The sequence below is a fragment of the Oryzias latipes genome, chromosome 14 (genome assembly GCF_002234675.1).
Source record: "Oryzias latipes chromosome 14, ASM223467v1".
Taxonomy (NCBI): domain Eukaryota; kingdom Metazoa; phylum Chordata; class Actinopteri; order Beloniformes; family Adrianichthyidae; genus Oryzias; species Oryzias latipes.
Genome location: NC_019872.2, coordinates 7,000,879 through 7,145,057, shown reverse-complemented (window position 1 = coordinate 7,145,057; position 144,179 = coordinate 7,000,879). Strand labels below are relative to the sequence as shown.

Below are 144,179 nucleotides of genomic sequence, written 5' to 3'. Positions count from 1 at the left end.
CTTCACCCTGACATGCTGCTGCCTCATCATCACACTTTATTGTTCCCGGAAAGAATTTGTTTTTTGTCCTATTTTTTTTTTTAAGCACCGTTTAGCCTCCGGAACCATTTAAAAGTACTGGAGGAGCTACATTAAGCAATATTTAAAATAAACAGCACTTTATTTCCTAGGTTATACTTTTAGAACCTTATTGGTTAAGGTTGTGGAAATCAGACAATGTCTAGTGTTCCCTTTATATATTTTAAGGTACCAAAAGCACTATGAATTTTCTTGGGTAAAAGCAACTTATATATGAGATACAGTTGCAGTGCTAAATATTATGATTATTAAATAAACTGAATTTTACAATCTTATTACAATGAAAGTTGTATTGAAATTCAGGTAGACCTTTTTTCTAAGTTATACTTAAAAAAAAGAAAAGAAAATGTGTTCCAGTACAACCTAGTTCTGAGTCCTAAATAACACCCTGAATGATTTGCCAGTCCATTGTTGGATGCCTCACAGAGACATGCAACCACACACGCATAATCACTCACAAGGACATTTTAGAGTCACTGATTGATCTAAACTGCATCTCTTCGAACCGTGGGGGGAAGTTGAAATATCTGAAGAAAACCCACACTTGCACAGGAAAACATGCATACTCCACACAGAAAGAACCCAACTGAAATTTGAACCAGGGCATTGTCAATGTGAGGCGAGAGTGCTAATCACTACATGACTGTGCAGCCCTGCAATCAAATCTGTTATATAATAATATCCCAATGACTTTAAGTCTATCAAAGGTCTTGCTTGTTCTTAGTGTTTCTGTGATATTAATCAACAACTAAACAAGTTTTTTAATATTTTTCTTTACCTAAAATGCATGTAATGCATCTACTTCAGTTTAAACTTTTTTGCAGCTAATATGTGGGAACAGGACGGATGGGATTTCCTCTGCTGGCTTCACAAACAGCTTTAACAAAGATAATACAACACCCATAATCCAGTAACTTAGATAGATCATGAGGTTCAGCCTTGTTAGCATGCTTCTTCCATCAAAATGAGGTCAATCAAATATCCTCCCATCCATTTCCATCTCTTTAGGGTGCAGATATAATTACAGAAGGCATTAAATATGATTGGCTGGATTTGGTTTGGATGCATCTAACCTGTCACTACTGACGAGACCAATTTAATTAGATGGATGAAAGTTAGAGTACCGCCAGCGTCCTAATTGTTAACACTATTATGTTGATTTGTCACCCACTGGCAGCAAAAAAGCATCACATGTTGGATGCGCCTGAGGTTGTTGTGCAACAATAATTGCCAGCGTTTCACTGAAGGCAGTGAGTGAGTAAGCCTAATTGGAGAGAGTAAGAGTTTAAGCATGTGGAACTGTGGCTGTCCATTCTTATCCGCTTCCAAACTGAAACACATTGTCCAGCCTTTAGAGGAATGAAAAGGCATTTATGTGAATGAACACAATACACAAGCATGTTTGTATGAATATTTTAATACTTTTTGTTGTTCTTTTTTTGTTCGTTTATTTACTTCCTGGTCCTGCTTTGTTTTTCAAAAATGTCTCAAGGAACTCTGCTGTAACATTGCTTTTGGACTTTCTTTATTATAAATATATTATATTTCCTTTTAGATTCACTGTTGTAGCTTAAAAAAATGTTGTTAGATATTTACAAAAAAAAACCTTGAGGGGTAAAAAAAAAAGTAAAAAAGCTTTTCATTCAATTTTTCTCCAGTCTGTAAATGCTTTAACTACTGACAGTTTATCTGGAGTTGGGTTGAAAGATTACAAGGCTCTATAAGCTTCTTTGGTTCTGCTTTGAAGAACTCACAAAAACACCCTTTCTTTTCTTGTCTACAAAGGTAAATTAAAATGATTTGTGATCAAAGACTAATGTGAAATGCTTTATGGAAATGGAAAATGCATATTTTATAAATGGACTATGTAAAAAGCCATTTAGAAAAAATACCTGAGACGTGCCACTCTTTAAGGTTTTTTTTGGCATGTAAAACATGATTTAGGAGCTTACATTTGTCTCTAAAAATTCTATATTATAATGCTTTCCAAAGAGCAAAAATCTGACCAAGAAAAAGTAATTAAGGAAGGACAAAAGGCAAAGTAATAAAGACTTATGATGCCATAAGACAAAGTTTCGACATCATCCTGCATGCCTCCTGTTGTTTGGCTTAAACACACCTGCCTTCAATGAGCATAAAAATCAGACTTCGGCTATGTCCAAAGTTGATCACTACTTACTACATAGTGCACTATATACTGTAGTACGTTCACCATTTTTTAGAGCTCTCCAAATCTATAATTCCAAAATCGAGTGCCCTAGGATTTTCCCAGAATACTGCGAAAAACCAGTTCTCCAGAGCTCAACCCCATTGAAAATCTTTGGAGGGAGTTGGACGTTTGTGCCGCCCAGCGACGCCCCCAAAACATCACTGCTCTAGAGGAGATCTGGATGGCGGAATGGACCAAAATACAGCAACAGTTTGCGCTGGTATTTTTTCGATTGCCGTCATCGCCAACAAAGGGTGTAACAAAAAATTAAGTTGAACTTTTGTCATTGACAAAATACTTATTTTCCACCATAATTTACAAAGAAATAATTTAATCATTTTCTGGTCCTTGCTCCTGAGTGCTGGGCCCCGCCAAATTTCCAACTGTGGCCGAGCCTGGTCGGGCCATATTTACAACACCCCTTGTGGGCCCTCTTTTTTTTCCCCGGGGTTCCCCCCTCCTGGGCGGGGGCGGCGGGCCCCCTGCCTCGCTCCTCCCTGGACCAACCGTGGGCCGGGCGGATGGCTGCCTGGAGTGCGGAGCGGGTCTCCCTTGGGGGGTCCTGGCTCGTACCTGGGGTTGGGGCGGGGGGATGCCCGGAACTCCTGGGTGGTGGTGGGGTGCTCGTTTGGGGCTGTGGGCGTCCTTCTCCGGTGGGGCCCTGCGTTGGGTTCTCCCGGCGCGGCGGGGGGGCTGCTCTCCTGGTTGGGCTGGGGCGGCGCTCTCTTTCCCTCCGTGCTTCCCTGGCCTCTGGCTCGGGGGGCCTTGCGGCGGCCCTGCTGGCCCTGGCCTGGGTGGCGGGCTTGGTCGCCCGGGCGGCGGTTGTTCCCTGGCGGTTCCCGTGTGGCGTTGGGGGGATTCCGGCTGCCGCTGCTGCTGCGGTGGGGGTCTTGGGGTGGGGATGGCTGGGCACTCTCCCTCCTTCTTTTCACGTTCCACCATCCATTTTAGAAGAACATAAACACTCACCTGAGCACAGGTGTTAGCTCACCTTTGCACTAACAGTTTGCATGACTGAATGACTGAAATATTTCACACTAGTTGGTTTTAAGGCATAAGTATGCGTGTGAACACTATCTGTTTTGTGTACATGTCGACAGGTGGACATTTTTGCAGCTAGCAGGTGTGTTTATAACATTTGAGTGTGTGTGTGGATAGGCTCCGCCCTTTTTGTACTGCATTTGAACCTTACCATAATGATGAACAACCAGTAAACTTGTTGCTGTATGCTGCTTCATGGTCTTATCCCCCTTCCCCTCCTATTATCACCCCCCTACCTACCCCCCTCTCTCTAGCGTCCCTCTCTCTTCTTCCCCTCTTTCCTTTTCCGTCCGGTCCAACACCAAAGATTTTCAGACATGATTGAAATTAATAAAGTTTGGCCTCAATTACAAAAGGGGTTTATTCAGACATACCTTTGGTTTGTCTGAAGATTAATAACCCCTCTTGTTAAAGCAAAATATGTCCAACACAAGAGGCCCTCAGCTCTCATCTGTCTGCCCAGCTGTTGGACAGGACAAGTTTAAAAAAAAAAAAAAAAAAAAGAAATTATTTAAAAGTCAGACAAACTGATTTTCTATATATTCTTTTCTCATTTTGTCTCTCATAGTTGAGGTATTCGTATAAAGAAAATTACATGCCCCTCTCATCTTTTTAAGTGGGAGAAATTGCATGATTGGTCACTGACTAAATACTTTTTTGCACCACTGTGGACCTCCACAGAGCTCGATGATGATCACCATCAGGTGTGTTGCCGAAGGGTGAAGCAACAGAAAAAAAAACTCAAGTTTGAGAAAAGAAGTTTAGAAACTGTTATAAAAGACTCAAATCTTCTAAATTCTTGAAATACTCCAAATCCTGTAGATGATGGCAAAGAATTGTCATTTCATAGCACAATAAAATAAAGCTGACAGTTTAAATGTCTCACTATAAAACATATGTATTAAAAATACTGCATACTACTGCTGTGAATATAATTTGTAAAGATTTAAGATGACATTTATTTTACATTTTCTATCAGTTTATTACAGTTTCAGGAACCAAGCTGACTAATGAGCTCTGTGTGTGAAACAGCTTCTCATTTGTCTCCTGGCACCTGTCGGCCCCGAACGGCTGACCCCAGTTTGATGCTTGGGGGGTTAAGTGTCTCTTAATCTCAATAGCATTCACCTTGCCAACCTAATGCAGACCGTTCTTAGTCTCCTCAGGGTGACACTCAGCCTTCAGCTGACCGAAATGCCTTATTAACAGAAACCATTGTTCTCTACCATTAAAATCACTGTTGTCCTCCTTGGCAGCAGTTATCAGGCATTCACATAAAAAACAGGCTGTTTCCATTTCTCTCTTATCAAACTCTTTCCACAGTTTTTCTGTTGCAGTCTGGCTTTCAGGCTTTACACTTTGTAATTATTGCCGAGACCTAAATATAATGGTGCTTCTGCTCTGCCAAGGAAGACAAAAAAGGGCTATTTTACAGTTAGTGACTTTTTTTTTTTGCAACTGGAGGCTGTACCGTGTAACTGAGAAAGCTCAGGTATAATCTACATATATATCTAGATATATAATAACATTTTAATGAGGGCTTAAAAAAGTCCTGAAATGTACCGTAACTCTTAGGATTGTATGCATGTAAGAAACTTGCATGCAAGAAAGAAATTGCTGTTATTGACACCAAGTGCAATCGCTGTCATCTGGGTGCTATGTTACCTTTATACCCCTTCATACTTGTATGCACCTAATAATCAGTTTTAAATTCAATTCCATTATAAAATGGAACAGAACCCAACCAGGCTGTTAGATGAAATGAAAATCTGATTCATTCAAAAACTACAAATTACAAAACAACTAGCTTAAAGCTAATCACTTTCCTTTGTGTGATATTTGTGTCCTGCTGTTTTTTTGTCAGACATTCATTCTATAGTTATTTTTTCAGTTTTTTATTTTATTTTTTTGTCATTTTCTGCTATTTTTTTAGTGGTTTGCAAGTATGTCACACATGTTGTAATTGCAAGACCAACCTTTAATGAAATATTGACAAGCAACTGACAGAGTTTCTCTCTCAGAGAGATAATACTGGAATCTAGATCAATTTTTTTAAGACTTACATGTCTTACATGGTCATTTGTCCTGAATCAAAAATGTGTTTAAAATTTTTATTAGTTATATTCTAAAAGCAAAATTACCACTGAAGTTCCTTTTGTTGGTGTTTAGTTATAAAAAAAATGACCAACAGTAATAGTTAAGAGTAAAGTATACAGTTAAAATCTATGTTTTTAACACTTTCAACACTTTTAGTTTATGGGATGTAAAATAAAGGACGACTGTCTCTAAGACTTATTTTATAATATGTGAGTAGGACGTTATGCTTACCAAAACATAAATATATATATACGTGTGTTTAGGTGTGTAAGGATTTTTTAAGAACACCGAAAATAGTGTTTTTGCCGTTTCTAACATAATTTTGTAGCATTTTGGATAGATCTGATATTGTTGCTCTTCATTTTTGTTGCACCACTTAGGTTAGACGGGACAGAGTGTCAACAAAGGGATGATGGGAAATGATTAAAATCTTACTCCCTGCCAACAGTCCTGTCAACAACTTGGAGGGGAAATTTCTGATAAACTCCTGCCCCTCTGCAGAAACTAGACCTAGAAATTTGCCTAAAAGCGACTTAATTATAATTAACTAGTGGGAATTTTTGAAAATGGATCAAATGAGGATGGGAGTGGGACTTTAACCTTTGGTAATCATCATAAAAAATGGACATTGTGTTTCAGTGTTTATTTCTCCATATTGGGTGTGGCTTCCACACGTGGCAGGCATAATGCTTTTCTTTGGCCTGTCATCATCCGTCGGCACATGAGCAGCAGCTGCACTGTGTTTGTGCCAGATTGCTCTGTGTACTCCTAGTAACAGCTTGGCAAATCTGGACCCTCTGTGTTTTGTGTGTTCCTGTGCTTGGCTCTTCTGCTCTGCTTTGTGAGAAAATGGCACTGATCTTATGCATCAAATAATGTCCTTTTTTTGTCCAAAATCCAAAACCCTTTATTAATGATCTATCTCATCAAAGATTTATTCATTTTGAAAACCACTTTGCCTATGATAAATAATTTACCAAGCAAACACATTACTTTCAAGAAGTGTGTCAAATTGCATGTTTTGGTTGACTTGACTCAAGAAAGTGGAGAGTGAGATAAGAACATAAAATTATTTGACAACAAAGTATTTGTATTAACATAAAGAACAAAAATGACTTTATTTCTCATCATCACAAACAGGTAAAGTAGTTCCCAAATCCTGTTACTTTTCATTACATGAGTACAATGAGTTTAAGAAATCAACAGAAAATTCCAAAACTTGCTTTTGCTTTCTGGTGGAGCAACAGCACTTTTCTACTTTCATAATAAAAACAATAATTGCTTTAATAATATTTTCTTAAAACTGTCATATCGAAGCAAACATGGTGGGAATTTTATGTGGTGCATTACAGTAACAATAAATCCCCAGTATAACAGGCGTACGTGTCCATATGTGTATGGACTCTGAAAATAAGTAAAAACCTTTGTGGAGTCAAAGATGGCCATTCTGTACCAAACTGGTGAAGCATGCTGGAGTTTTTTCCCCCTGCATGGCATTCTAATTTATACATTTAGTACTACAACACAGTGCAATAATTCTTTTACACACAATGCTGCCCACTTGCCCCCTTCAGGATACAAAAGAGCATTTTTTACACCTCATGTAGTGTATGTATTTTTCTGTTCAAGCATTTTTGAGGGTGTCTTTTATGGATAAAATTAATGAGATGCTCGAACTGAAGTTACGTCCTACTGCCAAAAGGGCAACAGAAATGGTGGCACCATTTTTGCTTTTTAATTCTGTTTTGGCACCTTTGGAAGTTGGCATTGTTAGAGAATGAGTATTAGGGTTCTGAAACATGATTCTGTTGAGCAACATTTGCTTCCAATATCCAAGACCTTCAAAAAGAGCTCTGATGACACATTTTCCTGAGTGAGCTGCCATGAGCTGATCGGCTTAATTGCGTTGGTATCAGCTGCAAAGATGCACAAGCTGTCGATGGCGCAGGCAGTCACATTTCATCGTCTAAAAATACCATCAAATCAACACGGGGACAAAAATATACTTGGGGGGAAAAGGAAAATTACAGAAAACTCTCAAAGTGGAACACTGTAAAACTATTTAGTTTCAGAACTGTTTCTAACTATAAATACTATTTTGTTACTCTAAATCTTTTATACATTTTAAATTGTTTGTAAGGAGTCAGTGGTTTTGTTTTGTTCTTGGTCATGTTTTTGGTTTTCTTTTTGTCAGTCACTCCAGTTTCAGGTTCATGATCCACAGCTGTCTTCAGTTCAGTTAATTACCCTCAGCCTATGTAACTATGTATCTTGGTTTCTGTACATCCTTGTCAGGTCATCTGCTCTGTTGTGTCACAGTTTTGTTTCTCCCCATAGTTTTGTCATGTTTCAGTTTGTTTAAATGTTTTATTTCCTGTCACCAATCCTGGTCTCCTGCATTTTGGATCCTCCACCACCAGTTCATGACATTGTGATGCTATCAGATATTAAACATGATTCTTGTCCAGTATATTGTGTGAACTGTCCTTTTAATATTTCATTTGTCTTTTAATATCTGAAATTAAAGCATTGCAGTGAAAGGTAATTTTAGTGAACTACCTTGAATTTGTATGGCTGCTCCTCCCCCTGCAAAAGAGTGCAGACGCTTTTTCCCCTGCTCCTGCCGCTTCCTGCTTTATTTGCTTTTTAATCATTTAATTAATCATTTTTAATTATTTTACTTCATCCACAACTCCTGGAATATCAGACTGGTCCTTTTTTGTGACTTCCACCTATACAAATCAATATTTTTACGTCTGACAAGCCAGCGACATGTCCGGAAGAGGAAGAAAAACAAACTCCCACTGTGAACGCTGTCGGATCTACCAACAAGAAATAAAAGAGCTACAAACACGGATATTTACTTTAGAAACTGAAAATGGACTTCACAAGACCCTTCCAGTAACATCGGGTGGTAAGAAGCCTGCTCTTACCACAAACGAGAAGAATAACAGTGACATAGACCTGAGTGATGTTGTGTCCTTTCCGAAACTTTGTGCGGAGGAACTCTGTGTTAAGCCAAAGCGTAAAGATGACAGAACATCCGAAATAAAGCTCACAAACAGATTTTTACCCCTAACACAATGTGATGTTAAAGAACAAAGTGAAATTGGACCACAGAATAGGAGTTATAATGTTGGAAACAAAGCACAGGCAGAAAGAAAATCTGTGCCAAACGTCAAGGTCAGAGATACGCTGCTGCTTGGAGATGGCGCTATCAGTGGAGTCAGCCACAGAAGAATGCAAACTTTATGTTGCCCAAGTTCTACTGTTCCAGTGATTACAGGACTCTTATCTAAAGTCTTGTACCAAGGAGTCAAACGAATAATCATCCATGTAGGTGCTGTCGATATCAAAAAAGAACAATCTGAACGTCTGAAAAAAGACTTTCATCAAGTTATTTGAAGAGATCGACAAAGTAGAGGTTGAAGCCTTCATCAGTGGACCTCTTCCTAACATCGATGGGGTGTCACTCAAGTTCAGCCGTCTGTTTCAGCTGAACAATTGGCTCTCCAGAGAGTGTGCTTCCAGAGGATTCTATTACATTGAGAACTTCAATACATTCTGGAAGCGAAAGGACCTTTTCATGGGAAGAGGCCCACACCTGAACAGAGGTGGAGCAAGAGAGTTAGTAAAGAACCTCCTCCACGCTCTGGGGCATAGAGGCCAAGGCCCTGAAAAGGCAGTAAGGAAGGACCGAGCCAGTGTCCCAGGAACCACAGCACAACGGCAACAACAACAACAACTACCTCCACCACCACCATCGGTCAAAGACTTGGATCCGGCAGCACCAGCACCACAACCACCTCCATCTAAGGACTCAGCTGCACCAGCATCACAACAACCACCGCCAGCTAAGGACCCAACCGCAGAACCACAACAACAACCACCAGATTTGGCCCCAGAAATACCACCGTCTGACCAGCTGTGGGCGCCCCCTGCTACATCTACTCCCAGTGAAGACTCACTTTCCTTTTCATCCCCCCCACTTTCACCCATGGCCCTACCTAGCCATTTTGATAGCCTCATTAAGTCAGGAATTAAGATGGCTCCCCTAACACCTGTGAGCCTCACACCACACAGGAGCTCTCCTACCCCTCCAGCACTCCCTCCTTATCCTTCACCCAAAGTCCCTCCAACACGTCCTTCATCCAAAGCCCCTCCAACACGCCCCCTCCATCGTTCACCCAAATCCCGTCCAGCTCCCGCTCCTCCTGGTCCAACACCCAAACTACCCTCAACTCGACCTCCCCTGCGCGCCTCTAGACGTGCTATCCCCCAGAGCTAGGATGAAACGGGCCCCCAGTGTCCTAGGAAAGGTTATATCAAACTGGGGCCCTGTGATGAACAGCTTCCTTCTGGTGCTATACCTGTAGTTGCACCACGTAGAATGCAAAAAAGGGCAGTTAGACTTTCCAATCACAGAAATCTAGTTGATATCCCTTGCAAGAAGGTTTTGACCAGTCCCAAGGAAACTAATCTCAAACTTGCTGCACTCAATGTCAGATCTTTATGCAACAAATCATTTTTAATCAATAATCTTATCTCTTCTTTTAATCTTGATTTTATGTTTTTAACTGAAACATGGCTTGACAAAAACACAGGAAACATAGTTCTAGTCGAATCAACTCCCCCCAACTACAAACATGTATCGGAAATACGAGAAAATAAAAAGGGTGGAGGCGTTTCTGCACTGTTTAGAGATAATATTGCAACCCGCAGACTATCATTTGGTGTGTTTTCATCATTTGAGTATGTGTCCTTTAAGATTGAGTTAAAACAAACTCCTCCCTTACTCTGCATAGTCATGTACAAACCTCCTCAGCACAGCCAAAGTTTCATTGATGATTTCACTGAAATGCTCTCAGTTGTGTGCACAGACTTTGATGGTCTAGTCATTACAGGTGATTTTAATGTTCATGTTGATAATGTCAATGACAGAAATGCAAAAGAGCTCAATGCTGTCCTTGAAACCTTTGATCTAATTCAGCATGTAAGTTGCCCCACCCACAGCAGAGGGCACACTCTGGACCTGCTCATCACAAAGGGGGTTAATATTTACAATGTCAGTGTGGTTGATGTCGCCCTCTCTGATCATTTCTGTGTATTCTTTGACCTGTCTGTTACTCCCAAACCACCGCCTGGCCCTGCAGTTGTCCAAAGGAGACAAATAAATGAGAGCACTAGGGCACAGTTTGTAGAAATGATAAACCCTGAAAACGCCTCTGGTGCCAATGTTGATGAAATGCTGAATTCTGTTACTTCTAGCATCTTGAATGTTCTGGATGCCATTGCCCCTATGAAGGTTAAATTGAGAAAACATAGACAGAAAGCTCCCTGGAGGAATGATGATCTAGTCAGGGCACAGAAACAACAGTGCCGCAGAGCTGAGCGAAAGTGGCGCAAGTCAAAACTCCAGGTTCATTATGAAATGTATAAGGGGGAGTTGTACGCTTACAACCAGATCTTATGCAGAACAAGGGAAAGGTACTTCTCTGAAATCATTGGAAGTTGCAGCAACAACTCTCGTGTCCTGTTCACAACAGTAAACAGATTAACTAACCCTCCAACCCAGCTACCAATAGAACTGGTTTGCACACCTAAATGTAATGAGTTTGCTGTATTTTTTAATGACAAGGTTCAGGGCATTAAAAAAGCCATCAACTCCACAACACATATAACTATCGAACGGCCACCTACTCACTCTAAGCTGACTCACTTTGTACCTGTCACTGACCAAACTGTCCAAGAGACCATCACCCGTCTGAGCTCGTCTACATGCTGCCTTGATGTGTTACCCACTAGATTTCTAAAGTCTGTCCTGAACAGTGTGTTGCCATCAATTACTCAAATAGTTAACATGTCTCTTCAATCTGGAATATTTCCAGAGGCATTAAAAACTGCAGTCATTAAACCTCTCCTGAAGAAAAACGGTCTTGATCCCACTGTACTGAATAATTACAGACCTATCTCTAATCTGCCATTTTTAGGAAAAGTCCTTGAAAAAGTTGTCTACCAACAGCTCACTGATTTTCTCTTATTAAACAATTCATTTGATGTTTTCCAGTCAGGTTTTAGACCCCATCATAGCACAGAAACTGCTCTTATCAAGGTAACCAACGACATCCGCCTGAACACTGATGATGGAAAAGTCTCTGTCTTAATCCTGCTAGACCTGAGTGCTGCCTTTGATACTGTTGATCATGGGATCCTTTTGCACAGACTCCAAGACTGGGTTGGCATCTCTGGATCTGCCCTAAGTTGGCTCAAGTCTTATCTAGAAGACAGGAAATATTTTGTTGAAATTGGGAGTTGTGTCTCAGACTACATGGCCTTGACTTGTGGTGTGCCCCAGGGATCGATCCTGGGACCCCTTCTGTTCAACCTCTACATGCTGCCACTAGGGCAGTTAATACGCAGTAATAACATATCTTATCACAACTATGCAGATGATACTCAGATCTATGTGTCACTGACAACAGGTGAATATGGGCCGGTGGATTCACTCAGCCACTGCCTCCAACAGATCAGTGCGTGGATGCAGAACAACTTTCTCCAGCTAAACTCAAACAAGACCGAAGTTATTATTTTTGGCCCACAGAAACAAAGAGAAAGTCTCAGCAGCTACCTTCATTCTCTGTCTCTTAAACCCTCAAATCAAGTCAGAAATCTAGGGGTAATCATGGACTCTGACCTGAACTTTAACAGCCATATCAAGTCAGTAACATCAGCGGCATTTTATCATCTGAAAAACATTGCCAAAATCAAAAACATAGTGTCAAAGCCAGACCTGGAGATACTTATTCATGCATTTGTCTCCAGTAGGTTAGACTACTGTAACGGCCTGCTCACCGGCCTCTCCAAACGAGCTGTAAAACAGCTTCAGTACATCCAGAATGCTGCTGCTCGAGTCCTGACCAGAACCAGATGATGATCACATTAGTCCTGTGCTCAGGTCTCTGCACTGGCTCCCTGTACCTGAAAGAATAGACTTCAAAGCAGCTCTGCTTGTGTACAAGTCTCTCCATGGCCGAGCACCAAAGTACATCTCTGACATGTTAGTGCCATATGAACCATCTCGTACTCTGAGGACCTCAGGGGCCGGCCTCTTGTTGATTCCCAGAGTCAGAACTAAACAAGGGGAATCAGCATTTCAATATTCTGCAGCTAAAATCTGGAACAGCCTCCCTGAAGTCGTAAGACAGGCCTCTTCTGTGCTCATGTTCAAATCTAGACTTAAAACATTTCTGTTTAGCCGTGTATATGACTGAAAGGTCCTATCTGCACTTTTCTTTCCTTTCCTTCCTTTATTTTTAAATCAGTTTTCAAATTTTTTTTTTTCTTTTCTTTTAAAGTAAATTTTATGTTGATTATTTCTATGATGTATTGTGATTTTAATGCATTTTTCTGTTTTGTGAAGCACCTTGAATTACTTTGTGTATGAATTGTGCTATACAAATAAACTTGCCTTGCCTTGCCTTGCCATTCTTTAACTTTACTAATTCAAATCCAATTAAAATCTTGTCATAGCTAAATGAGATTTTTATACTGTTTATATTGAATACAAAAAAAAAGGATTTTATAGAAATGTCAACAAAATGTATTGAAAAGTTCTATGTGCCCCACTCCTGACATCCTATAATTAACACGAATGGTGGTATTTTAAGCTTCTAACTAAAATAATAACTGAATACTTTTTTAAGAAGTTACATGTAAAGATGAGGGATTATGTTGTGGTTTAGGAAATAAGTATGCACTGGTTATGTATGCCATTCAATATTCTGGGGCTGTCTAAAAAAGATTTTAACAAATAATATTGCTTATAAATTTGCTGAACTTCAGAGCATCACATCAAATTGTAAATCACAAGTGTTTGCTTTAGTAAAAATGTATCCCGTCTTACTTTCAGTTGGAATGCCCATGACCTTAAAACATGCTAAGTACTGTGACATAACACACCCACATAACTGTTCAGTTTCTATCTTCATGTCCGAGCAGGGCTTCATGTGTTGACTGAGTTTCTGAAGTTGTTTTTAACGGTTCGCCTCTTAGTCTTGTGTTTTTTGGTTTTCTCATTGCAGTTTGGCTGTGGCTTCTCATGCTCATTGGTTTATCTCTGCAGGCTATCCATGACATTGTTATTGTAGGTGATTTTAGAATGTGGAAAGCTCAACAACACCAAACTTAAATACAATATTTTTCTTTTCTTTTTATGGCATTCCTGTAGCTTTTTGAGCAAAGTCATAGAAATGTCAGTAATATTTGAGGAAATGGTGCCAACTTTAAAAAAAATAAAGATGCATCTTTTTAGAAAAAGAGTCCATCATCGTGTATTTGAACAAAGCCCCAACTGTTTAAGGAAATCTCCAAACTCGAAGCAGTAGATGTCGTGTCGTCTTCCTTTGCTATTGTGAGATAAGACATTTTCTTGCAAACGGCAGTCAAATAATTAAACTTGCAGGTGACACTAAATGGTCCTTCTGGTTTTGAAAAAAAAAAAAGAAACTTTACAATATCATTCTTGACTTCAAAGGCTTCAGTTCACACACTTGTGTGTACAGACTAAAAATATCCCTCATGAAATGTTGATTAGATAACATTTTCTCTTTGTGCTCGTCTATCATGACTCTCACATTGGTAATCGTGCTCCCAATGTTTGGGTAACGCGTAGCACCAGAGAGGCATAACATGCATAATTACCCTCAATCCCACAGTAGACATAAAAGGCATCTTAATTGTTCCCTGTGGAATTTCTTGTAAACAAATGTTGTATTTTTACATTAAAGTTTGAAAACATGATTTCTAGGTAACAAGAAAGTTACCAAAAGACAAAGCTGAGTGTGTTTCCTGTTTTTGTTTTGTTTGGAAATATGGTTTATTTGTCTTTGTGAAATCTTTACAAATTTCTCACAGACGTTTTTTCTATTTATATTTGCACTAGCTTTTAGAAGGACGTCTTTGTGTTCCTTTTTAGTGTGCTGTTTATTTGTTTGAGAATCTGCTCATTTCACAGGATATTTATCCTTCCATCCCTTTGTAAGTGGCGGTCAAATATCTTCCACAATATTAACCATAACCTGGCGCTTTAAGGATGCACCCATATGGGTGGTTGACCCTAGGTAGAGGGGGAGTTCAGGTGTGTCTTGCAGTTCCATTGAGGCTCAAGGGACATCATGAAAATGGAACATAGGATTGTTGTGCGTGAGACATGTATATCAATAGGTATTTGTCAGGATAATGTCAGTTGCATGCTTCTTATTCTTTAGCAGTCCGTTGATGACGACGATGATGCGGGGAGGAGCTTGTGCCTATGGCGTATGTGGGAGGACATCCCAATTGCTGTCTTGAATGTCCTGTCGCAGGTGTCACACCTATAGGTCGCTTCAGCAGGTGGAGGTGCTGGTTCTAGTCTACGCTGCCTTCTTTTTGACGATAGCTGAACATTTCGTTTCCTGATAGCAGCAGCAGCGCCGGTCCCCACCTTCCTCCATGTCACACGGTCTTCAGCTTTTCCCTTCCAGTTGTCATATTCTCCTCTCCTAGCTTGGGCACTTATACACTGACCAAAAATATAAACGCAACACTTTTGTTATTGCTCCCATTTTTTATGGTTTGAACTCAAAGATGTGAAACATTTTCCACATACACACAATAACCAGTTCTCTGAAATATTGTTCACAAATCTGTCTAAATCTGTGATAGTGAGCACTTCTCCTTTGCCAAGACAATCCATCCAACCTCACAGGTGTGCCATATCAAGATGCTGATTAGACAGCATGATTATTGCACAGGTGTGCCTTAGACTGGCCACAAGAAAAGGCCACTCTGAAATCTTCAGTTTTGTTTAATTGAGGGGGTCAAGGGACGCACCTGTGTTCTTCGCCCATAACAAACAGTATGCCTGCCCATACCCCACCACCACAATGGGCTACTCGATCCACAACAGTGACATCAGAAAACCGCTCACCCACACGACGCCACACACGCTGTCTGCCATCTGCCCTGAACGGTGCAAACCGGGATTCATCTGTGAAGAGAACAGCTCTCCAACGTGCCAGACGCCATCGCATGTGAGCATTTGCCCACTCAAGTCGGTTACGACGACGAACTGGAGTGAGGTCGAGACCTCGATGAGGACAACGAGCATGCAGATGAGCTTCCCTGAGACGGTTTCTGACAGTTTGTGCAGAAATTCTATGGTTATGCAAACCGATTGTTTCAACAGCTGTCCTAGTGGCTGGTCTCAGACGATCCTGGAGGTGGTCATGCTGGATGTGGAGGTCTTGGGCTGGTGTGGTTACACGTGGTCTGCGGTTGTGAGGCCGGTTGGATGTGCTGCCAAATTTTGGGAAACACCTTTGGAGACGCCTTATGGTGGAGAAATGGACATTCAATTCCCTAGCAACAGCTCTGGTGGACATTCCTGCTATCAGCATGCCAATTGCACGCTCCCTCTAAACTTGCGACATCTGTGACATTACAGAGTGGCCTTTCTTGCGCCAGTCTAAGGCACACCTGTGCAATAATCATGCTGTCTAATCAGCCTCTTGATATGGCACACCTGTGAGGTTGGATGGATTGTCTTGGCAAAGGAGAAGTGCTCACTATCACAGATTTAGACAGATTTGTGAACAATATTTCAGAGAACTGGTTATTTTGTGTATGTGGAAAATGTTTCACATCTTTGAGTTCCCACCATAAAAAATGGGAGCAATAACAAAAGTGTTGCGTTTATATTTTTTGTCAGTGTAGGAACTAGCAGCTTGCCCAGTACTGCTAGTACCCTCTCTATTGGTAGTCAAAGTACAGAGGCAAGGATGAACCAAGACAGTCAGCACACATGCAGCCAACTGCATCTGATGGCTGGAGCCGACCTGGATCAGGTTCTCCAACACCCTTGATCGCCACGTCGGCAATGCGGTGCTGGCTCATCCGCTGTCTAGCCGATGGGATTCGCATCCTCTTCCGCCATTGTACACCGTTGGCCAGACTTTTGTTTCATCTGTAACCCCAGGTAGGGGAACAAGATGGTGCTATCACTTGCCCAAGGTGAACCTTCAGACTAGTGGAGGGAATGAGGTGTCTTACTTCTCCATTCTACACTGGTTCCAAGCAAGATCTAGCCACTGCCCCAAGTTGCATGCACTTATGACATAAAGGTGATGCCACATTTGCGTCAATAGTAAGATGTAAGTACAGGCCCCTTACTGACCGCACGTGAATGCCGCACGCATGGGGCCTTCATTTTCATGAATTGCAAGTTGTCTAGATTTAAACTTTAATTCCCTGTTGTTCCCCGAGAGAAGAAACTGGTCAACTACTTAATTTGAGCAAGAACATGAACAGTTGCAGGCAATTTATTAATTAGTTTGCATTCTGATGCTCACCCTATCTTACCCTTACTCAGTCTGTTCAAATCCGCTTCCTCTTACTGATGACTCACAACAGGTTGTCATTGAGAGCTCAGTTATCTGGGGGTGACAACAGACTCTCACTCTTGATATCAAAAACAGACTGCAGACTGGAGATCAGACTGGAGACTGGAGATCTGCAATTAGTGGTGTTTCAGACATGTCCCATGTCCCATGATCCCATAAAATAATTTCTCATTCCCACGCAATAATTAAGTTGTGCGAATGAAAAAATCATTCACATCATAAGTCATTCATAAACACAGATCGGAACAATATTTGGATTTACAGCTTTCACATTTCTGCCTGTGTGTGTCTCATTACATTGCATGGAAGACACGGAGGATGTTTAGAGATCAAATTTGTGTATTTTAAAAAGCACAAAAGCATCGGTAATCACGTTTCCATGTCTGGGTTCATTCACATCCCAGTGCCCACTCCATCCTGCTGCAAAAGCCGCTTTCCACCGCTACTTCCCTGTCTCTGTGACCCACCTTCGTTCAAAAGGGGAAAAATAAAAACAAGAATGATCTATTTATTATTGTCTCGATGAAAAATATCATAAGATTTAGGATGCCCAAGCTTGCTGCTTCGCCATACCAGACATAGCGCCTACGAACTCCGGCCCACTGCGGAGTTCTTTCGCTGGTCATGCCGGCATTCGGGCAGCTAGCAGCGGTATGGGATATTGTAGTTTAGGGATGAATAGGAATAATAATATTCAGGACTTGTCTTTTATTAACATACTCTTTGGCAGTCACTTTACATTCAAAGGCTAGTAGGCTGCTTCGTAGCCTATCATTTATCCTGTTGTATATGAATGCACCACATTTACAGGGATACGGTGATTGGTCGAGATGCATTGTGGGATGTCTATGATGCATGATGGGATATGTAGCATGTAGCCTACTAGCCTTCGGATGTAAAATGACTGCTAACGAGTATGATTCTTTTGTAGAGCTTTTTAAAATAAATAAATCTGATCTCTAAACATCATCCGTGTCTTCCATGCAATGTAATGAGACACACAGAAAGAAATGTGAAGGTATCTGCTGTAAATCCAAGAATTGTTAATGTTCATGAATGACTTATGATGTGAATAATTATTTCATTCGCACAAATTAAATTAATTATTGCATGGGAACGAGATATTTATTATTTTACCCTTGTCAGGCCACGGGCTCCGTACTGGTGGGATGTTGGAAAAAAACAAAATGAAAAGTTTTTAGTGATATTTTCTTGACCATTGTCCCTTATCTTCTCAGTAATAACTGTACATAAAATCATGCCATACTAGCAATTCTAACTGGTAACTGGTAAAAGTTAATGTAAATGTTGCACATGCAGTTGCAATAGGTTGGTCATGGGTCAAATGACTGGTGACCAACAGAGCCATTTACTTCATTATGCTGTAGATGAATGAGCTCATTTGTTCAGTGGTTCTTTCCATCCAGTGCAGCAGCATGCACATTTGTGTTCATCAGAAAAGGCCAGCAACACCAAGCTATTTCATGTCCTATCAAATATCTAATATCTAATAATTGGAGTTAAAGATGCATAAAATTGGTAAAACAAACTATCCAGGTAACTGCCAAAATCCCTGTCTCAAACTAATGAGAATGCTTTTATGATAAACTAGGGAACCTGTTATTTTTGCGTTGATTTCCGTACCAACCAGTGGAGAAAATATTCATAATTTAGTTTTCCCTTTTTTTTTTCTTTTTTTTTTTTCAAGCTTGTCCTGTCCAATAGCTGGGCAAACAGTTGAGAGCTGAAGGCCTCTTGTGTTGGACATATTTCCTTTTAACAACAGGGGCTATGAATCTTCTGAAAAACCAGAGGTATGTCTGAATAAACCCCTTGTAATCTGGGCCAAACTTTATTCAGTTTAATCATGTTTTGAAAATCTTTTGTGTTGGACCGGACGGAAAAGGAAAGGAGGGAGGAAGAGAGAGGGATGTTAGAGAGGGGGGGATAGGAAGGTGATTATAGAAGGGGGGGGGGGGACCATGCGCATAAAGCAACAAGTTTCTGGATGGTTAAACTCATTTCAGTGAGGTTCAGATGTAATACAAGTCTATAAGGGCGGGGCCTGTCCACACACACACCCAAATGTTAATAAACACATGTTCACATGTCAACATGTACACAAAACAGCTAACACTTGTGCTCAAGGGAGAGAGCCCAGTCATCCCCACACCAAGACCCCCCACCGCAGCAGCAGCCAGAACCCCCCACCACAGCGGATAGAGAACAACCGCCCCCCGGGTGATAATATCCGCCACCCAGGCCAGGGCCAGCAGGACCGCCACGGGGGCCCCCAAAGCCAGAGAGCAGGGAGGCATGGTGAGGACACAGAGTGCAAGCTTCAGCCCAACCAGGAGAGCAGCCCCCCCCCGCTGCACCGGGTGGGTCCAACGCGGGACCCCGCCCCAGAAGAGCGCCCACAGCCCCAGACGAGCACCTCATCACCACCCAGGAGTTCTGGGCATCCCCCCACCCCAACCCTAGGTATGAGTCAGGACCCCCAAGGGAGACCCGCCCCGCGCTCCAGGCAGCCACCCACCCAGCCTACGGTTGGTCCAGAAGAGAGCAAGGCATCCCTGCCCAGGAGGAGGTCACCCAGGGGAAGAGGCGGGTCCACAGGAAGTGTTGTAAACATGGCCCGACCAGGCTCGCCCACAGTTGGAAATTTGGTGAGGCCCAGCGCTCAGGGGCAGGGACCAGAACCCACACCACAGGGGCATGGACACCCCCAGACTCAGATGTAATGAGATCCCCAGCTCTTGCTTGCCAGACTTGCCAGAAAGCTCAGGGATCCCGCTCCCTGCATGGAGAGAGGGCTGCCGGGCCCAGGAAGCCAGCACCCAGGGAACACGGCCCCGTTGCCAAGGGCCCGGTACCCCCTACCAGGGATGGGGTAGGGGACAGATGGTCCGAGGTCCCACCTTCCTTGTGAAAGGCATGTGTGTGTGTGTTTGTGAGGGTGTGTGTGTGTGCATGTAGGTGTGTTTGTGTTTGTGTATGTGAAAATTCGGTCTTTCATAAGTGTTTCTTGCTTTCGTCATTTATCAATGTGCGCAGATGTTAATCAAGGGTTTCAGCCGACGCATCTTTACCAGAATTCGGTTTTGAGTGGTTCAAAATTTTTGGTAGGTTGAAAATTGCACAGCTTATGTGTATTTTGTGTCGTTTATATGCATTTGATACGTAAATCTTATGCAAATGTGTATGATTATTGTTAGATACATATACAAATTTGTCGCTTTCCACGACAGTTCCATGTATGTCCAATGGACTTTTCACACATCACCACCAACAGGTATATAGATTTCATGTAATAAAATTTAGGCTGAAAAATGTTTTTTTTTTTTTTAAAGCATCTCACAAATGTTTAAAAACATGGCTGCATTAATCAGTGCTTTGCTGACATTCCAACCTGCAGCAAAAAAAAAAAAAATCCTTGTTTGTGTGACTTTCACTGTTTTGAAAGTCCTCAAGTAACATTTGAACCGGTTCAGTTCATGAGGAATAGGAGATAAGGCAATAAATGTGCTTTTACTATTCTTATCAGTATGATTGTGGCTTCGGGACACTGTTAAAACTGGATCAGACATTTGTGCACAAAAGCTTGCACTATTGTTTGCTCCACAATGCCTGGCAGCGCATGCTTCATTCAGCAGCACTGCTGAGAAAATCTGCCCGACTAGTACCAATGACGGCGATACGCGCAGCTGATCTGATTGCAGTGCGAAGGCGCCAGCTTTCATCTGTAATGAGAGAAAAATAGATCATGTAGTTGGACTTCTTATCTCAGTGATGGATGCTGACAGACAGTGCAGCTTCTGTATGTTTCCTTCTGTTTTTTCTGCTGCCTCCTAATCCCTTGTTTCCTTTTATGTGATATACTTTCTTTGCTCTCTATTTTTGTCTCCTCTTCCTCCACCTGTCTCGACATCCTCTTCGTCTCAACCTCATGGCTGCAAATTCAATCCAATTCTCTCCATCTGCCCGGCCTTGTTCTCGTCTTTGCCAACGTCTAACCTACGCCTCCTGCCATCCGTTGCTTTGGCCTCATTTTCCAGTCTTTCTCAGCTTTCATCCTAATTCAATACTTTTCCCTCCTTCAGCAACCTTTATCAGCTCTCGCTACACTTTTATCCCCTCATCCACACATTTCTTATTTTGTCAGTCTCCTCACTGCACACTCCAAACAGCTCTGAGAGCCACATGCAACCCTTCATTCCCTGATCTTGAGAAGATAACTGATCCCACTGATGCTATTTTCAGCCTGTCATGCATACTCTTCCTCCTCTTCCCTTCCATGGAGAGCAGGCAGCCACAAAGTGACACATGAAAGAGGCAACCCGAATTTCTCCTCTTGACTGTGACTTTGGAATCCATATAATTAAGAGTATTGTCCAGGGAAGAATGAGTCTGGCAGCTGATTTCTCTCCATATGCTGATGCTAAATAGATTGTTTAATAGCCTTGTAGTTGCTTCTGGGAGTTCACAGAAAACAGAAGACAACCCTCTAAAAATTACTGATTTTTTTCTTCTTTGATGAAGTCCCTATCACAAGAAAGTCTGAAAAAGGCATTGTTTACGTAAGTTATCAGTCTAATGATGAAGCAGTGAAAAGTTTTGTTTATAAGGTCTACCCTAATGGTAAATCAATGGTAGGTCCATGTATTCCAGTTTAGGACATCAGCTGCTCTGTAATCCTTTTTTTTTTTTGTTTAATATTTTTCCATTGAATTTGTTCAAACTTAGGATCCCACCCATTAAATGTTGTAACATAGAAGGTCAAAGCTGTTAGCATAGCTAAATTTAGGAAGCATCACTAATGCTAAGTAGAAAGCTTTCACATAGACCAAAATTATGTCAGCCGGTTTGACATTTCAAGACATGGAAACTTCAATTATATACTCAAGGTTTTGACCTTCATCGGGGTAAAAGGACCATGAGGTATTGCTTTTAATATCACCCTGTAGGCATTGCAGATTGCAGATTTCTTGTTTTTTTTTATTTTTCCGTTTTTCCATTTTGGTGCTGTAGGCACCAAAATCAGCCGACACAATCTACATGAACCCACTTTAATTTAAACTTACTTTTTACTCAGTAAGATTTTACTTTAACTCAGTTACATTTACTTAATTAACATTTAGTAAAAGATAGCCTTGAGAGTATTTTTACTCTGAGACACAAACTTTTTATTTTTCCCTGAGTGGATTTAATATGGATTTATAAAACTTCTTATTCTGTTACAAACTCTACTGAATAGTTCTTTGTTTGCACAGCTGTCGTCATGTGTGCAAGTAAATTAACATTTATATTTTTTTTTTAACAGTAAAAGGCTCTAGTGTGAGTTCTGGCTGGATCCTTCTGTGTGAAGTTTGTATGTTGCCTTTTGCAGGCTTGGGTTTTCTCTGGTCACTCCAGCTTCCTCCAACAGTCCAAAAACCTGCTTCCTATGTTGACTGGTGACTCTAAATTTACCCCTTGGGTATCAATGTGAGTGTGTTTGATTGTTTGTCCTGTGTGGTCCTGCACTGGAAACCGGTCCAGACTGTACCCCACCTATGAAAGTATCTGGGATGGGCTCCAGCGACTCAGTGACCCTGACTAGAAGCAAGTGGGTTAAGATAATAGATGGATGAAGGTTTATTTTCTGGTATTTGCTTAAAATTAGACAGAAATTAAAAATATTACACTACAAACAAAGACATGCTGAAGCATTGAAATAACCACTTTATTTTGAGCACAAATGGGACTCATGGATAACTGTAGAGAATGTGTTGTTTATTGGTTGTATTCACACATTTTTGAAAATGATTCAATGCTTCATATCTAAAGACTCTCAGATGACTTTTGTACTGTCTCTAAAGGCAGACAGAGAAACATGACGTCACACCTAGAATACAAAGCAACTCTCACCACTGGTTTCAGGCTATTTCACATTGAACATTAAATCTCTGTTGTGTCTTCCAAAGTCCAAAGATCAGAAAAAGAAAAAAAAAGATCAACTGGTTTCGGCAAATTCTACAGTCATAAAACCAAAATTTCCACCAAGATGTTTTTAGTCTGCAAGTTTTTCGATAGCATTACCCTTCAGATAAGAGTTGCCGTGTTTTGCAAGAGATTGGTTACATCGCAGTTGACTTTTAATCTGATATTGTTACACACTTGTTGAAGAACAGCAAATATATCAACACGCTTGTGCTTATCTTTTTTTCCCCCCACTGATTTCTTTTCTTTGTCAAGTAAAAGTTCTGAAAATGATCTTTTTCACAAGAACAGACTTACTTAGATCTGTTATAGGATTTGTATACCAACATGCTCACATTATTTTTATTTTCCTTTTTGTGTGTCTTTATGTGCCACATCAACATACATTATAAAAAAGGCCCTTTGTTTCAAACAATGAGTTCCAGATCTGCCGTGATGGTGTTAGGATAATGTTTTTTTATGGACGGCAGGTTCATCTGAGGCTGGAGGTAAAGAAAAGAATAAAATGTAGGACTCCAGTTTTGTTCATTGCTACACTTGCAGGCCGTAATAGCTTGAGAGGGAAAAAATAAGCCATAAACTATAAGAGGGGGGGGGGGGCAACCTAAACAGACAAATGTCACATTATTTCACTCTATTTTGCTGTCACATAGGAAAACATCTGACTTCCAAAAATAAATAGCAGTGAAATTTACATAATATGTTTTTCATGGTTGGCCAGAATAACTAAAAACCATTCCATGTGCTTCAAAAATAAAAGAAATGTTCAGTTCATCCTATTATGCAACAAAGTCTTTTGAGTGAGACGGATAAAGCTGTGGTTGCATTGTGCACAATGACAAATTCAAATACTTCCTTGTTTGTGTTTATTTTTTATTTTTTTGTTTTGTTTTCTTAGTACTCTATATACATTGTGCAAAAAGAACTGTAGTTAATTCTAAAAAGGCCACCAGGTGTCTTGGTTTTTATTTTCTCCATCTGTTCGTTAGCATGAAAATGCTGGTCATTATAGACTTTTGTGACTGACCTTATTTTCCTCACAGAGAGAACAATATACCCAGTACAGTTCTAAATAAAAAAGGCAGGCAGAGTCAGGCAGACACGATTCATCATCTTACAACCACATTTTGGCTAGATTTCAAATCGAAAAGTACAAGACTATAAAAAAAATAATATTATACATTAAAATACCAACAGCAATGCATCAGTTTTGTCCAAACAAAAACAGATTTATATGCATTTTGTTTAAGTTATTGTATTTGGTACAGTTACAACTAAAAACACATTATTTGTTTTCACCTAATCTTACTGTCTGATTTATGGGTAAAGCAAAATATTTCAATTCCTGGATAATCCAACAAAAAAATAAAAAATGCACTGCATGCATTGCATTACATCAGTGATGCACAATTCTAAGTATAGTATGGTAAAGCTTTGTTTCTCAGGTTTAAGTTCAATTTTCAGACAAACTATGTCAAAATCCAGTTTTAAAATGTTTCACATGATTTTCCATCATCTGCAATTTTAACATATACACACCAATATTTGCTATTGACTCTATAATAATTTGTTTTGGTACCATTTATGACTGCTCACACCAATGCAGTGCTCTCCCCCGTGCAAACACTTTAATATTTCAGTCAATACACAAAGCACTTTGGTGCTTTGTCTCCATCTCCCTGTTGTAGTTCTGTTTTGTTTTCCTGCAGCCATGTGTTGGCATTGCAAAGGACAGGCATGTTAATGTCTTGAAAAATAGTTATCATGTTCATAATGAGAATGAAATTGGCGTATTTTAGACATCTTAATTTAATTACTTTCAGTGTGACCTTCCTCTGATGAAAGGACTCAGAAAGAAGCCAAATTATTGGTGTCATAATCAAGTTGGCATTGAGATATTGCATTGCATGTAAATGCAAGCAATTATTGCCATATAGCCAGGCCTCTTTGGTTGCTGTTCTGAATTATTTTTTTAGTATGGAATTGGGTCCCCCCAGAGGAGCTGGAGGAAGTGGCTGGGGTGGGGGAAGTCTGGGCATCTCTGCTCAGTCTGCTGCCCCCGCGACCCGGTCCCGGATAAGCGGAGGAAGATGGATGGATGGATGGAATTGAAAAAGACATGATAGCATTCAAGTGTCTCACTACCTTCAATTTGGTTATTTCATGTTTTAAGTGACCAGAAACTGCTTTTGCAACACTGAATCCATAACCCATTTCAAAATAGCCCATATATTATTTGTCAGAGGTGTTAAAATCCAACTTGTCACATGCATGTTTTCTTTCATGTCTCGTGGCTGGTCCAACAATAATCAGTGAAAAAAGAAAAAAAAAATTGTGGAGCCAATAGTGTTTATGGAAGACAACAACGGCCATGTTTGATAATATTTTTCAGTTTGTTAAAGTCTCACTCCGATCATCTTTTCATTTATTTCAAATGTGTTCCCAGTGGTCTTTTAATGATCACTAATGGTGGTTTATGCCAAAACCAAAAAACCTGTATTGTTTTCTAGGACATGGTTTCTGCAAAATGGCAGTAGTTCATCAGAGATATGCCTCTGAGTTATGGGCAGAACTGTTGGTGCAGAGTGAGCCCCATTTCCCTTCATCCATTTGTTTACGGTCTCTTATGTTAGCTTACAGCCCCTCACAACAACAAAATTGGTGAGCAATATCGGTGCTATCCAGCCGTAAAGTTTTAAGGCAGATGCCAGCTCAGACGAGGAAAACAAAGAGATACACGAATCTCTTTGTCTACAAGTAAACGCATTAGAATGGAGCGGGGCTGATTGTAGTTTCTACATCACACCTACAAGCTTTTTCAAATTGCATTTTTTGGGTCTGCTCCTGAGTCACAATTATTAAAAAAATGAAATACTAGACTGCAATTTTAATTCTGATTTTCTTAACATATGTCCTCCATCATCCGAAAAAATACCACAAGAACATGTTAAAAACATCCACAACAGGATTTTCATTGGAGTGGGCCATTAACAACTGTTCTGTCAAGATTACAAAATGAAATTATGGCTTATATTGAGTAATCTCGAGAAAACTGGGGGAAAAAAGGTTTTTATTGGATATCACTGAATGTTCTCAATCTTCTCAAATGACCGTTCTTAAAGCTGTTTTTGACTGACAAAGACTCTGCCTGAGTTTGATCACAGATAAGGTATAATGATAGGTTGATCAATTAATGGTGGTCCTGTGTTTTGGCTCACATCTCCAATTAAGTGTTGTTTTTTTCTTCTCTATATGTAAAGAGAAAACGTATTTTGTTCTTTAGAAAAAAAAAAACAATTTTGTTCTTTTCCAGACTTAAATACCTCTTTTCCTGAGAAAACGAGCCATCATTTTATTCGATTATCTGCAGAAAGGTTGTTATTTCATGGTCACAAGTTATTAAGACAAGCAGAAAAAAAATGCTGACGTGGCCATTCTTGTCTTCTGTAGATGTTAAAACTCCCGCATACCCAAGATCAGAGAAGCAGCAAAGGCTGGATTTGCATCTTAAAGTCACAAACTATATTACATTGGTCCGCTTGGGTATGATGTATGGTGTTTATTTACATGCTATGTTGTGTAAAAATTACATATTTCAGTTTAACGGATTTGATAAATTGCTTAAGGTGAAAATGTAATATTCCAGTTGTGTAGAAAAATAAGTCATATTCCTTTGTATTGACATGAGGAGAATGGTTGTAGCACCTACTCTGGTAATTTTACTGTAACCTAAAGTAAAATACAATATAGCAGACAGATGGGTGGCAAAGGATGTGAGTAAATGGGAGCTTCTTCTATATAGCGAATACATTTTTGGGGAAATTTAAAGGATTTTGCTTTAATATTAAAGTAAAGGGCTTTAGATAGAAAAATAACTATAACAACTAATTTATTGTCTTTTTTTACACATTTTCTTCATAAACTGATAGACTCATTAACTGATGACTCTTTATCTTGTATTTTCTCTTAGTAGAATTTGCTCTTATTTTAGTTTATAATACTACTACCTCTGCAATTTTAAAAGATTTATTGAACTAAAAGCAAACTGAAGCAGCTCATAACTGGTTATAACTCTTTATATGTACAATTTAAACTAAAGTTTGTTCTGTATAAGTATCTGATCAAAGTTGCAATTACTCTCAGCTCCACTTTACTTCTTAATGGAAGAGCTTTTACATCCTATGTCTACAGATGCTGTGTTTATTCTTAGCTGGATAGATTCTCATTATTTTCTCTGCTTTTGGATTTACCTAAAAGCCTTTTGTGAATGTTAAATAGATTTGTTTAATAGTGATCATATTGCACAATGAATTTAACCATAAAGTCTTTAGTATTTAGAGAGATGTGGTAAAAAAAAGGGTGCATTTTTGAATTTTTCTATATTTCCAAATTTTATATATACATCCTTGTATTTCTTATTTCGTTTCCTATTGTAAAATTATGGAGAAAAACGTCATGATTTCAAAATAATGGATTGTTTATGATGTTTGTTTGATTTTGCGCTGTCACATTTTGTCATGAATTTGTCAGTAATATATTTCTCAACATGTTGGTTAACAAAACAACATTCTACAAACTATACAAAATTGTGCTTGCAAGTTGCTCTTTTAAACATGCTGTTTGCCATCTTTGACTCTCACAGAACCAGAACTGTAAAAAAAAAAAAACATCAATAAAAGCTAATTTTCCCTAACACTATGGGCAGCTTGTCTTTTTCAAGCACCCAAGTGCTTCATTCTTACTTGTTAAAAGCCATACCCCAGGTCCATCAACTGAGCCATCATCAATAAATATTGACTAGCCTGTCAACAGACAATGTGCTGAGGAAAGCATTTGTGTTGACAGAGTTACCAAATGCAGGAGGACTTCCTCTTTCCCTCTATGCTGTGGTTACATGGCATTAATTGTCTGAATATTGTGTCTGTTTGTGAGAAGAATTCTTATGATCAGTTATAAGTGAATAAAGCTGTGTTCTCATGACTGACCTCTGTGCTGATCTGTTTTGACCTTTCATAGCTTATACTTTTCCCCCACTGCTGAACTATTTCTTTCATTTAAGCCTCATACTCTGGCTATTACTCAACATCCAGTCAACACAGCAAAAATCAAAGGCATTGTGCAGCAGTCTGATGCCCTCTTGGGAAACCTTGGCAAAGTAACTAATATCCGAAGAAGGGAAGTCATTAAGATGCTGATGAAATCGTTTCTCCTTCTGCCTTTGTGGTCTCCAAATGTTACCTAAAAAGTAAAGCAATCAACTGAGCTGTTTGTGCCATGGCAGCAGAAAACTCTGGAGTTATTTGTGGTGATAACTGTGTTGGATTCCCTGAAATGATAACCGGTCCAGATGTAGATTTATATGTGATTTCCAGGCCAACTGGGTGCAGAAACAGACACATTATCACACTTTCTCATACTTGGTAAGCATGTTTTTGGAAAAAAAATGTTAAATGTGTGATAATTTTGTTCTTTTTTGTGATATGGTGACATGCTACAATGTGTGCAGTCCAGTAGCCACCAGTAACACCAAATGTACCCTTTGACAGATCATCTATTGGTTAAACAATTAGCCCACTGGCATTGGTCCCATGGAATAAATGATGTCCTAATGCATTCTGTGGTTTACAGCACGCACCAACGGTATACACAAGGGCTAAACTACATACTCACACACATACTACATATTGTCAACAATCTTTTTTCTAGGGTTCTGTTTGGTTTCTGTAAAGAATTTTAGCTTCCAAGCATAGTTTGTCTTCCAGAAACTTGATTTTGTAGCAGAAGTCACGAACAAAAAACACCCAAACTGATCCTTGGCCGTGAGTTTGTTTCCTTTCTGTCTCCACTGTCCAAGCTCAGAGGCGGTACTTTCTCAGTAGATCAGCCTGCCACATGTACTTCCTTTCAGGAAATCTCTCCGGGATCTTGATCTTGCGGAAGTCTTGAATGCACTTTTCAAGCTCCTCCTCGACTGTTAGCTTCTCTTTTGCAGGCCTTTTCTTGGAGGAGCTGGTGTCACGGGAGCTGGCTGTAAGAGTGCGCAGCAAGTCACTCTTCCTTCGCTGTTCAGACTGCTGAAGCATGGTGACAGGGCCTTTTTTTGGTGGTCTATCTAGGGTCTGGACCTTGGCGTGTGGGTGTGACTGACGACTGACTGGACCACAGATGACAGTTCCCTGGGGGGAGCTAGCCTCTGACTGGCTCTCAGAGCTGGAGGTGGAAAGATCATTGCAGGAGGTGCCGCTCTCGCCTTCACCGTCACCCTTGTGGTTCTTGCAGCAGCAGTCACATGGAGGGGACGACCAACGTGATGCGCCACCTGGGGAGAGAGACAAGCAGAATGGGAACTAATTTTAGATCAAATGTAAGCTTCTTTCACCAGTCAAAGAGACGAGAACACAATGAGAACAGCAACATGAAGAGAAGCACACATTAACCAGGCAGAAGAAATAAAAGGAACGGTAGAAGGACAAAGGCGAAATAAATTTACCAGAGCCAAATAGCAATCACCAAGAACAAATGACATGACATCAGAAACATCTGGCTTGGCTCCATCATAATCGTGAGAGTGAGCTTGTGACTGCGAGACAAACCTGCATTATTCTGAAAGTACCCTCCTTCATCAATGCTGTCACATGGGACAAATGGAGGGGCTGAAACCTTTTGGAAACGGAGAATGAAAGTCCAAATCATCTTTGAGTTTATGTGTACAAATTCAAGTAAAAGGAAGTTCTAACTCATTGTAGCCCTTCAAATGTGCAATGTTTACTACATTTAAAATGGTGTTCTCTATAATTGTTGATAGGAACATTAATTAGACTCTATTTTTTATGAATCACTGCAAATTTGACTAAGTTTCGAATGGCTATAAACTCCGGTTGTCTCAAATTATTAATATCATTGGATGCTACAACAAAATTGTTCTTGAGCTTTCCTTTTTTAAAAACCTTAATGCTAAAATGTTTTATAAAAATATTTTTTGTTGTTCTCTTTACGTAGTTGTAAATGGATTTCAAGGATTCTAAAAAAAAATTCAAAAGCGGAGTCAAGCTGTACTTAGAACTTTTGAAAAGGTCTATTTTGATTTCTCCCAAAGAACAACAGAGCTCAACGACAACTATTGCATTTATGTTTAATGATAATACTCTGCAACAGACCAACAGTTGATGTAAATACGCTTTTTTCCCCGTGTAAGAGTTTTACCTGGTTAGTCACTGCAATCGTGTTTATGTTTCTTTAAGTATTTCTATAGATGCCATGAGTGAAAGTTGTTTGTTGACATCCAAGTTTACATTTTTCCAGTTAAACTGTTTTTTTTTATTCACATGGACAGTTTTCATTCTTTGCATTACCTTTAATACATTAGTAAGTAGTTTTTTTTACAGTTTTAAACATAAATAATTTTTTTTGTGAAGGTCATTTCTACTATGTTTTCTATCACTAGATCCAGCACTGGCTTTCCCACATTTTGAATCTTTTTTTTGTCCAACTAAGCAATATTTGTTTATTGATATTTTTAGGCCTCAGTTTCTTCTCATGCAAATCTTACAACCTAAGCTCAAACAGAATGAGCTTAGCACAGATATCAACCTCTAGAACTACAAAGGGGATTTTTTTTTTTTTTTTTTTTACAGGTAACTGATTCTGCATTTTGAAAATTCTGAATACGTTGACAGAATCCAAAAGATTTTCACTGCAATACTTTTAAAAATGAACAAATTAAAAGGATCTTAAAGATAGTTATTGCAATGTGTTGTAATTTCTGGTACCTGAACTGAAGATGCTTAGATCTAATTATGTCAGATCAGGTCCACTGATCTGAGGATGATGTTAACTTAGCCCCTCCCTTTATTTTTCAGCATCTGGACTCCTACACCAGGATACTGTTCATGGGCTTTAATACCTTTACTCTAGCCTTTTTCCAAGAATAGGTTTTCCAGTCCGACCCTATGTGCAAGTAGATCATTGCTTTCCTGACAGGCAGAAAGATCTCTGCAAGATTGGGTGCTCTCTCCTTTAATCTCCCTACATTATCTATAAGTCTAGTCACCAGTCTGCAGACGTTTGCAGATGACACCACTCTTATGGTACTCTTATCAGATGGGTTAGCATGGAGCCTAAACCACCTGGAACTTGACACTCTCAAGACAGTGGTGATAACAGTTAGCTTCAGGAAAGAACTATAGACATCGTGGTAAATGGTGGAAACTTGTATAGACGCTTCTTAGAAGACCCACAGTGCTGTACTGTCACAATCAGATTCACCCATGCACATGCACACATTCACACACTAATGGCTTCGCTGCCCACTGGCACCTATAACCACCAGGACCAATATGGGGTTCAGTATCTTGCTCAGGTACTCTTTGCAAGCCCGGTTCTTGCTCTGTGTGCCCATGTGTCAATCGTCTGACCAGAGGTTGACCGCTCTACTTCTGCACCATAGCCGCTCATCACCTCCCTTATTGAAAAGACTCAGCAGAGGCTGTGTTTACTGAGGCAGCAAAAGAAGAATCATTTCGCTTTGAAGATCACTTTTACACAGCCACTGCCAAATTCATGATCACGTCCTCAGTCACAGCGTGGTTTGCTGCAGCCAGGGTCAAAGTTCAAGATGCACCATATCATTTGCTCAGCTGAGAAAGTGATCCACTGCAACTTCCCATTACTACAGAAGCTGTGTGTCTGCAGGGCCCAGAGACCAGGATGACAGCCAACCCCTCCCACAATGAACATGCACTTTTTCAGGTGTCCATCGAGACCATGACCTGCTGCTTTTAGAAACTGTCCCCCTTCAGCCAACCTGCAGAACAATAGCCCAATCCCCAATAGATTTCCCCTTTTGCCAAAAACTTTTATTTCATCAATCTTGCCCGAGTGACTCCCAACAGCTACTTGTACTCTTTGTGCCTCCCCAATTTGCTGTACCTCAGACATTAACTGGTTGTGAGAACAGGACTGAGGGACTCCTCCCACTCGTGTTCCAAATAGTAAGGATCTGCTGATTCTAAGAAGCTAAAATCCCATGGATTTTTACAAAGAAATTGGCAGCTAGCCATTACATTTTTTAGAATAATTATTCTTGCTTTGCTACCTTTTTAACCACATGGTACCACATGGTACCACATGGTACCAGTCCTCTGGAGGACTTCCTGCCTGGTTCCGGTTCCAAAGGTACCTCGTCCTACGGAACCCAACCACTTCAGACCTGTCGCCTTGACTTCCCACCTGATGAAGGCTATGGAGAGGATCATCCTCAGCCATCTCCGCACTCAGGTGAGCTCAGCACTGGACCCGCTGCAGTTTGCATATCGACCAGGCATCGGGGTGGATGACGCCATCATCTACATGCAGCATCGGGCCCTGTCTCACCTGGAGGCCCCTGGGAGCACTGTGAGAGTCATGTTTTTTGATTTCTCCAGTGCTTTCAACACAATTCAGCCATCACTGCTGAGGAGGAAGCTGGAGGTTGCAGGTGTGGACCAACATCTGGTTGCTTGGACCATCAACTACCTCACAGACAGGCCACAGTTTGTGAGGCTGCGTGACTGTGTGTCTGATGTGGTGGTCTGCAGCATGGGGGCACCTCAAGGGACTGTGCTCTCCCCATTCCTGTTTACCCTGTACACATCAGACTTCACCTACAACTCCCACCACTGTCATCTGCAGAAGTTCTCAGATGACAGTGCCATTGTGGGCTGTGTATCAGGGGGGGATGAGCAGGAGTACAGGGGGGTCATCACTGACTTTGTTAGCTGGTGTGAAGTTAACCACCTGCTGCTTAACACCAGCAAGACAAAGGAGCTGATCCTGGACTTCAAGAGGTCCTCACCATCACAGTCACCGGTGAACATCCAGGGTTCAGACATTGAGGTCGTGGACACATTTAAATATCTGGGTGTTCACCTGAACAACAGACTTGACTGGTCCAACAACACGGATGCTCTGTACAGGAGGGGCCAGAGTCGCCTTCACCTGCTGAGGAGACTGAGGTCCTTTGGCGTGTGCAGACAGCTGCTGAGGACCTTTTACGACACTGTGGTGGCCTCAGTGGTCCTTTATGGAATTGTGTGCTGGGCGGGGGGCAGTGCAGGCAGAGACTTGAAGAGGCTTAACAAACTGGTTAGGAGGGCCGGCTCTGTCCTGGGCTGCACACTTGAGTCCATCGAGGAGGTGGCGGACAGGAGGATGTTAGCTAAGCTGACATCCATCATGGATAACCCCTCCCACCCCCTGCACAAAACTGTAGAGGCGCTGACCAGCTCCTTCAGCACAAGACTGTTGCACCCTCAGTGTAAGAAGGAGCGCTACCGCAGGTCATTCCTCCCCACAGCCATCAGACTGTACAACACCGTGTCAAGGTGACACTCCACGGTCCCAGGGGTGTTTTTCTGTTTAGTCATTGATTCATTTACTTTTGTTGTAGTTGTTGTTTTTCAATTTTAAATTGTTTTTTGTTCCTGAAAAGTTGTTTGTTTTTGTTCTTGGTGTGAACTTCATTAGTTATTTCTGTATTTTGAAAAAATTTGTAATGTTTTTTTACAGTTTACATGTTTTGCAGACCGCATGTTTTTTACACTTTTACAGCTGTATTTATTTAATATTTATTTCTTTATTTAATAAGAATCTCATTTTTGATAATAATTTTCGATAATAATTTTAGTAATATTTTTAATTATCTAATATAAATGTAATTTGTGATGTCCTTTATTGATGTTATATTATATAGATTATTTCTGAATGTCGTGTTGCTGCCACAGATAAATGAAATTTCCCCATTGCGGGATTAATAAAGTCATCTATCTATCTATCTAACACATTTTTGCTAATCCTAATGTTTTTTTATGACATAATTTTGTAAACTAACCAATCTGAGACCTCAAGTTTGACAGATTCTCACAAGCCTGCTTTCAAATAGCAGGGTTGTGGACTTTTAACCATAGAAACGATGACTTGGACCAATCGATGTTTACTGACATCTGGCTCCAACATGGCGGCGTCTGTATTGCAAAAAAATCAATTGACTACGTTGGAGCCGAAAGCACGCCATTTTCAATGGGTGACATCACACTCACTCAGTCCAGTTCTCATATAGTCAGTGTTTTGGACGTATGTATTTTCTCAATTTCTCTATCATTTATTTTAATATTGCCAAAAACCAAAACAAAATTCCCCAGATTGTAAACCTCTGTTTTACTGTACACAGTATTAAAAAATTTAGTGTTTTGACCTTGAAAAAGATTACAGATTTAAATCCATAAAAGCATGTTAACATTGCTTCCAAGTAAATTCCAGCAACAATAATCATTTCAACTACTTTGGAGCTCCTACTTATCAACAATGTGCTTTAATTGTGAGGTCAAATGTTTCTGCATTGATGCTGCTGTCTTCTCAGCCAATACTGAGTTAAAGACAGAGGTCCACCATTACTACTAAGAGGAAACGCTTGCCCAGCCCAGTTTCTGAGTGGGTGCTTCGTATTCCGGACGACTGATGAGCCCCAGCATCATCACACTTCTGCAGGAAGCAGGCATTTATTTTTCATGCTAACCTCCTGAATAATTGAAGGGGTATCTGTTGCCCATGGACTCCTTTCTGTTTAGTGAGAGGAGAGATCAAAACCCTTGAGGCAAATGTGCTGATGCCCCACCTAAGTCTCTGATTTTTCAGATACACCTCTTTCTATTTCCACATATTCAAGCCTGACGATTTCACCCTTTCCTGTGGTTTCTCTTTCCCAAATCGGTTGTACTGTACAATTGCTGCAACTCATCTGCTGCTGAGCATTTTTGCAGCAAAGAAGATTATAAATGATGCTTCCTAAAATAAAAGACCATCTGCCTTAGCTCCCTTTATCTTTCACCACACATTGGTTTGTTTATTGAAAGACAGAACAAAAGAGCAATATTTGTTCTTTCACAATTCTATAGACATCATAAAAGCCTCCGCACATCACAGACGTGCTTATGTGAGGATGAAAACACTGATTTTAGCCAGCCAGCTCACACATGGATATGAAGTCTTGTTTTTGTTTTTAAACATAGAATAACTTAGGATAATCATTAAGTTATAGTTGACAGTTAGAAAAATTATTAGAAATGGCCTTACATATTACTATGACTTCCTTTTTTTGTTTGTTTTATTTTATGTATCCTTGACAACAAATTAGAAAAAAGCAAACCCCACTGACATTCCCTATAATCATCATGCATCTACCATTATAACCTCAATATGTAAACTCCCACTGAAACACTAATCTTTATTTTCATGGTTTACAGTTATGTTTTTTAATAGTTAAAGGAAATGTCTACAATGCATGCTTTCCTCTTTTTTGTGTTTTTGGTGGTACATAAGTTATTATAATTATTAAAAGTAAACTGTTGATGATTCGCATAAATTGTCCTGTTAAAGCTAAAAATGGCTCTAAATGTTCAAGTCTAAAAAAAATTAATTAGGCAGCTTATACAAATGAAATATTATTATCTTGTTATGTTTTTACTTTCTCCCGATTACTAATCATCAATCTTCTGAATTCCGGCAGCACTCAGTTTATAGTAAAATTAACAACTTATCATGTCAAATGTCAGTTTCTTATTGCCCCAGATTAATCTTGATTATAAATAAGTCTTCATAATATCTTTAGAGGCTCAGAAATGTAAGAGAACGCATCCATAATCCAAAAGATATTGTAATAATCTACCTAGTCCTATGCATGATTTAAAAAGTTGTGTTGTTTTTCACACCCAACATGATTGACATTTAAGGTCAACACACATTTGTCTCAGACTTGATAATTCAGACAGCTCCTGTCCAGCTTAGCTAACTATAGATAAATAATACATTTTGGCAGTGTACTTTGGAGTTTCAAACTTTACATTAATGGATATGTCATTATTAAAGGTCAATGTTTTAAAAATGTTAAAGCTACATAAACTATCAGACTTACAATCTATCGAGGGAATGAATATACATAGTTAAACCTAACACTCCCTTGGGCAACTACATTTGATATTATATAATTTACATTATAATTTTACGAGGATAACTTTCAGAATAACTGGGATAACGGATGTTTTATTTCACCAAGAGAGAAAAGCCACAGATGTACTTTTCAGCTGTTGTAGTAAAAACAAAACAAAAAAAACAGTGTTTTAGTCATGTATTCTCAGTCCAAAGCTTAATTTAACATCTCACTTGTTGCTGATTTTGCCAATACAAAGAGATTAATGGCTATCCCAAAACATAGCACCCAATGAAAACATTCATAAATCACTAAACATACAGCAGTTTAAAATATGTTGAAAGAATCAAAGCCTTTTTTTTAAGTGGGGATGAAAAAACAAATTTGAAGATGTTTCAATTGTTTGGGGTGAAAATAAAAAGGACAAAACTTTTAATTGTAGTGCGTTCATTGTTTCATTTTATTATGTTCTGCCTTAAATACATTATCAATTTATTGAGTTTAATGAATCACAACCCCCAATTTCTAGACCTTTTTAAATATCTTTGTACATTTTCAATTAAAATACAACTTACAACAAATAAGAAAGATAAACTCTTCTTACTTACAGGTTGTGGCTTATAAAACACATCTGATGTTCCTTCATTTGAACCGTTTTTAGTATCACACATTTTTAACCGACTAACATCTGTGTCAGTTGACCATCATGGCCATAAAACCAGACTTTAAACACTGTACATAATTATGAAATGCTTTTTTTGTTTGGGGAATTTTTTCTTTTTGTGTCTTTGTCCTATATTGGAGAAAAGCAAGCACTGCAAGTCTTATAAGTTCTCCCCACTGCACTTTAGTAAGACTCTTGATCCCCAAATATGCACCAAGAAATCTTTGAACTTCCAGCCCCTGTATTCACATAAGATTTTTTTTTTCTGTTTCCGACTGATGATAGATTGAATAATCCAATTTCTGTGTATTTTGTTCTCAGCTGCACAATGTCATACAACTGGGAGTTGTGAACATTTACAGCATCTACATACATGGACAGCCTGCTCTGCTGTAATGTCAATGTAGGGTCATGCATTCCTTCAGGGCTGAGTGGATGCTTTGCGTAGGTGTCAACAAAAACACACATGGGACGACATCTATGTTCATGCAGCATTTGAGAACATTCTCATGTGGGCCGGTTCACGCTTTAGTGAAAGCCCCTGTATTCTGTATGCTGTGGATGTGTGTTCCTGAAAGAAAGTCTGATTGTGCTGTTCTAGCTTTGTCTGATTGTGTTGGGTAAAAGTGACAAGCACAGTTATCAGGTGTGTCTCCTGTTCAGGTCAGACTGTATGCCTCTGGTAGCCATCATCCAGACACTCTCTCTGTGTGTTTGTGGAGCGTGCAGCACTTGATTCCCCTGATCCTGCTGTGTTATGTCTTTTTTAGGCAGATGTGCAGGAGGCCTGACTGAGGTCTAATGAGTGTCACATGCTATTACACACTGACTTACAAACACACAACAGCATCTGACAGCTGCTCTGGGCGTTAATGCATGGATCTCAGCGGGAGCCTTCGGAACCTGTCTCACCTCTGGTCAGTTATGCAGAAGAGGTAGAAAAATATGCTCACGGGTAAATATGCCTAATTATTTATAAACATAAATATTAAAAGAGATCCTTTTGAAATGAAAACAACTTTTTTACGTGTTGGGTCAACAATTGTAAGAACAATTGATCTTTTCATGAATTTAAAATGTTATTTTGCGTCATACACAAATAGCTAAGTCATATAAAGTGCAAACATTTGTGATTTCTTTTTTATTGTGATTTTTAAAATTATTCAGCTATTTCATTGGATCAATGGAGCTTTAGTGAAATTTAATCATCCGCCTTAATGCTTACTCGCTACATAACGCACCAAAAAAAGTTTTTTCAGCACCTTTTCTTATTGGTATTATTTAAAACAAGCCTTTAAAATGAGTGCAAATTCAAGATCATTTTTTTTTAAACTAAAAAAATGATCAAACAGAACAAACTACTGTACTTCCAAGTACTTCCAACAGCACGACTGAAAAGAAGTGGAAGGTTGTTTCCTTTCTGTATTACTTGGAATACAGAACACAATTTGAATGCAGAAGAAACATCTTTTTCCAAGTGCCTTCTGGCAAATTAGGAAGGTTTATAAATGACAAGACATAACTAATTTTAACATTGGAAAAGTGCAAACGTAGATAATAAAGTTGATGCTGTCAGAGCAATGTAATGTGTATTTCAGGATCTTACTTTCTGACATTCTTTAAAATAAAAGTCCATTTTCTCTTTGAAAAACAAGAGTGAGCCATCAAACATTCAAAGTCATCCAGTTTTGACAAATATGGCCGAATAAGAACTAATAGCTATATTTTAGCAAAGATATGAACACAAACAAGGCACAAATCATTGTTGACAGTGTTAGTCTCAGCAATGTGTGTCCTAGCAATCTTCTTCCTGCGCCGCAGAATCGCAAAACTGCGATTTAATCACACAAGTCAAACTTAAGATTTGTGGACAAACTGTGAAAATATTTCAGCAAAAGGTTTACTTGAACAAATTGTCACGATAAATAGAATATTTTATATTACTTAATTTGTCAAATTCTCCAGAGTATGATGTCACTAAAGCTGCAGTCCCCAATAATAATGTGAATATAAACACTGGATTTAAAATGCAAACATTTGCATCCGTTTTATCTAAATTTAATGGAAATGGATTTCAGTAATAGTATGAATTTATTCACGTTTGGTGGATAGGGGTGTTGAAATTTTATAATAGCAAATATGCAGTTTATTCATATGGATCTATGGTTTATTTCATATGGTGCAGAATAAAAAGCTCAGCGTCTAGAACCTCCTTTTTGCAGTCCTGATAAAATATAAGGTGTATTTTTTTCCCGAGCGCGGTTCAGCTGCAGCTCACCGCTCCCCCAGGGGATGGGTCAAATGCGGAGAAGAATTTCCCCATTGAGGGATGAATACAGTATAAATTTATTTTTTTTATTTTATTTTATTTTTTTTAATAGCAAACTAGTAGAATCCAGTATCGTTTTTCCTAAAATCTTTTTCTTTGATTGTCTAAGACCATGGTTTGTGGTTAAAGAAAAAAAAAACAGGTGCAACACCATATCTGAGCTAACGTTGACTTTCTATGAATGGAAGAGTTTCTGTTGACATAAAGGAGGAATAGAGGGTGGGGTCAACAGATAGGTCTATGCAACAGCTGCAGTCATTAGTCACTTCTAGCTACGCTTGACCAAAATTAACTTTATAGAGGATGGCTTGCACTTGTCTTGGAGATGACTTGATTATGCAGGAGAGGAGGAGGAGGAAGAGGAGTGCTGCATTAAGAAAAGCCAGCTGATGCGGTCAGTGTGGCTCCCGCATGCCTTCCTGTCCGATGACAGTGCAACTCTCAGCTCATTTGAGACCATCTTCATTCTCAAGAAGGAGCTAGATAAAATTGATCATGAAGGGGAAAGCTTGGCTTTTCTTATCGATCCTGCCCCACCATCTGTATTCAGACAAACAGATGAATGGATGGTGAAGCTGATGGATGGTTTCTGATGAATGCTTTGAATGTGTATCATCTTTTAGCCTGTTTCATTGTTTTTGTTCTTTTTGAATGCAAATCGCTACATTCATGCACTTCGTTGTAATGCAGTGCAAGGTCAAAAAAATTACTTAATATTGAACAATCAACATTCCAATTGAATTTAATCCTTTAATAACACATTGCCTTTACAAATACGGTTCATCAGATATTCAGCAAATATGTTTTAAAGACAGAGGAGGGCAACCATAACTGACTTAAAAATAGAGGACTTTTAATCTCTTCTTTTTTGGCGGACAAAGAATTGCCAAAACAAATCAAAAGAATCATTAATTCATTAAAAAATAACTAACAAAGTTCTGTGTTTTATGTGTTTTAACATTTTCTAATGCAAATTAATAATCTTGATCTACAGATATTACGGGGGAAAAAAAAAGAAAGAAATTAGAAGCCAGAAAAGACTGGCGACCTCTCCGGGGTTGCCAGTAACCTCCCTTAACCCAATATCAGGCCCCAGCAACCCTATGACCCTGAAAGGGATTCAGTGGGTTCTGAAAATGGACGGATAGAAACAGGTCTGAATACATTAGAAAAAATATATTTAAAACTCTCAAGACTAAATATATATAGTCCTGGAAAACTACAATTAACTATTTGGACACTTTTTTTCTTGGTTCTTCATGTATGTGCTTTTTCAGTTTAGGTTTCTTGTTTGATTATTTAACTTTTTATTTTTTGCTTTGTTTAGGTTTTGTTTCCTTCAGTCACAATCTTCCAGAGTTGCATTTCAACCATTCACAGCTGTTTCTCCTTCAGGTAATCAGGTTATGATTCAAATGTTAAGAAAGTGTCTCCTTTTCCACCTTTTATTGTTCCTTGTTTAAAGGGTGTCTTGGTTTAGTTTTTTCATGGTTACCCTCAATTGTTTGCCATGTTTGAGTTGATTTATGACTACCTTTGAGTTTCTACCAACGAAGCACTTTTCTCCATTTACGTCCCAATCAACAACCTTCTGTATTGAGCTTCTATAAGTGAAGGAGCCAAAATGAATAACTTTTTATCTTCAAAGTCTAAACTTCTGCCATTTTTTAAAGTTTATAATTACTGTACTTTTCCTTCATACTCAACAAGCTGATTACGGGTACCTTAACAGAAAAACTGCCTAAAAAAATGAAGAAATGTCTTCCTTCCTTTAAGAATCACTACAATGCTGTAAAATGTATTTTATACTCGTTTAGAGTAGTTTTTCTAACTCAAAGATTATGTTAATTCCAAAAAAAAAACCAGATTTATCTTGTTCCAACAGCGTCTCCAAAGCTCACTTCGAGTTTGCACAGTGAACATTTCTCTCATTAAAGAAGTTCCCTCTGCAGTGGTAAAATCTGACATCTTCTATGAACAATCATGCAGCTTAGTTATTCAGTCCAAAGGTACATTTAGATGTTTAAAGAGTTTTGCAATATTTTATGGCCATATAATATTCAAATCACCATTTTACATTGATGTTTGCTTTTATTTTTAAACGTGAATTTTAAGCAGATAGATTGATTAAAGTCAACTAAACACTCCAATTTGTAGTTTTTTTTCTTTTGTTAAGGTGAGTTGGCTCCGTCAGTTACAGCAGTCATTTAGAGCTTTCAGCATGACATCAGCAGGTCAAGTCAAGAGACTGAACCTCCAGCAGCCTGCTTTGCATCTAAGCTGTCTGGTATTTAGCTGTGGGAAGGGAAGGTTGGTTGGTCAGATATTGATTGGCCTTGGAATTGAGTTCTGGGCGAAGAAATCAGCCGACAAATAAAAGTGGAGCTTGTTTGGAATGCAGGATGTGCTTTTGAGATGGGTTTGCAAGGTTGTCATAGAATAAAACTCCTGTCTACATCTATTTTCTGTGATGCATCCAATGTTAACTGTTATGAAGAAAACATAAAGTGGGACTTTAGACTATTTAGCTTTTCCAACCCTTCATCTGTTATTGATTGTATTTCTCATCACTATATTTTTTTCCACTGCATTCTTAAGAGGTTCAGTGTTTTTTTGGTTTTTATTGTTCATTTAAGGGTGCTGTGCAGTCTATATATTAAAAGCAGTGTTTGAATGTCGACTCCAATGAAAATTGTGTTTTTAATCTGTTTTTGTTGCATTTTTTTTCATGATGGAGGACCTATATAAAGAACAGTACGATTAAAATTGCATTCATAAGTATCTCTTTATATCTTTAAGACCATAAACTCGCAGCAGATGTTGTCTCATTCAAGCATCTTCTATTCAATTATAATGAATTCTAATAAATGGTTTTAAAAAATGCACCAAAACTTGGAAAATATTCCTCCACTTTCCACTGCTAACAAACATTCACAGTTAAATGTGACTATAAGAACCCTCTAATGATGCACTGTAATACAAGAAATGAATAGGAGCTTGTGAGAAAAAAAAGGTGGTTTTTGAATATGAAGGCATTGGAGCGAGCATAAAGCAGCAGAGATATTTGGCACCACACCACAGAGAAAGGTGACCACACAAAGAGCAGAGAGCTGCAGTAACAAGAAAAAGAAATGATGAAGAAGTGAGAACCTCAGGGGTCAACGTCAAAAGGACTTTGTGAAACATGCAAAAACTGTTCAGTGTTGTCAGCCTGACTTCAGAAAAATGTTCTATTATTTCTTGTAGTTGACTGTTGCAGCTGAAGCAGAAACTTTTTTTTTCCTTCACCATGATTGCCTTTTTGTAGAAAAATGGTTTTGCTTTTTGCAGGAGAGCCCAGGACAATCAATCTGTATTTAGCGGCATTGTCAAAGCACACGAGAGCACTCCCAAAACTTTCTATCATAAACACTCACTCCCATCATGCATCTGTTAAACTTTCTCCCATGTACATGAGTTGAACAGTTTTTGGGGCAGGATAAGTCATTGTTTTCTCATGACTGCATGAAAAGCCAACAGGTTTCCATGCAAACTGGATGATCCTGTGGGCAAACTCGCTGTTAAACGGCACTTCATTTTATCCTAATTCCACTGGATTTTGCAGTCATTATTCTTCATTTCTCACTGCTGAAAGGATATGCTCCATTTTATCATCATTAGCAGCATTAGTCTCACTGCCTGTTGTTTTATCTTCTCATCACCCTCCAGTTACAATCGCAATCTTCCACTTTCCCTTTGTCTCATCGTTTCTCAGTCTCTGCTTATTGTCTAATTTACTTTTTTGCATTGCTACCTCCAGTTTGTTAGCAAAGTCATTTTCCTGGGTCTTTTGTTCATTTTGGCCTCATAAAGTCAGTCCAGACCCTGACTGCAAAGTAATGAAGCAGTTTGAGAGTGGAGCGGCTCTTTTTTAAGCCCTAATGACTTTTGTCGGACCCTTAAGAGCAATGAGGCTATATCCAGATTTAGCCACATATGATCTCATTCTATCATATTCATGTCTTTTAATTTGGATTAAGTCTTTGTAAATAATTCACCAAGAAATGTTTTATTTCTTCAGATGTGTCCATCTGTGTGTGTGACTGCAGCTGACTATGTTGTCATTCTAAGGGGTCATTAGATGACTAGTGAATTTTACTTATCAAAAAAAGTTTTTTTACCAGTAATATTAAAAAAAGGTTATTTTAAAAAAGAAAGACAAGTGGTGTTGATGACAAAAGTATCAAAAGCAGAGCCAACCGTTGCTACATAACAAACTGTTGAGATAAACTTTTTTTATTGACCAAATACATATTTCCTGCGTTATTTAATTTAAGATTCTGTCAGAATCATATATTTCTGACTGCATTTTGTAACATTCTGTCTTTCACAGATGAAGTGCATACAATGAACTTCACAGATTTCTCTCATTGTTTATAAATGAATTAACTCCCAGTATCAGGGACTGACAATTTTTTCTTTGGCCCCACTGTAACTAAACAAATCTCATCACTCGATCCAACTTTGTTAGAAACTCCAAGCCTCTTAATGTCACTGTGGTTTGATTTGGAATAATTAATAAAAAAATTCTAAGGGTCTCACAACATCTGACTTTTTACTAAGTGAGGTTTGTTACAGGAGGTGGTGTAACAGGCAGCATGGATATAAAGTGCATAGATTTTGTTTTCTGTTTTTTTTTTTCCACTTTAGCAGATTGCTTTTCTGAAGCTATGTTCATGCCGCCCTTGGGGACCCGCATTCAAGCGTTCACTTCCAATGAAAAGTCTATTTAAATGTGTGTTTCAGGCTTCTGGGTTCAAAACTCTTGCGTTGACACCAAGCCATAGACATTTTCAAGACCGGCTTCGGGTTCTACATACAACCACTACGCTTCCAACTGCAGGTAAAAGACATAAAAAGGACAACAGAAACAGAAAAAGGAAAAAAAGAAGGCCCTCCTTGCTTGTCCATTGTGAACACCATGGGCTGAATTCCACATGTCCATAGCTTTAGGACAACTAGATTTGCTGGATATGCCATGAAGCTGCTTCTCACACTAGGGAGTGTTTTAAATGACCAGAAATCAACATCAAAACTGTGCATGTGTGTGCGCTTTGTCTTTATAACAGTATTGAATGTTTTTTTGTGGTGGAAGCAGGGCTTTAAGGGAAATAGATGGTCTATTTAGTTGCTGCTGGACATTTACTTTAGATCAGAAATGTACGGAGCCCGTGTCCTGACATTAAGATATAAAAATATATCTTGTTCCCACAGATTAATATCTTGTTCCCACAGGTTATTATGTCGTTCGCACGAAATACTATTCCGTTCCCACAAGATACTATTCCGTTCCCACAAGATACTATTGCGTTCCCTCAAAATACTATTCCGTTCCCTCGAAATGATTAACTCGTGCGAACGCAATAATTATGTCGTTCGAACGCAATAATTAATCCGTTCGAACGCAATAATTATTCACGTCATAAGTCATTCACAGGGATATGCTCTCTGTACGCCGGCAAAAGCCGCTTTCAGCGGTAACTTCCGTGTCTCTGTGACCCATATTCGTTCAAAAAAGGAACATGAAAAACAAAAATGATCACTTTATTACAGTCTCAATGAATATAAGAAAAATATCAAAAGATTTATGATAACTAGGCTGCTTTGTCATACGATAGCTCCTGCTAGGCTACTACTAGCTCCGCCGCAGAGCTTTCTGATCATATATGCCGGCATTTGGGCAACTGGCTGGTCTGTTGTCAGACAGCTGATATTGTAGTTTAGGGTCGAATAGGAATAATAATATTCAGGACTTGTCTTTTATTAACTTTAGCAGTCAGTATCTTTACATTCGAAGGCTATTAGTCTACATGCTAACTGACTAGCCGATCATTTCCTGTTATTAATTTACGTCATAGATTTACAGCAGATACCTTCACATTTCTGTCTGTGTGTGTCTCATTACATTGCATTGAAGACACGGAGGATGTTTAGAGAACAGATTTATTTATTTTAAAAAGCACAGAAGCATCCATCGTATTCACGTTCACATCATCATCTGGTACGCCTCAGTCATCTTGCTGCAAAAACCGCTTCCTGCCTAATAGCCTTCGAATGTAAAGATACTGACTGCTAAAGTTAATAAAAGACAAGTCCTGAATATTATTATTCCTATTCGACCCTAAACTACAATATCAGCTGTCTGACAAGACCAGCCAGTTGCCCAAATGCCGGCATATATGATCAGAGAGCTCTGCGGCGGAGCTAGTAGTAGCCTAGCAGGAGCTATCGTATGACAAAGCAGCCTAGTTATCATAAATCTTTTGATATTTTTCTTATATTCATTGAGACGGTAATAAAGTGATCATTTTTGTTTTTCATGTTCCTTTTTTGAACGAATATGGGTCACAGAGACACGGAAGTTACCGCTGAAAGCGGCTTTTGCCGGCGTACAGAGAGCATATCCGTGTGAATGACTTATGACGTGAATAATTATTGCGTTCGAACGGATTAATTATTGCGTTCGAACGACATAATTATTGCGTTCGCACGAGTTAATCATTTCGAGGGAACGGAATAGTATTTTGAGGGAACGCAATAGTATCTTGTGGGAACGGAATAGTATCTTGTGGGAACGGAATAGTATTTCGTGCGAACGACATAATAACCTGTGGGAACAAGATATTAATCTGTGGGAACAAGATATATTTTTATATCTTAATGTCAGGACACGGGCTCCGTAGAAATGGGAGCAAGTACCATCAAAGTAATGTGTAAAAGCAGCGACCATTAATTAGTGAGCAGGGGGCGGATTTACCTTTAGGCAAAGGTAGGCCATTGCCTGGGGCCCGCAACTCTTTAGAGGCCCCAAGCTGTACAATTGATAAAAATGTCTAAACTAAATTTTCCATCCATCATTTTTTAACTCTGTCAGGAAAAAACAGCCCAAATCACTGAAGTGGCATAGGATTGATCATGTAAAAGTGTTAGTCCTCCCCTGTCCATCTGCAGCATTGGTATATACAGAAGCAGCATTCCCAAACTGGGCGGTTTCCTGCTCGAAAAGGCTGATTTACTCTGACTTTGTGGGCAAAAATTAGCTTTAGGTGGATGGACATCATTTTGGTGGGTTTGCGATCAGTTCAGGAGTTCCTGGTTAAAATACGTTTCAAGCAGGGAGGTGTGGTCTGGGGAAAGGCAGGTGACAGGCAGTGCTTCACCTGTCGTCTTTCTCACCTGCCATCATGAGCTATAAAGCTGACTGATAATAAAATAGATATGTGTTCACACTAACCTGTTCCACAAATGCAATTCATATGTTTGAGTTAAATCATTTTTATCATCAAAATAGCCATTTTACATATTTCCTTTTTAACCCTTGTGCTATCCTAGGCACTTTACCATTGGGAGTTGGGTCATCTAGACCCACTAGACAGTGCGCTGAACCTTTTTTCTTCAATGATTTGTGATCTTCACTGGCGTCCATGGATTACATGAAATCTTTCCACCTTTATCCAGCTTTGTCATGGTAGGACGAACACGTCAATGGTCATCTTGACCCCATAGGATAGCACAAGGGTTAATTTCACAGCAGACTGCAAGCTCTGCCGCGAGAGATTATGCAATCCTGAGTGAAGTCGGGTTGATTGTTCCTTTAGTTTACTCAGCGTAAGCTGCATGAGTTGCTGTGTGTTAAGAAGACAGGGGTTCACATCTCTGAATCTTCTTCTTTCTCTTTCGGCTTTTCCCATCAGGGGTCGCCACAGCGAATCATCCTTTTCCACCTCACTCTATCATGGACATCTTCTACCCTAACATTAGCCAACTTCATGTCCTCTGTCAAGACATCCATGTATCTCCTCTTTGGCCGTCCTCTTGCCCTCCTGCCAGGCAGGTCCATCTCCAACATCCTTCTACCAATATATCCACTATCCCTCCTCTGAACATGTCCAAACCATATCAGTCTGGCTTCTCTGACTTTGTCGCTAACACAGGCAACATGAGCCGTCCCTCTGATGTACTCGTTCCTTATCCTGGTTCACATCTCTGAATAGTAAATTAAAAAACAACCAAAATATGAGCAATTAGAAAATAAATGTGTGTAAAAACTTTTATGATTAGGATTAAATTCCCTTAAAATTGCACCCGCTTGCATATTAAAATATTAATTTAAGCCGTTTGAGGTCAGCTAATGACACAACCTTTTATAGTTATAAGCATCCATCTCTTCCGTGTTTATCCTTGCAGGTGGCCTAACGACAAGCATCATTTTTGGGGTTAACAGGTTTAGTCTTGGAGTAGTATTTGGAAATGTATTGAGGGTTTAACAGGGAAATGATTTCAAGAACACAGTACAAGGTGGCATGTTAGAGACCAAGCATGTCTTATGACAATTTCCTTCAGGGAATATGATATCCTCAAACATATTCTATAGAAACACTCTACTTGTTTGTGTTTTCTGGTGCAGTTTTCTGTTCCCCCTTTTGCTTTAATTATTCGTTTGGATCCAACTTCGCAGTCATTTCATTAAAAATAGAGATGTATTATTTTTCTCTGTGTGTGGTTACTTTGATTTTAGTAATTACTGATTCTCCTCCAGTGCCACTCATGATTAGATCGGCAAGTGGAGAGAAAAGAAAGGCAGATGAAAAGAGGAAAGAAAAACAGCCCTCAACATGGAGAGACTTGCAAGCAGATGGTGTATAAGTGCCTGGCTGACTGTCTGGGCTGTTAGCTAGTTTGCACAAATCTGTGTGAACAATTGAACGTACAACATACTTTAAAATAGCCAGGTGCTGGGGCTGGAATTAGCAGGTGGTGATGTCTAAAGTGAGACAAACTGGACTGATGGTTGCCATGCATGGCATTTCAAAGGTAGTTCTGGCTTGAAGGCAACAGCTTTGAAATAAAGCTGGAACTGCAGCCGTTTTGGAGAAGCACACACCCTGGATAGCTTCCCAGGGGCCTCATTAGGCACTGTGTGTGTGTGTGTGTGTGTGTGTGTGTGTGTGTGTGTGTGTGTGTGTGTGTGTGTGTGTGTGTGTGTGACGGGTAGGTGGATGAAGTAGGACACAGCAACCAAACACACAGGGACAGCAAAAAATTCCATTTCTCTTTGTTACTCACGCCTTCGTACAAGTAGACCAAGTTGGAGTGAGGCGTTTTTCAAGCAACTTGCAGTAAAGTGGTGTGTCATTATTGCCACATCCACCAAATCTAATGTATGTTAACAGCAAATTCACTCATGGACTAATGAGAAAAAAAAGACAGTTGTAATTTCTGTGCTCAACAAAGTGAAATCACAGCTTTTCCTAATTTCGACTGCTGTTTTGACAGTTGAGTTAATTGATTTTACTCTGTTTAGGGTGTTCGTGTCATGCGTTTGAATTTGTGAATGTGTTGGGTCGTTAGCTGTAACAGCTGTGCCTCATTGTGACTTTCAGAGTGTCTCCAGTGTCAGTCTCAAGCAAAGTGTCATTAAGGCACTCGTCTTTTGGCGAAGCAGCTGAGCGTGTGTCCTTTTCAGTTTGTGTGAGTACATGTATTTCATTTTATTTTTTTGCATGTATGCATTTTGCTCAAGCTTTTCCCTTAAATGCAGGAATGCAGGCTGGGTTCTGACACCCTACATTTAACTCTATCACAGTTCACTGATGGAGCTCCATATGGTGTTCCCTAAGTTTTCACCTTATCCAGCCATCACATGGAGAGACTAATGCTTTTTTAATTGGCAGATCCACTTGCATGCTCACAGAACATACAATTTATGGTAAGATATCATATAAAAATTGCTACATTCTGTTAAAGTTTTATTTTATTTTATTTTTTTTAAGATCGTGAAAATTGTCAACCCAAATGTGGCATCACAAATGCTGACTGTAAAGATACATTCACAATGGGCAATATGTTGCGTGTTCAAGCACGCGGTTTCATGAAGGCACATTCAGTCCGTGGAGTTCACACCAGACCAGCACCCGACAAGCAGAGAACTACTGTTTACTTGCCCATTTCCACCACCTACAATTGGAAGTTGGTGCAAAATGTCAAAGCGGTGCAATTCTTATCTAGCTCCAGGCTTTTTCTTTCACAGCTCTATATATGAAAGACTTGGTGTCATGGAATTCTGTCTGGACAGAGAAAACCCAATTAATTGCAACAGTTGCCACTTTCGTGCTTTGAAAAGGACACTATCCACAAGTCACTACCAAATGGGAGTCCCTGATTGGTCAAAGTTCAGCTGTTTGACATTCAAGCAGGCTAAACTTCAGCAGGTTGAACTTTCAGTGTGTGTTCAGTGAACGGCGGTTTTTGTGTAGAGCCAGAGAACAGACGTACAAAGCGTATGTAGCGACACGTGAACGCGAGGGTTTTGAACACTGAAGCCTGAAAGGTGGGTATACAAGCATTTACATAGACTTTTCATTGAAAGTGGCCACGGCTGGTGCTGTAGCTTAAGAGCAAAAGAATGTTTTACTTTAAACTAAAATAAAAGTGTTAAATCATAAATGCATTGTTATCTTACTTCTTTTACAAAAATAACATCAGTAGAGTTAATGATTCTTCCTTCCATGTTGCAAAGATCAAATACAGCTACAAATACATTTTTTGTTGTTGTAGAAGACAGTGTAATCCTTGCAATACTAGGAGCAGCAACACAAACATAAATTATATTTAGTGTATGACTCTTTTCTCTGAAGAACACTTAAATGGTGGTTAAAACACCTTGTTACTCCAGATCCTAAAAAGAGGAACAAAATTACTTAATTTTGGGCAAAAGGATGATAAATGCCCCCCAAAAAATCCAAAACAAATCTTCAAAATGTGAAAGGTCGTCAAAACTTAAAAACTGAACCGTAAGATTTCAACCCGACTTTATCTGTAAAACAATAAGTTTGTTTAATTCAAATTAATAAACTTTATTAATTCACTACGGGCAATGAACTGAAGAGTATCATAAAATATTTGCTGCATGAAGTTCAGAAACATCCACACAAAAAGTTTTCATTAACGATCGAAAATGAGGTACAGTATAATTAGATAAAATATTTACATGCACAACGGTGGTTTTATAAACTTTATAAATGGAGTAGGAGTCATAAACAACCTCACATCAACTTAAAAATGGTTGCCAGATTTTTTACAAAACTTTTAATAGAGCTATTCCTCTGCGGTCTTCGTTTAGTGACTGTATGGAACCGTTTTATTTATCTTGTGAGAAGACAAGCCTGAAGAAAGTTCTTGCTTTCCAGCCTTTCCAGCCTCTGGTTTGCCCGCAGTGAACATGCATATCAGTTTATTGAAAAAAAATAATTTTTTTATTCAGACCCTGTTAGTCTGGTTTGCCTCTGCCTGTCATGTGAACCCCCTGCTGTTCAGAAATATAAAAACAATTCAGTAATGAGACCTGATGGCACAGTGGGAGGGATTTTGTTTTTTCTTCCATCAGCGGTAAAAGTATTTACAATATGCCACATTGACGGTGGTATGTTGACAGTGACACATGCTTTGGTTTATTATGTTTCCTTGCAATGGTTTTTTTCTTTTGTTTGCTTGTTTTTTTTCCACTTTGACACTTTTGCCACTTGACAAGGAATTGCTCTTAGTATTTGCCTAACGGTGGAAAAAACGGAAATATTTTTGATTGCTGTTGCTTTTCTGGATTTAAACTAAGCAAGCAGTTTAGTGAGAAACGATCAGCTGTTGGAGCAAAGTTATTAGAAATGGAAAGAAGTACAAGATCACTGACGATCTTCGTCCACCTGGGGCTCCAATGAAAGATATCTTACCCTTTTTGGATACAAATTATTTACAGACCCATGAGGAAACAGCCCAGAACTACATGATGGAAACTGCAATGACCTGAAGAGAGCTGGGACCACAGTAACAGAGGTTACTATTAGCAACGCACTGCGTCAGAATTGGTTAAAATCTCGCAGAAAATCTCAAGAAAACGACGTTTGTTCTCTTGTAGTCACGGAATTCATATGGAGATCAGTAGAAAAACACAACAGTTGGTTGAAGATGTGAGCTAAAATGGCAAATGTGGAATCATCACTGTTTGATCAATTCATGTGGTCCAACTGATGAGGAGATTGTGCTAAATTTATAAATCAGAAACAACATTCAAATCTAACATCATCATCATCTAAATCTGACAACATCAAATCTCTGATTTTCCTGTTTTCTTAAATGCAGTTTTAAACTGATGTTGCATTAACGAGCTATGCTTTTTTTCTGTCATCTCGAGACAGCAGTGATCTCATTTAAACTAATTATGAAGGGTTTTTTTTATTTACAAAAACAAGAAAAAAATAATAATAGTGGCAAATTTCTCTATTAACCTTTATCTGTACAAAACTGTTTAAACAATCTTGCAATGTTTTCAGGAAAACTTGAAAAATAAATTCAAGAAAAAAACAAAAAAGCTTTTCTTGAAATCCACAATCAGTAGTGAACAAATGTCCACTAAAGATGACAACACTAACAAAGAAATATTGGGCATTTTGGTTAATGAGTAAAAAGATGAGTCAGAGGGCATCATTGAAATGAGGATGAACTACAAGCAGGTGGTCAGGGTGAAAAACAGAGCCAGGTGTGATTGAAGGCAATTAAACATATGACTGATGACAGATGAATCATTAATTCATCTAGGAGAGTTTTAAAAATGGAGCCCAACCTTCTCTAAACCTAGAAAAGAAAAATATTTCATTTCAATATCACATCAAAGAGGCTGAAAAAATGAGCAACATAAATCTACGGCTTAACAGTGTCTGTGCAATATTTGTCAGTTCTTACGTATGGAATCAACATGCATTATAATTTGTAGAGGACTTGATCCTTCATGTGTTTAAACATTGTGAGTCATAGTAATTGTAATGAATAATTAGGCTTAAAATATAAATGTGACTTTTGCTTATAGTCTATGAAAGAAGACACACCAGTATTGGTGTGATGTGATCATGCCGTCTGGTCCCCGTTAGAAGTCGGGCAGCTGAATTCTGGACCAGTTGAAGACGGTGGAGGAAAGACTGGTCGATCCCGGAATAAAGGGAGTTACAACAGTCCAGTCTGGAAAAGATGAATGCATGAACAACCCCTTCCAGGGTGTCATGGGGGAGATATGGCTTCACTTTACTGATTAATCTAAGATGATGAAAGCTGGACTGGACTACTGCACTAACTTGTTTGTCAAATTTAAAACGACAATCTAAAATGACCCCAAGATTCCTAATAAAAGACTGGTCAGAGTCTAATGACCCAATGGCACTGCTGCATCCTGTCAGGAGGTCCGTTTTCCCAAACCGAAGGACCTCGGTTTTACTTTCATTTAAGCAGAGGAAGTTTAGGTTCATCCAGGCTTTAACCTCCTCTAAACACCTTTGTAGGTTCTCTACACACCGGACTCCCCCAGATTTTAAGGGTAGATAAATCTGGATATCATCTGCATAACAGTGATAAGACACATGATGTTTTTCAAAAATGGAGCCCAGTGGAAGCAGGTATAAAGAAAAGAAAATAGGGCCTAAAATTGAACCTTGAGGTACCCCATGTCCAAGTGGGACCTTTGTGGATGAGAATGGTCCCATTTGGACAGAAAAACTCCTATTGGATAAATAGGACTTAAACCACTGAAGCGTTGTGCCTTTCACACCAACAGAGTGCTCTAATCGTATGAGTAAAATATCATGATTCACTTTATCAAAAGCAGCGGTAAGGTCAAGAAGGATTAAAAAAGCAGAAGCTCCAGAATCAACAGTTAAAAAACAAATCATTGCATACCCTGAGTAGAGACTTTTCTGTACTGTGACGTGCTCTAAAACCAGACTGGAATTTGTCTAAGATGCCATAAAGCTCTAGATCAGGGGTCGGCAACCTTTTTTACTCAGAGAGCCATTTGGGACCGCCCTTAATGAAAAGAAAGCACCCGGAGCCACAACCCGTTTTGACATCATTATATAAATTATGCATGTATATATTATATCAAGGGTGCTCATTACGTCGATCTTCAATGACATGAGTGTAGATCGCGGGCCAGAAAAGATTAAAAAAAGTACTTATTAAAAATCCACCAGCCAATCAAAATCCTCACTGAGAAGTACGGGACTTGATTAACATGTAGATTGGCCAATCAGACATCCTCTGAAGCATACGTCGCTGCAAATGCACATTGTGTTCTTAAAAGGATGATACCGCGGCCGCGTTGGGAGGAGCCACCAGCTGACGTTCTGGTCTGATCGCTGCATGGAGCGATGTGTTTATCAATGCATGGTAGAAACTGAGAATGTGGAGAGATCAGGTTTATTATTTTGAAGAGTTCTACTTGGTTATCATGTTTCCATGTTTGAGTTCATAAAATCATCCCAGGGAAAGTCTCTGCTTCAACTCCCGCAGGGAAAGCTGCGTCTAAATCTGACGCCCATGTTTGCATCTCTCTGACAGAGTTTGAAGCCAAAGCCCCTCCCCCCGCCCCTTTACCTGCTTTTCCTCTCTACCTGTTCACCTGTTCACATCCTCTGCAGCTGAGAGTTGGTTTCCCCGCGCTCCTCAGTGTGTCCTACACAGAGAAAGCGCAAAATACGATAGTCGGGGCGCTCCAGCACAGCACAAGGATGAAAGAGTAGGATGCAGGTTAGAGCGGGGATAGAGCGGGTTAAGCAAATGAATGGAAGAAGGCGGCCCGCTGAAGAAATATTCAATATTGTACACATTTTATTATTGGTCAGAACTATCTTTTATTTAGAAAAATCTGTTATTTTGCTAAATCAGTCCAGTGCGGAAAAAAACATCAACAAAAGTTGTGTTGGGCGGTTTTTGGCGGGGTCTGGCGGTTTTCAGATGACTTTTGGGCTGGAAAACTGTGACTCTATCTGGCAACACTGGCGCAAACTCTCTGTCATCAGCGAGTTGCTGTCTGGCCCGAGGCATGTCAAGCTCCTGGCAGAAGATCACTCTGGACCGCGTGTGTCCTCCTGCTATCAGCTCTGCAGTTCTCGCCCGATAAACACGAGCTCATTTTAGGAAGCTGGTTTTGACGGGGTACGCGCTTCGTACGGAGCCAGCAGATGAACAAACTAAAATAAAATTGAATTATTATAAAATACTCATTATTTTCCAAAGTCACAGGGAGCCACAACAAAAGGATGAAATAGCCACATGATGCTCCGGAGCCATGGGTTGCCGACCCCTGCTCTAGATGGTCCTGTAGCTGAAGGTAAACCACCTTCTCTAAAACTTTTGACAGAAAAGGCAGTTTAGATATGGGCCTAAAGTTTGAGAGAACAGAAGGATCCAAGCTGCTGTTTTTAAGAAGTGGTTGCACCACAGCATGTTTAAAGGCAGCTGGAACACAACCTGAAAGAAGAGAAGTATTAATAAAACTGACTACCCAGGGACCGATAGAACTAATACTTCCTTTAGCAGTCTGGGGGGAAGACTGTCCCCTGGACAATAAGAGGGTCTCAGGTGCTGAACTATCTCAGACATTTCTGAGAGAGTCACAGGCTCAAAATGATCTAAAACAGCAGAAAGTGCAGATACAATAACAGGATCCGGGGTGCAGGATACAGATAAAAGCCTGGCAGCACTTACTTTATCAATAAAATATCTTAAGAATCGTTCAGAGTGCAGAAGAAGGAGTCATGGATGATGAGTCATACGGATTTAAAAGAGAATTAAAAGAGTTAAAAAGAATTTGGGGCTTACTGATATTCTCCCCCACATACCATATTTTCCGGACTATAAGTCGCTCCAGAGTATAAGTCGCACCAGCCCAAAAATGCATTATAAAGTAGAAAAAAAACACAGATAAGTCGCACTGGACTATAAGTCGCATTTTGACGGGAAATTATATGACAAAATCTGAGACCAAGATATAATAACTTGCTCAAACTGATATGACACAATCATAGCAGACTATTTATCTCATAATTTCACAGTAATTCTTTCTCATACTTATTTATTCCTTTCATGAAGCATCATTGGCCAACTAATACTCTGTTTTCATCCTGTATTTGTAGAAACAGTTTTCATTTTTATTGCATTTCTGAATCTATGAAATCATTGGAAAAAAGAATATCATGTTTTTAGCCTTCAAGATCTTATTGTAAAAAAGGTTTGCTGATTCTCTGAGTCACTTGACATACTCTTAACACTTAACATACCTCATACATCAAATTGACCCAGGAACATCATCTCTGTTCCTCACAAATGAACATAACAGGAGGGTTAACAATGTATTTATTTCAATTTATTTCTAATATAAGTCGCTGCGGAGTATAAGTCGCACCTCTTGCCAAACTATGAAAAAAAGGGCGACTTATAGTCCGGAAAACACGGTAATTAGAAATAAACTATGCCTTGGCGTTTTTGACGGCTGCCTGATACTCAGATAAGCAGTTTTACAAAATCTCCAAAGAAATGTGGAGCCTTTCCTTCTTCCATCTCCTCTCAGTCCGCCGGAGTGTCCGATCGTATTCGTTGAGCCACGGCTCTGGAGCTGAATTACAGCGCTTCGTTTTAGGGGGCATTAGCGTCTAAAACATTCTCACACACAAAGTTAAAATCGTTCAAAAGCTGATCAACATTTTCATGCTGGTGTGTATTTAAAATAAATTTACAGTCGTTAAGACTGTAAATTTTAAACGTCTGTGCATTGATCAGGCGACAGGGGCGCGCAGAGGCACGCGAACGCTGATAAATGATCAGAAATCCCGGCATCACAAACTTGTTTAACCTCGGCATAAAACCCAAGAGTTAAAATCAAGTCCAGTGTGTGTCCTTTCCCATGTGTAGGAGACTGCACTTACTGGTTCAGACTAAAAGAGCCGGTCGAGTCCATAAAATCTTTTGATAGTGGCTTGGACTCACAACACACATGAATGTTAAAGTCACCAAGAATTAAAATACGATTGTAGTATAAAATAATGGCTGACAAAATATCTTTAAAGTCCTGCAGGAAGTCACTGTTAAATTTAGGTGGTCTGTAGACCACCACACATAAGACCAGGGATCCACATCTGATCTTCACAAGCTGGACTGGAACACGACGGCGACATCATCATTAGGGTACCAAAGTGCTTATAACAGAAATAAATAAAAAGGAAAAATGTATTTTTTGTGGTTAAAAAAGGATTAAAATAGAGCAATTAAAATTTACAACAAAACAAAATGCATTAAAAAAAAGAGTAGCACACTTTTGTAGTTAGATGGACCATTTGCACATGTAATCACGGATATGGAAACAGATTTATACTTTAGCTCTTTCTTAAAAACATGTTTACAACCATTTAGCCTTCTACAACTAAACTCTAAAAGTTTCTCCCTTTTGTTTGTTTTGACTTCCAGTTCTACGTTTTATCAGTGTGAAAAAAAATCCAAGATGCAATGCAGTTAAAAAAAATCAAAGTAAAGTTTATTTTTTTATCTGTGAGCGGTTTAGATTTACAAAACTTTAAAGAACAAAGCTGGAAATGAGCAACCTTCGGAGTCATTCTTTAACCGTTATGCTTTGTTGACTGTAGCTTTTTGTGTATGATCAGAATTTGATGACTCTCTGACAGCCCTCCCTCTGTCCCACTCCATCGGTTTTGTATCCCTAGTGCGGGACACCCCAGCCCTAACCTTTTAATTGGTTAGTATGCTTTTCAACGATGACAGGGATGAATCGATCAGAGCCATGAGGCTAAGCGATGTTTCCAGCTGTTTCTTTCTTAACGTTTCTTTTGATCTGATTTGCCTTCTCTGTCAGCCTCTCTGTTAAATCCGTGGTATCCACGGCAACAGGTGTTACCCCAAACACAACAACAAAAAAATAAAAAGGGCTTTGATTTATCTTTAGTGCTGCCTGTTTGTCTTTGGCTTCTTCTTTCCTCCATATTTCACACATGCTCAATGTGAAATGTGTGCATGGTTTGTAAGAATGTCTCTCCACGCTCCATCAGCTTAGCAGTAATCAATGCAGACCTAGTTCTCAATCAGTGCCCTTAATTTACCCCCATCAACCTGAAGTGATGCATTATTCGCCAAATGACTGAGTGCGGCCTCTTTTGATGAACAGTCCTTTAATGGACTTTGATGACTGATGTAAATGGAAGGAACATGATGCTTGAAAATGGAAGAGGGAGGAAATGTGAGGCGAGCGTTCTCGGCTGTTTATCACAAAGAACAGGTTTGATTAATTGTTTTACCACCTGAGATGGAGACGGCAACCAATAAAGAAGTGTTCTTTTTATTTTTTTATTTTAGAGGTAACAAATGAGCATCCTCATCTGGATTGTTGTGATCATCGCTTTGAGTGTTGAACAAAAGTTCACTTTCATGAATAGTTATCTGCCTAATCAAATAGTAGGTGAAAAAAAAATGCACCTTTGCCTCAGTTTATGAACCAAATGCATCTTTTGAACCATAATCATGTCTTCGCTGATGGAACATGTCTGTTCAGAGCACAGAAAATTAGCAGGAAGAATTTTGTAAGGTTGCAAATCACATTTTAAGGCTTTGGTGAGCAGTCTGACACAAAAAAGGGGTAACAATCAGTGAGTTCGAGTACAACCCCAGAAAGCTTTGTCATGGTCGACCAAACACAGCAAACAACAAAAAAAGCCAAATAAATAAATAAAAGACGATGATGGATGTTCTCCTTCACAGCAGAAAAATGAAAATCCCACACAGGGAGGAATGGGACAGTAGTGGAAGTGAATTCCAGTTTATGAAATGCTTTGATCTTATTACCAACATTCTGTTGATGCCACCAGTCCACGACAGAGCTGCATGTGGTCTGCAGCTTCTGATGTTTAATAGATGGAGAATATTTTCTTTCGTTTCCCTCACCATTTTTTTTATAATAAAATTTCATTCGACAAACAGTGACTTAACAGTTTAAAACAGGGTTGGAATAATTCCAGAAAAAGTCCATGCCCCTGAGCCTTGTTACATGTGAATCAATGGAAAGCTCCTATCTTGTTTGTCAATCAGGCTTTAACACGAGTGTTGAAATCTTAGACCCCTGATTGACCTGTTTCTGCTTGGAAAGGGACAAAAATCAGAAAAACCGTAAAGTGCCTCCAATAAAAACTGGCAAAATAATAATAGAAAACCAAACGTGCAGATTTGCACATTGAGTGCTTTGCGCTAAAAATACCATCTCTTCATGTGGAACAGGCAGATTCTCCTGCTCGTGTGCAGCTGTCAGTTTAGGACAATGTTTGAGATTTATCCCAGTTATATAGTCTGAAAACTTTTTACTAATTTTGAGACCAGTTAGAACATCTTGCATGTGACAGCCTCTGATTATCTCTTCCTCAGTAGTTTAACTTATAATTAGTCAAGCAAAGGCAACTCCTCACTGAGCGCTGGGAATGTGGGCATCAATCACTGATGCTGGATTGCACTGGGGATCTGCAAAAAAATCAAATCCTTCTGCAATTTATAATATTTAGCAAAGATCCTTTTTTTTTCCAAGTTGCACAAAATGATGATTAGTTATTCCAATTTGCATTATAATCATCTTGTCAAAACCTTTAGATGTTTATTTGATAGTCAAGACTGAGCAGTCTACTGGAGTCTGCTTTTTTCAAATGGCGTATACTTGTATAGCGCCTTTCTTCCTACAAGGACAAAGCGCTTTACAGTCACAGACCCATTCACCCAGTCACACACACATTCACACACACATTCATACACTGATGGCGGCTCCGCTGCCAAACACAGGCGCCTGCCTACCACCAGAGGCAAGGTGGGGTTCAGTGTCTTGCCCAAGGACACTTCGACTCATGGGCGTGCAAGGCGGGAATCGAACCTGCAATCTTATGATCATGGGTCGACCGCCCTACCGCTGCACCACGGCCGCCTTAATGATGACACTGTGGTTTAATCATACGTCACTAAAAACACAATGCTTCTTTATTTGATGCCTCATAGAAACGATATGGTTTGGATTAAGTTATATAAATTCCAGCTGACATATGCATTTATATTTCAAATCTATCTCTGTTTGAATTCCTCCTCTGAACAGAGAAGGGGTGCAAGTTTATGCAGCTTCCCACAAAAAGTGGAGGCAGTTTTTAAAAGCAGGAAAAAGTTTTGTTCAGTTGCAAACACTCCTTATTGAAGCCAGATTCACTGCATTTTGTAATTACCGGTATTTTAAATGTACAATATTAAGACTATGAAATAGATCATTCGTGTTTGCATATTTAATGAGGTTTCTCACACTTACATATTTGTGAAGAGCAAGTGTAGCTTCTCCAGGTGTTACTAGAACATTGAATTTTTCCACGTTGCACTTGTATTTGTTTTATGTCAAACACTGTAATGGTTTGCACATTTGAGTAGCTTTTTATGGCACAAACTGGTTTCTGTTTAATACAAAGTAATTTTATATGTTTTGCTAGGAGGGTATTCAGCACAAATAGTGTTAAATCATTAGTTTGCATAAACCAAAACTTCCCCAGCAACAGCCTCTGATGTAACACAGATAGGTTTAGATTGTAGGTGGTTAATTTCTTAGGAAATGCCGGCTTATGAAGCAAAGAAAAACCTGCTGAGCAAGCTTAATTTACAAGGAAGGCTTTCTGCAGCACCGTCATGCAGCACTGGATATTGTTTTTTTCTTTATGTTAGAAGGAAATTTTTCTAAACATTTAATAATGCTGTTGAATAACGTAAGCAGGAAATACTGTTAAATCACATTTAGCACCAATAAAAAGGATGAATATGGCAACAAAACTAAAAAATTTTTTTTTTTCTTGCGAGTACTTGTCTTATGCAGTTATTTAATTATTGGCACCATAGTTACATAAATAAATGCAGTTGTGCATACCGGCTGTGTGCCAAGACAGCTCATCTTGTGTGGGAAGATCTTTCCAATATAGTGAGATTTTTTGGCATCAGATGATAAAATGTTTAAATGTTGTGGTAAATTTCCATCTGTTGTTTAAGCAGAAATACATGCGCTCCATTTCAGACCCTTTGCCCCCCCTACTCTGTTTCAATACAAAGATCAATAAACAAATATGTTGCCTTTTTCTTTTCACTGTTGATATGACAGAAATCATTTCATCTTTATTTTGTGTTGTAATGATTCAAAATACTTTTTTTTTAACTTACTTTACTTAATGAATTCACTTTGCACTTATTCTTTACTGTTGTTTCTAATATCTTTTCAGTAAGTACAAATTGGAGTAAAGTGTTCAAAATTTAGGGAAAGAAGTTATTGTTTTGCTTATTTTCATTTATGTTTTAAAAATAGATTATGAGATTGCTGCTGGTGGGTTATACCCCACCTGGAAACAGCATTTTTAAAGTTTCCTTTGTGAATCAATCAACCAGTTTTATTGGAATCAGCTTGTAGAGTTCAAAGTCTTCAAACAGGAAGTAGATGAGAAGATTAAGATGGATTGCTCTAGATTAGGGGTGGGAACCAAGGGCCACCTTCCTGCTTGTTTTTCAACATACCCTGCTCTGGCAAGTTGAATTTGGCTGCACACACCTGATCCGGGTAATCAGCTGTGGGTAGGGTATTTGAAAACGTGCACACACACCAGGGCATGAGCCCCGAAGTACACCATCCCTGTTTTAAAAAAAACATGAGCAATCCAAACAAATATTGTTGTCGTTAGGCACCGTGTTCCACCTTTTTTTTGAGCTTACATGCACCTTTCCTTGATAAAAATCACACCACCAACTGAAAATAAAAAAACTGTAAACCAGCATGTATTAACAACAGTCTTTTCTATAAAAAAATGTTTAAAAAAAATCACAAAGAAAAATAAGTTATAATCATTCATATGTCTCTCTACTGAGTGTGAAGCTTGGGCCTGTTGGGATGAACACATATCCTGGCAATGGTAAATGTTTTTTAGACCAATTAGGCGATATTCAGTCATTTCTCACGGTACATCTGAATCTCTCCTGGCAAACTAGTGTATTGTGGCAGTCTGGTTGAAAATCAGTACTGGTATAAATCAGCATAAAAAAAAGAGTGACGGATTTCTGACTCATATGTTGGTGCAATTACTGGAGTTTTGACATATAAAACGACAGAACGGAGCTTTTTAAAGTTGCCCTCAGGTCTTAAAGGGGTGTGAATGTCATTCTGCAGCTTAAGCAAACAGGTCATCAACACACAATAAGACTTTTCATTTTGGTAAATGAAATGACTTAGGAAGGACACAAGTGGTGTGACACTGATGGACAGCCTGATATCGCCGTCCTGATCATACCGCCACTCAGTCAAACACACACACTCAAGTCTGGACTTTTTTTCCATTAATCTTACTCTTTCTACTTTTCTCCTCCTGCTTTCGCCTGCACTTTGTCCATCTGGTGTTCTTCCCCTATTATCTTGCTTATCTGTTCTGTCATAATGTCATTGAGTCTTCTTGCATTGCACATTTCTTTATTTTATCACCAAACTGCACTTATGCCTCAGCCTTTCCCTTCAGCTTTAGCTGGCCTTGAATGTATACACTAGAACCTGAATCAATTTACTACAATGCAGAAGACAAATGTTTTTGAGAAAACATAGTGTAAATAAATTAGGTCTTTATGTCTTTTTTGAAATCATATTTCCCTTGTTTGTTTTCTACTTGTCTTTTCTATTTTTATGTTGTGAATGTAACAGTTTTCAAACAACTGAGTGTAACAAACACGTGACTGCGGCTTCTCCAACCTTCCAGTGAGACTTTTTAAAAAGGTGAAACCCCATTTCAGTTAATTTTACAAGCAGTCCTCAAAAATGAACTATGGCTGTTTTTACTTTTACTAAAGTAAATTTGTTTATTTTTATTTAACCCTTTGATTGTTCACATATTTGAACAATGCTTGGGTATTAATAACATTACTTAATAAATTTAATATTTTGCATTACTCAACGATTTACGCAAGGGATCACACAACACTCTTGAGTAGAATACTAGAATATTTATCCTCGTGGGATTCCATAGATCATACTTTATAGGCATGCTTTACAGCAATTACTTAATGTGGCTGCGTGCAAACGCTTCATGCAAGGCTTCTAAATAAATCTACTGAATTTCTTTTTTGAGTGAGCACTGAACTTCCTCAGCATCAGAACCACCATAACCAATTGACCAACTTCATATTCTGATTCATCTGTGTTTTAATTGAAGTTTATTTTCACTGTTGGAACATGGATGCAGTTGTGTTTTACTGGAAGTCAAAGTTGCAGCCCAGAGGCCCATTCTGAGGAAAATTGTTTGCAATCGGGTTTGCATCTATTTGCAGACAAATAGATTCAAGCACGTCTTCATTTTCCTCGTCTGAACTGGCATCTGGCTCAGAACTGGACAGCTGGGTGGCTCCAACATTGCTTTCCATTTTTGTTGCACCGGTAATGTTGGGTTTGGGGTGTGAAGGGCTGTATGCTATAACGGAAGAGAATGTAAACAACAGTAGATGTTTGTATTTTAATTATGGCAACAAAAAAAAAAGGAATCCAAACAAAATACACTAAAATACTGTAGCTACAGAACGTATGAGGGAGTGTCCGTGAAAACCACAGACAAAATAAGACAAAGAAATAAATATTCAACCAGAAAATGTGTCTAAACAAATGAAAACTTGACATTTGAATTCCTTCTAAATCTAAACTTGATTTGGACTCCATCCTCTGTGGCGAGAACAGCTACGGTGAGCTTAAGTCCTGCCTGAGCCTGGAGGTTCTGCATTCTGCATGCAGCATTTGTCTGAGTCTGCTGGGAAGGAACTCATCATCTTTGAATCTCAGTCTGTCAGCTGCCTGCCAGCTTGTGTCGGTGCCAACCGATTAACCTGCTTTTAATTGTCACTTGACTCCTCTCATCAAAAGTAAGGACAATTTTCTGTTTCTAAAACTAAGATGCAACCGAGTCTTATGTGGTGAAATGAAAGTCATTTTAATTTCATTTAGTATGCCACCCACACAAGCTCATAATCACACGCCCTGCTGTTTTTCTACAAAGAAGCAGCTATTTTTACAAAAACAGGGATTTTTTTTATTCCTTAAAAACAACCATAGCAGTTAGTTGAGAGATGCATACAAAGGAATTTGTAGAGATGAGGTCATTTGTGGCTCTGGCATACTGGCGGAGACAATCATGCAGGGCGTTTGCCCTGGTTCTTCTCTGAAGACAGTGTGTAGTCTAAAATAACACTGGCGTCTCCTTAAGGGAAGGCATAAGAATAACAAGAATGCATTAGTTCTCTGCTGAACCACAGTTTGCCTCCCTGACTTTCTGGAGCTGTGTAGATGGGCTGTCAGTGTGGGCGGATTTGATTTGATGCTTCAGTGCTCTTCATTGATGTATCTGTGGTTCCTAGCGAAGCATTGCTGTCCCTCTCCAATGACAGCCTGAATGTGGAGCACATGTTGGATACATTTCTTGCAAAACGGAGCTTCGTTGAGTATTCCAATAGGACTGGGCAATATCCATCAAACTTAAACTTTTAGCATGGTGTTGTATGACATTGATGTCATCATTTTTTTTAATGATTTCAACAACAAAAAGAAAATTCAGGGTATGTTTGCTCTGTCAATGCACATTCTTAATGAAAACATGTTAAACCTTTTGACTTGATCGTTCAAAGATGCAGGAGTCAGAATGTGTCACTTTTGACAACACTGACACTCTCACTGACAAAAATACTTGCTTTTGAAGATAAAATGATCCATTTTGAAATACTGACTTGCTTTTGTGCAAATGACTATGCATTTTGAGAAAGTGACTCGCTTTTGCAGCTTATTTACCATGTTTTGCAGTTTGCACTAATTGTTTTAAGAAATAACATCCTTGATATCCTTAGCAGTGTTGCAAACGTCAATACTGTTTTGAGAAATGTACCAAAGCAACAGAGAAAGACTGTAAATTCATACTAATTTAAACTAAACACTGAAAAGTTGCCTTAATATGCTTGCGTCGTCATATTGAAGTGTCTGAACCATCTCCTTAAAAATGCACTAATTTAACTAAATGACTTTGAAGTATAATGATGCAACCGACATTTAGAGGTGAGATGGGCTACATATGTCTGTAGACAATTGTCTGTCTGGAAGAAGCCCCAGAATCTTAGTGATTGGATAATGATCTTCAAGACAGAGAGACCGATCTGATCTAACATCTGTGTAATGAGCGATTATTGAAAAGAGCCCGATCTCTCAGACTGCTCTCCTTCAAAAGCTGTCACCAAAACTTGTCCTTCGAACTAAAACTCTGAAAGGTTTAAAAGAGAGAAGCTTAGGGCGCTTCCTCAGGGAAAAATATTTCGTTCAAAATGGGCAATAGAGGGTTAAGAAATAAAACTTGTCGGCTTTGATATGTGAAGGACACATATAGGATTTTAAATTAAATAAAACTGTGAACATAGAAAAGTAAACATATGCAAACACATTATCTTTGATAAAAGCCATAGTTTGGTTCTGTAAATTTGAATCAAAGCTTAATTGTATGCATTCACTTGAGCCTGATTTCCATTTAAATTTGCACGTCTATAAATAGACAAGACAGACAGACAGACAGAGGCTTTATTGATCCATAGTGAATTTATATGGTGGTCTGTTGCTCAAACACTCATCAGATGATTTGCAAAATTAAACCAGAAATTAAATAATAAATAGGTTTAAAAAATTGTGTTAAAATATAAATGCTAAAATATACCAATTAACCCAATGAAAATAAGAAAAACATTAAAAAGGATAATAAAAAGTTGGCAATTTGCAAAAACTTTTGCTCACACCACAGATTATTAGGCATAATAATAAAAGTAGCAACAAATAGAAAAAAAACAATTTTCTAAATCTGAAGATTAGATTTGATCATTCAAAAAGGCAACAACAAACCAACCATATATATTTACAGTTTATTACATCACAAGTAGACAAAAAAAATACCAAAGAGAGAAAAGTAAGAAACAAAAACAAATTATATTTACAATGACATATTATTAAGTAAGGAAAAAAACTGTTTTATATTCATTATATATTGTTTTGATCTATACAAATAAAACTGTATTATTGAATAACAAATTCACATTAGCTTGTCTTCATTTAACGTACGATACCCAGAGAAGAAATTAAATACAATATTCTAAACATTTTTTATTACTTCAATGCATAATTGAGCCAGTTTCAATATTTTCTTTTTTAACCTCACATATTTAGGTTAAATTAGACAAGAGATGTATACATGTATTTATTTAAACATTTTCAGATTCCCATATCCTGTATATGCCTTTTTAAAACAAGAGTTTTTGTTTAGATTGATACAAACCTTACTCTCTGCTTTTGAGCAAAGACTAGCATTAAGGACTTGGATTACAGAATGGAAATCCCATCATTTTTATCAATAGGTCACAAGTCCATCCATAGATTCACAGACCTCCCTCTCTTTGGCAGCTTACTGCAGCTCATCCTGTGTGAACTGGAGCTGTTCTCAAGCAAATCTACCAAAAAAAAAAAAGATCTGGGTTTGTCATAAGACATTCTTGCAAAAAAAAAAGAGGTTAATTAGACCTAAACTTTAAACTTAAGCATGTTTATTATTATTTTCTTGCATATTTGAAATTTTGAAAGAATCTTTGTACTTTAAAAAGCAATGTACCAAAATTTGCTCAGATAGTCAATTTAAATGTGCATCCATCCATATCCTTCCGTTCATCCGGGTCGCGGGGGCAGCAGTCTAAGCAAATTTTCCCAGACTTCCCTCTCCCCAGCCACTTCCTCCAGCTCCTATGGGGGGAATTTAAATTTGATTGTTAAAATTGAACATTACAGAACAAACACATTTTTGCCTAAAAAATATGTGGCAGAAGCCAGAATTGTGGGCCAAGTGTGGTTAAGCTAATGCCTACATTACTTTAAGTCATAAAATGTTTTTTTTCCCTAACTTTTCTAACCATAAACGTTGTTTTTTTACATTATTATAATTATTAATAAATTATAATCCCTTTTAATCATTCACATTTTTAATTGTAATGTTTTATTTTTTTAGTGTGCTAGTAAATGTTTGAAAAGAGACTCCAAAAAAATACATTTACTAAAAATATAAAGGTCAGGCTTTTTATTTAACATCTTTTTACTGTTTAAAAAAACAGCAACAACATAAATCAGAAACCAATAGCTTGTAAGAAATGACGATGCCGATAAATGACTAAATGTGTTGTGGTTTGATATGTTCAGAAGACATTTCAAACCATTTTATTTTCTAAAAGAAATCTACAGAACAGCATTGAGGATGAGGGCCAAGATTATTGACGTCAAAACAATCAGTCCTTAATAAATATTCATTGTTCACATCTGCAGTTTATCAGACTGTATCCGAGAACTTTATTGACTGGAAACCTAATAAAAATTCCTCACTAGGCAGCCATTTGCATGAAACCCTACAGCAATCTGTGCGTCCCATTCTGCTCTATGTTTGGTCTTGAGACAATATAGCAAGCTTCCTGTATAACATTATGTCGGTTTGATTTACAATGCAAATCAGTGTGGAGTTCAAGGACTCCGTCTGACATCAAAAGCATGGATAAAGTGCTCGGTTCAGAGAGTGCTAAAGGTACGTTTGGCCCCCCCACACTCTCTTTTAATCACTACCTTTTTGTGAGATTCTTGAAATCAACAAAAGTAAGTGGCGTTTATCCCTGTTATTTTGCTCCGTCTTTGAGCTCCTCTAATGGTTGCAGGAATATCACTCTGGTGTGGATGCGAGGCTACATTATAAAAAAACATGGTTATTAGGTTTTAATCAGTTTTTTTTTTTAGTTTTATCAGTTGCTTTTCTCCAAATCTCTTAAGATAACTATGCTCACTGCTCACCCTGCAATATTTTTTGTAACCCTCCAGTCGCATTCATCTCCTTCCCGTAACTCTAGTGTTCCTGGTCAAAATTGACTAGTCTGTTTTAACTGCTCTTAAATGAGTATAAAAGCCTTTTTCATCAATGCATTTTGACTCAACATTCTTTCACAAGAACATTCTTTAATGTTCAACATTTTTAGCTGTGAACAGTCTCAAAATAGTGTTTCACATGAATGTAAAAAGGCTGCACGGTGGCGCTCTTGCCTCACAGCAAGAAGGCCCCTGGTTCAAGTACTGGCTGGGGGACCTGAACCAGAACATCAATGGGGGACATTTCTGTGTGGAGTTTGCATGTTCTCCCCGTGCATGCCTGGGTTTTCTCTGGGGACTCCGGCTTCCTCCCACCGTCCAAAAACATGCTTCATAGGTTAATTGGTCAACCTAAATTGTCCATAGGTGTGAGTGTGAGAGTGCATGGGCGTCTGATTGTAGACACTCTACCCTGCGACAGTCTGGCGAACTGTCCAGGGTGTCCCCTGCCTTTGCAAACAAGTGGCTGGGATAGGCTCCGGCAGCCCCGAAAGGGGAATAATTAGATTAGAAGATGAATGAATGTAAAAATTTAAAAACCAAAAGATAACTGCAACAAAAACACCAAATGGCACAGAAACTATATGACAAAATGATTTTTTTTTTCTTCCACTTTCGGCTTCTCCCATCAGGGGTCGCCACAGCGAACAAGTCGCATGGTAAATTTGGCAATGTTTTACGCCGGATGCCCTTCCTGACGCAACCTTCTCTAACCGGGCTTGGAACCGGCAGAGGTAGAGAAGGGAACAGGGAGCAGCCTGGAGTCGAACCCGGGTTTCACGGACGGAGGGCGCCGCAAACCAGCACGAGCTAAACTGGCTCATGACAAAATGATTTTTTTGTAAAGACCAAACTCAAAATATAATTGTCACTCATCATGGGGGACCTTGCAAACACATAGGCATCACATTTTCACCATCTTAGGCTTGTTTTGTTGTCCATAGTAGCACAGAGCTAATGGCACTGCCTTTTCTACCGATGTTCTTGAGGGGAGAGATAGTTTACACAACATACACTTGTCCCATCTGAGTGAAGACATGACGTGTTATTTAAGAGTGAGTGAGTGAGTGAGTGAGTGAGTGAGTGAGTGAGTGAGTGAGTGAGTGAGTGAGTGAGTGAGTGAGTGAGTGAGTGAGTGAGTGAGTGAGTGAGTGAGTGAGTGAGTGAGTGAGTGAGTGAGTGAGTGAGTGAGTGAGTGAGTGAGTGAGTGAGTGAGTGAGTGAGTGAGTGAGTGAGTAGCGAGTGAGTGAGCGTTTAAGTGTATAAAGTGGAGGATGTTTAAAACCTTCATTCAATTGGATGTAAAATACATTCATTTGTGTGTCATGAAAGTACAGTTTAGGACAGTGTTTTTCAACCTTTTTTGAGCCACGGCACACTTTAACCTTGCCAAAAATCCCGCGGCACACCAGCATCCAAAGAAAAAAAAAAAGCAGAAATTCATGGTCTTTATTGATCGTTTCAGACTGCATAAAGCAGCATAAAGAGATTCTTCAAACTCCTTCAACTAAAAGCTATTGGTTTCTTTAGTGGATCACCCAAAAAAAAGAAAATGTAGTTTTTTTAAAATATTTACTTTTTGAGAGTAACAACTAATGAGAACATGGAAACACTTTGAATTAAAATTGTTGGCTTACGCACAAAAGTCTTGAGGGTTTTGAGTATGGATTAGTGCTTAAAAATGTATTCATCCTGCTGATTTAGTGTACAAACTTATGTCTTTGCTCTGTCTGATAGATCTTATAATTATTTTAGAGGTTCAGAGAGAAAATATAAGATTACAAACGAGCAATTGGTGACACTGCAGGAATGTCCACTTCACCCGCCACATATGCTATCCTATTTGCACTCATCTCCATCACTGAGCCTACACATCCCCTGTTCCTATCCCCTGCTACTACAATGCATTATTTATTCACAGGGAACCCCATAAATCATTTCAATGTGACCAGAATGTGGTGAAAGGAGGGAAAAATGCCTCCATACATACGTGACATCTGGCCTGAAAGCATCACTGTTGAGTTAATGAATGCCGAAAATCACAAGAAGGCCATCATTAAAGCTCTGAGGCTTGTACTGTGCATACTGATGAAACCAGGCTGATACATCAGAGTACAGATGCGTTACATAGAGGGATGAATGAAGGAAGATGCTGAAATTCATGACATGTCATTGTTTTTATTGTTAGTACAACTTTAAACGTGAGGGAATAATGAGAATAAAAACAGAGACGATCTTTTCTCCTGCACTTTTAACTGGAAGGACAGCTTAAGTGGTGTTTTTGTTTTGAACGGATATCTGTTAACTTTAGTTTTCAAAATGTTTCATTTCAATATAAACACAGTGTGATGCAATAATCAAAAAGCTTTGACACTAAATTAGCCTTTAGAATACTTCACAATACACTTACCAGACGCACAGCAATGGTACGTCCCATTTTCACGATGTGCCTTAAGGTGGCTGTATGAGTCTCAGGTGAACTGAAGACATACCTGCGCTCATCTTATAATTCTCCTCTGTGCAATCCCAAATACCTGAAGCACTCACACAGTCAACTGCCACAGGGGTGAATATTGAGGCTTTAAGGAAATTGGTCCAGTGGTCCCTCTCTTCTACTTGTGTTGACATAATATTCTTTGTTCACATCTAAATTTGAAATGTCACTATTTGGTGTGTGTGTGTGTGTGTGTTTTTTTACTTAAAACTTGCTTGCATATATTTGAAGTTAAATTTACATCTGATCTGCAAAACAATTTGGACAACAGAGTTTCTTTAGAAGTTCAGGCTAGGTGATGTATTTGAGAAATCCCTCATTTCTCCCACTGAAGTAATGCTAGTCTCTGTTTGTTTTTGTTGTTTTCTTTGTTTGGACCTTGATCTTTTAGACCTTAATTATTGCTTAAATGTGATTTTTCTTTTTTCCTCCCAATCATGTATATCATGCACCTTAAATAACAAGTAAAAAATCTCAACATTAAAACCACTACTGCTCTTACACAAACATTTTACACACAAAAACAAACTGTTTACATTTTTGAGCCCACAAGTTCTCTACATCAGTATCTACATTTTGGCAGGTAAATCTTGCCAAACACAGTTTTCTGCAGTCTTTAAAGATACTTTTATTTATGTTTTTGTGTATTTTTGTTTAGGCTTGTAACAACCCTGGTGTAGAGGTCCAACAGTTAGTGAGGTAATGATTCATGTCAGGGCAGGACCATCCATTTGGTGCCACACACTCAAGAGTTTTTCTCTTCACGACTGCTGCATCCGTTTGGTTATAGATAGGTTGGCAGAGGCGAGATAATGTACAGCCCCTCTATTCACCTGTCTGAAAAGTTGTAGTTTTAAGTCACTGATTCATAAAACAGGCAAGCAGGTGAAATGCTCTTTAAACACACAAATATATCTACTTCTACAGTGGATATAGTCTTAAAACCTCCATAATGTTACTCTCAAACTCAGTTTCTCAGCCTGAAGCTACCTGCACCAATCCCACTTTATAATGTTTCTAAAATAGCCTTCTGTTTTAAATTATGTATGGTAAAAGGAAAAAAAAAAGATTGCAGCAGGACCAGTCTTTCCCCCTCACCAGCAGTTTTCTGCTCAACTGTCATGAAGGTTGTTAGAAGAACCCAAATGTGGCACGAATGGCAGACAGACTGATAAAGTATATTTAGTTCATGGAAAGATCTAAATATACTTTATTTAAATGAAAGTCAGGAGGCAGTTGTAGTACAACAGCAAGCTAAGAACCTGTAACAAGGTAAAAACTGTAAACTGATGCTTATAACCCTTTAAAGCATTCAAAAGAAGACACAGGATGGTTCTGAAATAAAATCATCCAAAGGAAATTTACGAATTAAAAGGTTTTCATTTGGTCACAGTTTTGCTTTATTATGTCAAAGTTTATTAAGTTAATAAGTAAAATAATATATATAAAGTGAAAGCTCAATTTGGATTTTTCCTTTAGGTTTCATGGCATCACATGAAGACTTCTTTATTCTAAATTAAAAGTCACAGCTTTATTATTTATACATTTAATAATAAATGTTTTCGAGACATATTGCAGCAACAGGTTTTTCTTTCCAGTAATATAACAGTGACTTTTATCAGAAATGACAACTTTCTGTGAGTTTGACCCTTTAGGTTTTATCAGAAAGGATCTGCTAACTGTTATGTACTTCTCAAAGATTCTGCTCTCAAATCACATCCTGTTTTATTTGTGCTATGCAAAGTTACTACTAAAAGAAATGCAAAGAAAAAACTACTTTTAGCCAAACCCTTAATTTTCACCAAAGCATACTTATTTTATATATACTTTCAAACAAAATAACATGTGACTTGTTTGCAAACCATTTGCAGGGTATGTTTGTTTGTTAGATGAATAGAAATTGCAGCAGCCCAAAAGAAATCAAACAAGAAAATTATTACATTTCATATTGCAAGTGAATTACAGTATATTCAGACATACAAAAGAGCTCTAGATGTTTGTTGCTAAAAGCATGAGATGAGGAAAGATTTTTGTCTTTACTGGTACCAAAAGACCTGCTCCAATCATGTTTTGATGTATCTTTAAAGCATGGTATTTTGATGATGTTTGTCTTTTTAAGCCTAAGTTTAAAAAAAACTGTTTTAAAAAACAAGTTAAAAAGAGCAAAAACACAATTTTCATGAAAGTGGGTCGTGAAAGCAGATGCTGTAAAAATAAAAAAAATGAAAAATGTAAACAATGTGTACTGTGAACAACTGGAGGAGACAGCAAGGTAGAAAATGAAAAAGAAGAGAGATATTTAAAGAAGTTTGGCAAAAAACTTATCCTATTTTTTTTTCTAGTGACAATAAGATCCCTTAAGTTCATTTAAGTTTTACAGTCATACACTTTACCCAGCAGTCCATTCTCTAAGTGAGCCCACTCTACTACAGCGGTTCTGCTGCTGGAGACAATAAAGTGTATGCTTCCTTGCTTTTATGTCCTCTTATGATTTTATGATCATTACTGTTTCATTAGTGTGGCTGAAAATGCCAATTAGTTCCCAACATACTGCTTTCCTGAGATGGTCTTCACCCACAGAGGCAACGCTTGATGTTAGTGGTCATTTCGTCTTTCAGTAAAATGGTTCCATTAAAATCAGAGGCCATAGCTCAGTAGTGCAGTAAGAACTGCCATTACAATTGTTTATGTGCTTTTAAACAGGACACTGTGCTTTATATGCTGTAATATCTGACCTTTTAAAAAAGGCATCTGATGTTACTTAAGAAATATATTGCTTTAAGAATCAACCTCCCTACTCAAAGAGTTTAAAGCAAAGATATTGAACTCATGATTTCAAGAAGATCATGTTTGTCACTAGATTGAAAGGCCATTTATTGCCCCTTTTTCCCCGACTTGCAGAAATGCTCCTGTCCAACTGGGAGCAATATTTTTGTTTTCTTTCCTTCTCACAACCCTCATCAATCAAGCAGCATCTCATGGATCGTCATGTAGACGCATTTCAGCTGCAGACTGAACAGCAGAGTTGAGATGTGAGCCATTCTTCAAGCAGATTTTTTGATAATGACTTTTTTTACCACCTCAGCACTTTGTCTGCTGACTGGTAAGACACAACATTTGACTTCATCTTGTTTTACCACAAAACAGTGATATAGTGGTTATCATAGGTGCTTCACACCCAAAAAAAATAAAGAAAGAAATAAGACAGTTTCTGGTTTAAATTCTGGCTGTTGTCTTTTGCAATTTGCATGTTCCCCAGCAACAGCTGCTTCTTTCATTAATGTTAACACAATCATGTTAGGTTAATTAGTGGTTCTAAGCCAGCTTTGGTCCAATGGAAACTACAACAGGCTGCATCATTTGTGCTTCCAGAACATGATTTCTACAGCAGACAATGAGTTGCAGATATAGATAAAATATACAAATTGAACACACTTGTTATAACCAGGCTTTCAAACAATACTCAGCTGGAACTGTAGCTCATATTTAGTTTAGTTTTTTTTTTCAATTTGAGGTATTTGTCAACTGGTAATTTTCAGCAAAGAATCATGATTGCATTCAAGATCCCACTCTGACAATCTTTTCAACTGTTTTAAATACGTTTCCAGGGGTCTTTTGACTATGATTGGGATGTTTTTAAACAAAAATCAAACAACCTTTATCCTTTTCTAGGTTATAGTTTCTGCAGAGCAGCAGTAGTTCTCTCGAAATTTGCCCCTGAGTTGTGGGAGGGACCGTAGGCGCAGAGTAAACCCACCCCACTACCATATTTTTACGCGCTCTCCCGCTATCTTACACCCACTCACATCCCCGACCTGTAGAACAATGTACATGGATCTAATCGTCTACAAGCTGAGGCATCAAAATGGAGCGGGGCAGCAAGCTTTTAGCTTACTGATTATAGGTCACAGCTACAGCCATTTTTAAACAGCATTTCTTCAACTGCCCCTGATTCACAAAAATTTGAATAAAAAAATACTCAAAAATGCAACTTTGAGTATACCTTTATGTGTGTCCTCCATCATAAAAAAAGTCCAAAAGCACACATTAAAAACAATAGAAACATATTTTTCTTCAGAGTGGGTCTTTAACACATTTTCCAGTATCAAACTGTTGTGGGTTAAGTGCTAATGTAGAAAGAGTCGTTGGATAATTGCCACTAAAAAATGGCAGTGAGGAGAAATCAAAATTCTACCTGTACTTTAGGATTTCACCGCCTCAACAGATTTACTTTCAATGAACTTTACTTCTAGTAATTGAAAACATGGTGAATAGGCTCTCCGTGTGTGCAAGCCATTTATCAAAATGGAGACAAGACTCAGATCAATGATGGGAACATTTGGGAAATGGAGTGAACTATTACTTCACAGGCGTCAATGTGAAAATTGATTCTTGTGATGCCAGTCACTGCTAGTTTTTAAAGTGATTTTTATTTTCTATTTCTTTTATGCTGTCAGTAGGTGTGGAAAGGTGTGTGCGCTGCTGCGTGGAAGAGACGGAGACGGTAACTTAACTGCTGAAAACTGTCAGTGTGAACTCTTCTCCACTTCCTCACTTCTCCACAGCTCTGCCAAGAGCTGGGCCTTGGCCTCATCTGTAACCCAGAACACCTGGAGTGTGGCCACAAACGCACCCGTGGCTGCTTGCACAACATCCACCCTGACCTCAAAATTCCACTCTTAAGCAACCATCAGCAGGCTGAGAGAAGCAGGGTTGCTGTGATAATAGTAGGTCTTCAGATGTCACACCTGCAGGTTGGCTGCAGGCGAATCAATGAGGCATACAGCTCTTTTCGTCCCTCTGTGTCTCCCTTCAACCTGTGTTTTTGCTCATCTTTTAGCTCTGTATGTGTTTGTCCTCCTATTTTTCACTAGTTCTTTGTTGAACTATTTTATCACTTCTCACACACCTCATAACATTTTTGGATAGAACAGCAAGGGAACGTTTATTTTAATTCAGAAGGCTCTTCACTCGTTTGCTGATATCCTGGGATGAAATGAATGGAATTGAGCAACAGCCAATCTTTAGAAGAACGGCCATCAATTAGCTGGAACTGAGGTAGCTTGAACCAATAAGACAAAACCGATTTTCCACAAATAAAATCTAAGGTTAATGAAACATTTCCAACAAAGTCTTTATAAAGAAAATAAAGGACAAATGTGGGATTCTTAATTGAAAATTTTAAATACTACAAATTATTTACTTAACTGAGCAACACATGTTTGTTTTTGTGGTTTTCTGGGCTGTTGGTAAAAGTGATAAATACAAGATTTTTTGATGTTTTAACTTTTAAGATAAATTAAAAGCTCTTATTGTTTGGTTTGTTTTTTACTAGTTAGTTGGATAAATGACAAAAATGTGCATCTTCTTCAATAAGTACATTCTAAGATGGAAAGAACATTAGAGGACAACAGGACTATCTATGTGTAATATAACAGAAATAAGGAAGACATTCGAAAGGGCTTTCATGAAGGCTGCTGAGGATGGGATGAAAGTTCTTGAACAGCACCGTTGATAGGATTTTCTAAATTCAAGCAAACCATTTTAAATTGTTAGCTCAGTTACATACAGTTAGTGCAGTTTGGAAAAATATTTTCCATTGAACAACTAGATTGTCTAACAAAATAGTTTTCAACTGTCCTTGAGAAGTAAACATTTTGATTTGACAGAGTGAACTCCTCTGTCACGCCCAAACACACTTCACTGTCATCCTGCTCTCACATACGTATGCTGCACAACTCCATTGTACTTCTCTGCCAGTCCAGACTTCCTCATCCAAACCACAGCTTCTCTCTCTATATGCTGTAATAGATTTTCTCCTGATCTACAAAGACACTCTGCACCTCTTTAGGAGCTTCTCTCTTCTTCTCCAAAGCAAATAATGCATCTGCTGTGGTTCTCTTCTTTGGTACTGCTCACAAATGTCCACACAATTCTACTACTCTTTTCCATAACTTTGTTGCTTGACACATCAGCTTTATTCTTCTGCAGTTTGCACAGCTCTGTACATCTCCCTTGTTGTTAAAAATGGCCATCAGTACATTTAGTCAAAACTTCATGCCCTTATGGGTGGATACGAACTGTCGGAAGGCGAAAGATAGACAATGGGGGGGACACCGCGGGTGACAGGTTGTAGTGAACACTTATACAACACGTAAGGGTAAGTAAGGGGGGAGTAGGAGAGACACAGGAACGTCGTATGGATTTTTCTTTTTTTTAACCCTGCTCTATTTTCTGCAAACTGTACAAGGAGCCCATGAGTGCGGCCTTTTAGTACCCCATAGTGAAGAAGTAGAGATAAATGGGTCAAAGTAAAAACAGCAGAAACGTAAAATAATAAACACCATCTTTGTATGTTCTTACCTCAAGTTTTACCACACGCCACAGCTCACCTGCTGCGCATCCTTGCTGCCATGCATTAGCATTCAAACTCAAACCATAAGCATAATCTTCTGTCAAAACAACTTTCACAGACAAACACTTTTGACCACAGGTTCTCTTGTCTGTGTTTTAAAAAGTACTCGTAAAATTCAAAGATAACCCACACAGAACAAGAAAAAAAAAGTTCGACATTTTGAAAGACAACACTGAGTACATCTGACAACTTTGGTGCTTGTGTTTTTATGACCTGGAGATCAAGAGAGAATCAAAGTGAACAAAATGTCCCAGTCAACATGTGTTTTGAGCGTCTCAAGACAAATAAAATGTGAAGGGTGGGTGAGGAGATGTCATGAAGTGGCTTTGACAGAGTAAGCAAGAAAACATCAGTACTAAGACTAGAGGAGGTTAAAAATGTGATGAAAGATAATAAGTGGAGGAGAAGTGTTAAGAGCCACAGGGTTTGTCTCCAAATTTCACTCAGTTTGTGTTGCTGTTGAGCACAGCCAGGCTCAAGGTTTGCATACCTCCCACTGGCACAAATTGTTCGACTAAATGCAGTTTGGACACTTTTTAATTCAACAGCCTCTAGTTTTGTCTATTCTTTCCCTGATTGTAGCTGCTGCTTCTTTTTGATCCTTGATGTAATGATTTACTTAAATCTAGTGTCGGCATCCTGAGAAGGAAAAGAGCGGCAGTTGAACCAGGAGTAAACAAAGCCTGAGATTATTTTGCTAATTTATGTCTGCAAATGTTTCTTATTCCTTTTAATGCAAAACTAAATCCCCCATAATTCATTGGATTAATAAACTCAAATGAATTATTTCTTTAGAGGAAACAACTCTTTCACCTTTGATAAAAATAAACACAAGTTAAAACTAATTAGAATCCTTTAGCATGTGAAATCTGCTGCTTTTGTTTGATTACAGTTCTGTTTTCTTGGTTCAGATCAAGTTCAGTGTTCTGGTTTTGTGTGTTGCCACTGGCTATGTCCAAATTCCCTCACTATCCTTCCTACTAAAAAACGGTAAGGATGGGACTATTTAGTGCCCTGGATTTTAAAATCAATTTGGACCCCATGCTCACTACCTTTTCTTTTTTTAAATGAAAAAATATGATGTAATCGATTTCCCCGAAGTAAAAACGTATAAAGTAGGAGCATTTTACAAAGACTATTTATAACTAATCCACCTTGTTCTACTCAATTCAATTCAATTTTATTTATATAGCCCAAATTCACAACAGTCGTCGTTCTAAAGATGAAAGGTTGTATGATTTCTAAAAAATAAATTAAAATACATTTATTCATGTAAAAAATTGTTCAAACGTGGTCTATATTTTCCAATAGTGAGCATTGATGCACACTGGTTTCCCGCAGGGACTTCTGGGAACTTTCTGGGGCATTGAATGGTAGCTCTGGACACAAAATGGCAAACACACTATATAGTGCACTAAGAAGTGACTACTGAAGGAATTTGGACACAACCACTGTCGCAGTCACACCAGGTTCAAGTTGTTAAGAAACCATTTTCCTCATTTAAATTGGTGATTGTCTGGCTTTCAGTTTGATCATCTTCTTTGTCACATTTTCGATTTTCTTTTTGTACCCTTTTTTCACAGTTTGTTCATGTTTAAGTGTTTTGTTGTTTTTTTCCACAGGCCTCCTCTGCAAATTTGGGTTTTACACCACTGGTTCCTGTAGTTGCATTGGGAATAGTAAATAGTTCTTTTGCACTACCAACATTCAGCTAAGATGCTTGTTTATTTCACCTACTTAAATTAACTTGTCAATGAAGATTTGCAATGTCACATTGAGTGTCCATTAGTGTTTTATTTTAAAATATTACACCAAGGACTATTGTTAGACTTCAGAATGATTCTTGTTAGGCCTCTCTTAGCAAGATGAAACAACAATACAGATTTCTTTTTCTCAACTCATTTAAGTTCAGTAATGAGGCTTAGTTTTAGCATTCATTAACTGAGACTATAATGTGCACATTAAACATTGTAAACACAAGGCTTAACCACAAAATCTACAGATTGTGAACTAGCAAAAGAAAATCACAGACCCATTACACCACATCTTAAAAACAAACCAAATTAGTAAAAATGTAGTGAAAGTAGATATTTTACGGTGCTGAAGACTGAACTAATTAAAAGTTATTCTTCCAGTTAAGCGAATTCTAACATCTTCAGTATTTCAAATAGCTGAGTCTATTAGACTCTACAGGTTTTCCATGTGCATGTCCCAAGTCTGGGTAAATGCATTGAGTTGGGTCAAGAAGGGAATCTGACGGCAAATCATATTTGCTGATTAAGTGATGATTAAAACATACCAAAAGAAATGTAAAGAAGAAGCAGAAAGGAAAAACAAACTGTTTGGCTTTCCAGTTAAAAATGTACCCGTAATAGAAATATTATGGTGCCTAATTAACTTTAGTTACTTTAATCGGCTCACAATCTAAGTTCTCAGCCAATTCTGCTTACATTATTGATGCCTTCGTGGTTGATTATTTTTGCGTACTCTTGATTATTTCATGTCAAAACTTATGCAAACTTATTTACTAGCTAATTATCCTCATCATGATACTGAAGTTACAAATTCACATGTGTTTTAGGTGGGTTAAATATCACTAAGTACATTTAAAAGATCAATTCTTCTTTAAAGTTTTTCAGTGCTGCACTGAAATTAACAAATCTTTGCTGTATCAAACCCTTTAGTGCAAAAACTTTCTTTCTGGAGATGCTTAGTTGGCCTCCCAATGTCAGCAAACTGCTGACAGTGATCTTTTGACAGAACATGAAATCACTCTACCTTTCAAACCTAAGGGCACCTGCTCCTTTTTACACGTACCCTGCCTCCCTCTCGGTTTTCATAGAGATGTATGTTGTATCAGCAGCAGCGTAAATATGTCAGCGGTGACTCTGAGTTTAAAGGTCATAAACAGTTCTGGCAGAGACCCGGTAGAGAGCTACGGGCTAAATGTCACTTTCAGTCTGGCCGCTGTAGCGTGCTGCCGAGGGGGAGGTCAGAAGGGCTGATGAAAACAAATCCATCACTTTCCTGTTCAGGTAACGGAGCAGAGAGCTGAAGGGCTGCAGGACAACACCAGTGCCTCAAGTTACAAAGACAGATGAAAAGACGGATGGGAGTGAGCAGGAGTTACGTGTTTTCCAAGCAGACTAGTGAGGATTAGCATCTGAAAGAAGGAGGGAAGAATACTCTTGTTTCTTTAGTCATTCTCATTAATTTTTACTTATTTTAGTTTTAGATGAAGACAAAATAAAAGCATTGGTCAGTGGCATTGTTCAACTTTAGACCGGTCCCTGATTCATGTCTTTGTGCACACTATTGTCTTTTATTCAAAGAAATAAATAACTAGCAGATTAGTGGCATCTGCACTATTCAGGAACTTTAGACCCCTAAAAAATAAATAACTAGGCTGTAAACTTTTTTTTTAAGTTTAAAATACCAGCAGTTGAAGTGTTAAAGTTTTTGAGTACATGCTTTAACCCTTGTGCTATCTTAGATGACCCCACCCTCACATTGACGTGTTCTCCCTACCATGACAAAGGTAGATAAAGGTGGAAAGATTTCATGTAATCCATGGACACCAGTGAAGATCACAAATCATTGAAGAAAAAAGGTTCAGAGCACTGTCTAGTGGGTCTAGATGACCCAACTCCAAATGTTAAAGTGCCTAGGATAGCAAAAGGGTTACAACCTGTAATACAGCTGCCCATTTGCCTGAGGCTGGGTCTTTGCTTTTCGAACCACTTTGCCCTCTCTTTCATTAGTCAAGCTCTTCTAACTACATGCTTACAACTTTGCAGCTTCTGTCACCACACAGTTTAAAATACAATCTAGTGTATATGTGGAGAAAACAAGCTCTAATGTGAGCAAATGTTCCTCTGGCATTCTTAAGCATCGTGTTTCTACTCCCTTTAGGATCAGACCAGAGATTTCTGGATTTTGGTTTGACGTACATTTGAAAATATGTTCATTTTATTTTATTTACTTCATTTCAGAAATGTTAACATTGACATTTAGTTCTACTAAGACTTACAGTTTACAGACTTCAATTCTCTGAACAGCTCGACTCTTCACAAAATCCTACAGGAACCCAAAGATAACCTTAAAGATGAAAAGAAAAATATTATTTTTGACCAAAGCTGTTAGAACAAAAGCTGTTAGGCTGGTTGGCTGGCTGGTTGGTTGGTTGGCTGGCTGGCTGGCTGGCTGGCTGGCTGGCTGGCTGGCCGGCTGGTTGGTTGGTTGGCTGGCTCGCTGGCTGGTTGGTTGGTTGGTTGGTTGGTTGGTTAGTTGGTTGCTTGGTTGGTTGGTTGGTTGGTTGGTCGGTTTCAAGCATTGTGGTCAAAACAATAAAGAATTCAAACGGATTTATCAAACTCCTTACAGAAATGATTAAATGCATGGATAAAAAATAGAAATAAAAAGAAAATAAAGACACAATTAAGTCACAGTTGCTTAATGAAATATAGTGATCATTAACTAAAGATATGTAGAACTTGTTTTATTGCTTGAAAAGAAGTGGGAAGAAGCAACCTTATATGATCCCACCCCTTCTGAGTTATTTTTATTTTTTATTTTTCTTATTCTTCATTATATTATTCTTAGTCCTATTCTTTTCAAAAATCAAGTGGATATTAATAACTGATTATCTTCAGAAAGCAGTAAATTCGTGATTTCAGTCAACAGTAACGGTACACAATATGTAATAATCATTGATTTGCTTTCAGTTTCAAGTTATATTCTGCTCTTAGTTTTTCTGTTCCCACCCATTTATACCTCACCAGTTTCAGTTCTCAATCATAACAGTTGTCAGTCAGTTACCTCTTCGTCATGTTTTCATCTTATCTTTGTCAGGTCTCCTGTTCTGCTACCTTGTTGTTCCTCGTGGTTTTATTCTGGATAGTCGCTCGCATTTTGTGTAATTCTTTGTGCCAAATAATGTGTACCTGTATATACATTTTTCAATTTAAGATTTTATGAATATTAGTCACTAAAAAGTTATGTATATCACTATTATAAACACACATATCTATTTCTGAGATTCACCCACTCATATCAAAAATATTTTATGGCAAATGTTAAACAGACACAAAGCTTCAAAGAAAACAGTGGCAGAATCCATGATATGTCATGACATCTGCTTTATTTCTCTCAGTGGATGTGTTCTTTATTTTCATGCCAACTTTGCCAGAAGGAACTTGTCTTTCAGACTGAAAGCAAACTTTTTGGCAGTTGTACCGACATTTGACAAAGCACGTATCTGCCATGGTTGATCAAAGTTTATGGTGTCTTTAATCTCAGTGAAAAAGAAAAAAAAAGATAAAAGAGGTGCAAAGAATCATCCACTGGTTAATGCCCAAGCTGAAATGTCATTCATTAGAAATTCTATATACAATATTTTCAACTTCATTATGGCAGCATGCTGTTAATTGCAGCAAGGATGCACACAGTTTGATGATTATCTCCTAGTGTAGCCTCCTTTCCTCTGTTTGCAGCCTTTCCAGCAATCACTGCTTGGATGTTTTCTCTGGCAGCCATATGATTGAGGTGAACATCAACATGAGCTGTTAGAAAGCTGTGGAGACCAAATAATTCAGAGGTGCTAACAAATTTAGGCAGCCTGTCTTTATAGCCAAAATCTGGCAAACCCCCAGAGAAACAATGAAGTATCCAGCTGGCTTCTCTATGCAGGCCTGAAATTTCTACAAAATGTTGGATTTTCAGGAGCGGAGCTACAGGGGCAGAACCACCCCCCTCCCCAGCAAAGAGTGTTGCTCCAGGGGTCAGGGCTAATTTTTAAACAAATATTGGACACCCATTGACCAAGGTTATGAAATCATCAACACAAGCTACTTAAAGCATTAAAAAACAAAAACACTTAATTAAAATTAAATTAAATTTAAATAAAATAACATGTTCTCATTTGCCACTCTTCCAATGTCTTCTGCACATAGACCCCCCCCCCACCACCACCACCACCACCACCACCATCACTACCACACACACACACACACGCCCATATATAATGTTCTAGCTCTGCCAGCGTGGATTTTTAAATAAAGTCACTGCAGAGCTTCCAAAATAAAACAAAAATTTTCATACACAAGAGTGAGCCCTAAAGTAGTTTTTAGTAATATTAAGCTCCTCTTTATTAGGAATTAACCTTCATTTTAAGATCTGGTCAAACGGGAGTCCTGTCTCCATCAAGTCCCAAGAAGTTTAGCCAGACAGGGTAATTGCTAATCGTTCAAGCCTGAGACACACCTAACAAGACGTGCTGGAACTCGTGCTTTGAGCACACTCAGTTCTCTGGCTCCCTGACTAGAAGAAAGTGATAGGCTGTCCCCTGAGACCAGAATAATGCACGTCTTGCTGCAGCATCTAATGGGCTAATGGGGTGAGTGTGGAAAAAAAGAAGGCAAACCGCTTCCAATTTGAGTCCCATTAAATGCTGGTGCAGATAACCAAAAGAGAAGGAAATAAATCATAAAAGGATTCAAAATAAGAAACTACAGCAAAAATCAAGAGAAACAGTTTGAGGTAGATGAAGTGACACAAAATTAAAAACACTTCAGAAGCAGAAAGGACCTGCAGGAGCATGCTACTCAGTTCCGCTGTAGCAGGAGAGTGAGACGGGGAGGCATTGGAATGGAAAGAGAACGATAATTATAAAGCCAGAAAATGGATGATGCAGACAGACTGAAAAGAAAGATGGTGAAAGGAACTAAAATATGGTGTTAGGGGAGAGGAAAAAGCACTAAGAGGTTCAGTGGAAAAGCAATTTGGAGCTCAAATCAAATTGATATTGAATGTGCAGGAGTTGGAGTTTGATTCCGGCATTCACCGCAACATGGACTTTTGTCAGGCACCCAATATACTGGATATGAAATAAAGAATCCATGATGTTGTTGTGTTCATGTGTGTTGCATGAGTGTTTGTCTACATACGTGTGTCATAGTGTCTTCCCTTTTAAGATGAACTGCAGTGGATGATGGTCAAGAGAGGGTTTAAAGTTCCACTCTGGTTATCTTTTTATCTATTGTAAAATCATTCCCAGAGGTCTTTTAATTATGATTATGCCCTTTTTAGGCAAAATCAAAAAACCTGTGTCATTTCGTGGGGCATAGTTTCTGCAGAGCGACAGTAATTCATTTGAAATTTGCTGTACTGTTGGTGCAGGCTTTTTCACACCAGGTTTTGTAAAAAGATGTGTGAAACGTAGTAAAGTTTTAGAAGTGAACCATTAAAAAAAATATTGTAATGCCTTCATTTTATCTGTACTTTTTGTTTTCCTACTTTGCTTCTGCAGCATTTGGTACACTTGATATAAAAACCACAAATAAGATGATATTTTCACGCACTTGCACATATTTTGTGTGCCGCTTTAAACAGGCAATGGCATTATTTTGCGGGGCCCCTCGGTGTTTTCCAATGACCACACAATTTCTGGGCTGACAGCCGCGCTCATCATGTTCTTTCTGTCTGGCGACCAGGAAAAAGGCTGCTTACCAAAGGGAATAATTTTCAACACAGCTGGCTATCAGGGTAAATTGCTGCAGTGATCTGAGCTGGATCACTGTAGGCGATGGAGATAGAAGAAGTTTAATGAGGAGGGAGATGCAGAAAAAAACATGTGGCAAGGAAAAGGATGATCGGGGCGATGGAGAGCTGGAGCTGATGAGGACTTAGAAGGAAATGGCTGGAATGACAAAGAGTGCAGCTAAATGTAGTGTGTGAATAAGAAAAATAAAAACATCTTTACTTTATCTTGTTAGCAAATCTGCTTGTTTATCCCAAACCTCTTAAGGCAGTTGGAGACATCGCCCCACAGCTCTTTTGCTTCTTTTCCTACCAAATGCTGACAAAGTGACATTTTTGTATGTGTGTGGGCGTGAATCTGTGCGGAGGAGGGCGTGATGTGGAGTGCAGAGGCGGTGTGCCATCCTTCATAATGTGAGAAAGTAGAAGCAACAGAACACTACAGAGCCCTTACTCTGTCATTCTATCTCTGCTCTATCTCCTTTTTTAAACCCATCTTTGTGTAACCTGACTACTTTGATGTTTGCGTGCATGTGGGTGGGACTTGGGTTCCTTAAGGGCCCCAAACAGAAGAGGAAATGTGTAAAGAGAGAAGGTAAACTCGCCTAATGGCGTGTAGGTTGGTGAAACACATTGAACCTCAGTGGAGAACAAAAGGATTTTCATTCTATAGAATAAGCGTACTGAAGCATTGAAGCCTCTGAGGAGATTCTATGGAACGGTATGAGTAAATAACACTCAATCAAAGAAGGTCGAAGAAGAAAATCAGCAGGTTAGAAACTTAAACATTTTAGCAGCGTACACTGACTTTTTCAAGAGCACAGGGAGTGAGAGGCACACAAGTCCGAAGTCTTTCAGGTTGAGTTTTTAGAGCTTAGGCTGGAAATTCACACTTTAAAACATGAGATCTGATCCAGACAACTGTTCAGGGGATTTTCTATAAATACTATTTTATACTAATTGTATCTGTTTGTATAACATAACAGCAAACTATAGTGATTGTTGAAAAAAAATAAATATTGAAGTGTGATACATTCTGAATATATAGACTTTCTGTTATATATATATATATATATACTATGATATGCATCACTGGGACGTGTCAAGTAGGAAAGACGGAATGTTTTTTAAAAAAAAGAAGAGGAAAATCCCATTGATTTGTAAAGATTTTGTTTCTATTATGATGCAGATTATAAGTATTAAGCATCTACAAACAAGCAAGATCTTTGCTCCTCACAGACGTGTTGCTTCTTCTTTAAGAAGCTCTGCTATTCTCCACTTGTTACCTGCATCAGTGGTACCTGTTTGAACTAATTATCCCCATCCTTAAATAGTCAGACTGCCTCTCCACCGAGAACTAAGATCTGTCTTAGAACGCCAGGGACAAGATAGTACACCTGAACAAGCACATTAGATTAAAAAATAAGCAAACACAAGAATAATAACAATAATAAGTAAACATTTCATTTATTTTAGAAATGACTTTTTTATTTTATTTTATTAATATGGAATTGAAGCACATGAGAATGTTTACCAAGGATCTGTGGCCTAATTTTAACTAAAGAAAAAATGTGACGGCCTGTTAAAATGTGATGAAAAAGTCTATGACTAAGAACAAGTATAAGTGAAACTTTATGTATTTCATTGTTCTGCATACTAACCAGAGCAGTCAGATGTCAAAAAATGCAAAAAGAAATATAAAATTAAAGAAAAACAGTGTATTTATGAGAAAAATCTGATTTTTGTACATCTCCACGATCCTATATCAATATTTACTATAATGGAAGATTAAACGGATTAAAAGGGTTCAGGCTCTTTTAAGATTTTTGTAATTACCATCCTCACACCATCCCTCACAGCAAGAAGTGACACAGTGTAGCTCCCAGCAGGGCTTTTCTTTGTAGAGTTATGGTGTTCTTTTCACACAACCTGGTTCTTCTTGTTCTAATTCTTCAGCTGTTAGATACTGACATTGTATAATAAGAACACTTCTTATTATGAAAGTATGGAGCCGTTTCTCTATAATGCACTCAAAAATAGTATTGCTGCCAGAGCTATCTGCTCAAATTCAAACCTTCTTTCTCTATCTGTGTCCACTCGGTTGTTTTATTGTGATTCACCACAGCATTTACTGACTCACAAGACAAATCTGGACCCTTTTTTCTCAGTCCAGAGGCAATCATAATCATGACCATGGGCCATTCTTTTTGCCTGCTTCTTTTATTTCAGAGTGGGACACAGTGTCAACATTTAAATGAAAGCCCCTCTTAACATGTAAGAAGTGAAATATGAAGCCTTAAGGATGCTTCATGACTTTATTTTGAAATTCTGATTTAATGACATCTGATTTAATGATAAATATCACTTTTTTTCATAATCTCTTCCTTATTATTTTCCCATTTTAAAATAGGTGCAGCTGCCTTTGCTTTTTGTTTCAGTGATTTGTACAAACATACTGTATTCTGATGACATTTCAGAACAGTTTGACTTTCTAATCAGGATGTTCAGGAGCTCTGCACTCGGTGCAAAAGCATAATTTTCACTTTTGTGTAGCTTAAAACTTTTTCCAGACACAAAAACACAAGAGTACACCAATAAAGGTTCTTAGGATACATTCAAAATCAAAGAAAAGCAGTGAGACAGGCAGCTGAGATTAAAGAAAGTTTTCCTTACACCACTTTTTTATGTAATTTACCTTAACAACTCAACTAATGTTAGTCATTTGCCTGGTGAACGACTGCTTCATTTTAATTAATAGTGATTTCTCCATTTGAAAACATTTTCCTCAGATGACTGATTCCACATCTTTCTTCCACTTTATTAGTCCAGGCCAGTCTATTTGTAGCCATTAATGTTTTACTGGATAAATCCCATCTTGCAAACTATGCTTTGATGCTGGACATGTATGTGCTGTCCCTCCAGGGGCTGAGTGTGCCGTCCTCATGTTTGGGTCGACTTTTTCTGTGTCATTTTGCAATCTCTGTTTGCCCTTGCACGTCTGCTCTAAGGCAGCATCCCGGAGAGCACTGAGCTGTCACAGAAGAACACTTGGCATATTCTGAATCACCGCTGATTAACATGGGAGGCTGACTCCCCTCAAAGCCTCCCTGGCAGCTCACCATGGCAATTTACCGCTGCACAAAGTAACAGTGGCCTGGAAGAGAGCTGAAAATCACTGACAGTAAAGTGACCATGACATCTAGGGCTTTGCTGAGCCTCTCAAATAACTTTGTACACACTTTATCTTTCAGTAAGTATTGAGTTTTTCCATTTTTTTTTAAGTAAAGGCAGACATTGCAGACCTTGAATAAGTAGTTTTAAGCAATGTGGAGCAGAAGTACCCATGAGGACTTGCATTTTTCATTACTTCTGTGCCAGTATTGCTTCTGACAGGAGTGATGAAAAGAAGCTGTTGAAGCCTTTAGGTACAAAAAAACAAGCCCTTCCTTTTTACCTTTGTTTACTTGTATATTTCTTGGACTTTTTTATTGACTCTGTTTCAAAGGGATGCCTTTCCTTTTGAAAAATCCTCACGCTGTAATTATTGTATACATTCAAACACTCACAGAGTTGCTGATGGCTGTTTGTCTTTGTTTCCTTCTGTTTCTTCCTATCAACTAGTCAAAATCCCTTTAAACGGCAAACAATAATGCAGGAAGAGGAGCATCTCATAGAAGACAAAAAAAAACATCACAGAGCCTTTTTTGGAAAAAAAAAGAAAACTTAACTATGTACAGAAACCATGAAGGAAAACTCTCGAGTTGGTTTATAGCTTCAAAAGTCTATTTGTCTCAGCATTTCTGATGGTCTAATTCAATAAAATGGTCTGGCTGATCCCCACAAATCCTCACATAGGCTATCAAAGAAGGAATATATGAGCCTGCTCATCCTTGATCTAATTTAATCAACTTGAAATTGGTCTTCTGAGCTGAAAGTCTAGAGTAAACAAACTCAAAGACTCAATGCTTAAAGCATCTGATTGGCTTTCAAGCCCATGTTCTTTTACCTAAGCATAATAATTTAAAGTTTGACTTCCAGACAAATGATAAAATAAAGACTTTGCTGCCATCAGAGGAGAACTTACGGTTATTAGTCTTGACATTGCAGGGCACGCCTGTAATTAATGGCGTTCATGAGCACAAGAAGTGATCAATTTTCTGATTTACACCATTTTGTCCACGGATCCTATTCCAGATTGCACTTTTAATCAACACGTTTCCATAGCAACCAGGATGCTTCCACTGATGGCATTTACACAACAATCTCCTTCACCTGGAGGTCTGTCCTAACGGGCGCTCCTGAGCGTGACACAGAGCCTTCAGCTGCTCTGGTGAAGCTGCTCTGAAGTGAATTGTTGTTCTGGAGACCTCCCAGAGGTGGAGACATGAATATAAATTAGGTTGATTTAAGGAGCATGCTGGTTGAAGAAAATTAAGATTCATTTTCTGGATAAATGAGGGTTGCTGATTATGTAAAGGACAACAACCTCTTCCAGTCTTTGCAATTCAAGAGAGAAATGATTCACCCTTGAGCCATTAAAGGCTATCAGGGTTTTTTTTGCTTAAAAAAAATAAAATAAATAAATAACAAACAGTCATTGTCTCTTGCCACATTGAAGACAGTCCCTAATTAATTAATAGCATGCAACTGTAAAATTACTTCCACCCACACTTATCTTTTATGTGCAAAGCTAAGTCAATTTTCTGTGATATACTCACAGAAAAAAAAAAAACATCTACATCATTATTATATAATCTTCACACCTGTTTCTTCATGCAGCACACTAAATGGATTTGTGCAAATGGTCAAACCTTTATGCCCTGCATTTGCAAATGCGTTTCGTAAGTTTCCAGGCCTTATTATCACCTCTAAAAGTTAACAGGCTCAATTTGGTCCTGACATTATTAAGTCAGCATTAAAAGTCAGCAGACTTGGTTTAAAGGGACTTTTGTACTAGCTGATGCACAGACACCTGTTTAGTTAGCCTAATTTTGGTCACCTCTCCAAAGAACATAATGTATTTATTTAATTATTTTTTTTTATGCCTCAATTTCACTCATGTACGGGAGTTTGGGTTGCCGGGGGACACCGGGCTGGTTTGTTAACAAATACAAACCCTTAAAAGGAACATCATGTGCATATTGTGCAGTTTAGTTTGGATTTTCAGTCATTGCTTTGGTTAGATTTTATTTTGAATTCTCCCCTGTCAGTCACTCCAGTTTCATGTCAATAATTACCCCCAATTTTTTTCATTTTTGTTAATTGATCTCAGCAAAATAAGTGTCACCAGAAGAGCAAGAAAACAAGTTTAGATGTGTGCTTCTGCAGCGTGTTTTGTTTTCTTTCTTTATAGAGTAAAACAGATGAGAAAACAAGTTAATTCGTTTGTCCAAATTGGCCCATTGAGGAACACTTGTGAGGAGTACAAGAGAAAATAATGACATTTAATATTGCACTGCAGAATTTGCACCGTGTAGAATAAAATATTGCTCTATTGTTTGATTTTATTTGAATGTACTTTTTACTTATGACGAGCCTTTTCCTCTCTATTTTAAGAAACATTTACAATATTAGTTTGAGAGAAAAAGAGAAAAAGGTAAACACATTTAAAGAGCAAGAAATGTGAAGAGAAGTGAAAAGGGGGCAGGAAAGGAAAGAAGGAAAGAGGAAAATGATGTGCAACAAATTCGGTGTGAAGTGGAGAAAAGGCAAAGTCAAACCTGCAAATAGCAAACACAGCCTCGGGTACAGCTGGAGATGCTTCCAACATGTTTTTTCTTAAGTCATGGTTACAGGATGGCTACACAACATTTGAGCATACAGCCCTTGATTAAGTTTCTTTTCACATATTTTTGCAAAGAAAAAGAAGTAGGTATGCTTACAAAAAAAAAACTTTTTTATAACACAACATGTGCTGTGAACAAATATGCACTAAATCCACAGAACACACTTCAAGATGAGCTGATTATTAGGGTTTAATATATAATGAATGAAATGCATGAGTCCAGCATGCATAACAGATCTACAACATTCACAAACTGGACCAAATCTTCATCCCTGATAAAAAACATCTGCTAAACAGGAAGGGGAAGGCACCGTGATTACGTCTGAATGATATATGGCTTTAACAAGCAAACAAGACATTGAATCAGCAGCAAGATGAATGGAAAAACAATTTTCCACAAATTCCTTATTATTAAAAACAAAATGATGACATTTTGTGATATCGTTCTATTTCAGAGCTCTCTGTCTCGTGATGAACCCTTTCTAAAGGACGATGTGTTGTAATACCCCCTCATTTTCCATCATTCTTCTTTACCTGCGGAACACCTTGCAATTGATTTTACTAAGCTGGAGGATAAAGCAATTCAATGAAAGGAGAATGTTCCAACTGATCTGGATAAAAGGTGAGCAAAGGGAAATGGTAATGAGTCTAAAAAGCTTATTATGCATTTGAAAATTTGTTCTTTTGGCTTAAGACTGAAAAACAATGCCTTTGTGAAAAATTGATTCTTTAGAGTAAACAATCTCATTCACAGACGTGATCGGTGAGTCTCTTTTCCTTCTGTGATGCAGTTTAGGCAGCTGATGTGCACTGTTCTTCAGTTTGGACAGAAAGTTAAACACAAATAATTTCAATGAAACCACCTCATATTCCCCTTCTGTTCAAGCCCAGAGTTGCTTTAAGCGTCAAAACATGTTAAAGCTTTCCAGTTTCAAAAGTAAAGGCCTGTTGGTTGTAGAAAAACGCATGTGGTTAGGAAGTCTCGCATACAAATTCAGTGTTAAACGTTTCCTTAAAGAAAGGATGCAAAAAAGTGGAGTTTTCAAAGCAAAGGGTTGAGACGATTTTCCCATGCAGTGCATGAAAAAATACTGTAGATCAGGGGTCGGGATCCTTTTTGGCCGAGAGAACCATGAACACCACATATTTTTAAATGTAATTTCGTGAGAGCCATACAATATGTTTAAAACTAAAAGTACAAGTGAATGTGTGCATTTTATGTAATTTCAAAACTTTTAAAGTACAATAAGTCTGTGGATTCTTTTTAATAACATTGTTATTGTAGCAGACTGAGTTGGACTGGGCGGCTGTTGGGTCGCGTTCCAAGTTCCAGAGTTTTTTGAACGCATCAAGTAGAGATGTTGATTGCCCTCATTCAGCCTGTCGTTGGGTAGTTTGGACCAATGGGGTTCAGCTATGGGCCGAATCAGGGAAATAGGAGGGCTGGTGCGGGAGCGGGGGAATAAAAAGTTGGGGGGAGCGCTCTCGGTGGGAGAGATTCAGGAATTGCTGAATGAGTGAAAAAAAAGTCAAATTACGAGATTTAAAGTCCTAAATTTACGAGAAAACCCTGGTAGATTTACGAGAAACAAACTCATATGTTTACGAGATCAAAGTGAAAGTGAGCATACAGTGGACAGTGAACGCCGCGCAGCAGCAGAGCAGACCAACTAAACTAAGTTTAACAGGTGAGCTGAATGTTTATTGACGTTTTCATCGGGAGGAGGGGGCGTATGTAACTCTGTGTACTTCCGCATTGGTATTCTGCGCATGACAGGTTCATGACGTCAGGTGACAAATGCTCTTCTGACATTCTCGTTGTTGTGACTATTGTTCCTGTCATACATATTTATTCTATTTGGTTTGAACAATAAAGTAAAGAAAAAATGTGAACGAAAAGGAAAATAAAGTTGCCGTCCTCTTCACTCAAACGTGTCTCTGAGCTCCTTATTTTACACATGAAACACCGTTTTACCGACACCGAACCCCGGAAAGACGGCTACACAAACAATAATATGATTTTGAGTCGCCAGTGGCCTGTTTCAGAAAGGAGGTTAAGTGCAAACTCTGAGTGCGTTAACCCTGAAATCAGGGAAACCCTGGGTTTTCCGTTTCAGAATGGGAGGTTTGTTAAACCAGAGTAAACAGAGTAAGTCAAACCCGTTTCTGAAAGAGAGGTAACTTATACTCGGAGTCAGTGTCCATGGTTACTTACGCTGTGAACCTAACCTGGTCGGGAGCAGGTTTTATTCTCTAAACTCAAGGTTTCTGCCGGTCCCTCCCCTTTTTAAAGACGAAGCGGTATTTTTCGCTTTAACCTTCATTGCCCAAATTTCCGTCACACAGAGACGGTCTAAGTGACAAGAATGGCTTGTCCTTTTTTGGAGGACCCAATAGACGAGGAGGCTGCATTAATTCGTAGAGAATTACATTTACGTCGTGCGAGGATTTTGAGACCTAGACTCGATTTTTTTTCATTTCCCTATATGTTTTTGTTTGAGCGTTACCGTTTTTCGTTGCAGTCAATTACATATATACAATGAAAACAACATTAGATATGTATTGCTATGTAGATGTTTCATATGTCAAATATTGTCAACAAAGCCTACATCCATGACATGCTCACATTTGACCTGATTGAATTATGTTTTTATACTTCATTTTTAGCTGCTGCCATGTTCTTTTAATTCCTGCAGGATTGCATCTACATGAAAATGAAATCAGGGACATTGAATTAGATTAATGTAACAATTACTTTTTGGAAACACAATTTGCTAGTACTGCTTACTTTCTTAATCCCATATAAACCTATACCACTTGATCAATACAAGGGTAGACAAAAGTTCACTTTTATTTACATATTGTATGCTCCATTATGGAGCTCCCATTTCTCCACCTGAGCCCGCTGGAGCGGAGGCCGCTGCTCTTCACCCCGCTGCTGTCGCGGGGAGACCCGCTGGAAGACCCGGACCTGTGCAGCAGCCCGTGCTCATCGTGGGAGACTCCGTTGTCCGGCATGTCCGGGTCAGAAGGTGCCACACACACTCACTCTCTGGAGCTGTCGTCAATTACATTAAAAACTCTGCTCACCAACTTTCTGTCAAACACCCCTCTGCGGAGACTTTTATCATACATGCAGGCACCAACAACCTGAAACTGCAGCAATCAGAGACTCTGAAAATGGACTTCATCCATCTGATTCATACCATCCAACAGTTAAACATAAACTGTATCGTATCTGGACCACTGCCTGCACCCCGTTATGGAGACATCATGTTCTCACGCGTCCGTCAGCTTCACATTTGGTTAAAAACATACTGTCATTCCATAAGCATTCCATACGTTGATAACTTCACAACCTTTTACAATAGACCATACCTCTTTAAATCAGATGGTTTACACCCCAACAATAGTGGTTCCCGTCTTCTCAGCATGAACATTGATCTCACCCTCCGTTCTTTCAAAACCATATCCAGCTGACGGTTGAACCAGGACACCCACACCCCTGACTCATCATTCTCTGCCATTCAGCATCACATACCAGTCCGCATCACCAATAGACAGTCAAATCATTTGCATTCATATCCACGTGCCTCGCGTGTTTGTTGTCTCCGACCAATTCACACATCAGTCGCAAAACCTACGACAAGCACACATCAGATTGTACCCACAACCATGAAGATGGCTCTTTTAAATGTCAGATCACTTTTAAATAAGTCTTTTATCATTAATGATCTGATTTTAGACCATGATTTAACCTGTTTGTTTTTAACTGAAACCTGGCTTGGCTCTGATGCACCAGCTATTCTCACTCAGGCTTCTCCACCTAATTTTAACTTTTTATTTTCAATCAGGGAAGGAAAGAAAGGTGGAGGTACAGCATCGATTGCTCACAAAAGAATTTTATCTGAAAATATTTTACTTGGTAAATATTGTTCATTCGAGCATCATGCTTTTGTCTTTGGAGACCCTCCTGTTTTAACTGTCACAGTATACAGACCACCAACCCCTCCTTCCTGTTTTATCGAAGAATTTTCAGAACTTTTATCATCTCTTCATATTAGGTACAATAGGATTTTAATTACTGGTGATTTTAACTTGCATGTTGACAATCATGATGATATCTATGCCTGTGAGTTTTTAAATCTTCTAAACAGCATGGATTTTCAGCAGCATGTCACACAGCCGACTCACAACAGAGGACACACCCTGGACCTTGTCATTACCTATGGTCTGTCCACTGGGGTGTCCTCTGTTGTTGACTTGGCCATATCAGACCATTATTGTGTGTTTTTTACTGTCACCAGTGAAATCCAGCAGGAAGCGTCAGTGAGAACTGTGAGGAAGCGGTATTTAACTCCTGAAGTGGCTGCAAGTTTTATTGATGTTTTTAAGCAAACTCCTGCTCAGATTTTACCTGCACCCTGTGATTTTATTGTTGATCATTTTAATAACAGACTTCAGTCTTCCATAGATGCAGTGGCTCCACTCAAAACAAAAACATTAAGAGCCACTCCTAAAATGCCATGGAAAACTGACGACATTAAGGGTCTGAAGCAGAACTGCAGGAGAGCAGAGAGGAAATACCGGAAGACAAATTTAATCATTCATAAAGACATTTTTAAAGAACAACTCAAAATCTACAATAACTCAGTCAAACGGGCCAGAACCTCCTATTTTTCAAAAATCATTTCAGAAAATAAAAACAACCCCAAATTTCTTTTTAAAACAATTGATATTTTAATAAACAAAGACTTCAACAAGTCCTCCATGCCATCATCTAATGCTGCATGTGAGGACTTTGCAGACCACTTCATGGGTAAAATCAATGCTATAAGATCAAACATGTCATCTATGCAGTACACGGATCTTAACAGACCACCAGCATTGTTTTTACCAGAAGAAACACTGGGGAGTTTTGTCCTGGTTGATGCAGAGATGCTTGGTCGAGTTGTATCCCAAGTAAACACTACAACCTGCCTTTTAGATCCCATTCCCACTTCACTTTTTAAAACATTTTATGGATTCTTTGAGTCAGAGCTTTTAAATATAGTAAACTGCTCTCTTCAGACGGGGGTCTTCCCCTCTGCCTGTAAGATGGCGGTGGTGAGGCCCCTTCTGAAGAAGAGTCAATTAGATCCAAAAAATCTGGATAACTATAGACCCGTATCCAACTTACCATTTTTAAGTAAAATAATAGAAAAAAGTGTCGCTACTCAACTGCATGAGTTTTTAAATGCCCAAAAAATTTTAGAAAAATATCAGTCTGGTTTTAGGAAAAGCCACAGCACAGAGACGGCTCTTTTAAAGATCGTTAATGATCTAAGATTAAACTACGACTCACAGAAACTTTCTGTTCTGGTGCTGCTGGATCTTAGTGCCGCTTTTGATACAGTAGATCACCAGATTTTATTAGACAGACTTAGTAGTCTGGTGGGCCTCTCTGGAAATGTTCTTAAGTGGTTTTACTCTTACCTGACAGATCGACACTTTTATGTAAGTATGGATACGTGCTCTTCAAGAATCCACAAAATAAGTTGTGGGGTTCCCCAAGGGTCGATTTTAGGGCCAATACTTTTTAATTTGTATATGTTTCCTCTTGGGGAGGTCATCAGGAGACACGGCGTTGACTTTCACAGCTATGCTGATGATACACAGCTTTACATCGCCGTGTCTCCTGATGACCTTGAACCTGTCAACACTCTTTTAAACTGCATTTTAGATATAAAGTTGTGGATGGCAGAAAATTTCTTACAGCTCAACCAGGACAAAACTGAAGTTTTAATCATCGGTTCTGAAGACAAGAGAGAGATGATTTTACCACATCTTCATAATTTTAAACCTTCTCAATGTGTGAGAAACCTGGGCGTACTTTTTGACTCTGAGCTAAATTTTATCCCACACATTAAAAATGTCGTTAAGACAGGATTTTATCATCTCAAAAACATTGCCAGAGTCCGCCCGTTCCTCTCTCTTGCCAGCACAGAGGTACTAATGCATGCTTTTATTTTCAGTCGTTTAGATTATTGTAATGCCCTGCTCTCTGGTTTACCCAAAAAGTCTCTTTCAAACTTACAACTTCTACAGAACTCAGCGGCACGAGTTCTGACGAGAACCAGAGGGCGGGAACACATTACACCGGTTTTAAAATCGCTGCATTGGCTCCCTGTGCGTTTCAGGATTGATTTTAAGATTCTTTTAATGGTTTATAAATGTTTTTATGGTCTTGGGCCTTCTTATTTAAATGATATTCTTTTAAAATATGAGCCCTCGCGGACCCTGAGGTCCTCCGGTGCTGGCCTCTTAGTTGTTCCCAAGGTGAGGACCAAAACTTATGGTGAGGCTTCGTTCTGCCATTATGGTCCTCGCCTGTGGAACGGCCTGCCGGAGAGCCTCAGGGCCGTAGAGGTTTTTAAGAAGAGGCTCAAGACCCACCTTTTTAATTTAGCTTTTAGTTGATTTTAACTGCTAATTTATTCTATTAGTTTTAGTATAGGCTATTTTATGTATTTATTTTAATTTTACGCATCTTATTTTCAATTTTATGTTTTTAATTTTAGCATCTTATGATTTTAGCCCCAGTGTTTCTTGAGGGGTCTTTTCCTCCAGGGATGCCGGTTTGGTCAGCGGTTGTTGCTGCAGTTGTTGCCCTTACTGGGGCGGCTGGGGTCTAATTTTACAGCTTTTGGCTGTGAGGGGGACCCTGGTGTTGTCCCGGTCTGGGTGGGCACTGTGGCGATGTTCCGGTGGCCAGGCTGGCTCCTGGTATGAAAGGATTCCCAGATACTGTTTCCTCACAGCAGAGCCAAGCCATACTTGTTTGTTTGTTTATTTATTTATTTATTTATTTATTCTTTTACAGTTACATAGTCATATTTCATTGTACGTGGGAGCCATGGGTCATGTGGTTTAATGGAGGGGAGTGGGAAGGGTGAAGGGTGGGTTGGGGTTTTTATTGTAATGTTGTGTGTTTACTGTTTTTAGTGTTAAAGCGCTTCGAGCTGCACAAAGTGCATGAGAAGCGCTATTTTATAAATAAAGTTTGATTTGATTTGATTTGATTTGAAAAACACAATTGCATGTATTAATATTAAACTGACCAACGTTTGCAAGAGGGGAAGGTTAACAAAAAAGTCCTCTAAACATTACCAACGTTAAATGCATTTTCCCCCAGATTGGTTCTGTACACTATGCAGCATTTCATGCAATTACACCAGGAATAACACTTCAAAAGTACACCTAAATATCGCCATTTTTTGTTTCACACCTTACACTATTTGAAAAGGTATTACAGCCAATATTTTCTAACAATGATTTAAATGCAAACTTAGGCATTAACTTGACCAGCTATGTTCTCCCACGCTAACTGTCTCTGTTTTGCAGATGCAGCGGTGTTGCTTTTCTTCTGGAATATGTGCTCATATTCACTGTAACACTGCAGCAGCACGTCAAGTTCAGCTGGCGAAAAATATGCAGACCTCTTTCTTTCACGGTTGCCATGGTGACTCGTGATATCTGCGCTCCATTGATAACGGCTTCTTATAGTCGCGGTGCGCACGCTTACCTCCGAATCAGTCCACTCAGAGTTGATTGACCTAACTCCGATCAGCTTCTCCGAAACAGAAAACTCAGAGTTGTTAATCTCTCGATTGACCAACTCAGAGTTCAAGTTTAACCTCAGAGTTGGTTGAACCTCCTTTCTGATACAGGCCCCAGAAGGTTTAGTTTCTTTGTTTTTGAAACCTATTCGGAAATAAAGCTTCCCAAAAGGCTCCACATCTTTCATCTTCACGTTACGCTCCGATAAACAGACAACTTTGGTGTTTTTTCCTCGTTAATCTATGACTTTTTTCTCGTAAATTTACAAGAAAAAATCTCGTAAATTTATGAGATTTGGAGTTGTAAATTTACGAGAAAAAATCATGTAAATTTACGACTTAAAATCTGGTAACTTTACAGTTGTGACTTTATTTCTCGTAAATTTATGACTTAAAAGTCATAATTTAAAAAAAAAAGTGTTTGTAATCTGGCCCTAAAACTCCGTCGCAATTTTGACCTTTTTTTTGTTTTCTTTTTTTTCATTTTCACATTTCTATCTTATCTGCACACGTTTGCTCTTAAAGTATGAAAATTGTTTGTTCTCTTTTTTTTTCATGACATGATAAACTTAAACTAGTAGAACGAATTGTAATGTAGTGATTCTGAGTCATTCTCATTCAGTGTTTTTCTATACCTGCATCTTCCTATTTAGGATTTGGTGTTTTAAATTTTTGCACTAACATGTTTTAAAAAAAAATGTTGCACTGATTAAATTGTTTTTGGGCTAAAGCAATAATTTACTTATATATATTTTGCTGGATAAAGACCTAAAAGCGGTGGTTGTCATGCAAAAAGATGCACATGAAACCACTTTGAGGACAATATACTGAAATGACAAATCTTTATAACAATCCTTTTTAAAGAATACTTAGTGGGGTTTAGTCAGATTTGGAAGAGTTTCCAAAACCACAATGAAACATAGGTGCATATTTTATTTTCACCATATGCTATGAAAGTAGTGTGCCCCACAGCACGCACCAACACATAAATCAAATTCAATAGACAATTGCATTTGGGGGAAGACATTTCCTGGAGCCACCAGCACTGGTAGCATAATGTGCAACAATAAAACAAAAAACACTCAGTATATTTCCACCAGAACAATCCCAACTTCAAAGACCTCCGCCATGGAAATGGCTGAAAAGTCATTTTCCAGCAAACCTAAAGGTAACTTTTCCGTCAGAGGTTCTATATTTACAGCTTTTCTTCGAGATTCTTTGAGACTGACTTTAAATGAGCCGTGGTTTAAATAACCCTCATTTCTTTTGCTCTTTCATCTCGTCTGTTCACAATGTCCCCCTGGAACCCGATCATGTGGTGAACCCTCCGAGAGTATAGGAAGGAGAGAAACATTTTAGATCTCCAAGATGCCTTTGAGGCGTGGTGTGGCGTGTGAAAGATGAAGCTGTAATTACCACACTTCATGAGCCTCTGTTGGTGCTCCCTTTAGATGAAAGGTGACTTTATTTGGAGCTTATTTATAACTTTCTGAACCTGCATATAATTATTGGTTAATTTTATTTGTGTTTGACGTTTACAGATATAACTTGTAAAGTTGCAGATGCCATCACTCTGTTGTGTGAGAAAATGTCAGTTGACTTTAAAAAAAGCACTGATTTGACAAATCTTACCAGTTCATTTTTTAGCATTTGTTGAAGAGTTTTCTGTGACAGTTTAGCTGCCAGTCTGAGCTGTGCTTTGACAGTCTCTGGAGGCATTGGCAGCCAGCAACATTCCAGTCAGAGCACTGCTTTATCTGATGATGCTGGAGAGAGTGCGGCAGCGGTGAAAGTCCACAGAGTAGAGATATCACTTTATACGACCACATCACAGGGCCATCTTTAATGTCACCCGACCTCACAATTTATGGTCCATATAATAGCAGGGATGCACTTGGGAAACTTCATGGGGGAGACAGAGATTATAGTCCGGCTTGGTTGGATTTTGAGAACTGATAGGTGGGAGAGAATAAGTGATTTTCTCTCCTTCAGCTAAAAGACTTCAGAAAGATGCTTTAACTTTTTGCCAGCTCATGGTTTGCTGCACATGTCAACAGCAAGCAGCTGCTTGATCACAAGAGCCAATGAAACAAAGAAGTCCAAAAAAGTGTCCACATTGGAAAAAGAAGACAAAGAAGAAATGAACCGGATAAGATATGTCTGTATAAATCCCTGCCTTAAACAGCTGCTGCCCTCCTGTTATCAGCTTTCAACAGCAGAGCTGACCACGTTTGTGGAGGGTTTTTTTCAACTTTCTATTTTATATTATCCTCACTGTTATTTGAAAAGGAATAAAGACATTTTTGCTTCAAAAATGTTCTTAATGGAAAAAATAAAAACTGAGAAACAAGATACTGAACTTTTCTTTTTATTTATTAACGAAAGTCAAAATAGTAACCTAAAACGTCACATTGGAATTAACCAAATTAGCATTAAAATAAAAGCGTATAAGCAGTTGATTTGCAAATAAACATATTTAATCCCTCAAGGCTTAAAGTTCACCTTAATTAAATATTCCATCTATCCATCTTAAAAACCCACTGAATCTCTTTTGGGGTTCCAGGGGCAGAGCCAGCAACTGCTGGGCAAAGGTGGGGTCCACCCTGGACAGGTCACCAGTCTGTTGCAGGGACACACTCAGATTTACACCTAGGGACAATTTAGAGACACCAATTAACCTATGGAGCATATTTTTGGACTGTGGGAGGAAGCCGGATTTCTCAGGGAAAAACGCACAGGGAGAACATGCAAACTCCACACAGAAACTCGCTGTGAGGCAAGAACGCAAGCAGCTACTTCCCCGCTCAGTCCTGTTGTTTTCCAAAAAATCCTATTTTAATCCAGTCAAGACTTCCTGTACAAATCCATTGGGGAAGTGTAAAAAATACCTTTTTTTGCCCCAGTTTTCGTGATGTCAAGTAACCTAGTCTATCTATAACGTATTATTTAAATAACATCTGATGCTGATATTGTGCTGTTATCATGTATCCCTTGTCTGACATCCGAACATCCAAAGACAAACTTAAAAAAATGTAAAATGTAAAAAGTATTGTGGCTTGCCTCAAAAAGCGGAATTTGTTCATTAGTTCAACAGAATTTTGTGCCCATGTGCCCATAATTTAAGAGACTGATCTGAAAACATGTGAAACAGGTTAATAGAAGAAGCTGAAAAAGCATTCCAGATTTATCATAACAAATTTACCAGAAAACATATATCAATCTTTAATGCTACAGCTTGGCTTTCATCAAGGCAATCAAGACAGCTGCAAGACCAAACCTGATTCATAGTAGTTTGCTTACGTCTTTGTGACAAAAAAGTAAGATTTTTGAAGCAGGGTTGAGATGTGATCCCACTTAAACCCTCTTTTTAATTTTACCAAACTTTATATTTACAAGATTGTTGTACTATTACAATCAAACATAATTAACCATGTAACATTAAACGAAATATATTTAGTTTTACAACAAAGTAATTTAAAAAATCCTTTGCCTTTTTCATGGTGAATCTGTAATTGTATTTTTGTGCGACCACACCGTCACTAAAAACTCCCCATCTTCCCAGCAAGTTGAGAGGCTAATCTAACTAAGACCTCATTTGGAGATATTATCAACTTCAAACATTATTTGTCAAACCATTTCTTTGATGCACCTATTTTCCTAAAGAAAGTTTGAGTTCCTTTTTTTGTGTTTCTGAACTACACTTCAGTTCCCCAAAATTGAAATAGTGATGCTAAGAAATGTAAGTTAAATTTTGGTGATTATTTTTCAAAAGACATGCCAATTTAATATAATTTTTGCTACACAAGAATCTGCAAATATTCCTTCAAAGAATGTGTCTAATTTAATAAAGAAACCAAGTCATTGCATCCGTCAGCATAGGCCTTTGGTATCTTGACTTCTTGTGATGAAGTTGATGTGACTTCCATTCATCACCAAGTTGATGGCTAGAGTCCTCTGCTCGGTGTGAGCGCTCAGAGCTATTGCTGGTTCCACGCAGTGCATGAGAGGCATCCATTCACATTAGCAGCCAACCAATATTTGCAGTGCAACGCTCACTCACTCTGAGTTTCTTGATATTGAGGCCGGATACCCAGAAGCATTAGGGTGAATGTGTGTTTGTGTATATAAATGCAATCGCTTTTTGTAAAATTTAGAAAAAAATCTTTTGATTTTAAGAATTAGGATGACAGCATTATTTCCAGTTTAGCCGTTTAGCTTTTGGGTCGAACATTTGGAAACAGGTTTGAAGCATGATTGACATTTTTATTTTAATTATGAAAGCTATATCAGGATCCATCTCTCACTATTTAGGTAGAGTAATAATTAATCTTTATTCATATATGACTTTACAACGCCATCAAGGTGGTATGCTGCTTTACCATAAAAAGATAGATTAAAACAAAATTAAAAATCATAAACAATTACAAACAGCAGCATGAAATGGAAAAAGTATACATTTCTCCCACAAAAAACAGCAAAAAGAGACATTATCACACTAAATGGGATGATCCAGAATATTTTTAAATAGAAGCCAATCATGCAACAAATACAGTTCCTAAGCAAAAAAAATTAATGAAAGAGAGGCAAATATGTGTCTTTATGTGATATCTAACATACTTTGTGTTTGTTTGGATTCCTTTTTCTTAGTCAAGTCAACTTCTAGTCTCTAAAATAGGTTGAACAGCAACACATTTAACCCAGTGAAATATGAGGCTGTTGAACTTCCCATACTAAGAAGAGAGCCCAGCTACTAATGAGTAAAAGTAGATCAAAATCAACTAAGCTTATTTGTTCTAATGGCTGGCAAGTAAACAGTCAAGCACAGTGATGAAATAATTTGACCAAACTGACCGAATTCAACTTCCACTGGTAGCACTTGTGCTTTACAAGTTTCTTCTGATTGGCTTTACTACTTTCTAAAAAATGCGAACAGCTCATGAATTTAAAATAGCATTTTCTTTAATGATCTAGGATTGTAAACCCAAAAAAACAAAAACAAGAAAGGATGGTGCACATATTTGATTATTACAAAATGTAATCCTATTGTTTTCTACAGTATCAAACATTGGAAAGGTGTGGGGAATGTGCAAAATTCTGTGTTTTAAATTGGGATTTAGACCAAATAATGCGTTTTCGAAACCTAAAATATTAGCGACACTGACGCCCATTTTAAAGACAAAATTTTACTTGTAGTAATGGCCACAGAGTTTCTAGGATGGATTGTAGTAAAGCAATGATTTCAAACTCTGTTTTGAAATGTTATTAAGATCATGTTTTTAGTGCCCAAGTGCAACAGAAAACCCCACATGCACACATTTTTCAAAAAGGTTGGAAAATTATAATGGCTCTTAATCCACTACTGTCTTTCTAAATAAAAAAAATAAAAAATGTGTAAATTTAAAGCTTTTAAGAATTGCAGAATTAAAGATTTTTAAGAATTAAATAAAAAATCAATTGTACTAACATTCGGAAAAGTAAAGGCAGAACTGCCTATCCCCTAAATGTAAGTTACTCAAAAGGACAAAGCCTGAACTAGTTACTGTATGAGTGAAATCTGTCACTGAATAAATATTACTGAGGGAATCTGTTAAAACTGTCTTGTTTTGAATTTTGTGGCAGAGAAAATAAATATTAGCTCTGATATTAAAAAAACATATATATGTACGGTATATTTTGCATTAAGCAATATAAAAATGTATACCACGGTCTGGGTGAATACTCGATTCTGATTGGCTGTTCTGTGTGATAACCACACACACCAAAAGAAGTTCCGGTCACCTATCTTAAATCTTCTGTATCACTGCGCCAGCTTCTTTAAAACAACCTTTAGCCTCATCGTCTGGACAAAAACAAGTGGTAAGAGAAGAACTTTTTCTCTGAACTGATGCTTTATTCAACCCATCGGGACGATCAGCAGATCAGCATATACATATCGATTTATATCGCCGAATCTTGACTGAAGCGGTGTTCCTGCGCCATGTCACGTTACCATGACAAAACACCGCACCACCTAACAAACATCCGCTTTTTGGGGAAAAAGCGATCCATATAAAACAAAAAAACAAGAATTAAGGACTGGTTAATATTTATTTATTTTGTAAATGACCATGAGCTTCGAAGGATGCATTATCACTTTTTATCGCACTTCGTGGAAGCTCAGGCTTCCACAGCGTACGTTAAAAAGTGATAATGCACACTTCGTCTGCCATTAACCCTTACGTAATTTAATTCAGAGTGAATAAACCTGAAATGATTGAGAAAATAAACATCCCTTCCAGCTGAAAACATCCCAGATTTTTGTCAGAAAGAGCTGGAGGACATGAGAGAGGGAAAAGGTTTGCACAGTCTGCAGAGTCTCTGATGCATCATGATCCTCCTGTTCTGTATCAACTCTGCAAGCATTTCACAAATTCTAGAAACTCAGGGGCCTTAAAAGTCTCTGTTGGAAGTTAAACAGAGTAGTCTCAAATGAGCTCCAACAAAGTGTCCACAGAGAAAGTTCCTGTCTTATTGCCATCTGATTTTAAGCAGGAAATTAGTAAATGCTGGAGGCATAAAAAACACTCCAGTCTTACTGCATCACAATGTGAGAACAGAATTTTCCACGGTTGTCCTGAAGGAGGAATCACAGCAACAAACAAAAAATATATATATAGCCCAACAACCATAAAAAAAGGAAAACAAATAATTAAAAAACAACATTACATTTTAGAAATCAAACATAGTTCCAAAGAATGAAACTATATTAAAAGGAAATGTTTTGGGGGGAAAGTTTCAGAAATAGAAATGAAATGTTAAAAAGATGAAGCAAAGGAAGAAACCTGGAACATCTTCGATAAGATGAGGGCATTTGTTTGTGACGTTTTGAGTTTTTCAAATGCATTTTTTAATGTTCACATACCCATAAAAGTTTAATGATTAGTATGGCGCATGTCCAGTATCGCTTCATACCAAATTTCTTTCAGTTGAAATGATGGACAAACATCATGGAATACCTACCTTTCCGGTTTCTTATTGTGTTTCATTTAAATTTCTGGAATTTACTTTTGTTTTCGGAAATGTTACATTTCGATTTTGATTTTTGGACTTGTGTCTTGGTTTCTAAAATGTAATTTTCTTTTTTTTGTTCACTAATTGTTTTATTTTTTTACTTGTCATTGTGATCGTTGATATGTTTTGCATTTAGTGATTTTTTGGTTTTAATGTTGTCAAAACTGAAGCTTATGAGTTTATCATTCATGTGTTTAATGTCCAAATAGAAGCAATAATAATAATAAAAAGGGGAGAAAAACTTTGTGTTTTGCCTTGTTTCTTATTTATACTATGCCTACGAGGTTTGTAGTAAGCTAAGGCATTTATTAGTGTTGTGTCATCTTTTTATGATATAAGTGTTGGCGTGTTAATAAACCTGTTCTGTATCTGCTCTTCATTTAGTTTGAAAACTGTATAAGGAGAAACAGTTTGGGATGCTGTTGTAGAGCAGTTGTGATACTAAAAGTGTTTTCAGTGGGAGAAATATATTCCTTTAGACACAAAAGCTCGAACATTTACAGCAACAACCTTCTAAATAAAATGAGGCCAAAACAGGCTAAACCACAAACTAAAGTAAATATACAGAAAAGGACTGTCATGAGGCTCCAGTGAAAACAGCTGCTAGAAAAGCCTCCACTTCAGCTGTCAGTGGAGGACCTTTATGAAACAGGAGACAGAGATAGAGGATGGTTATTAAGATATAAAAATAAACCATGAGGTTCATTGCAGTGAGTACTGGGACAAAAAGAACATCCCTCTGGCAGCTTTGCTGCTCCTTATGTTTAAATCAGTAAAACCGCGGCTAAAGATTGTTTACAGAAGAGAGAAAGCAGTGGTTTTGCTTTTAATACTCTAGAGGAAAAGCACAGAGGAGGTGAACCACTCGTGTGGCTGAGATTCAAATGTAGTAGATGCACAAAGGTGTTACTGAGAAAGAGATATTACTCAAAAACTACTTTATCTTTACTTTATCTACTTCTATGGTTGTATTGCATCTCCAACATTTCTGGTTATGAGTTAACCTTGTGCTATCTTAGATGACCCCACCCTTGCATTGACGTGTTCTCCCTACCATGACAAAGGTGGATAAAGGTGGAAAGATTTCATGTAATCCATGGACACCAGTGAAGATCACAAATCATTGAAGAAAAAAGGTTCAGAGCACTGTCTAGTGGGTCTAGATGACCCAGCTTCCAATGTTAAAATGCCTAGGATAGCACAAGGGTTACTCTAAGTACATCAGAAGAGGGATTGACACGCGCAGCAGCAACAGCAGACAATGTTTTGGAGTGAAAATGTCTTCACTATGACCACTGTCCCCCAATGTCAATCAAGTCCCCAAAGCCAATGGGATCAAAGCTCCACCCCCATGGAAAGATAGGATAAAAAAAATTAAAAAACAACAACAGAAATCTTTTTTCCTTTAACGATACAAAATATTATATAACCTACAATTTAACAGCTTTTTTTTGATGAAGAAAAACATTATTAACTTTTTAAATCCCTTAGTTTGAACTTGGTTGGTAATTCCTTTTAAAATGTTTGTTCTTGGAGTTGGAGTTTGGTTTGTTTGAGGCACATCTCTGCAACTGTACAGTACTGTGGAAAGAAACAAAGCTGAGCTGTTAGTGAGTCCATGCGTGACAGAAAGGCCAGGTTGGATGAAGTCAAAACGAAGGGCTCCTCTGGAGGGTGAACAATGTCTAGTGATGCCTGAGCGGTGTTTGTTATCGAGTGTTGCCTTTAAATTGTGAGGATTAGTTCAGTTTGTGTGTTTAGTTGTGCTTTTTGCTTTAGTCTGGTTGTGTTATCCTCTTGTCTTCACCTTTTTGTCCTGATTTTTTTTTTTTTTTTTTTACATTTTTGTTCATTTCTTTCTGCCATGTTGTAGTTTATTTATTGCTAAATTAGGTTTCCATCTAAAAGTCAAACCTTCTGCGTTTGAGCCCTAGATTATCTTCATTTGTAACAAAAAATAATGTAAAAATCAAGTTTGAAAAAGACCACAATCACAAGAACCTGAAGACAAGACAATTTTCTCAGAGAAATTATGAGATATCTACAGTTCAACAATTAGCATTAAATCTGAAAACCAAAAACCTCTTAAAACTGTTGAATTTTCCTGGACACTTAAAAATATATGTATATGCATATTTCAGGATCCTCACTTCAGATTAACCTGCTTATTTTTCTTTTTGTTGGTGCACAAATTGTGTTGATTTAGGAGGACACATTCTGTTTGCTAATCCCTCTAATCTTTAGCCAGGTTAATCTTGCAGCAAACAATGTGTCTCCAGGCTGGGCTGCAGTCTGATCTTATCAATGCGTGTGCCTCTGTGTATTTGTTTGTTATGTGTTATCGGACATTTACAGCCTCTATTGTCCTGCAAGGTAAATTTACAGGCAAACCTCCTGCCTGCAAACCGTAATCACAGACGGTCAAGGCCAGCAAGTCATTACCTTCACAAAGCTAATACTGTCCTGTGTGTTTAGGAGAGCATTATACAGGTAGGGTGTTTGTATAGGACCTGACGTGATAACCCAATTATCTTTGTCAACAAATAGTCAGAGCCTCTTTTGGGCTGCCACACGCTGTGCAGAGCTATGTGAGCGCAACTCAATAATTCATTACGGCATGAATAACAAACAGCATTGAGGCCTGGATGGAGCGACATTGGAGGAGTTTACCTTTACATCACAAATGCTAAAATGCAAAAAATGGATAAGCAAAGGCTTTTCTATATAAGCCACTTTAAAGCCACCAAAAATAACAAGCCAAGAAACATTTAGTGCGAATCTGTTGTCTCTGTATCTATTTACTTTAACACTTTAACAGTTAACACTCTTGGTGGTCAAAATTATGGCTGTGTGTTCTTTTCAACAAGCAACAATCTCTCTAAAAAGTGGTGAAGTCTGTTTTTTGACTCCAGACCCCTCATAATAAAAAGTTTTATTATGTTTTATTATAAAACAAAATGAATAGTTTCAGAGTGGCCTGTCACTGTGGCCAGTCTATGGCCAGGTGTGGCTCTGACTGGCCACAGCAAAAGGCCACTCTGTAACAATAATCAGTCTGTCCAATCAGCATCTTCATATGACACACCTGTAAGGTGTGATGGATTTGAGAGAAATTGTGATTTTGGGTTTGTAGAAAATGTTTCAGAATTTCGAGTTCATGTCATGACAAATTGGGGCAAAAACAATTTGTGTTGCTTTTATATTTTTGTTCAGTGTATGTCCTCATATTCAGTGCCACACGTATACGAGATCATTTCAGACAGCAGAATTCATCCTGTAATTCAGAAACTGTGCAATAACTTTGTTGTCCAAACACAGCTTTAGACTGTACTAAAAGTTTTTCAACCAAAACATCACATAATTGTTGTGCGTACATGCAAACTCAAGCTGCATAGCATAGGATGGGGTCCGTTAAACAATGTGTTCTGTGATGCACTTTCATGGGAAAGGAATAGAATGAACTGCTGGACTCTAAATCTGTCTCAAAAGCTGATTTTAGGAATGTAAGAGCAGAAATATCAGTCTATGATGTGGCATAATATTTTGCATCTGGTGAACCCCACTGTCACGTTTCTTAATATCCAGCCAGCTTTATCAACCAGGGAAACGGTGCAGAGAAGAGACTGCATATACAGGGCTTAAGTGTGGTTAAGCAAGCAGTGCAAATTTTGATGTTTCCTTTAATGAGAGCCATTTTTCATCTGTGAGCTGCTTGTATAAGATAAACAGCATGAGTGTGTGGAGGGAGGAGCACAAACAGTACATGGGTAAGTCATAATGGACAGAAAGCAGGTAGACAGGTAGAGCAACAGTGACAGTTTGTCTAAGAAAACATTTTTGTATTTTAAGATGACTGACAGGAATAAATGACGTCAAATCAGATTGTGGCCAGTTTTGTCTATTCTCCCTTTATGTAAAAACATTTAAGACCCACTCCAATCATCTTTTGAGCTTTTTTTTAAGTGTTACCAGTTTACCAGTGGTCTTATGATTATAGTCTTTTAAGAGAAAATAAAAAAAAATGTTATTTTCTAGGACATAGTTTCTGCAGAGTGGCATGAGTTCATTAGAAAATGCTCAAAACTCAGAGAAATGCCCCATTTTCATCAGAGTGGGTCTTCAAGTTCATTAAATGTGCTTGTTTCTTTTTTCTGTATGGTGACGACACATTTTTTTATTTTTACATGTCCCAATATTATATTTTTTAATGAAATAAATGGACACAATCAGCTGCATTACAAATGAACAGGGTCATTTCTGTCTGAGTTAATTTCCCTGGAGTTTCTACAATAGAGCCTCAGGCTTCCTTAATAGACTTAAAGACATCATTGCAAAGGAAATGTCACTGACATTCTGCCCCAGGAAGACACAATGAGACACCGTGGAATGGGATTAAAGTGTTATGACCATATGCTCGATCAAGCTGCATGGCAGACGTTGCAGGGTTCTAATGAAGCACAGACGAGCAATAGCGGATCCTAACATCCTTAAACTTTAAAGCTGACTAAAAATTTGCAGGAATAAGTTTAATCAGTGACGCATGTTCAGACTGAGGGCAGAAAACATTGTAAACACATCAAACCCTGCTACCATCAGCACAGCATCAACCTGAGAGCAGATGTTTACATGCAGAATGTATAAAAAATGCTTTATTTTAAATCTACCTTTGATATCTCTAACAAGGAAATAGGACAATGCATAAACACTTTAAATGCTTGTTTCTGACCAGTGGTTTTTGGAGATGCCATGAGGAATTTGTGCTCAAGTGACCAACGGTAAAACATTGTAAGGTTGAAATATAAATAATTTTTTTTTTGTTTTTTAACTTGTCCTGTCCAACAGCTGGGCAGGCAGATGAGAACTGAGGGCCCCTTGTGTTGGACATATTTTACTTTAACAACAGGAGTTATTAATCTTCAGACAAACCAGAGGTATGTCTGAATAAACCCCTTTTGTAATCAAGGCCAAACCTTATTAATAGGAGGAGGGGAGGGGGGGTAAGACCATGAAGCAGCATAAAGCAACAAGTTAACTGGTTGTTTATCATTACGGTACGGTTCAAATGTAGTACAAAAAGGGCGGGGCCTGTCCACACACACACTCAAATGTTATAAACACACCTGCTAGCTGCAAGAAAGTCCACATGTCAACATGTACACAAAACAGATAGTGTTCACACACGCATACTTATTTATGCCTTCAAACCAACTAGTGTGAAATATTTCATTCATTCAATCACGCAAACTATTAGTGCAATGGTGAGCTAACACCTGTGCTCAGGTGAGTCTTTATGTTCTTCTAAAATGGATGGAGGAATGTGAAAAGAAGGAGGGAGAGTGCCCAGCCACCCCCACACCCAGACCCCCGCCGCAACAGCAGCGGCAGCCGGAACCCTCCAACGCCACACGGGTGAGGTTGAAATATAAAATTGACTGACTGGACAACAAGACATTTCAAAATAAGGGCCTGATGGCACCTTGCTGTAACATAACAAACCGTCACTGGGATTTTTGTGTAAATTTGTGGGTCCGTCTCTTTCTTCAAACAAAGAAAAACGTTTTTTCAGTTGTTTTAGTGAAACATGCTTTGGTTCTAAAGTGAGATTTTTAAAACATCCCTAATTATTACAGGATAGATTTTGTATGTGTTTTTAAAGAAGGATATTAACTGCGGTTATACAGGGTAAATATCTTAAGAATGTAAAACTAATTTAAAAAGGAAATAATTAATAATTTTGTAAGTGTAAGATTTCTTATTTTCTACAAAAAACAAACAAAAAGCTGACATTGTTTTTTTTTGTTTGCTGCTGAAATATATGGAAGTGTATTGCATTCAGTAAAAAACAAGTGATTTTAACTTTGATTTTTTTGTATTATTAAAAAAAAATGGTTGATATTTATTCTAGTTTTTTTTGGGTCTTAAAAATTTTCAAAAAATAAAAAAATTCAGGTGATTTATAGTCAAATCTTTTCCGTGATTTGGTTCACTTCCATAGAAATACAACATACCTCTGGTGCTGTTTTCGCATTTAAATCGATGAACAACAATGTGTGATTTTTAACATCTGTTCCTCTATAGAAGAGTAGACCTTCACTAGTTTTTCTGTGCTTTGAATGCATCCGATTTCACTTTGTATTGAGGCAGTGGTTCTCAAACTGTGGGGCGCGAGTCACCCGGTGGGACAAGGCTGGGAAAGATGAATAATGTTTGCACGTTGTAATTTTTTTCGCGCCGTACTTGAAATACAAGTACAATTTGGGGGAGGGGTCTTTAAACATTTCGTGTTCTTCTGCTGGCAAATGTTTTACGAATCAGAGCGAAAGACCTGCTCTTCATGCAAACAGACGATAGCTACATGTGGGGGGAAAAAGTGTCTAATTAAATCACCAGGCCTAGCACACAACTGGTTGCCGACATTAATCAGAACAGTGACAAACACACCCACAGTGGAAACAGATGTTGGAATGATTAGGCAATACAATTACAGATGCGATAGAACTTCTGTGTACTCTTTCATGGCGTCTCCAGCCAATCAGCACTGGCAAACAGCAGGGCTATTAAAGCATTGATGCATTGCAGAAAGCAGCCGGTGAGCTGAGCCAGCGAAGAGACTCTCCAGCTGCAGTTTGTGTCATTATGACTACGCTCCACACCTCGTCGCACAGCAGAGCACTCGTTCCAATAACACAACCGGAGAGGAACATCAGCATTATATCAACTGTGAGCACCACCAGGGAGAGAACTGAGTGTCAAGAGGCGCAGAGGAACAGACTGATGGCTGGCATGAGGAGAAGGGAGTCACCGAGGACCACAGGGAACTTGTTTTTGCATTTGTGTTCATTTGTTTTCTCTTTCATTTTCTCTTGCTTGTCTTTCTCTCACAGCTCTGCAGCCTTCCACAGCCTCCAGGGATAGGGATTATAGGAGTCTGCATTACGGTGCTACACTAAGCTTCCAAGGGAGAAGGTCAAGGGGGAAGTGAGACAAACAAGGAAACCTATCTTCTTTCTGTGTGCGACCCACTTTACCTTTTTTCTGCCATTTTTCCCCTTAAAACCTCATTGGCACATCTTTCTGGGCTGTCCTTTAAATAAACATTCTGTTAAAGATTATATTCTGCATTGAGAAATATTCACAATGTTGGTGGTTGACATTTTAGGAATGAAAAAAACATCTTTCAAGGGTTCAAATCCTGAATTTCTCATCCATAGAAGCCCCTCTATCCTCACCATTTCAAATCACTGAAATCAAATCATTTTTTGTGCCTTTGTTTTCCACTGGGTTGTGGGGTCTCCAAATCTCATGCCAAACCCAAATGAATGCTTACTTATGTAGAGAAAGGACAATGGCAAAGAGTCGCTTTCTGTTCCTACAAAGCTGTGTCTTTGGGGTATGTATGCCAAAAGCTTTGTCTTGGCACATCTCTGTAGACCTGCTGCAGACTGAGTCCCAAATGAACCTGTTAAGCTCTGTACATCGTCAGCAACTCCATCCTGCTAGGAGACATTTGATTAATCAACCCCTTACACACATGACACAAGAGTGCGCCCAGTAGTTTACCCCTTGAACTCTCGTGATCTCAACAAGTACACAATGGCAATCCCCAGCAGAGATCAGCTGACCTCTTCTGGGGCCAAAGGCCTTGTGACCGAGTGGTTTTCTGAGTTTGGTTTCTCTGCTCACTTCTGTTAGTACCAGGAATGCAGCTTCGAAAGCATGTTGATACAGCAGCTCTGTGATGGAATACAGAAGTCACAAATACCTCTGAATGCCATCCAGTTAGTAATGGACAGTGCAAATGATTTAAAGGAATCCCGCAATACCTTCACTGTGCTTTGCCTGTCTCCCTGAAGAGGGATAGCAGGTCCAGTAAAATGTTTTTTTTCCATAATGGTAAGCCAGATATCAAGGCTTCCTGGATTCTTGTTAGGGCATGGTTTAGGACTGTATCAGAAGGATGCATGAAGGAACACCACACCAGCACTCATAACCTTTTAGGGGGCCAGAGAATGCTTGATCTTAGTTGCCAAACAGAAATCATGACCAACATGTTCACGAGAGCCTGTGGAAGATGGCCAGTTGATCATTGTCACTGACTGCTGTGTTTGTAGCTCTATCAAAATTCAGAACTTGTGGAACCCTATGGCGTATAAAGTTTTGTCAGCTCCATAAATAAGTAATATTGGTTTATATTCTGGCCCCTCAGAGGGATGGGTCAAAGCTTAAAAGGGCCAATAGCACAGTTTTGAAGGCCCCTTTTTTGGGAACAGCATTCCAATCCATCTTCAGCTATTTATTTACTTCCCCGTAATCTCCTTTGCTGGAGGACTCATGGGAAGAAGGCCTTCTGTTAATGCCTTGACAGAAGGTTCTTCTCATCCTCAGTCCAACCTAGTCTTTTTTTGCGTATTTTGGATATAACAAGGTAAAAAGAATATTTAAAAAAATGTGTTTGTATATTCCAAAAGAAATATTACATAATTGCAATATATTGAACATACTTCTAAATAGCTCCACATACCGCAAAATAACAACAAAAGATAACTCTACAGAATGGAAATTGTGATTATAACACACTAATGATAAGGGGAATGGGAGGAGGTTGCATTGTTTAATTATCTGTGATAATGCATTTTGTGTTAAAAGCTTTAGAAAATCAATATGGTGTATCTACGACATCAACAAATTAGCAGGAAGCAATATGCAGCCAAGTAGTTGGTTTGCAGCAGCAGGTGTTATCAACATGCACACTTGCTTCAATCACCTGTTGTATGAATTTAATAGTGTGCAATGTGGAATATCTGAATTAATAACCTGCAAAAAGCTGAAGCTGCTTCAAAGATAAAATGTTATTCCAGGATTTAAAAATCTAAATCTCCATAAAGATGTGTTATTATTTTATAATTTTTGACTGAATTATACTGATAAACATATATATATTTTTTTCCTTTAACTATAACAGTTTAAAGTTGCATTCAAGTATGACAGCTCTAAGGCAGGAAACAGAATCATTTGTCTTTTCTTTGGTAGATCAGTGTTGTCCACCTGCTGCCACTTTGCTCTCATTGTCCAAATAATACACCTTAAAGTGTGTTGGACCCCTGAGGAGCTGAGGCTGAGGTAGCAGCTGTCCCCATCAAGGATCTCCTCCTAGCTGCCGTGGCGTGTCTGCTCTGCAGCTAATCACTTTTCTGCTGACCTGTGGCGTGGGCCGCTGCACCAAAAGCCTGCACACGCCGTTAAGGGAGGAGCTCCCAAATTCAGCATGGTGTTGATTTCACATGACATCACGGTGCGGGTATTATTAAATACATGCACACATGAATTTGTGAGGGGCTGGTGGAGAGCAGGTGGCTGGATGGGTGTGTAAAAGCCTCAGGAAGGGCACCACAGGTCGCGCATTACAGCACATACACACACAAGTCCTAGCCTGCCAAAACACATTTGCCACAGAAGAGGTTACTCATCTGTGTGTATCCGGCTAATGGCACAGGCCAGCAGACACCAGAGAGCCCATTTGCAATGACACACAATTCACTTGCTGCCACATTTTGGAGTGCAAAATAATGGCATCTGGAGTCAAAAAGTGGTGCTTTCCTACCTTCCTAACACTTCCTGCCACTTTTAAAACATTCTTTGTGCCACATCCATAGTGTATTTGCCAAAGCAAGAGTCAGCAGAGATGATTAACAGCTATTAGTAGCTTCGAAGTATAAGTCGCAGCAGCCAAATCATGCCCAATAAAGAAGAAAAAATCATTTTAAAGTCGCACTTTTGGGAGAAAAATATTCACAAAATATGAGAACAAAATTAAGACAAATCAATATTAACAGATTTGATAACAAGAATAGACTGTATATGCACCATAACACATTATTGTTTAGGAAATATAAGAGGAAATTAGTGTATTAGCGCAGCGTATGATGAGTTATTAAGATAATCATAGCATGAAGAACATGGTAACAAGTCAACTAAACTATTTATATCACTTCAAATAACTAAGTCCGTTCAATTCTTCATCCTCTGTCTTGCTTTGGAACAATTCTGCTACGTTCACACCAGGCATGTGATGCTTTTAGCAGATGGTGCACTGGAATGTCTCTACCCAATATTAGCTCATGTCTATTACCTACAATTGGAAGAAGCTAAGTGGGAAATGTCGAATGTTGTGCAAACCTGGCGTACCTTACTCCAGGCTTTTTCTTTTAAAGCTCTCTTCCGATTATATGACAGCGTGCCAACTGTGGCACGCAGAGGGAAAGACAACAACAAACACTTGATCTATCTGCATATATTTTTCAGATTTAAAAAGAAAAGTTTGAGTGACAATCTGTTCTCACAATGAGCTTTTTTCCCCCTATGGGATCATAAGGAAAGGGTCCACTCATGAAGCGCTCTTACTTTGACCCCGCCCACCAATATAAATACTGCCACTTTTCCGCATTAGCCTTCATGAATGTGCGATTTAAAATGAACAAATTAAGAAAGTGACTATTAGCACATAATTTTCCAAGTATGTGCTGCCAGTGCTTAACTTTCTCCTTCGCCACACGGACCCAGAATGTCAATATGAAATGTGAACAAGTTGTAACCCCTTGTGCTATCCTAGGCACTTTAACATTAGGAGTTGGGTCATCTAGAGCAGTGTTTTTCAACCAGTGTGCCGCGGCACACTAGTGTGCCGTGGGAGATGGTCAAGTGTGCCGTGAGAAATTGCCCTCATTAACTGATCTAAAAACAATTATCATCTCCAGGAAATCAGCTCTTTGTTCATCCAAACAGGCCCTGATAAAACACTGAGAAGTTAAGAATATGAAATATCATAAAATTATTTTTTCTTTGTGTTTATATGATTGTATTAAAGATATTTTGATAAGAATAACGGGATAGCGCGATTTAGCTGCAGCTATAAGTGTGTAAGGAAAAGTCCCGCCCCTTTAACTGTCTCCACCAATCATTCTTGAAGGCTTAATCACATGTCATCAGTCTGACCAATCAGAAGTGGTTAAAGTATTCACTTCCTTGTTTCGATTTAGCGCAAAAAAGTCTCTCTGTTCTAACAAAAATACCAGCTAAAGCTCGTCTTTAGCGGTGTAGCTTTCCACAGAATCTGGTGTCAGACTGGAACAAGTGAACAAAATGAAAACAATGAGTCTCTCCTCTTAACGTCTTAAAACAACGAACACACATCAAACAGTTTTTGAATCTTTTGACTTAATTTTTAATACATCTTTTAGAAAAAACAGCTGCAGCTTCCAGGGTTTTCTGCAACAATTATCACAAAAATGCATGTGAGGTTGCGGAGCGGCTGTAGATGAATACAGACTGAGCTTTTTCTTTTTTTTTTTTTTTTATCTATTTTTTTGGATGCTGGTGTGCCGCGGGATTTTTGTCAAGGTTAAAGTGTGCCGTGGCTCAAAAAAGGTTGAAAAACACTGATCTAGACCCCCTAGACGGTGCACTGAACCTTTTTTCTTCAATGATTTGTGATCTTCACTGGTGTCCATGGATTACATGAAATCTTTCCACCTTTATCCACCTTTGTTATGGTAGGAAGAACACCTCAATGCAAGGGTGGGGTCATGTAAGATAGCACAAGGGTTAAAATGAAGACTTCAGCTGATCGCTAAAAGTGTATGTCAAAATCTGTTTAAAAAAGCCCTTTGACCTGGAGTTTGTGAATTATGTATAATTTCATATATATTTGAAATGTATTTATCTTTATTAGAGTTCAAATTATAGTTGGTGATGGCCCAGTTGTTATGGGTAAAATTTCAAAGTGGCACTTCATGTGGTAAACAGTGCTGACCCCTGAACTGCATTTTGCTTCCACAGCTGTTCTGATAAAAGCAATCATGGGACATTTTTTCTACATGTTAGCATTCCCTTTTCCATTGTCTTGATTATTTTAGCCAAAAAATCACAAAAAGAGATTAAATCAGCAAAACACATCTTAAAATTCAAGAAGTGCCGGTATTTATTTATTTATTTAAATATTCTTTATGCATTTGACACACATCAGTAATGTAATTATGTCTTCTGCATGTTGTGTAAATGGCAAACAGGTGTCTGGTTCAGAAAAGGGTCCCAGAACAGAAATTGATCCATATTTAACAAGTTCAGATAAGGAAAGAACATATTTGCTTGTGTGAAAGTAGATGAGTTTCAAATCTATATAAATAACAAGAATTGATTTTAATAAAGAAGCAAGGAGTTCAAATCTGGTACAGAATGTTGTGGAAAAAAAGAAAAAATATCAGAAAATGTTCAGAATCCCAAAACTTATTCATTTGAATCTGATAAGTTTAACTGAAAGTTTTGACAAATTGGAATTTGAAATTGATAAAATGCTCCATAACACATGAAATGATAAGTTTACAGCTCATTATAATAATAAAAAGTGAACTTTACATTTAATCTTAATTATTTTTGTATCAAGATGCTATGACTTATCTGGCATGAATTTACTCATTTCTATTGCTGTATTTGTTTTCCTAACAATAAAAGTTAACGAAGCAAGGTTTTAATATTAGATTTATTTTAACATGTGTATGTGTTTACTAAATTAAGGAAATAAAATAAACTGTGGCTTTTTTTATCTTTTTACAATTTCAGACTTATATATTCAATGCAAACATAGTTAAGCATTATGTTATTCTTGTTATCAAAATCCTAAAGAAAACAGATCAAGTTGACTTTGCTGATTTACTTGACAGCGTGTTCTCTTTTATTAGTCTGCAGCCTTAAACTCCAAAGCAATCTCCCTTATTATGCATTAAATATTGATGCATAAAGACATCCTTTAAAATGGGTAAATGTAGTGTGGAGGAAGCAGGTTACTATCTCCTTTGATCTAACCAAAAAAAAAAAAAAGAAGAAAATTCAATCCCAAAGACCATTTTGCAGCTTTGCCAAAGGAAAGTAGAAAGGTGCTTTAACGAAAGATGATAAAACAATTACAAGTATAGTCTCAAAATGTGCTTTAAAAAGTTTAAGGCAAATCAATGAAAACAGATGACACAAAAGATCATATTAGCAAAAACAATATTGTCAAATGTTGCATTGAAGTTTAGTGCAGGACACGAAAATTACAAGCAGAATGGGGCTAAAATATTTTTTGATCCAAGGTTAGTTTCATTTTTTGTTTAATTTTCTTTTCTTTAAATCAAATTTCATGTTCCAGTTTGTCATGTTCTCGGGTTTTCTTCCACCAATCTCGATCCAGACCAAATTAACCCATGTGCTATCTTAGATGACCCCACCCTTACATTGACGTGTTCTCCCTACCATGACAAAGGTGGATAAAGGTGGAAAGATTTCATGTAATCCATGGACACCAGTGAAGATCACAAATCATTGAAGAAAAAAGGTTCAGAGCACTGTCTAGTGGGTCTAGATGACTCAACTCCCAATGTTAAAGTGACCAAGCACAAAGGTTAAGCAGACTGGGTCCAGACCAAACAGTTTTCCCTGTCTGAACACGGCCTTGATCATCCTGCTGGTTTCTGTTTTCAGTTATTTAACCCTCAGGATCCTTCAAATCCTCCTTTCACACCCATTTGGTAAGTTAAGATATGGTTTCAGTTTGTCACGTTTAAGTTTAAGGTATATTTTTTTTATAGTTTAAGGTATATTTTTTGTTGTTCTTTTGTTAAAATCATGTATTAAGATCATTTTTGCCAATTAGTCAATCTACTTCAAACCACTAATCAAGACAGTTTGAGGCCAAAATAGGCCAAAAAAAAAAGACAAAAGCATAAAGAATTTGGATGGTGGAAAACAAATTATTAAGAGGATGTCAGTGGGGTCACACAGTGTAATCAAACCTAAGTTGAGCCTCTTTTCTTGGTTTGCAACTTTTTGTTTAAGATTACAAGATTAGGCCACGTAATTTCAACCAATGGGCTAAATGGATGTGTTCAAAGATTCCCCACAGAACTGTAAGTGTGATCTTTTTCTGGATTAAAACCCACTGGATAATTGGTTTATTCGTGTTCTTTCAGAGAAAATGGGGCCAAATTCTATTTTTTTAATAAGAAGTGTATGACAAAGACCAGTGGATAAATATACATTTTTTCAGAAATAATTTTTATTTTGAAGGAGAGAATCTTTTAAGATCAGCATTTGTATTTTACCAGATATGGATTTTCTAAAAATGGATTTGAAAAACTGTTGAATTTTCGTGAAGAGGGTGTTCAAGCAGGTTTCACTTTTCGTAACCTATTCAGATTTTCTTCTGTGAAAAACATTTTTTTTAAATATGCATGGACAGCAAAAGACTAATGAGGCATGCTTACACAGCTACAGCAGAATGGCAGGCTTCAATTGCATTTCCTGAAATGAAATTGCATATGGTTTTTGGTTGAAAGTTTAACTTTAACAAAGAAACAAATAAATAAATAAATAAAAGGAAATAGGAATTATTGTATAAAGCCATGTTTGGTTGTTGCACCTCTCCACACAAAACAATTGTAGCCTCTTCTCTTGTAACTATACCACAGATTTACTTACATTTAGCCACGTCAGCAGAGTAAAGTTAGGAAGATTTGGCGTGCAGCTCACACTGCAAATCTTTCTAAAGATTATCAGTGAGGTCAAGGGCAAGGTTGTGTGTGTGTGTTTTTGCTCATTGTCTCAACAAACAGGAAAATACACTTTCTATCCTAGCAAAATGTAAAAGAGTAACCAAATTTTGTTACACAAATCAAAGATACCCCTAAAGTGCAGAGAGAGAGAGTCTTACTGTCAGAGAGGTGAAGATGGAAGTTAACACACAATCATGGACAGGGATATGAATGAGAAGTGAGGGTGGAGGCGTGACGGTGCAGCGAGGCGTGTAAAGGTAACTGGTGGCACCACAGTGCTCCATGGCCCTGCGGCACACACAGGAAAATGGAGGGGAGGGGGGGGGCAACTATGATTGACTAGAGTAAAATGAGGAGACATGAAAGGAGGCAGGAAGAAAAGAGATCGGGGGTAGAAAAGTAGGAGGGGAAGGCAAAGAGGAGTGCTGCAAAAAACGTGACAGGCGGATAAACAAGACTGCATTTAATCTGCAGCGTAAAGGGACTCCCAGCATGCTTCACCTGTGTTTCTTTGTGTATATGCTGGTGTGCATGCAAACGTGCACAAACACAGGGCCTCTGTGTTCAAGAGTACATCTCGTTTGTGTGGACCATTTTCTGCAAAGAGTATAGCTTCCTACAAACTCTGCACGTGTCTCTCCATCGGAGCCTGGAAGCTACTGCTGTTTGTCAGTGGGCCAAAAGAGGAAGTGGTGGCCCACAGACACACTGTCAGATGTTGTATAAGCAAGGTGTGCAGCAAGCACATATGTGCATGTTTAATTTGCACACCAACAGCACTTACTACCCCTGGATTTTGCTTTTTAGTGCTGCTCCATGGAGCCATGAAGACTGGGAGCCATTCAGCCTTTTGTGCTACATGAAGGATATTAACGCAGAACTCACTTAGCTGGAGACACAACAACAAACTGTTCTTGTCTGTTTCTTCAGCTGCTGTTAATTTTGTGACTTTAGGACTTAATATTGGTGATTTTCCTTGATATGTCGGCACGATTTCATGCGTGGATTTCACATCCTGTGTTATGTATCATAGCTCTTCCTTGTCACGTGACTTCTTAAAGATTAACCTTTCAAATACCCGCTCTGTTCATCTTTTGATCTATTGTAAAAGCATTCCCAATGTTTTTTTAATGATGGTTATGTCATTTTTATCCACAAAAAATAAATTCGGTGTTGTTTTCTAGGACACAGTGCCACAAATTCATTTGAAATGTATCTTTGAGTTGTGGGGGAAGGACCATTAGTGCAAAGCAAGCCCACCACCGTTGATGAGAAAGCTGTTTACATGCTCTCCGACTAGCTTACAGCCCTTCACACCCCATCATGTACAGTTTAGTGCCAGATGCCAGCTTGGACGAGAAAAATTATTTATTTGTCTGCTGGCAGATGCATCGGAATGGAGCAGAGCAAGGAGCTTTTGTCCCCGCCCAGGGTATTTTTTATGTCACAAATACAATCTTTTTCAAACAGCATTTTTTTTGTTTTTTTGTGCCTGATTCAAACAATCTTAATAAAGAAATACTCCGAAATACAAATGTGAGCTTAATTTTCTTATGTCTTGTATCGTCAGAAAAATGCGACAAAACTTATTCTTATTGGTTCTTTAAGAACTTTTGCATCTTTTATTTTTTAGCACACGGAAAATCTGGTAGTGCGGTGAGAATGACTGCATGGTGCAGTTAATGTTATTCAGTGAAAATGAAACCGTCCACTTTTTTGATTTTAGTTCATGGAAAAATCAAAGTCTCCTGCTTTGTTTGCTTGGGAATTAGGCCTCGTCTATTTAAAACCTAGAGCTGTGGTACACAAGCTTATTTGTTTCTGGGTTGATGAGATTTTGTCGGGCCACAAGGGAAATTACAAATCTGCAGCATTTTGCCATCTCTGTACCGGACTAATTTCAATGTCTTAATGTTAAGGTGAAGATGAGTCACTGTTGGCACTTGTGGTGTTTTTTCAAATCAAATCCAATCACTAATATAATTTATCTATTTCTTCAGCACGTTTCTGAAAAACGCTATTGTTTTTTTATCATTAAGTTATAATTTTTTATGTTGATACGAGTTTTCAATATTTTAATCAGCGGTCACCAACCCTTCATCATCTTGCCCTATAATCCCTGTCAAACAAAAAAATAATCTTTCCATAACTGAACAATTCTAATCACTGTTTTTAGAGGAAAATGTTATTTGACAAATATAAGATGTGTTTCTTTTAGAGTTAACAGAGCCAATTCCTTCAGGTTTTTGCTTCCAAACGAATAAAGTCAAATATTGTAAGTGCAGTTTACAAAACTCTGCTTTAGGACTTTTTGCTCTGCCTAACTTAAAAATGCCAAAATGAAATCTATAGCTGCCAGACCTAGAAACTTCCACTGAAACGTTGTAAAGCAATTAACAACCAAAGAAAGTGTACTTAAGCATCAATGTGTCAAGTTCTTCTCCAACATCTTCATGGCAGCTAAGCAGCAGAATGGATGAAGACATTTTTGAAGGGAAATTGCAAAAGGATTTCAAATAAGGTGTTGAAAAGATGGACTGAATGAAGAAAAGAGATGGGATGAAGTCTATCAAATTGCTGATGAGAAACGGCGAAGTGGTGAGTGATCGTCGCCCTGACAGCAACCGCACAGCTGGCAGTGAAATTATTCCAGTCTGCTTAAATCTTTTGAAATATTTACTCTTGCACAGAGTGCTGCAACACAGGGTAATAGTATAAAACCACCAGATGAAAGCACAAACTAACCTGTCTGCTAAGTGGTTGTGCCAAATGCCCTACTGTGTCTGAGGTGGAATATCACCCTGCCTTAACCCCTATTACAGAGGTGATCACTAATGAACTCTGTTTCCATAGGGCTCAGATAAAACAACAGTCCCACCAGAGAGCACGTAGTTTGTATTTTTGTTTTTTTAAGATGCATTCCATCCACAGTTCAAAAATGTGCCTGAGCCTGAAAGGGTTCTAAAACAGGAATTTGACCCCATCAAAGCAAATCAGAAATAACCCAGAGCACTGTAGTACAGGGAAAAAGCAGGAATCTCTGATCACACCGCCTGCAGCAGTCACCACCCACATCTTCATAGCCAGAGACACCCCATCCTGTCACCACCTGACAAGCCGCGTGCGCCTTCTGGTGGTAGTGCGCGTGCATGCACGCAGACTCAGCTGCACAAGAAGAGAAGGAAAAAAAGGTGTGACTTACGGTAGAAGACGTATTCTGTGTAGCTGGACCAGTTTTTGTCCTCGGTGTGCTGGTTGACAAACGAGGCTGTGACGGAGGAGTTGCACGCTACCATCTGGAAGCCGCACTCCGACAGCATGTCGAAAGATCTCTCCAGGTGCTTGAACTTCAGGTAAAACCGGGACGTGTACCGATCCGGCGTCCTGTCCGGGTCCCGGCTCTCGTTCAGAGTCTCCCCAAACACCTCTTTGGCGAGGGCCACCCTTCCGCATATAAGTATCCGGGGTACCCTTCTGAACTTGGCGTCGGTTTGACTCTCACGGCCAGTGGTGCATGACCCCCGGTACCCCACCGTGATGTAGCCGCTCTTTCTGTCCGCGGGGACGAGAGAGGGCGGGGGGCACTGCCTGTGGTCGCTGCCCTGGGACCCATCCTCATAGTCGCTGAGGATGTAGTCGTCCGGGCTGAACTTGACATCCTCAGTGGTCAGGAGCTTCACCAAATCAGGCAGTTGGAAGTACTCTGCCTCCTTCCTGAGCCTCCCTTTTTCCGGGAAGTGGTCCGGCAGGACGACCTGCTTGTCCCGGAGGTAGTCCAACACGTATCGGAACAAAAAGCCGTCCCTGTCGATGAAGTAACGACCCTTGGGGTCCCTCGCTAGATCGTTACCCGCGTCTTTTTTGGACGAAAATAACTTGCCTAGTAATGAACTGGGGGTGCTCACCAAAGTTGCGTGACGCGTGTAATAAACCTGCCCTCCTACGTTTAACTCAACCACATCTGGGAAACTGTTCTGGACGGATGCTTGCTCTATGGGGTTAGTCCTGCAGTTCACACTCAGCGCCATCGTTTCTGTCATCAACACACACACACACACACTCACGCAAACACACTAAAGTCTCAAATAATGAATGAAAGAAGGAAAACGGGTTTAGATCCGTGTCAAAAGTTGCGCAAACCACGTCTCCTGCTCTTGTGACGCACAGCCTTCAACTTCATCCCGCAAAAAATAGAATGTATTAATCCACTGAGATTATAACCCATAAAACAGTTAAAGGGGAAAATGTGGTGCCCCTTTTGTAAACGGCTTCTTTGTGGGTTAGAGAGGAGAATCACAGAGGCTAAATGGATCCTGGCGCATCAAAGGCTCACATAGGACTCCCATAGCCTCTGGGAAAACAGCATTACGAAGAGACGAGGAGGTTGAAAGAAGCCTAATGCATCTTCTGAAAAAGAAACTTCCTCTGCGGACATTGTTTTGTTCCTGGGAGTATTTTCCAGCTGGCAAAGAAGCGGATCTCCGCACAGGCGCGCAACGATGGGGGAAGTGAGCAACTTCTTTTTTAGAATATGATCGATTTACTGATGTGGTCTTCTCACTTAAATTTCAAGACGCTCAGCCTCCTCCTTTCGGATTAAGATGTGGAGAAAAGAAAAAAAACTTGGCAGTCTTCTAGTCACTCTGATGGTGAACTGTCATTACACACATGACTGGTTACTAACGCACGAAAAAAATGCATCATGCAGAAAACTTGTTATATCTGTTGTTTTCCAGCAGTGGTAATAAAAAAAATCCAAGTTCGGAATCAAATTGTTTTCATTTTCCACGCTGCGCAGATCTGCCCGCGCCGGCTGCGCTCTGCACAGGGAGCTGTCCGCGGTGCTGAAGCAAGCATCCCAACCTCAGTCTCGCGCACTCGCGCCGCCTCCCTCTGCCGACATAGTTGGGTGGTGTCTTCAGTATAACCCACTCCCCTGTTACACACATGCAGACGCACACACACACACACATACAGAAAAGGGTAAAAAGTTTTGTCAGACAGACAAAACGACGGCACTTTATTAATATTTTTACTGAAGAATTAATATATTTCTCACCTTAACTTTTTATTAATTTAATCTTGTTTCTATATTCCTTGAGATATCTTAGAGCAGAGTGGATTTGGGTTGCCCCATTATGTATACAGTATTATTCTGTGCTGCAGAAAATTACTTTATATTCCAAGAAATATTATATTGTAAATCCAGATAAACGTTTAGACGTTTTTGTGTTGAAAACGTGTGGATTTTTGCCTTTGCAAATATAAGCAACAGCGCCTCCCTCTGCACGATTTAATGTTTTTAATAATCTTCATCATATTTTTGCTAGCAATTAAATTTTTTTATAATGAACATCTTACTGTCACATTGTACTATTGCATAAAAAATTGATAAATAATGAACATACTCTGTAGTTTCAGGACACATATAAATAAACGTTATCAACTCCACATCCACAGAACTTGGTTTGGTGAACACAATGTCCCCAACACACCAAACAGGCTCTATAGCTGCAGGGCAAAACCAGCAGGACAAAACCAGCACTTTGCTGCAAATACAGTTAGACAAAACCATGAAATACAAAACGTCCACTAGATTTCAGAGAGATCAATTTGAAATAATGGTCATCACATGAAAGCCCTTTTGCCCAAAGGTGCTTTAGCTTCTTTTCTTCCATTGTTAAAATTTTGCTTTGTGCAAAATTGCATTTTCCAAGCCGTTGTCACAGGATTTTCTGCGTTCAAGATAAAAATCCAAGTAAGGTAATTTGCGGTTCTATGGAAAAAGAGACACAAAGCCAATAGTTTGAAGCAAAAAACAAAAATAAAACATTATTTTCCCTGCTGAATTTCCCTATTCAAAGCTTGACTTTGTTTATATGTACATATAAAACCCCATTCATTTTCTGCTTTTCACATTTTACTGGTGGATTATGTGTTAAACAAATACAATAGTTTAAACTACTTCAAACAAATAAACAAATGAGGCTCTTGCATATTACAATGATATTATTGAAAACTACAAAAAAGGGAACAGTTTTATAAACTGTCTGTCTAGATTGAAATTATCCCAAACACTTTGGTACAAATTATTTCTCAATTTATCAAATGTTTGACTAATCCAGTGACCTTAAAACACATGTGCAGAACCAGGAACAGCACCAGGGATACTATAAAAGAAATATCAAACTGAAGAAGTGAAAGGAGGAGAGGTGTGCCGAACTGGGACTTGAGCATTCACCCAGAAGTAGGTCACGTTGGAAGCTTCATCATAAATATATGTGCCCACTACTGCCCCCCCCCCCCACACACACACACACACACACGCTGTGCTGCTATTTAAAGAGCAGATGATTGACCACCTCTAAAGAGTTCAAGTAGTTTAAACAATGTGTTCAATTCTCTTTACATCTCACATCCTGTTGTAAATTCTCATACTGGCATGATAAGAGAAATCGTGTTCAACAAACGGATTTAAAATAAAAATTTCAAAACAACAATCAAATCAGATTTTGCATAATCTGGATCATAAAAACCCATTGTTATTTACTCACTTCTATATTTTACACAACTTCCACTTTGCTTGAAAAGGGTTGAAATAAACAGCAAATACTTTTCCCCATTTCTATTTCTTACTGCAGCCACACACTGAATAATGCCAGGCTTTAAACAGGAAATCTGCAAGTGCAGCAGCCAGAAACTTCATGCATAAATTCACTCAGAGAAGATGAGTTTTTTTTACCCAAAGGACTTTTTATGTTAGCTTCAAACACCTCTGTCAGGCGGGTTTATTCATTGATGTGTTTGTTTATATTTTAATTTAAACATTCTGAAAAAATACATATTTGGAATGGCATTTTTATATATCTATAGTTTACTCTTTATCAAATTTACATTTTTGCATAGAAATACTGGAGAAACATATTTTCATCAAAAAATATTTTCAATTGAAAGAAGCTGTATTGTAAGTAACATTTACAAATTGAAATTCAGTCTTATGCACATGTAAAATGTATAAAAAGTATGTGATTTTTTTTATCTTAATTGAATATTAATAACTTAAACATAATTTTATGAATCAAAACAAAACTTTCAGTTTTTAACAGGTAAATTCTAGCTATTGGTGTTATATTTTCAGTAGAGTAAAACCTTTTAGCCATCTCCTTTGTTGATTTTTGCAAATTTTTACCCTTCAGTCATTCACATTTTTCAAATGAGTAAAAGGCCTTTTTAGTTGATTGTAACCCTTGTGCTATCCTAGGCACTTTACCATTGGGAGTTGGGTCATCTAGACCCACTAGACAGTGCTCTGAACCTTTTTTCTTCAATGATTTGTGATCTTCACTGGTGTCCATGGATTACATGAAATCTTTCCACCTTTATCCACCTTAGTCATGGTAGGAAGAACACGTCAATGTAAGGGTGGGGTCATCTAAGATAGCACAAGGGTTAAAAATGACAGAAAAACCTCACCTTCCGCCGCACTTCAGGGAAATTGGCTTTGACAAAAATCAACCAAATAGAATAAAACTCTGCTTAGAATTGGTATTTACTTGTATTTACATTTTTTGAGGTTATAAATTAGACAAATATCTAATTAGAAAAATTGCAATGCAAAAACTGTTTTGTTTTTTCATGCGAGATGATTCACTGAACCTAGGAGTTCCTCATTATCCAACACATTTGGTGAGTACAGTATAGGAATAAGCGTTTTGGGTTACATTTTCAATTCCATTTTTTATATATTTATTTTTCTTTAAGTTGCAGAGGCACGGAGAGTATTTGTGTTGTGGTTTGTAATTTGTCAAGGCCATTTTTTTTTCCTTTTCCTATTTTATCTTTTCTTAAGATATCTATTTTGTTATCTGTTCTGTGTCTTTGTCCCAAAACAATTAGATTATTGGGTTTACTGGTCTGTTGTTTTCTAGTTTTTTTTTTCCCCATCATGTTTTTCATTCAGCTTTAATTGTTGTCTCTGTTCAACTGAGTTTTGCAAAATGATACATCTGTGTCCAATTGCAAATCACTTTCCTTTGATGTAAACCCTGCTTTCTTTGTTGGGGCTTTTTGTTGTTTCTGTCTTTTGTCAGTACTTTTGTCTCAACAGCTCCTCTGAGAGGCCTTTTTGTTTGGCTTTTATTTCAAATTATAGTCCTGTTGTGCTTCCTTCTTCATACTGTATCTAGAACCACTGACAGTATGTGATTTGTCAAAACTTCCTCTCCATCCACACATTGTGATCCTCCTCAGTCTGTGCTGCAGTGTTTGGGAATTTATTTTGTTCATTTTTGCTAATAATTGCTTTCTGTGGTTGGTTCTTATTTAAAATAATCGCACTCCTTGTTATTTAAAATTACTCACCACTTTAGATTCTGATCAAAATAAGTTTACAAGACCAGAAGCACTTTGAGATTTGGGATTTTTTGTTTTAGAAAATCTTTGAAAAGAAACATTTCCAAGTGTCCTAAGCAAAAGTCATATTTTCACTGATGACATATTTGTGCAGCTTGCATCAGGTCAAAGCAGGTGTGCAGTGGGATGGTGGGAAATAGTTTAGCAAAGCCTTGCAAAGCTGACGTGTCTGTGTTGATCACCTTGGTTCCTCATGTTGAGCTGACTTGGAGCTCAAATGTCGGCTGCAACCAACAGTGTTTTTGGCTTTGACATTTACTCTTGTTTTCCCACACCTGTGGCTGCAATCTTTTATTTATCATTTCCCGGAGTATTCAGGAACCCTCTTGGTGGCCATTCTGGAACATGCAGATGTGTTTGACTGTGAAGGTACAAGACCCAGCAGACAGAGGGGCTGTCTATCATTCCTAGAGAAGTTTTTTTTTAAACAATTTTCAATTTAAAAATGTACCGAAAAGAAAAAAAAAAACAACACTGTAGGAAAAAATGTTCCAGTTTTATCTCTAATCAACTGCATGTTAGATCAGACATATTATACTTGCTGCTGAGGAGAGAGAAAATATCAAAGAAACCAGTGTTTCTGTCATGTTTGAAGACAATGACCAATCACAAACATATTAAAGCTTTATGAATGATCTGGTTGCTAAACAGCTGATCTATGATGTTTTTGGTTTTGTGATCTATTGCATTTTGGATTTTAGGTGAACGTCTAATGTGCTTTTGCTTTCCGTTCAGTTTGCATTAATTAGAACTTTTTTTGGTATCTGACAAAAACTTATTATGTCTTTTTACACCGTAGTCCCTGAACTCACCAGTTGGTTTCCCAATCACATCGGCCTTTTAGCATAACAGAGAAATGAAACCGCCCCTACAATTAGCATTGTTTTTCATTCAAAATTTAACATGAATGTTTCACATCGTTTTTAGCTTTGAAATTGTTTGTTTAAAACAAACATAACAAACGTTATGACACATAAAGTTTAGTGGAGCTTTGCCTAGTAATTTTTCGCATTATTTTGACCTTTTCTTTGCTTAGTTTGAAGATTTATACATTTTTATTTTTTTTCTACAGGTTTAATCTTTCCTTATAAAACTGATTGATATCAATTTTTGTGATTTTTGAGCTAAAAAAAGAAACAAATTTTCCCACTTGGAATTGAGTTTTTTGAACAGTTTTAGGTTTATTGTTTATTGAATCACTGTGTAATCAAATCCAAATTATAAACAAAATAAGATGCGGTTCCTGAAAAGTTGGATGTCGAGCAATGCCACAAAAACACTTACATTTAAATGAATCGAGCTAATTGTGAAGCAGAAAAAAAGCTTGGTCAAGGTCCAGACAACTGAAAAGCACCTGCTCTAAATCAGGGGTGCTCATTTCATTGATCGCGATTGACCGGTAGATCTTTAAGGACATGAGAGTAGATCGCAGGCCAGAAGAAGACCACTCTGGACAACCGGAGTGTTTATTGAAGACCGGGCCGCCCTGCGTGTGTTCTCCTGCCATCGGCTCCGCAGTTCCCGCACAATGAATATGAGCCCATTGAGGAGGCAGTGTTTTCCACGGCACGCGCTTCCCATGGAGCCAGCAGCGCCTCTGAAATGCCATGCTCCCCTTTTGCACGGTTTACAGGAGAGCATAACATATGATAGTCGCTGGTTTCTGTTTTTGTAACAAAACACCTCATCTGTTAATACAAAATTATCTTTGTGTAATCCTACTGTGTAGTTTTTTTAATTATCAGTACATAAACAACAATGTACAAATACACATGTATACATAACCAACAAACATGTACTAATAGTATATATATATATACGCACACACACACACACAGGTAGATCTTCAAGACATTGTCGAAAGTGGCACACATGCCAAAAAAGTGTGAGCACCCCTGCTCTAAATAGTCCTCCTTGTCCACTAGAACTAAATCCATACCAGCCTATAAGTTGGTGCAGCACTTTCATGTGACATTACAAACCGGTTGGGTCCCTCTAAATAGGGTCTTGTCAGCCACAGCAGAGCATGTCGATGAGGGGAAGACTTTCTGGGTCCAGGATTAGTGAAAAACAGAAAAATGTGACTGAGGGCTGAAACATTTAACATTTTATCTTGTTCCTTTTGCAGCAACACTGTCACACAGAGCTGTCATCCCACGCACTAACAGTGACTCTGCAGGTGCCTGTATCGCTGTGGGTGTTGGTATGTTGGACAGTGTGCAAGGAGGAATCCAGGAGGAAAGAAAATCATGACAGCCAAGTCTAAATACAGAAAATGAAGTTATTTTGGTTTAAACCAAAATCAGTCAAAGTGCACTGTTTGCATGTTACTTGTAATTGTTGTATCGATCATGCACCTGAATGACCGCAGCTATTCAAAGTTCAAATGTCTTGTTTGCAGACAATTTTTTGAAGTTCATCTCCAGTTTTTCAGTGTTTTTCACATTTACATTTGAGTAGCATTATTCAGTTAACATCAAAGTATTTACAGAAAAAGTTGTCAGAAACTGTTACAGACTGGCGACCTGTCCAGGATGTCCCCTGGCTTCACCCACAAGTTGCCGGGATAGGCTCCAGCAGCCCGTGACCCTGAAAGGGACAAAACAGTTAAGAAGATAAATGAATGAATGAAAGTTGTCATAAAAATATCTACATTATTAAGTTCAGTCCAGTTTATTTGCCATTTGCAGTATTCACAATGGAAAACAGCTACAATGAGCTTGAGTGCAATATAAACATTTAACACTTGTGCTATCCTAGATGACCCCACCCTTACATTGACGTGTTCTCCCTACCATGACAAAGGTGGATAAAGGTGGAAAGATTTCATGTAATCCATGGACACCAGTGAAGATCACAAATCATTGAAGAAAAAAGGTTCAGAGCACTGTCTAGTGGGTCTAGATGACCCAACTCCTAATGGTAAAGTGCCTAAGATAGCACAAGGGTTAAACATATCAAATGTACATCACGCTACGACAAAACTGGTAAAACTTACAATACCACATCAATAAAAGTTTTGAAGAATGGATTTGTTTTGAGTAAATTCTATGGGATCAAATTTAGGATCAACTTAAACTGAATGAAAAGCCGATTGTAAATTTGTAAATAAATTAAGATGTAAATAAAGTTGCCACCAACAACAGGGCTAATAAAATTAGGCTCAATATCAAAAGCAAAAAGTCTGATTTGAAATTGTTAATTGAGTCCTGATAAATGTTTTAATATTAAAGAAAAAAAATTATTATTAATTTGTATTTTAAATCTGTCCATATCATAAAAACCGTATACACAGACAAAACTTCAGTCACTCCAAAACTTTTTGAAACTTTTTCAAAACAAAAAGGTAAAAAAGTATTTGGCTCTGAGCAAAAATAGTGGAAAAAGTATTTCTATTTAAATGCTCATATATTGATTCTCCAATTTATTTTTTACAAGAACTCTAAATTTCTTTTTCATCAAGAAAGCTACGCTACATAGTGAAAATATTTTTGCCTTGTTTTAATTTTTTCTAAAATACATTTGGCACAAGAGAAGCTTAAGATTTGAACTTGATTTTTCAGTTCTTTCCTTAAGATAACTCAGCTTGTGTAAAGTAATTATACTTTAAACAATATTTTTGTCACGCTACCTTAAAAAGGCAAAATGGGTTTTTTGTCATATGCAATGTTTGCCTTTTCAGACCTGTTATTTTTAGATTTAAAGAAATGTGGTCATCCCATTTACTTTATTTTGAAAACCACATATTGGTGCCAGTTATTTCTAGAAACGTGTAGAGCAAATGTCACAAAATGTTCAAAATAAGCAGGCAGACAAAGGTGGCTTTGAATTGTCCTCATTTTATAAAAAATATCAAGCAAATGAGTTGACCTTTATTTTTCAGAGAAGTCTCAGCTTCTCTGAGGCAAAACCTTGGTTGTGCATTGAGTCTAAAGGGACCCTGTTGATGTGGAAAACCAAGTGGAGGAGATGTTGCTAAGCATCCACCCTCCCACTGCCAGCATAATGGCCATGTGGGGAAACGGCAGAGGAGCACAAAGCTGTGCTGGTTTGTTGCCACTGGAAGTTTTCCTGCAGTGTTTTTGTGCCAGTGCAATGTAAATGTACCTAAGCAACTGTGGTGGGACAGCGTATACCTTCCTTTAGGTGCGACACTTACAGGATCAGGACCCATTTTCTGATGTTTGACCACGTTTTTTTGGAAAATCTTTTTTGACCTTCAAAAGTTCTTTGACCAGTCCCTAAACGGCTTTTTTTTAAACAATTCTGTTTTTATTTTAGAGTAAATTGAACTTAAGTGACTTCTTTAAACATTTCTTTTGCATAAGGAGACATCCTGTTGTTGTTCCACACTGCTATTCCATATTTCTAAGCAGGCCCTGTTGAGCCTATGGGGAGCAGGTAGTATAGCGGTGGGGGGGAGGGACTGAGAGTTTGGGGTGTCAAATGCCCCCCAGGCCTCTAAAATGCTTAGAAAATCCTGCTATCTTCATATCCATTAATGCATATTCTCCTTTGATTCATTAATAGGTTTATGTTAAATGCTCCTCATGCCTGACACTACCATCTACCCTCTGTGTTTACTGGGCTTGGGACCAGCCCTTTTCTTTCTTTTGATGTCTGTCTATATATTGTCCATATGTCTGTCCGTCCATCCTTAATTCTTTTGTCTTTTATTTTATTTTAATTTTTGTAATATTTGTTTTTGTGCATTTTTTTCAAAACAGGATTTTTATTTCTTTTGTTAATTTTTATTGCTTCGGGCTATCACATTTAGGGCAGCAGACACGGCATTTGGGGGGGCATTTCCCCCATTTGTCCGTGTCTAAAACAAGCCTTGTTATTAACAATTTAGTTTGTATTGATGTTGATGTTTTAACTTCTGTTGAAACTTCAAAACTCCGATGCACAACACCACACAATTACACATACTAGCAGGACAATTTTCAGATTTTTAGTCCATTTTCATTTAGATCAGCAGCAACAAATCACATTATGAGCATTTCTCTGGCATTCATAGATTGAATACGTTCATACTAAGATTCTCTAAAACAAAAAATGCATGTGTTCTCTATTAAAAATAAAAAAGGTTCTGACATAAGATATGACCCTTTCCACCTCCTGAAATGACAGTTTGCTAATTTGTTCAAAAATTTATTTTTTAATTTTATTTTAAAATGTTGTGATTATTTAGAAAATGCTCAGAAACACACAAATAGGAACACATTCCTGTTGTTGCAGCACAAATTCCAAAAACTTAAAAATATACTGCATGTTGTTCCAAACTGACCCAACAGTATATAATACAATGCTTAACTTTATCTATATTCTGTTACTGTTTTAGTCATACAGTAGTGCAATGGAGCCTTTGTGAAGAATAAATTACTGATTTGTGTTAAAACAAATTGCTCAATATATAGCTTTTTGGAAATATTCTATGTTCATCGAATTCTATTTGATGAGACATGTTGAAAAACCTCATAGTGCATATTAATTCTTTTCAGATAAAGCAATTTCAATAAAATGTCAAAAAAATTTGTTCAGCTACATAATCTTAGAAAACATGCACATTTGTGCATTTCTAAGGGCTCACCCAAATGTTCTGCTTCATTCCTCCGTGGTAACAGCCTTTCTGGGTTGATTTGTGCAGCTCGCTGGTGTAAATTGGCCATTTTGTATCCATGCAGAACCCCAAAAACCCCTGTATTTCTTAGTCCTGGTCATCACCCCCCTGCCTTGCATGCATTATGTTTCTCTGATGAAAAACACCGAATTCAAATTATGTGTCGGGCTTTATTAGGCTTATGCTGGGCTCAATAAAGAGCTGATGAAGCAAATCCGATTCTCTGAGCCAGCAAAGAAAGGAGAAAACATGAAGGACCAATTTCTAAAGACCAAAGCCTGGAAAACAATGTCAAAATGTAAATACATAAATCCAATAGAAACCCTTCAATTCAATTCAATTCAATTTTATTTGTATAGCCCAAATTCACAACAACAGTCGTCTCGATGGGCTTAGTATAATTGAAAAAGTGAAACATAAAGTCAAAAGGATCATGAATTCACAGAATTCAATAGGAAAATACTAAAATGAACTAACAAACTGACTAAGCTAAACTGGCATCCCTGCCCTTAGACCCCCCCTTGAATCTAATTTTTTGGACTTTTGTCAAAAGCTCCATATTTTAAATGACAAGCCTTAAAGGAATCAGTTTCTATGAAACATAAGTACAGTAATAGAATTCACCTCACAAAATATTAAATGGACAATGGGATAGAAAACATACAGGTGTAATGCTTTGGAGCAGAGGTGTCCAAACTTTTTCCAAAGAGGGTCAGATCTGGAGAGGTGGAGATGTGTGTGGGCCAACCATTTGACTTTTTTTTACAATTTAATAACAATAAATTTAAATGGACTTTTTAATGGACTTTTTTTTGCAATTGCACACTTTATTTAATCTTCTCATAGAACAAATGCATCTCAATATGTTTTTACCAGAATCACTGTCAATTTATTATTTTTTTTACACTGTTCATTATCACTTGCCTTATCATAGATGAACAGGAAAATGTAATTTAGGAAGATAGAGGCTTGTGTAAAAACACATCCAGCACTGGGATGGTTTGGTCTCTATATTTCCACTTGTGGCAGTGAGGGATGCTGCCTGACAGAAAAAACTTTTATTTACTTTAATTTTTAATATAATGGTTGATTTATGAGGTGTGACAGCATTCTCAAGACAAACCTTTAGAAGACAGTTAAAGCACTGTAATAAAAACAGATCGATTGATGGTTAGTTTTTCATAAAACTAAAATAAAACTTTGTACATTACGTGTTTAAACGAGTTCCAAAAGTATTTTCCTGTGTTTTATATATTATGCTTATGGCAGTGTAGTTGTTGTTTTTGTTCTATAGATGCAAAGAGGAAGAGGAAGCCAAAGCATTTATTGACTTCCCCCTCCCTTACAAAATGCTTTTAACCCTTGTGCTATCCTTGGCACTTTACAATTGGGAGTTGGGTCATGTAGACCCACTAGACAGTGCTCTGAACCTTTTTTCTTCAATGATTTGTGATCTTCACTGGTGTCCATAGATTATCTTTCCACCTTTATCCACCTTTGTCATGGTAGGAATAACACGTCAATGTAAGGGTGGGGTCATCTAAGATAGCACAAGGGTTAAATGTTTATACTGCACTCAAGCTTATTGTAGCTGTTTTCCATTGTGAATACTGCAAATAGCAAATAAACGAGACTGAACTTAATAATGTTACACCTTTGTCAGATTTATTCACACACTCTTATGTGAGGCTCCTGTGTCAGATCAAATGCGCACAGACAAAACACACCAGTTTGCCTCTGCATTTACCTTGCACAAAATATGCAATGACTTGTTTTTGTGCTATTTATGCTGAATATCTGCTTGGAGCACTCATCGGTTGTTCTGGGGAGTATTTTACTATTTAAAAATTGAGCACACTATTGCGGCTTGTATTGCTATTGTACACTTAACATTTTTTTCCTCTTCTAGATAATTAACTAATTATTTTGAGAAGGAAAATGTTTACAAAGATAATTTTGAGGTACATTTGTGTGTGCTTATATTTAAATGTATATTTAGCTTTTCAAAAGTTTGGGAACTTTTGGAAGAAAACAAATATCTAAAGCAGTCATTTCTTCACTTGTTTTGTTTGGAGGTTTTCAAGTCTCGAATGGATGAAAATCTAATTTTGGAGCAAATTAAATCTATAAGCGTCTCTCTTCAACTTGCTATTTAAGAGCGTGTGTCATTCTCAGAATGCCAAAAGCTGATTTTAAAAAAGGGGAAAGAAAGTCCACTGATTTATAACCTGTGCTTCCACAAATTCAGAGGGGAGAGGGGAAATTGAAACTGAAGAAATAAAAGGAGGATTATCCTATAAATATTGTGGAAAATATGCCCCAGTGCCATTTAGCAATAAAAAAAAACTGTTTTTACTGTAAATCCTCTGTATCTGCTTTACTTTGAAAGGGGCAAAATAATCCAGCATCTGCAGGGTTTTTCTTTTTCTACTAAACTAATAAGACATGAGATAAACTATTAAGAGGACAGTAGGTGTTTATAGATGAAAGTTGCAACAACAGGGGAAATCTTGGAGTTTTAATCTAATCATCCACTCAGACTATAGCACTAGGATTATTGCAGAGACAATAATGAAGAAGGCATTCATGGCGATATATAGCAATACACTTACACAAATTCAAACTCCCTCAGTGGCACTTTTCCTTTTTTCTACCGGTAAGTGGAATTAGGACAAAAAGACATGCTCTTCAAGTACTAGATGGACCAAAAGTCGAAAAAGAGATGAAAAGCAATGAATTCATGTCTGCTTAAAAATAATTTCTTCTTTATATGCAGTCATGTCTATTGTGTAAAATCGATGTTTCTTCTGATAAAACGCATAATGGCTTAAATTTGCTAAAGTGAGATGTTTTGGTATTTCATTGCTTGTTGTTGTTCTTGTGATATTTTTAGAGAAATGTTTTTCTTGGCTGTTTGCTTTTGATTTGAACATGTGAAAAGATGCAGTGTGCAGAATAAATAATATATGAAAATGTATGTTAGAAGATTTAGAATTAGCTAATCTCCAAATAAAAAATACTGGAGTTCATTTTAGAATGAATGCATGCAGACTATCCAGTGAATCAAAGTAAAGAAAGATTTGTTTATGTAGTTCTATTTCACAGTGCAGAAGTTCATATTTTGATCATTTAAGTCTGCCATGCTGCTAAATTTTCAGCATAAAAGCAGAACATAGTTCATTACCAATATAGTCACCATGACAATTGTTATTTTTAACACCTAAAAATAAAAAATAAATAGACTTAAGAATCATTTCTGAATAAAATGTGTTTAAACAAGTTGGAAAGTAATGGGTTGAAATAAGTATATGAAATTCTGTTTTTGCAAAACGTCTTATGTATATAAATGGAATAAACTTGATGGATTTGTGAGTAAATGTGTTCCTTGGAAGTACAGTGGCTAAGGGTAACAAGAAACAGTTGAGGAAATCCTTCCTTTCACCTTGACCTTCTACAAAGCAAAAAGTGTATGAGTGACATTTCCTCCTTTGTACAGTTCCACGTGTCTCGGCTTCAAGTGCTGCTTTGATTCAGACTCCCATTTTCATTTACCACCATTATACCTTCCTCTCAGCATTGTCAAAGGTCCATTATTTGAAATAAATGCCTCATCAAACAGCATTTTAGCTTGCAGTAGATGACTTGATAGCTGTACTTTTATCCTCCATGTGTAGAGTAAATAATCTCTACCTCTGCTTCATGATGAAAGAAACTAGAAGCTGGGCTGTCTGGGCCTCAGACAGATATCTACCGTTTTCTTTTTAAATCAGGGTTTGCATTTAAAAATGTAGACAAAAGTTGGCAAAACCATTTTACACGTTTATAAAATGGTTTTTCTTTATTCTACAAATTTGAGTGTATCATCACCCTCTTTGACAGAGCAGTGTAATTTTGCCAGAGGACTAATTTCAACAAAGAAATGCACAAAGGGCAGGAGAAATAAGATTGGAAATGTGGCATTGTGTATGATGAAAATACATAATTCAATAGAGAATCTGTGACTAATAAAAATGAATATTTAAGAGATGGATTGGGTTGTAAGTAAAATGTGATGTCCAGTTGTCCAATAATCTGATGTCACCATAAGGATTATGAATGGTTACCGTATTCTAAAGTTACATGTTGACCAAAATTTGTTTCGCCCTACTCTGTTAGTGCAAAAAATATTGAGTAAAGTAAATATTTTGTGGGGTAAACTTAATAGGTCAACCCAACTGCAATTGAAATAATAATAATAACCATTATTATTTTTACAAACATGCCCATAATAAAGCACACATTAAGTTCTAATGGAATCAAAACAAGTGAGATTTCATGAATTCAAAATCCCACTAGAAACTAAAATATTTAAACCATGGTCAGGGTGTCTTGTTTTAAGCTTTCAGAGGAAATGGGACCATTAAAAAAAAGTTACTCTCTGAAATTGTCTTTAATACTTCATCAACAACTGAATTTGAATTATTATTCTGAAATTTGTGTTCAATTTTAATTGTTTGAATATTTTATAAATTCTTTCACTGATGAAACATTTGTTAAACAAAGTTCTAAACCTTGTTGTTTATTTCAAGATTTAGTATTTTTAATTATATAATATTTTCTTTATGCATTGGCAAAGTTTGTGTACCAGTTTGTAACATAATGGCCTATTTCACAAACCCTTAACACATTTAAAAATAAAGGTTTGCATTCATCTATGTCTGTTGTAAATCATCCGTTTTGTTTCTCTTTTAATGTAGGGTAAAATTGGTTGATTACGTTATCATGTGTAATGTATTTTGTTGTATAGTGATTTTTAGGGTAAGGCGTTGGTGGTGATTGTTTGCCATTCTCTGTTTTTTGCTGCAACGTCGAATTTGCTATGTCCCTCGCGCCTTACCGTCTGCGACGTATCAACCCGGAAGTAAAGTCTGTCTGCTGACACGTAGAAGCCTCAATCAGTTTGGCAGCTCTCAGCCTCAGAGGTATTCGGCGTCCCAGGTGGGAGTTTGCGTTGTGATGCTACCATATAGAAAAAACGAATAGCATGGATAAAAAAGTAAAGGTGACTTTAAAGCTATACATAATGTCTAAACTGCTATTCTCGCAAGTGTTAGCATTAGCTAAAAACTAGCTGCAGAGTTAGCGAAACGTTAGCCTCCAAAGATTAGTAGCAGACGTTGCGATTTATAAGTTTCACTCATCTTGCCAGTTCTTCGAGCCTATGTGTATATTTTAATATCAAGAAGTTTTAGATAATGTTATATTTGCCATTCGTATAGCCAATTAGAACCGTTAGGTCTCCATTCCTCTTCTGGTTACATAGTTGTTCCTGTAGGTTGTGCTAGCCAAAAACTTAAAATAATATGCTCGATCTAATATAATTCGGCTTCTATACTAATTGTGACTTTTATATGGCTCCATCCATAGCTGACACGGCGATCCACCTTAGCTCGAAAGGCATGAGAGAGGTCTTTTAATTATGTTTTTAAAATCTATAAATAAAACGACGAGCAGATTACTGAACTCTAAGCATTTTTTTTAGTGTGGGACAGGAATCGATTCTTACGGGATTACATGATGTGAAGGGGAAAAGACATTGTCATTATTCTCCACGTTGGCACAACAGACTGAAGGCTTTTTTTTGCTGGCCATCGCAGAATCCCTTTTCAACGTGGCTCCAAGGAAATAAACTTGGATTATTACTCTTCAAGAGTTATTGCTAATAAGCATTACATTACAAAATTAGACATTTCCACACGTACCTTGTCCTGTTAAGGGCTTTAAATTCAGAACGTATTGTTGATGTAATCATGTTGGTTTTATATCTGAAACTTTTAAATAGTTGTTTTTTGTTTGCGGAAAACCTTATTTTTGGATCAACTGTAGCATATTCTGTTTTTAGACATTCTTTCCTTAGTTTTATTTTTTTTTATTTTGCATTTTAAGATGAGTGTTCCTCCTCATGGTGTCTCTTTTGTTGCCTGCAGAGTACAAAAAAAATGTCAGGGTTTGACAACCTCAACACAGATTTTTACCAATCCAGCTACAGTGTAGATGACCAAAACCAAGGTGGCTATGGCTACAGCACTAATGAAAACTACAACAAGTAAGTGACTCTGTGAAGTATTCTAAAACCCTATTTTTAAATCACCTCCCTTATGGTAATACAACTTGTAGGTCAGTTACTTGAAGCCTTACAGATTATGATTTAGAATTATGCCTTCCCTCTGCCAGGTCCTAGGGACATATTTTGGATTCACATGCCTAATAAAAAATAATCTAAAATGTTTATTTGCCATCAACTGCCTAAAACAAATTGAACCCTTTTGTTTATGGGAAATTTTTAAATAAACTGCCATTGACAACGCACTCTAATCACTTCTCACAACAACACCACACTGTTTTTAATCTGTTTCAAGAGTACTATCTATTGTCACTTTATGTTGATCTTGAAATTGGAGCGTCAATCTGACGCTGCTGTACTTTGATGTACTCTTTTTATTGACAATAAAGGATTGTAATTCTGATTTCCAGAGCATACGGTCAATATGATTACTCCCAGCCGATGGCATATCCTTCCCCGATGCAGCCCGCACAGCCATACACGGGACAAATCTTTCAGCCCACACAAACGTATACCCCATCTGCCTCACAGTCCATGTACAGTAACAGCTTTGACGATGAGCCTCCACTGCTAGAAGGTCAGTGAACCACTGTCTGGAGACTAAAGCTTCTAATTTTTGCTGCAAACATTGTCTTGTTGTTTGTATTTGTTATTGTTATTATACTTTTCAGCTTTTAAAGACCTATACTTAAATGAAAATTGCATTTTTGATGTTTTGGTGCTTTTCTGAAGATGAATAAAAATTAAGCTCAAATTAGCGTTTTCTTAGTAGACATTAAATGCTTTATCAGATTGTTTTATTCATTTAAAGAACTATACTTGTTAATCTTTTATCAATCATTTTATCACAAAACTGTATCATACTTTAGTTTTCCATTTTAAATGTCATTTCTCTGCTTTTTTTGTGTCTAGAGTTAGGAATCAATTTTGACCACATCTGGCAGAAGACCCTCACAGTGCTCCATCCATTGAAAGCAGCAGATGGCAGCATAATGAATGAGACCGACCTGACTGGCCCGATGGTCTTCTGCTTGGCTTTTGGGGCAACTCTTCTTTTGGTAAATAAAAAAGGTTTTTCTTAAAAACACATGGCTACATTTGGACAATTAGCCTAAACAGTCTTATTTTCCCGTCTATAGTCGGGTAAGATCCAGTTTGGTTATGTGTACGGCATCAGTGCCATCGGGTGCCTCGCCATGTACTGCCTGCTTAACCTGATGAGTATGACGGGCGTGTCCTTCGGCTGTGTGGCCAGCGTGTTGGGCTACTGCCTCCTTCCCATGATCCTTCTCTCCAGCTTTGGTGTTCTCTTCTCATTACAGTGAGTACACAGCAGACGGTCACTTAGAGTTTGACTTCTGTTAATACATCAGATTACTTGAGCTACCTTCACACCGAATGCGGTTCGTGTGGCACGGCCGTCCAGTTCCAATGCGAATAGAGGTCCTGCGGCGCCTTTTGGACGGCGGTCTGGTGGTGCTATGTTTTCAGAGTTCAAATATCTGAACTTCAGAGAATTCATGACAAGTCAACCAATCAGGAACTCAGCACGTGGAGTCCAAAGCCAACCTAAAGGAGAGTCTGATCGTTCCCTATGGAGACAGACGGGAATAAAAGGCCCTCTAATTTGATCCTTATTTTTGTTTTTCCCCTCCTCACACTAGTGCAGGGCTAAGTCAACCTCGGTCACAGAGAGACGGAAGTACCACCAAAAGCAGCAGATGCAGCTTCGGCAGTAGATGGTGAACCTCACCATACTGGGAGAGTCTCTGAAAGATCTCATGAACCCAGACATGGAGACCTTATTTCCCTTCTGCTGTAGAGCTCTTCAAAATAAATGAAGCTGATCTCTGAGCATCCTCCATGTGCTTCTATGCATTTTCAATGAGAGATACAGTCAATGCTTCCATGTAGCGATGAGGCTAAAAACCTTAGACAGTAGCTCCTCCCACACGTCAGGAGCATCAAGTTTATGAACACATGAAAAAGGGGAAGAGTGTCGAGCAGCAAGTTCGATGGGTTTCAGAAGAGAAGCGGAGGACGCCAACTTGCACGAGTCGCGTTCTGTGTGAAGGTGGTGTTAGAGACTAAAACAATGTTAAAAAGATTGGAGATTCATCCCACTTGTTTCCAGGTTAGTCTTGTTTTCTTTATGGAAACTCCTGGACTCTGTTACAAATGTAGTCAAATCTACAATTAAAAGATACACAACACATTAAAAAAACTCAAAGCAAACAAATATTTATATGATTTATATGTGGACATATTGATTTGATAGACAAACATTGTTCAGATCTGAATTGTGGGATTGACACATTTTTTTGTTAATGCATTAATATAAAAAAATCTAAAAACTTTTACTATGAGACCAGATAAAATGGTCAATTTCTATTTTGTCAACTTTCTTTCTTTTTTTTTTTCCCAGGGGCATGATTGGAATTGTAATAACAGCCACTATTATAGGCTGGTGCAGCTTCTCGGCTTCAAAGATCTTCATCTCTGCGTTGGCCATGGATGGACAGCAGTTGTTGGTTGCTTACCCCTGTGCTCTGTTGTATGGAGTTTTTGCGCTCATCTCTGTCTTCTAGAAAATAAAAACAACTCATCAAGCAACCGTTAAAAATAACTGCACCACAGTTGCTGTAGCTCCAGTCTAATGAGGATCAGTGTAATTAGGGTAATTATTGCCTAATTACACAGTTGCAGCAGAAAAATGGGAACTCCAGTCTAAAATGGAACCGGGGACTTTTATTTTTTATTTTTTTAGCTACCACTTATTACCACATTCCAACGTGATCCCTTGAAGGCTGGAGTGGATCCTGTCAATCACCTCCTTCAGCTTTTCCCTCCATCATACACATGAATGCGGAGGACTTCGAAATATTCCCAGAACTGCTGTGTTTTGAAGTGACATGATTAAATTGTCATGACATGAAGAACAAAGCATGTGGAATCAGGGATAGCCGTGAAAGGTTTCACACAGTTAAACCCCAAAAGACCAATTTTTACACAGATGGGAAATATTTGTTTTCAACAAGAAACATGCGAAAACTACCACTGATTTTTTTTTTTTTTTTTTTTTTTATTATTTGAATGGTTTTCTTCTGAAGTCATTTGTCTTGTAAACAGATTCTGCTGAATTAAAACGAAGGGAAACAAATTCTGCATAAGACTCCAATCCACTCAAACTGCTTTTCTTTCTATGACGGTAAAGAACAAAATGTTTTTTTGATTTAGTGGAATTCCTTTTACCCTTAAGTGAATAGTCACAACCTCCATGCTCCAACAGCACAACCCTCTTCATTAGAAAGTTATAATCCGCTTTATTTCCATGTATTTTATTTGACTCAGATTCGAGTTTTGATGCCTTTCAGGAAAACGACCAGAGTGTTGCACAATTGATTTGTCAGAACCAACCAAACTTGATGAAACATTGAGAATTATAATAGTACTTTAATACTATGTGTCTGTACATCAGTACTTATAGTTTTGGTATTGTTTAAATTACTCGCATTTCTTAAGGATTACTTTTAGCGATGACTCACTTTATGTGCTTTGATGTGTCATCTGTTGACTCATGCATTAAAGAGTTTTGTTTTTTTTGGAAGGTTGTCTGTTTTGTGACGGGACAGCATCATGAGGTCATTTTACTGCATTTTGACCAACATTGACCTACATGTGAGCTTTTTCCTGATTTGACAGTGCAGAAAAGAAGAAAAGAAAATGTTTTTGAGAAGAAACCATAGTACCTCCAGCACACTTGAGAGGTCCTCTCTAGAGATAGATTGTTTAGGGCTGCATCATCCAGCGACTCCATGAGTTTAAATGCATACCTTTAGTCAACACTGTTCTCAAAAGGATTTCAGAGAAACTAGGAAAAATGTATGTTTTAAAAATACTATTTAAAAAAAAGAAAGACTTTTTTTTTCTCTGTTGGGTTGTCTTCTGGCTCTGTGTGCAAAACGATTGCCTGAATGATTACTCATTTAAAAGAAAAGCAACCAAACAGTGGAGGAATAAGTATTTGATCCCTTGCTGATTTTTTTAGGTTTGCTCACATAAAAAGAAATTGACAATCATCTCAATGGTAGGTTATTTTGAACAGCGTGAGATTAAAAAAAAACAGAAAATCTAGTTTAAAGAAGACATATATTTTCGTTTCATTGAGGAAAATGAGTATTTGAAACCTCCTTGTTGGGAAGGCGTATGACTTTGTGGCAAAACCCTGGTTAGCAAGCACAGAGGTCAGGTCAGACGTTTCTTGTGGTTGAGTATGTTTCTGCACAAATCTGGAGGAGTTTTGGTCCACTCTTCTTAAATGACTACATCATTAGGATTTAGTCCTAATGATGATAAATGCACGTATCCGATTCGTATCCGATTTATTTCCACATATGAGTGAGGCCTGAATCCGATCTGAGAAAATCGGAATCCATGCGCTTGCTTCCTGCTTAAACGTTCACCACTCATATCCGATCTGTGCCACATGAGAGGAAAAAATTCGGAATTGGGCCACTTGAACCATGCAGTGTAAATGGGGCCTAAGGGATGAAATGCGTTTTTCCCTCAGTGGAATGCTAATGATTTCAATCTCCCACTGTTCAAATGAACTTGCTGTCATTAAGATGACAGTCAGGGGATCAAATATTATATTATTTCCTGCACTATTAAGATAATAAGCAAATCTCTCCGACTTTTCTCCCAGAAATCCAATAGTTTAAGGTGAGTTTTGTGAAAGCGTTGACCGTATTGACATTTTTTTAATATTATTTAAATGTTAGATCTTAGAAGGTTTTTGTGTGTGTGTGGCGGGGGGGGGGGGGGGTAACTCTTTAGTTGATCTATGCAGCATTTTTAACCCAATGGTAGATGGATTTTGACATGTTGTGGGTTTTTTGTGCTGACATTTTCTTAGAAATGTTTACATAAGAAAACAGTTTTTTTCTGAATGTTCTACTAAAATGAATATTTTTACATTACAATAAATTAATATCTATTGGAAATAATTGACCAAAAAATGAAATACTTTTTGAAAGAATAATTAATCCTTTCTGTTATTGAAAGAGTTGAGTAAGAAGGCCCATTTTGTTTAATGTGCAGGTTTTTTTATTGCAAGAACAAAAAGTAATTTGGAGAAAAACTTTTTCATTCATTCATTTTCTTAACCGTTTTTCACTTTCGGGGTCACGGGGCTGCCGGAGCCTATCCCGGCCACTTGTGGGCGAAGGCAGGGGACAACCTGGACAGGTCGCCAGTCTGTCACAGGGTAGAATGTCCACAATCACACTCCCATTCACTCTCACACTCACACCTAAGGAGAAACACTCTGTTAAAAAAAAAAAATTTGTTTTGCACACTCTACTAAAAAACAAACTACTTGATATGAGCAACTTTCATCACTTTCTGAGACACCTTTGCTCAATTGCCACTTGGTGGCGATGTTTAGTTAATGTTTGGTTAACTCACTGGAGTAATACTTCCTATGGAGCAATACCTGCATGTACACAGTACACATTTTTTCTTTTATCTGTCCAGGAAATGATTGTCATAAAAAGGTTTGTTCCATTCTATAAACCCTCTGAACCCCCTTTCTGAAGTGGCTGCAGCTGAATTTAGGCAGATGATCACTAACATTTGAATGCAATGTTAAATGTTTTTTTGTTTGTTTTGTTTTTTCTTTTTCTGTAACCGTGGGTGTCTTTTAGGTGAACGTCAAATGTAGTTTAGAGAGTATGATGAATGACAATACATGCTCATGATGAATGATTCTAGTTTCATCTAAAAGAAGTTAAAAAAAATCACTGGCATGTATTGTCAAGCTTGTTTGAAATCAGGGCATCAGAAATGGAAGTTTCTCTTCGGCCATCCATCTAACAGCCAGCAAAGCTGCATCATGAACCAACGCAGTGATCGTGGACAT

The 144,179-nt window shown here is 38.2% G+C and overlaps 2 protein-coding genes across 4 annotated transcripts; one reads left to right on the top strand and one right to left on the bottom strand.

Moving 5' to 3' along the window:
• Positions 1–27,483: 27,483 nt before the first annotated feature.
• kctd16 (potassium channel tetramerization domain containing 16) lies at positions 27,484–122,995 on the bottom strand. The gene is made up of 2 exons (XM_004076130.4): positions 121,324–122,995; positions 27,484–29,164 (listed from the first exon to the last, which is right to left on the bottom strand). The coding sequence occupies exons 1-2, from the start codon at positions 122,159–122,161 to the stop codon at positions 28,701–28,703; spliced, it is 1,302 nt and encodes a 433-aa protein (XP_004076178.2). The 5' UTR covers positions 122,162–122,995; the 3' UTR covers positions 27,484–28,700.
• Positions 122,996–137,014: 14,019 nt separating this feature from the next.
• On the top strand, positions 137,015–141,866 carry yipf5 (Yip1 domain family member 5). Of its 3 annotated transcripts, none has more exons than XM_004076128.4 (6): positions 137,015–137,133; positions 138,123–138,241; positions 138,670–138,836; positions 139,172–139,317; positions 139,399–139,580; positions 140,685–140,870. In XM_004076128.4, exons 2-6 carry the CDS (start codon positions 138,135–138,137, stop codon positions 140,845–140,847), a joined length of 765 nt encoding a protein of 254 aa, XP_004076176.1. In that variant the 5' UTR covers positions 137,015–137,133; positions 138,123–138,134; the 3' UTR covers positions 140,848–140,870. The 3 variants fall into 3 exon arrangements, with proteins under 3 accessions (XP_004076176.1, XP_004076177.1, XP_011481503.1); XM_004076129.4 differs by having other exon boundaries at positions 137,081–137,197; positions 140,685–141,866; XM_011483201.3 differs by having other exon boundaries at positions 137,090–137,191.
• Positions 141,867–144,179: the final 2,313 nt, after the last annotated feature.

What these genes read in the sequence shown, in the direction of transcription:
- kctd16 (XM_004076130.4), bottom strand. Translation starts at nt 122,161, where the DNA reads ATGACAGAAACGATGGCGCTGAGTGTGAACTGCAGGACTAACCCCATA. An exon ending in CACAGAATACGTCTTCTACC is followed by an intron (nt 29,165 to 121,323) that starts GTAAGTCACACC and finishes CTCTCTCCCCAG; the next exon opens with GTGGCGCATCACGTTGGTCG.
- yipf5 (XM_004076129.4), top strand. An exon ending in TGAGCCTCCACTGCTAGAAG is followed by an intron (nt 138,837 to 139,171) that starts GTCAGTGAACCA and finishes TTTTGTGTCTAG; the next exon opens with AGTTAGGAATCAATTTTGAC. An exon ending in TTGGGGCAACTCTTCTTTTG is followed by an intron (nt 139,318 to 139,398) that starts GTAAATAAAAAA and finishes TCCCGTCTATAG; the next exon opens with TCGGGTAAGATCCAGTTTGG.